Raw genomic sequence first — 124,904 nt, 5'->3', positions numbered from 1 at the left:
TCATCCAAGCCAACAAGGTTAATCTGGTTTAAAATTTCAGTCTTCCAGGCCTGGGCCCCAGACATTGGGGTACGGTTGGGTATAATTTCTCAGGTCTGTGGGGACAGTGCTATAGAAATCAAGGTTTAGTTAGCCCATCAGTTTTAGCTGCAGCCTCTCTGCAAAAAATTAAAATTGTAACTGGGATCTGTCATTTAAATTCCATAGTTGAAAAACAAATCCCACTCTAAGACTTGCTTCTCCAGGCAATCTCTTAATTCTCTAACCTCAGTCCTTTCCACCACTTTCCCATCCATGAAGGCAGGGGGATGAATATGATGACCTGGAGATCTCATCCAGACCCATGGGCTCATCACCATCTTTTCTCTCTGAGTGCTTCCACCCTTTCCCTGGATGGAAATAGAATCTAATCTAGGTTTTCATGTGAGAAAAATATCCTTATCCCCTAATATTACCACCCTCTTCTCCCTGCCCGATTCAGAATCTGGGTTTTGAACTTTGTGGCCTAGTGGAAAGAGCCCTCCTCTGGAGTGGCTAGATGCTTTGGGTGCTTTTCCTCTTCAAGTTTGCATTTGCCATTAAGGCTGGATCTCTTCCAGGTTGGAATTGCCATGACCCCTGTCAGCAACAGCCTGTGCATTCCAGTGAGAAATTTGCCAATCTGACACCTGCCACTTCCCATTGGGCTCTGGGTGGGAATTGACCCCCACCTCTTCTATTTTTAATGTCAAAATCAGTCTGGCAGAAGAGATCACCTCTAGGTAAAGTCATTCAGAAGCACTTGCATCTGCATGGCCCCCACCCAGCCATCTCCCACCCATAGCCCCCAAGGCAGAACAGAGGTCTCGGGGGGCGAGAGATTCCACTCAGAGAACTCCAACAGAGACTCCTGCTCCCAAAATATGCTCCTTGACAGGGTTAGCTAGAATGTCCAGAGAACTTGTAAAGCCTGCTCCATGATGTGGCTATTGCTAAGGTTTGAAGAGTTACTGTGGCTTTCTAACCCCCTAAAGTAACTACTTTCAAAACTCTTCCATATCTGGAAAATTCATTTATCCAGACATTTCCAGAGCATTTTTTCTTGCTCATAAAAATAACAGCAATAATACTTGGGGTGTTTGTTAAGTACTTACCATTTGCCAAGCATTGTACTAAACACTGCGATAGATAGGAGATAATCAGGTCAGACACAGTCCCTTTCCCACATGGGACTCAAAGGCTAATCTATTTATGGGGATTTTTACCTACTGAGCTTCCATCAATCCCTCTGAAAAGAGCTCCAAAATCCTAGATTGGGGACATCCAAGTTTATTCATTAGTGGGCCATGTGTCGAGAAATCCATCTGTGCATGGGTCACATGAATTTTTTACTGACAACAGTGGTGAAGTACAGCCTGTGAGCCATTCAACCAATTTCACCCTGGTGACATGACACCTGGCATCAGCCATCTACAGACAGTAGCCCCAGGCTGCTGGTCAGGGCCCACTGGCCTAACAGTTCATGGACATTTGTTAATTAGGTAAAAAGCATCTGGCCAAAAATCTCAGGTATGCCCCACTCTGCTGTCAAATGGGCCACATCCAATCCATGGGCTGTGTGTTAGATGTCTCTGGTCCAGATTCTGCTAGGAGTGATGGGAGCCTGTGGTGCAAATGATAACACGTAGTGGGAAGGGCTCCTGAAGGGCTCAATAATGACATACAATAGATAATCTCTGGCAACATTTCCTTCCCACTGTGAGCAGTAGAGAAATAATTATAGTCTGGAGTAACCAATCAATCGACAGAACTGTTTTAGTGTTTCCTTTCAACAGGGCACTATGCTCAGCATTTGGGAGAGGACATGATACCCGCCCTCAAGGAACTTACAGTCCAGCAGGGGAGACAGACAGTAAGATAAATCACTGGTAGTGGAAACAACCGAGTATAAGGATAAGTATAACCGATATAAGTGCTAAGGTGAGGAGAGGCAGAGAACCCAAGTGCTTAGGGGGTACAGACTCAAGCATATAGGTGTTGACCCCTTGCCCACCTCCTCTTTGCACTTGGAATTCTGTCCCCCTTCATAACCACCATCTTCAAAGCCTACTAAAAGCTTACCATCTCCTCCAGGAAGCCTTCTCCAATTAATTTCTCATTTCCCCACTCTATTCTCTCTTCTCTGTGTTTCCCCTATGCACTTGATTCCATACCCCTTAAGCATTTTATTCCTCCCCTACTTCCTTAGCGTTGATATACATATCCTAATATTATTTTGCTTCCTTAATTACAATAATAATAATAATAGTTGTGGCATTTGTTAAGTGCTTACTATGTGTCAGGCAGTGTACTAAGTGCTGGGGTGGTTACAAGCAAACTGGGTTGGAGAGAGTCCTATGTGGGACAGGGTTAATCTCCATTTTACAGAAACAGGGAAGTTAAGTGACTTGCCCAAGGTCACAAAGCAGACAAGTGGGAGAGTTGTGATTAGAATCCAGGTCTTTCTGCCTCCTGGGCCCTTGTTCTGTCCACTAGGCCAAGTCACTTGTCACTGCCACTAGACTCCAAGTTCCTTGAGAGTAGTGACCAAGCTAACACCTCTATTGATTTGAACTCACCAAGTGCTTAGTACAGTGCTCTGCACATGGTTGGTGTTCAATAAATACAAAAGATTAATTGATTTATATAGTAGGAAGGGAAATAAGATGGTGAGATAAAAAAGAGTCTTCCAACAGAAGAAGAGAGTGAAGATTCCAAAAAGTGCCACCCTTCTCCCTCCAGAAGATATCCATCAGAAACCTCAGGCTTCTCCCCTTATGAGCAGAATTCAGAATAATCACCCAAGACCAGCTGTCCGCTCCTTCTAGAAACTCCTGTAGAGGCAGATGTGCAAAGCAGACCCCTCTGCTACTCTTCCCACTGACAGTGAATTTCTTTAGTAAACTGTCTGAAGTTTGCTGAAAATGGAGTGGTGGAAAGTAAAGCAGTCTTCTAAATTAGAAGGAAATAAAAGCAAAAGGATGTCAGCTTTCTTGAACCAAGGTACTATATTGATGCCCTTTACTTATTGATAAGCTAGTCTCAGTCCCGCAGTCCAGAGGAAAGGACATTGTTCATGAATATTTCCTCCAGCCTGGGCTAAAAACGCTCCCCCTGGGCCCCTGCTTTCACTGTCACCTGAAACTACATTCTTTTTTCCAGCCTCTGAAAGGCTTAGAATAGTGCTGAGATGTTGTTTTATTTAAGTGGACGTTTGGGATTCTGCCACTCCAAAACTACTAAGGGGACTGACCATGTCCCATGGTTCCTAGTCAATGGCTTGGGAACACAAAGCCCAGGGTTTGGATGAGAAGGCTACATCCGCCCCCAACGATTGTCCTGCCGTTACCCACTGGAAAGTCACCACTAGAGCCCTTCCTGTGAGCTCTTAATGAGCAGTTGGGTGGATTAAGGGTAATTGCCGAGTTAAGAGCAAAGGTCATGGTACTTGCAGCATGGAGTCCAAATTCTGAGACCCAGTGACTATGAAAGCTGTGGCCTTCCCAGCATTCTCCATTCTTGGGAGGCAGCGCCATGCTACTGACTCTACTTCTAAACCTGTGACCAAAATGGAGCCAGGTAGGTCAGAAAGGAGGCCCAGGATGGCAGGATGGCAGGGGTATAAACAAGCTCCCACTGGGTGCAGAGCCCTGAACCGATGAATCATTTGATCAGTAGTATTCAATAAATCCTTTCCATGTGCTCACTCCAACCCCAACCATACAGCACATGTCCATCTCCTTTTACTCTGCCACTTATATCTGTAATTGATTTTAATATCTGTCTTCATGTCTAGACTGTAAGCTCCTTGTGGGCAGGAGTTCACTGTACTGTATTGGACTTTCCCAACTCCTTAGTCACCATCATAATCAGTGGTATATTGAGCATTTCCTGGGTGCAGAGCACTGTACTAAGAGTTTGGGAGATACAACAGATCTGGTATCCACAGTCCTCTCCTGGTTCTCCTTCTATCTCTCTGGCCACTCATTATCAGTCCCTTTTGTAGGTTCCTCCTCTGCCTCTCACCCCCTAACTGTGGGTGTCCCTCAAAGTTTATTTCTGGGTCCCCTTCTATTCTCCATGTACACCCACTCCCTTGGAGAACTCATTCACTCCCATGGCTTCAACTGCCACCTCTATTCTGATGATTCCCAAATCTACATCTCCAGCCCTGATCTCTCTCCCTCTCTGCAGTCCCTCATTTTCTTCTGCCTTCAAGACATCTCTACTTGGATATCCTGCCATCACCTCAAACTTAATATGCCCAAAACAAAACTCCTCATCTTCCCACCCAAACCCTTTCCTCTGCTTGACTTTCCCATTACTGTAGACAGTACCACCATCTCACTGTCTCACAAGCCCGTAACCTTAGAGTTATCCTTGACTCCTCTCATTCAACCCATATATTCAGTCTGTCACTAAATCCTGGCAGTTCTACCATTACAACATCGCTAAAATCTGCCCTTTCCTCTCTATCTAAACTGCTACAATATTAATTCAAGCACTTATACTATCCTGCCTTGATTACTGTTTCAGCCTCCTTGCTGACATCCATGTCTCCTGTCTCTAGCTGTTCCAATCCAAACTTTACTCTGCTTCCAGATCATTTGTCTACAAAAACGTTGAGTCTATGTTTCCCCAACCCTCAAGAACCTCCAGTGGTTGTCCATGCACCCCTGTGTCAAACAAAAACTCCTAACCATTGCCTTTCAACCACTCAATCACCTTGCCCCCTCCTACTACACCTCACTACTCTCCTACTACAAACCAGCCTGCAAACTTCACTCCTCTAATGCCAACCTATTCACTTCACCTTGACCTCATCTATCTCACTGTTGACTTCCCACTCTTATCCTGCCTCTGGCTGGAATGTTATCCCTCTTCATATCCGACAGATAATCTCCCCACCTTCAAAGCCTTATTGAAGGCACGTCTCCTCCAAGAAGCTTTCTCTCATTAAGCCCTCATTTCCTCTTTTCCCACTTCCTCTGTAGCACCCTGTATTCACCACCCCAGCCCCAGCCCCACAGCACTTATGTACATATCTAATATTTATTTATTCATATTAATGTCTGTAACCTCCTCTAAATAAATATGATTGATGGATTGATTGTTTTATTGGGACAGAAACCCTCAACAACCGAAGCTTCTTATTCTGTAGCTCAGATGGGGACAGACATGGATGGGGGAGCCTAGGAAGTGCCCAGAATCTGGAACCCAGCACCCCCATGTATCCACCAGCTGTCCCAGTGTCCAAGAAGATTCCCCTTCCCCCAGCATCCCTGCAGGAGGTGAGTACCCAGTGGGCCTGCCTTCCCAACTGTTGAAACAGTGAGAGCACAGGGAAGGCTGAGCTGCCCAGAGCTGGTGGCTGGGGCCTAGAGCCATTACTTTCCTCAGGAGTCTCCTTCCAGTTATTTTGTTTTCCGGGGCATCTCTGAATCCCAGGATTTTACTACTTAGAATCTTTTCTTTTTCTATGTGGCTGTCCTCACCCACTTAGAGTGTGACTCCCTGTTTATCCAGGTCTGATTCCGAATTGATTGTTTGTATCTATCCCAGAGTTTAGCAGGGTACTCAACATTTAGTGAGCCCTTAAAAAATGTCATAATCATCATCAGCAGAAGCAGCTTCATAAACCCATGACTATGCCAGATCAGAGAAGCAACATAGCCTAATGGAAAGAGGTCGGGCCTAAGAGGCAGGAGACCTGGGTTCTCGTCCCAGCTTTGCCTGTTGCGTGACCTAGGGCAGGTCACTTAATTTTGCTGGGCCTCCATTTCCTCATCTGTAAACTGGGGATTAAATGCCTGTTCTCCCTCCCTATTAGACTGTGGAGCCCCATATGGGGCAGAGACTGTGTCATACTCAGTGATCTTGCTCGGCACCAAAGTAAGTGCTCAAAAAATACCCCAGCATTCGGTTTCCAGCTATGGCACAGAGGATAACAGGAACAAAGACTTGCTCAAAGGAACTAACAGCACCACTGCACTCTTTAGTCCCTGCTGAATGGATGTGATAAGTGAGTCAGCAGGCAGGGATGCAGCACATAGCAAACACTCTGTTGAGGTTTGATGACTGGCCTAATGGAAAGGGCCCAAGCCTGGAAAGCAGAGGACATGGTTTCTAATCCCAGTTCTTCCACTTGTCCACTTTGTGACCTTGGGCAGGTCATAAATTATCTGAGCCTCCATTTCCTCATCTGTAAAATGAAAATTAAATCTTATTCCCTCCTAGTTAGACTGTGAGCTCCATGTAGGACAGGACTTTCCAACTTGATTATCTTGTATCCATTCTCAGTTCAGTGCTTGACACATAATAAGCGCTCAACAAGTACCGTTTTTTAAAAACGTACTGTACCAAGATACAAGTATTAGATATGAGTTAATCAGACTTAAGTGAAGGGAACATGGTGCCAATGCAGAGCTGTGGCCCCATGACCTGGCAGCCAGTAATCTTGGCAGCAGCTGTAGGCCTTAGTTTCCCAAGTTGGGCAACTATTCCTGCGGGGTCAGAGCCCCTCACAGAATGTCCTAAGTGGTTATTCGGTCAGAAGTCTTCATCAATCCATCAACAGGGGTATTTATTGAGAGCTTACTGTGTGCAGAGCACTGTACTAAGTGTTTGGGCAAGAACATTGCAATAGAGTTGGTAGACACAATCCCTGCCCTCAAGGATCTTACTATCTACTGATGGCAGAGCCCCAGCGAGCAGAACCAGGACTGGAACCCAAGTACCCTGATTCCCTGAGCAGAGCTCTTTCTACCACACTAAGAACACTTGAAGGAAATGTGGCTATTGCCCTCCTGGACACACTTCCTCTTGACTTGGAATGGCCCAATCAGTCTATCAATCATTCATATTTATTGAGCACTTACTATGTGCAAAGCACTATATTAAGCACTTGGGAGAATACAACAGACCACTGAACATCTCTCTCACTTTTCCCTCTGACCTAGCATAGATGGCTCCTCATATTACATTTAACCTTGGTATAGCTCTAACTTCTCATTCTAACGTTCTTAACTTTTCCTCTAATAACTCAGCACCCGTCACTCATCCAGGAATGTATGCAAACCTGTCATGCCTACGGTGCCCTCCCTTCTTGGTGGTGGGATTTGGAGAATATTAATTCTGTGGTCACTTGAGGGGAAAGTCTAGGAGGGTGGGAAAGATGGCAGCAGTTATTTTAGATGGAGAAACAGGCACAGAGGAGGGCAAGGAATGCTGATGATCACACTTCCAGTTCACTGAGATGGAAAAGAAAATAATCGAAGCTCTGGGCCAGTTGGCATATGTCAATTAGCAAGGCTAAACCCATGGAAATGATCCTAAGCCTTTTATAACTGACCAACAGGTCCTGACCTGGAGGAATTCCTTAGCTGACGAGGTCTATTCCTCCCTAATAATAATTAGGTCATTTGTTGAGCGTTTGCCATGTGCCAAGCATTGTGTAGGTACAAGATAATTCGGTCAGATTCGGTCACCGTCTTTCATGGGGCTAACATTCCAAGGGAGAGGGAGAACAAGTATTGAATCCCCATTTTACAGATGAGAAAACTGAGGCTCAGAGAAATTAAGTAATTTACCCAAGGTCTTACAGCAGGCAAATGGTGGAACCTGGATTAGAACCCAGATCCCCTAACTGGCAGGCCTATATGCTTTCCACTAGGCCACACTGCTTTCTTAGAGAAAAACCTACACCTAAACAATTGCTTTCAGACAACCATCTCCAGTTTTTAAAGCACTTAGGAAATTAAACTCATTTTCTCTAATTAGCTGTCCTAGTTAAAAAAAAATCTAACATCATCATTATCTTCATCATCAATAGTATTTATTGAATACCTACTATGTGGAGAGCACTGAACTAAATGCTTTGGAGAGTACAAAGAGCTAGAAGACACAATCCTTGCCCTGAAAAGATTTTCAATCTAGTGATGGGAACAGACAAAGAAATTTCAGATAGGAGGAAGTAATTGAGTATACAAAATTGTACTCTTTATCTTCCCACACAAACCCTGTCCTCCTCCTGATTTTTCCATCACTGTAAAGAGTACCACTATCTTTCCTGTCTTTCAAGTCAGTCAGTCAGTCAATTGTACTTATTGAACGCTTACTCTGCGCAGACCACTGTACTAAGTGTTTGGGAAAGTACAATAGAACAATATAACAGACACATTCCCTGCCCACAACAAGCTTTCAGTCTAGAGGACATTCCCACCCCTAACTCTGTCCCACTCAGACTCCCGCTGGCCAGGGGAGATCAAGCCAGCTAGCTCGCCCTAATGTGAGGTGGAGTTTCCCGAAGAGTCTCACATTACACCACTTGTGCCTGGACTGGGTTTCACGTGGGCTGAAACCCGGCATTGTGCCATAACCAGGCAGAAAGGCATTGTGGCCTCCTATCCCAAACACCCGATGAGCACGCATGTTTTTGCCTTTTACCTCACTCCCCCAAAACCCTGGTTGAAAAAGAACCTCTTGGAATGGCTGAGAGTTCTCTTCCATCCAATATCACTTCCCCTTGGAGAAGCTCCCCAACCAGTGACTTTCCCTGGAGAGGGGCTTCGCTGGCTGAGCCTGTTGTTACTTAAGCCCTCAACCTTGGCATTATCCTTGATTCATCTTTCTCATTCAACCTGTATATTCAATCTGTCACTAAATACTATCAGTTCAACCTTCACAACATTGCTAAAATCCACCATTTCCTCTCTATCCAAACTGCTTCCATGTTAAATCTGGACTGCCCTCCCTCCTCAAATCCACTAAACAATCACTCTTCCCCATTTTGAAACCCTACTGAAGCTAAATCTCCTCCAAGATTAAGGCCTCCTTTCCTCAGCTCCCCCTTCTTCCGCGTCACCTCGATTCACTCACTTTGCTCTTCCCACCCCTGCCCCACAGCACTTATGTGTATATCTATAATTCTATTTATTTATATTGAGCCTGTTTACTTGTATTGATGCCTGTCTCCCCCCTTCTAGACTGTAAGCCTGTTGTGGGCAGGGATTATCTCTCCTCATTGCTATATTGTACTTTCCAGTTGCTTAGTACAGTACCCTGCATACAGTAAGCGCTCAGTAAATACGATTGAATAACTGAATGAATGAATGAATGAATGAATAATCCAAGCACTTATCCTATGCTGCCTTGATTACCGTATCAGCCTTCTTGCTGACCTCCCTGCCTCTTGTCTCTCTCAGACACTCCAGTCCATATTTCACTCTGTTGCCCAGATCATTTATCTACTAAAACGTTCAGGCCATGTTTCCCCACTCCTCAAGACACTCCAGTTGTTGCCCAACCACCTCAGCATCAAATAGAAACTCCTTACCATTAGCTTTAAAGCACTTAATCACCTTGCTCCTTCCTACTTTACCTCACTATTCTCCTAATACAACCCAGTCTGCACACTTTGCTCCTGTAAGGCCACCCTACCCACTTTACCTCGATTTTGTCTATCTCACTGCCAACCTCTCAACCACATCTTGACTCTAATCTGAAACACTTCCCTTTTCATATTCGACAGACAATTACTCTCCCCACCTCCAAAGTCTTACCGAAGGCACATCTCCAAGAGTTCGTCCCCTGACTGAGCCCTCACTTTCTCTTTCCCCACTCCCTTCTATGTTGCTCTGATTTGCTCCCATTATTCATCCCTCCCTCCCATTCCCACAACACATATGTATATATCTATAATGTATTTATTTATGTAAATTAATGCTTGTCTCCCCCTCCAGACTGTGAGATCGTAATGGGCAGGGACTGTGTCTGTTGTATTGTACTTTCCCAAGAGCTTAGTACAGTGCTTTGTATACAGTAAGCTGCTCAGTATGATTGAATGAATAAAGGAATGAATGAACTACCTAATTGCAGCGCAGAACTTGTGGATTCCCCCCAGCTGGGAGCTGCTGAGCTGTCCCTGCCTTGAGGAACCTACTACAGGTCACTGGGTCTATCAATCAGCTGCTGCAGCTCAGGACTTTCTTTCTCTTAGGCCCTTACCTCAGTTCCCTACTTCTGATCTCCCCTCCCCTGACCCGCAACCAACACCCCTCCTCACTCCCCTCCCCATAGGCTGGCCTTCAGTGCACTCCCATCCCACCCTTACCCGGCCCTTCTCCCCAGCCCCATCCCCTCATCCTCCTCTCCTTGCACGGCACCCCCCAGCCTACCCCCATTCACCTCTTTTCTACCCCCACCCCCAGACACCCTCCCCACAGCCTCAGCCAAGTGCAACCTGTGGAATCCCCGCTCCATCATGGGAAAGCTTCCCTTCATTATTGACCTGTTCCTGACCAAATCACTGCTCCTCAATGCCATCACAGAAACCTGTGATGTCTAACCACAGTGACCAGTCACACCCAAAGAATGAAAGCTAGAAGTGCAGAAAAAAGCTTCAGACTTCTACATTGTAAGCTCCTTGTTGACAGAGAACATCTCTACCAACCCTGTTATATTTGACTCTCTCAAGTGCTTAGAACAGGCCTTCCCAGACAGCTTCCCCTTTTCCCTCTGCTCCCTCTGCCCCCTCTCTGCTCCCCCTTCACCTCCCCTCAGCTAAGCCCCCTTTTCCCTCTTTTCCTCTGCTCCCCCCATCTCCCTTCTCCTCCCCTCAACACTGTGCTCCTTTGTATATATTTTTATTACCCTATTTATTTTGTTAATGAGGTGTACCTCCCCTTGATTCTATTTATCGGATTAAGTTGTCTTGTTTTTGTCCGTCTGTCTTCCCCGATTAGACTGTAAGCCTGTCAATGGGCAGGGATTGTCTCTATCTGTTGCCAAATTGTACATTCCAAGTGCTTAGTACAGTGCTCTGCACAAAGTAAGCGCTCAATAAATACTATTGAATGAATGAATGAACAGTGCTCTGCACAAAGCAAGTGCTCAATAAATACCACTGATGAAACGCCTGACCTTGCCCTGTTTGTTTCTAGAAAGGAGATAAAACTCCTGGCCTCTTTAAAGGGCAAAGCCTTGGAGTTTGCCCATGTGCCCTGATCCCAGAAAATGCCTTCTTTCTGGCTGGAGTTTCCATCTAGTGAGGCAAAGATGTGACATCACTGGAATTTCCATAGAAAGGGTTGGCAGCTTTCCAGCCTGCTTGGCCTGCAAGACAGCACTTGCATCTCAGTGTCTGACTTTCTCTCTCTCCAAATGGGAGTTGTGTGTTTGGGATGCCATCTCTGCCCAGCTGGGAGTCCGAGAGCCTCTGCTACTTGCCTGCTGTGTAACCTTGGGCAAGTCACTTAACTTCTTGGTGCCTTGGATTACTCATCTGTAAAATGGGCATTAAATAACTGTTCTCTCTCCCCACCGGCTTGGCTTAGTGGAAAGAGCATGAGCTTGGGAGTCAGAGGTGGGGGTTCTAATCCAGGCTCTGCCACTTATCAGCTGTGTGACTTTGGGTAAGTCACTTAACTTCTCCGTGCCTCAGTTACCTCATCTGTAAAATGGGGATTAAGACTGTGAGTCCATGTGAGACAACCTGACTACCTTGTTTCTACTCTAGCGCTTAGAACAGTGCTCAGCACATAGTAAGCACTTAGCAAATACCATAATTATTATTATTATGAGTCAATCAACCAATCACTGGTACTTACTGAGCCTTGACTTTGTTCAGAGCACTATACTAAGTGCTTGGGAGAGTACAATACAAGAGAATTGGTAGACATATTCCCTGCCCACAACAAGCTTAAAGCCTAAAGGAGGAGACAAACAGTAATATAAATAAATACATTTTGGATATGTATATGAGTGACACGGGACTAAGGGTGGGGTGAATATCATGTGCCTAAAGCATACAGATTGAATGCACAGATGACGCCAAGAGGAGAGAGAGTCGAGGAAAAGAGGGCTTAAATGGGGAAGACCTCTTGGTGGAGTTGTGACTTTGAAAATTCTTCTTATTATTATGGCATTTGTTAAGGGTTTACTACGTGCCAAGCACTGTTCTAAGCACTAAGTAATCAAGTTTGTCCCACGTGGGGCTCACAGTCTTAATGAGGGGAGTGGTGTAGGACAGGGATTATTTATCTATCCATGTGCTCAGTATAGTGGTCAACACAGAGTGAGAACTTGGCAAATGCCTGTTATTATTACTTTAGTCTTAGCCAAGGGATCACTGCTCTTCCTAGAGAGCTCTGAATCCTTTGTCAAGCAGCATGTTCTAGTGGAAAGAATACAGGCCTGGGAATCAGATAACCTGGATTCTAATTCAAGTTCTGTCACATGTCTGCTGTGTGACCTTGGGTAAGTCACTTAACTTCTCTGTGTCTAAATTACCTCAGTTGCCTCACCCTCCACCTTAGATTATGAGTCCTATGTGGGACAGGGATTGGATCTAATTTATTTATCTTATACCTATCCCAGTGCTTAGTACAGAGCCTGGCACATAGTACTTAACAAGTAACATTATAAAACAACTAAGAAACAGTCTCCATTTGTCTACCTGAAGGACAAAGGCTTCCAACCTCAAGGATATTCTCAGGCACCCAGAAGCTGCCTTATAAACAATCTCAGAAATTGAGCCAGATGAGACCTTCCTCAGCCCATCTCCAGCCTGGAAGAGCTCCTGCATGGACCAATCATGTATCAACCAGCCACAGCCTCGGGGGACAAACCAGGGGCAAAGCCAGTTGAAAATGCTTAATGGTTCTTGCAGGCTCCCAATATTGCTAAGCAAGAACTGGAATATTGCTCATCCTGCAGGGGATCAGATAGGAATGAAATAGAAAGGTGGAACAGGAAAAGAGATGGGGGCACAGAAGGAGGCTTGATCTCCACCATCTCCTCTCTTCCATTCCAGACTGAATCCCACCTGGAAGAGCACCCGAGCAAGGGTTGGACACCTCTCCAGGGATTTTCAGGAAGTGTTTCAGTACTCCACCTCAAGATGGAGTAAGGACCTCACTTGAGGGTTGCCAATCACACACTGGTATTTATTGAGCACTTACTGTGTGCAGAGCACTGTACTAAGCACTTGGGAGAGTAATCATCACCATCATGCATAGTATTTATCGAGTGCTTACTATGTGCAGGGCACTGTACTGAGAAGTAGCATGGCTCAGTGGAAAGAGCCTGGGCTTGGGAGTCAGAGGTCATGGGTTGTAATTCTGCCTCCGCCACTTGCCAGCTATGTTACTTTGGGCAAGTCACTTCACTTCTCTGTGCCTCAGTTACCTCATCTGTAAAATGGAGATTATAACTGTGAGCTCCACTTGGGACAACCTGATCAACTTGTATCCCCCCCAGCGCTTAGAACAGTGTTTTGCACATAGTAAGTGCTTAACAAATACCAGCATTATTATTATTATTACTAAGTTCTTAGGGGAGAACAATACAACAGAGTTGGTAGACATGATCCCTGCCCTCAAGGAGCTCCCAAGCCAGATAGAGAAAAGAAACATTAAAATGAATTATAGATATGTACATAAGTGCTGAGAGGCTGAGGATGGGGTGAATAAGGGATTCATTCAATAGTATTTATTGAGCGCTTACTATGTGCAGAGCACTGTACTAAGCGCTTGGGATGAACAAGTCGGCAACAGATAGAGACAGTCCCTGCCGTTTGACGGGCTTACAGTCTAATCGGGGGAGACGGACAGACAAGAACAATGGCACTAAACAGCGTCAAGGGGAAGAACATCTCGTAAAAACAATGGCAACTAAATAGAATCAAGGCGATGTACAATTCATTAACAAAATAAATAGGGTAACGAAAATATATACAGTTGAGCGGACGGGTACAGTGCTGTGGGGATGGGAAGGGAGAGGTGGAGGAGCAGAGGGAAAAGGGGAAAATGAGGCTTTAGCTGCGGAGAGGTAAAGGGGGGATGGCAGAGGGAGTAGAGGGGGAAGAGGAGCTCAGTCTGGGAAGGCCTCTTGGAGGAGGTGATTTTTAAGTAAGGTTTTGAAGAGGGAAAGAGAATCAGTTTGGCGGAGGTGAGGAGGGAGGGCGTTCCAGGACCGCGGGAGGACGTGACCCAGGGGTCGACGGCGGGATAGGCGAGACCGAGGGACGGCGAGGAGGTGGGCGGCAGAGGAGCGGAGCGTGCGGGGTGGGCGGTAGAAAGAGAGAAGGGAGGAGAGGTAGGAAGGGGCAAGGTGGTGGAGAGCCTTGAAGCCTAGAGTGAGGAGTTTTTGTTTGGAGCGGAGGTCGATAGGCAACCACTGGAGTTGTTTAAGAAGGGGAGTGACATGCCCAGATCGTTTCTGCAGGAAGATGAGCCGGGCAGCGGAGTGAAGAATAGACCGGAGCGGGGCGAGAGAGGAGGAAGGGAGGTCAGAGAGAAGGCTGACACAGTAGTCTAGCCGGGATATAACGAGAGCCCGTAATAGTAAGGTAGCCGTTTGGGTGGAGAGGAAAGGGCGGATCTTGGCGATATTGTAGAGGTGAAACCGGCAGGTCTTGGTAACGGATAGGATGTGTGGGGTGAACGAGAGGGACGAGTCAAGGATGACACCGAGATTGCGGGCCTGCGGGACGGGAAGGATGGTCATGCCATCCACGGTGATGGAGAAGTCTGGGAGCGGACCGGGCTTGGGAGGGAAGATGAGGAGCTCAGTCTTGCTCATGTTGAGTTTTAGGTGGCGGGCAGACATCCAGGTGGAGACGTCCCGGAGGCAGGAGGAGATGCGAGCCTGAAGGGAGGGGGAGAGGACAGGGGCGGAGATGTAGATCTGCGTGTCATCTGCGTAGAGATGGTAGTCAAAGCCGTGAGAGCGGATGAGTTCACCGAGGGAGTGAGTGTAAATGGAGAACAGAAGAGGGCCAAGAACTGACCCTTGAGGAACTCCAACAGTTAAAGGATGGGAGGGGGAGGAGGCTCCGGCGTAGGAGACCGAGAATGATCGGCCAGAGAGGTAAGAGGAGAACCAGGAGAGGACAGAGTCCGTGAAGCCAAGGTGAGATAAGGTACGGAGGAGGAGGGGATGGTCGACAGTGTCAAAGGCAGCAGAGAGGTCAAGGAGGATCAGAATGGAGTAGGAGCCATTGGATTTGGCAAGAAGGAGGTCATGGGTGAATTGAAGTGCAATTGAAGTGCAAGGGTGATGCAGAAGTTAAAGGGGGTAGGAGAAATGAGGATTTAGTGGGGAAGGTCTCTTGGAGGAGATGTGATTTTAATAAAGCTTTGAAGGAAGGGAGAGTGATGGTCTGTCAGACATGAAGGTCCAGGCCAAAGGTGGGACACGGTTGAGGGGTCAGTGAGAGATAGATGAGATGGAGGTTCAGTGAGTATGTTGGCATTAGAGGAGCAAATTTAGCATGCTGAGTTGTAGAAGGAAATCAGAGAGATAAGATAGGAGGGAGCAAGGTGACTGAATGTTTTAAAACCATTGGTAAGAAGTTTCTGCTTGATGCTGAAGTGGATGGGCAACCACTGAAGGTTCTTGAGGAGTGGGGAAACATGGACTGAAAAGTTTTCTGAAAAATGATTCAGGCTGGAGTGGGATGCAGGGAGGTCAGCGAGGAGCCTGATGCAGTAGTCAAGGCGGGATAAGATAAGTGCTTTGATCAACATGGTAGAAAACTGGATGCAGTGGAAAGGGAATATTCTAGACATATCATGAAGGTAGAATTGACAAGATTTGGTGACAGAATATGTGGGTTGAATGAGGAAGATCAGTAGAGGATAATGCCAAGGTTACAGGACTGTGAGACAGGGAGGTTAGAGGTTCTGGGCAAGTCAGTGGGTGGACATGGTTTGGGTGGGTAGTTGAGGAGTTCTGTTCTGGACAGATAAAGTTGGAGATGTCAGCAAGACATCCAAGGAGAGATGTCTGGAAGGCTGGAGGAAATCTGAAACTGCAGAAGAGGAGAAAGATCTGGACTGGAGATACAGATTTGGGGATCATCTGCTTAGAGATAGCAGTTGAAGCCATGTGAGCAAATGAGTTCTCTAAGGGAGTGGGTGTAGGTGGAAAATAGAAGGGGGACCCAGAACTGAACCTTGAAGAATTCCCACAGTTAAGGGGTGGGAGGCAGAGGAAGAGTCTATGAAAGAAACAGAGAAAGAGCAGCCAGAGAGATAGGAGGAGAATCCTTCCCTAAAGACCACTCAAACCAGGTAGGTAAGCAGAGCATGAAAGGGACCAATCTTGGGCCCTCTTCCTCAACACCCCCTGAGGCCAGAATGAGTTTCCTAACTAAGGTGAATGGAGAGAGACAGGGGACTGACTTTCCCTCATTGCTGCTGGCACTGCTGCTTTGGTATGTGTTTATGAATGGATGACAAAGAAACTGAGATCAGGATGCATCATAAGAAACCACCTGGCCAGCCCCACAGCCTCCAGGGAGCTCAGAACAGGTAGATCAGTGAAATACTGTCATATCCAGGCCAAACCCAGATTCTATGCCCCACCACAATATATAAAAGTCAGAGGAGTGGAAGAGGGACAGGGACTAGAAATGGCTGCACTCAGGAGAAGCAGCGTGGTTCAGTGGAAAGACCACGGGCTTGGGAGTCAGAAGTCATGGGTTCTAATCCAGACTCCACCACTTGTCAGCTGTGTGACTTTGGGCAAGTCACTTCACTTCTCTGAGCCTCAGTTACCTCATCTGTAAAATGGGGATCAAGACTTTGAGCCCCAAGTGGAACAACCTGATCATCTTGTATCCCCCCCAGCGCTTAGAATAGTGCTTTGCACATAGTAAGCACTTAACAAATGCCATCATCATCATCAGGACCAGGGCCTGGGAACTGTGACCACTCAGCTCACTCTTCAAAGGTCTGCCTTTCCCACCCTCTGCTCTCTACATCCTGTTCCTTCTGCCTCCTTGCTACCCCCAAACTCCATCTTCTGCATCACACCTCATCATCTGAATTCAATCTGGTACCTTTTTGCCATCCCCACTCCCTCTGCCCTCTGGCCCCATCTAAAAATGCAGCCAGGGTAATCCACTCCATCCCAGGAAAACTCCTCTTCCCCCTTGACCTGTTCCTGACCCAGTCACTGGCCTTTCTTGCCTGGTTCCCATCAGATAGCATGTGCTCCTCCACCACTCTCTCCTGAGGAGCCTCATCTTCTACTCCACAAGACTCACTGAGAAAGGGGGAGTGGTTGATGGGCTCTTTGACCACAAAGCTGCTTTCTCACCATCCGACCCCCTCCATTCATCAACTGTCTCTTTCTTAGAATCTCACATCATCTGCCCCTACCACCCACTGCCAAGTACTAGTCACAGTCATATGCTGCCCCTCCCTGGACCCACTTCCAATTTTCTGAGTTATTTGAACACCTTTCTCACCTTTCTTCTCTTCTCCCCACTCTTACATTTCTCGTTTGGGATTTAAACATTCACTTGGACATTTCTGGCAACCACACCCCAGCCGCCTGCTTCCTCTCACTCTTCAACTCCACTGATCTTTTGCTCAATCCCTCCTTACCCACTCACACATTTGGACACAAGCTATATTTTATTCTCACCAGTCATTATATCATTTCTAACTTCACCAACTCTGAAATCCCATCTTCTAAACAAAATCTTGTCACTTGTCTTCTCATCCTTTTCCCCACAAAACTGCATTGTCCCCCACAAAGACTTCTGACTCCTAGGCCCCCTCCAATTGTCCCAGGTCATCATGCCCCATTTGGACTCCTTTCAATACCTCTCCTCTCTTGATGCTCTAATCCACACCTTCAACTCCACCCTCAATCAGTGGTATTTATTGGGCACTTGCTGTGTGCAGAGCACTGAAATAGGGTCTTGGGAAAGTACAATACAACAGAGTTGGTAGATATGATCCCTGCCCACAAGGAGCTTACAGTCTATAATGGGAGACGGACATTAAATGTAAAAGGGAGGAATCATATTGGTAGAACCCTGTGAAACTCTCTGCTCAATTCAACTCACTCTCCCATTAGCTTAGTACACTACTCTCCACATGATAGTCCTTCAGTAAATGCTACTGATGACCAGGATGATGGTGATGATGATAATAATGATGATGACAACGCTGACAATAACAACTCCCAAGCTGCTGAGCTGCTCACACTTAGCCTCTTTTCCTTCTAAATTAGATGAAAATCTTCCAGACTTTTGGGCTGAGCGGGTAAGAAAAAGTTGCAGCCCATGAGGGATGAAGAGACCTCAGTGAGGTGAGTCAGCATAGGGAATTAATGAGGATGATAAAATATTCACCCAATGGTCCAGGGAGGAGCCTGAATCAGGTGCCATATGCCCTTCCTCCCCTGATCAGTCCATTAACTTCCACAGTCCCCTTGATGCATCTGGCCCAGAACTCCCATCCCCTGTCCCCTCTCCAAGACACCTTTTCCCTGGCACATGGCCCCGGATGATGGCTACCTTGTACTCGGCTAAAGGGAAATGGGACCCAGAATGGGAGACTGATCAAACTGAGATTATTTATTTTGGGAAAGTGAAAGTTGAGAAAAGAGAGAAAATAGGCTCAAACTGAACCAGGAGAGATTTAGGGTAAGTATAAGAAAGAACCTGCTCCCAAAAGCACTGTTAAATCTTAGAATAAGTTCTTGGGAAAGCAGCATAGTCTGGCAGAAAGAGCACAAGTAGGGGAGACAGTGAACCTGGGTTCTAAATACAGCTCTGCCATGCACCTGCTTGGTGACCTTGGCAATGTCACTTTACGTCTCTGTGCTTCAGTTTCCTCATCCACAAAATGGTGGTTCAATATCTGTCTTCCTCCCCCTTAGACCGTGAGCCCCAGGTGGGACATGGACTGTATCCGACCTCATTATCCTGCATTTACCCCAACGTTTAGTACGGTGCTTGGCACATTGTAAGCACCTAACAAATCCCACAGTTATTAGGGGTCTGGTGAAATGTCCTAGCCTGGATTTCTTTTACATATAGATTATCACCCTCTTGCCCTATATGGCATAGAAGCAGGCCTAGTGGAGACAGGGGATTGGACTAGATGATCTCTGATAATTCTGCCTGGCCTGTGGGCTCTAAGATCTGTCAGCAGCTGGTGTTAGCCAGGCTGTCAGGAAGGGTTAAGCACAAGTAGAATAATCCAGTTTGAGGTCATTTTAGCAGCTCTGCAAGGCTGGCATGGCATCAGGAAACAGGGCAGCATCTTAATTGCTCTGGAAATTACTTGTCTTGTAGCCTTCACTCTACACAGCTTAGATCAAATTAGCCCTGTGTGTTCAGTAATTAGCTGGGCGAATGTCCCCCATTGGGTCACCTAGGAAGGTACTGACTAGCCGCAAGCCAAAGTGCTGGACAGACACCACGGGAGATGGGAGTTCCAAGTCACTTGGAGCACATGTAGTGGAGGGGAGAGGCATGCACTGGTCTCCATGGAGCACAATTAGGGTGACCACTTGCCCAGCTGTATACCAGGTAGTCCAGTTTCAGACTTGGGTGTTTAAATAATAATAATAATGGCATTTGTTAAGTGTTTTCTATGTGCTGAGCACCAGGATAGATGCAAATGCGTGAAGTGTTCCATATTTTTCTTCAAAGCCTTACTGAAGGCACATCTCCAAGAGACCTTCCCAGACTAACCTCCCCCCTTTCATCTTCTCCCACTCTCTTCTGCATTGCCCTGACTTGCTCCCTTTGTTCTTCCCTCCTCCCAGCCCCACAGCACTTAAGTACAAATCTGTAATTTATTTATTTGCATTGATGTCTCTCTCACCTCCTCTAGACTGTAAACTCGTTGTGGGCAGGGAATGTGTCTGCTTAAAAATGTTGGTATTTGTTAAGCGCTTACTATGTGCAGAGCACTGTTCTAAGCGCTGGAGTAGACACAAGGGGATCAGGTTGTCCCACTTGGGGCTCACAGTCTTAATCCCCATTTTACAGATGAGGTAATTGAGGCACAGAGAAGTGAAGTGACTTGCCCACTGTTGTATTGTACTCTTTCAAGTGCTTAGTACAGTGCTCTGCTCACAGTAAGTGCTCAATAAATACAACTGAATGAATGAATCTAAGATAATCAGGTAGAACATAGTCCCTGTCCCACGTGGGGCTCTCAACCTAAGAGGGTGGGAGAACAGATATTGACCCCATTTTACAGATGAGGAAACTGAGACACAGAAAAGTTCAGTGACTTGCCCAAGTTTATCCAGCAGGCAAGTGGCAGACCCGGGATTAAACCCTGGTCTCCTGATTCTCTGGTCCATGCTCTTCCCAGTAGGCAACGCTGTTTCTCTTCCTCCTTTATCTAATCCCTAATACCTCTCTTTTAGAATCTCTCCCCTCTCCCTGCAGCCCCACAAAGTCCTCTGCACATTAATCCTGTCAGTTATACAGGCTAGGGGGTTGGAAAGCTGAAACAGAGCCAGCTTTGCCCTCGCCCTCGCCCTCGCCTTCACCAATCCTGAGATGGATGGGACCGTTTCCCGGGAACCGTGTTTATTCTTGGCTAACCTCAGCCAGGCTGAATCCTAGCTCATCCAAACCAGACATTAAACAGCCTCACAGAGGAGGCCGGAGCTCACTTGCTTTTGGGGTTGCTATGGCGGCTGGGAATTTCTAACCCCAACCGGACACTGAAAGGAATTTTCTGCTCAATCCAGACGATGAGTGGATCCAAATGGCTCTGCAAAAGGTTCCCTTTTCAACTTGATCCCTATTTAAGAGAAGGATCATAGCTGCTTCATTCCTGGAATTCTATTCCTTGAGCAACTGAATAGCAAGAGAGAGAAAAAGAGAGAAGGGAAGAGAGAAAGACTTAGAGAGGACTGACAGAAAGACAGACAGCTGAAACTGCAGCAGAATTTAGGGGAAATACTGAGAACTTTCTGACCATGCAATTGTAAACATTAGAAAGATGATCAAGGAAGTTGTGAAATCTCTCTTTAAAAATGGAAAAGATGCTCCAAGATAGGTACAGATCTGCCTGAAGGCAGAAGGATCGACCAGATGACTTTTGAAATCCCTTCCACCCTTATAAATATGATTATGAGGATGTGTGTGTGGATGTGGGGGTGTGTGTATGTATGTTTGTGAGAGTGCGTGAGGGAGAGAGAGAGAAAAAGAGAGAGAGAGAGAGAGAGAGTGCATTTAAACAGGGCTGCTCTCCTCCAAAAATATAGGTCCTATAATGGTTGCCTTACAACTCCAGGCCTGGTTTGCTGGCTCTGAAACCTTGACAAGGGGAGGGTAGAGAAGGGAAAGGTGGGGAAAAAGCAAGCAGGGAGTTGGAGGAAAAGGGATAAGGCCAAGAAGGAGGTAAAAAAAGATGTCTTAACAACATTAGTTCAACAAGAACAGTGTTGGGGGTTCTCAATAGCTCTTTGACTGGCTGGGGTGGGATGACTTTAATTACACTCTTTCTTCTATCCATCTTTTCCTAGCCTATGCTTCAGACTTGCTGTGTGACTCCCTGGACTTTCATTCCTATAAAATGAGAGTAAAAATCCCCAGTTCACTTCCCAGAGATGTTACATCATTTTTAATTACACCACCTAGCAAGAAATGTTTCTATTTGTACCAAAAATTTACCCTCCCATTTCCTCTCTCCCTTATTCCTCTGAAAATATTGTGGTGAACCCCAAAGCCTCCCTCTGAGTTAGACTCACCCTTAGCAGCATAGAGGACCAAGAAAGGGCTGAGAGAATTTGACTGCAAAACAGTTCACTTCTGATATTCCCAGTGAAGCTGCTATAGATCTGATATGCTCTCATCTTGGTATTGGAGTTCAGCAGAGAGGACACCCCTGAGTTCTAGTCTTGTCTCTGCCAACTGACTTGCTGTGTGATCTTGACCAAGTAACTTGATCTCGCTGATCCTCAGTAAAATGGAGAGTAAAACTTTCCATCTCTCCTTTCTTCCTGGGAATGTTGGAAGAATAAATAAGATAATTGTTGGGAAAGTGCTTCGAGCTCTTCAGAAGTGAGGGGATTGGGAAATCCAAGCCCTTATTAACAGGCAAACCCTCAGCTATATTTCCATTAAGTGGGGCCACTTAACATCCCCTGTGGTTTTACTGAAGGGAAAACTGGGGGAGCCAAGGATTGGAAGCCAAGTCCCTGGAATGTCCATCCTTCAGGCCAGGCTCCCTGAGCCCCGTGGTGAAAGAAACAGCTGGTTCAAGCTGCTTCCCTTGTTTTGAGACATGGTGTTTCTTTTCTCTGCCCATGGCAGTCCCTGCGAGGAGGCTTCCCAACTAACTCTGGCCCAGAACCGCCTTTCCTGACTGTTCGTTTGCCGCTCCATGGTCCTCTGAGAGTGCAGGCAGCAGCTGCAAGGAGGTGGAAATAATGTTGAACTGACTCTCCTTTCCTGGCTGAGCCTGAATAAATGAAGAGCACAAGTGAGCCCCAGTGGGACTGGGTTTTTCAAGCTTAGCTGTTTTAGTCTCGCCTGAGGAAGGCTCTGACTAGTGGCCTCCGGCAGAGGAAACCTTACTGTCGGAGGGATTCTTGGAAAACTCTGTACCCCTTGGGTAGCCTGGGACTGAAATTCCTCTCACTGACCCTGGAGAATCTGACTACCTGCCCAACTCTGAAGATGAAATAATCAGGAAGTTTGAGAGGTCTCCTTTCCAGCACCATTCTATTTGTTTTGTATTCATGGGGATTTGTGACCGTGGAAGAACTGGGTGTGGATTCGTTCTTGTTCTGCGCTTGTTCTTCATCAGCCTGATGAGGGGGAGGGCAGAGGGCCCCTGTGGCGATGTCGTGTTCTGACCCCCTCTCACTGTGTGACCCTGGAAAATCTCTTCCCCTTTTGGGGCCTCTCGTCCCCTCAGAAAAGCAGGGTGATTCAGGCCTTCTCTGGGTCTTCCAGGGATGTTGCAAGGATGAAGCAACATGGCCTAGTGGATAGAGCAACGGCCTGGGAGTTAGAAGGACCTGGGCTCTGGCTCTGCCACTAGCCTGCTGCGTGACCCTGGGCAAGTCTTTTAATTTCCCTTTGCCTCAGTTACCTCAACTGTAAAATGGGGATTAAGGCTGTGAACCCAATATGGGACACGGACTGCATCCAACTTGATTAGCTTGTGTTTACCCCAGTGGTTAGTACAGAGCCTGGTGCATAGGAAGTGCTTAACTGATAAAAAGAAAGAGTGAAGAACATTTCTTCAAAGAGCCTCTGACCTGATGTTACTAGGATCTGCCTACAGACAAACTATTGACACTGTTGGGCTGTAGGACTGTGGTTGGTGGGAAGGGCATGGACCCAGGAAGCAGGAGACCTAGGTTCTGATCCCAACTCTGTCTTTTGCCTGCTGTGTGACCGTGGGCCAGTCACTTCACTTCTCTGGGCCTGTTTCTCCAACTGGGGGTGAAGGAGCAGAAGCCAAAGCCTGGGAAAGAGCTTCTAGCATCTCAGAATTTATTGGGGGGAATGAGCAGGAGAGCCTCATGTCTACCAACTCTATTCTGTTGTCCTCTCCTGAGCACTTAGTACAGTGCTCCGCATGCTGTAAGCACTGTAAATATATCAATGGTTCATTGATTGATCCACGGTGTAGCCTAGAAACCATTTTGCTTTTCTTTAATTGGCTGGTCAGAGGGGCCACCCCACATTCATGCCAGTACTGGGAGATTTGGACTATCCAAGAGATGGCCTAGAGACTTCTGGGCTTTTAGGTCCCCGAGCCTGCATTTTTTTTGGAGAGGACAAGATACAGAGACCTGAGGAGAAGGATATGAGTCATCTGCAGATGATCCATCTGGGGTCAAAAGGACATGCAGATGGATAGACCTGGCTCTGCTTGGGTCCCGAGGAGCAGAAGAGCAACTCAAATGTCTTTCCCCACCCCTGGATTCCACCCAACCCCAACAGTTCACTGTGCTCTGGTAACACCACTGAACTGTTTGAAAGCCACTGGCTTGTTTCTTTCAGCAGAAATCCTGAAGCCCCCAACTAGTCAACCTCATAGCATGCACGCAGATGCAACCCAGCTATCCACATTGGTGGTTAGGTAGTAGAGGAAGACTCCCAGACAATGCAAGTGTTCCTTTTTGAGTAGCAGCATGGGGTTGTGGATAGAGCACGGGCCTGGGAGTCAGAAGGTCATGGATTCTAATCCCAGCTCCGCCACTTGTCTGCTGTGTGACCTTGGGCAAGTCACTTTACTTCTCTGTGCCTCAGTTACCTCATCTGTAAAATGGGGATTAACTGTGAGCCTCACGTGGGACAACCTGATTACCCTGTATCTACCCCAGCACTTAGAACAGTGCTCTGCACATAGTAAGTGCTTAACAAATACGAACATTATTATTATCATTATTCTCTGTGCCTCAGTTACCTCACCTGTAAAATGGGGATTGAGACTGTGAGCTCCACTTGGGACAGGGACTGTGTCCAACCTCATTTGCTTGCATCCACCCCAGTGTTTAGTACAGTGCCTGGCACACAGTAAGCATTTAACAAATACCATAATTATTATTTAAGCCCTCTGGCCACAGCCAGCAAAGAGGCCTACATAGGACCGAGAGGAATTTAAACTAGCTACTAGGAAGAACTTTCCACTATGGAGTGTATGAGTTCACTATGCTCCAGGTTGAGGCAAAGAGCTGCAACAACAGTAAGTGGATAAGGAATAGAGAGACATGACTTGTCTTTATGTAAGAGCCCCCAACACCCAGGACCTCTGACAGAACCTGGAGTTAACATAACTCAGGCGCCTTCTGTGAATCAGAAAACCTGGCAGATCCATTTCCTTTCCAGCCATAAATACTCCAAACAACAGTTTATAGCCAAGTCTGAAATATCCTTGTATGACAGGGAAGGAATGGGATGGAGATGTGTTTGTTTTCACAAAATAAAAAAGGATATGTGTGGGAGAATGTTATTGACTCTTTGCTTTGGATAGGAATAGTTAGAACAGGGCAGAGTCAAGACAACACCTGTTCTCCAAAGCCTTCTCGTGAAACATTGCAAGACCCTTTGAGGGCATTGGGAGAGGCGTTTAGCATGAACCCTTCCTCAGGTGAAGTGGGGCAGTGAGGAACTAGGACACAGGCTTACCTTAAGATGCATAGTTCTGAGAGAGAGCTGGGGCTGGAGCCAGCTCTCCCCACCAGCTGGCCCTTCTCCCCTCGGCTATTACTACTAATGATGACCCCAGAGTCCGGACCCCCTGTTGACAGTGGTAAATCCATATGACTAGGAGCCTGGAGATCTGGGGTCTAATCCCAGCTCTACCATTATGCGATTTTGGACAAGTCACTTCATTTCTCTGGGCTTCGGTTTCCTCATTAGTAAAATGGGGACTTAATGTCTGTTCTCCCTTCCCTTAGACTATGAGATCCATGGGAGACTTGGACTGTTTCTGATCTGATTGCACTGCATCTACCCCAGTGCTAAGCACAGTGCTTGGCACATAATAAGCACTTAGCTATTATTATTATTATTACTGTTGCTGTTGTAATTCCCAAGTTGGTCAATGGGTCTGTGCCTTTAGGACAGCAGCTATCAAGCATGGTGTTACACCTGGGCTTAGAAACGTGCCCATGGTTCTCCTAAGACCTCAGTCCATCTTAAGACCAAGCAGGACTAGCAAGACTGATTTAAAGGCTGAGACAGCTTTAAGGAGACAGCTGTCTTGGCCAGAGGAGCCAACTCAAAAATCAGTCTGGAGGTGATGGGGGTGGGGTGGGGGTCCCTCTCATCAGTAAAGAAGTGGAGGGTGCCTATGTTCTTGCATCAACAGTAACCAGCAGGGATGGAGCCTTGGGGTGACTGGGCACGGTGGTGTTAATGTCCTGTTCACAGAGCAGCCCCGCCCTTTAGGGACCTGGCTTCAGCCCCTGATGTAGGTCACCAGGAAGGGTCAGGGTGGAGGATTTCATTCCCCTGCCCATTGGGCTACATCCTCTAATCCCAGCAGGCTGCTGAAGCCCAGAGAGCCCTGCAGAGATTGGAGCTGGAAGCGGCTGCAGGGATGTGAGGCTGCAAGCCTGGGGCTGGGGCTGAGCCGTAGGGAGCCCCGGGCACTGTGGAGGAGAGAGCAATGGCCTAGACCCGGGAAGCCAGCCCTGTTTCAGCCCCTTCAGCCCTGATGCTCCAGCCTTCTCCAACTCCTCCAGAGGCCCTGCTGAATGACAGCCTTCAAGTCCCTGTGCCTGGAGAGGCGGTTCTCCGCGCACACGACAGCCTCACTCCCTGGCACCAGTCTGTCCCTCCCTCCCTTGCTCCATCCTGCCTGCTGCCCTCCTTTTCCTGGGATCTGCAGCCAGAGCTGGGCTGTTTCAAGCCAGAAGGCACTGACCGTTTCTGCTTCTGTCCTTTTTGGAAAGGACATGTGGGGCCTGCAGGGGTCGGGGGCGGGGGAGAGGTCTGTCCCCCCAACCCTGACAATTGCACCGGAGGAGGAAATCTTTGACCAGAGACCCCTGCCTTTTCACTCTGCTGGAATGATGGCCCGCCCGACCTCCCCCGCAGCTCCTGGGAGCCAACAGTGAGGACATACACAGAGAAGCAGAAAAGTCCTTTAAAAGAGAACGTGTTCTTCAGGAGGCCTGGACGGTTCTGAATGGGTCTACCTCTTTCAGCCAAACTGCCTCAAAACTTACTGCAGGATCCTGAAACCCCACCCCTACCAGCCACCTACCCGCCCCCCACCATCCCCCACGCTCACTGCTAATCCCAGATTGGGGTAGGGAGGGGCTGGTGGCAGGAGGCAACTGTGTGGGTTAAGGCTCAGAGGATTTTTCTCTCCTTCTTCATTCCTGTTCTCCCCTCCCAGGGAAAAGTGAGCCCCTCCATCGGACTAGTCTCTACCTCACTTTTTCCTGGGGTTCACGCCTAAGCTGCTGGAGAAGGAAACAAGGATCTAGCAGTTAGCCCGCCAAGACCCTGCAAGCAAAGCCGGGAACAAGAACCGAGAAGGAGAGAGGGGGAGCAAAAAGTTGGTTTCTTCTCCTGGCACATGGATGCAATTATTCAGAGTACATTCCAGAGGCGTCGCTTTGCGTTCGGGGCAGGTCTGCCCGCCCTGCCTCTAAGCAAAGCAGATCCACAGAGACCAAGTCCCCACATCCTGGAAACGGAATGTCTTTGCTTTCCATCCTCTTCTTAGGTGAGTGTTGGAGAAAGATTGGGAGCTTGGTTCCTGCCCTGAAATTCAGAGAGAAAGCTGTTTTTTCCCCAGCTCCTGTTTGTGCTCAGGAAAGTCTCTCTCTCCCTCTCTCTCTCTCTCCTTCCCCCCCATTCCTCCTCCCTCCCCATCACAATAATTTTCAGCAGATGGGAGCAGGGGAAAATGTAAATTCTGAAGTCTAAAATGTCTTCAACTTGAGAATGCCATGTTTTAAACATTTGTGAGCACCGGAGATGAAACTGTTTTGGGATCTGGGGTTTCCTAGATGCAGGAACAGTCTGACTTCTTTGTCCTATTTAGAAGTTGGGGTCCCTTGCCTGGGTCATAGATTTAGGGGAATGTTTAGGAGAAAACAGAGGGACTTGGGTTGGGTTTTCTACAGGCATTTTTGTTCAGGTTCCTGAAGAGAAGGAAAGAAAAAAGAAAAGCTTTTTCTTTCTACCCAGTGCCTTGGAGTGCTCAGATTAGAAACAGATGTGTTAAAGTGTAAGAGCCGGGGAGGGGGAGAGAAAAAGGAGAGAGGGAGAAGGGAGGGGGTAAATGGTGAGGAAAGGGGAGAGGCGAGGGGAGCAATGGTAAGTAAAGGGGAGAGGTAGGAGGGAAAACCTGTATTGCGAACAAAAGGAATAGAAAGGGAGGAAGGAAAAGGGAAGAAGAAAGAAGACAGGAAAGCAGAAGAGTGAACAAACTGAAGTAAAAACAGAGGAAAGCTAAAGTAGGGGAGAAAGGAGAGGGGAGAAGAACAGAGACCTGAGACATGAGGGGTCGAGCACATTTAGAAGAAAGACTGTGGGATAGGAGGGGTTTGATGGATTTGGGGAAAAAAAACATTGGGGGCACACCCAGGGTTCTCAGATTTCTCAAGACAGAGTAAGAGCCACTGAAACACTGTCTCCCTTTCACTAATGGCTCCGGCTGACGGGCAGAGGAGTCGGGGAGAAGATGTCCTTAGAGCTGGACGAGCACAAGAGGAGATGGAAGTAAAGCTTCGGGCACTTATGGGGAGGGGGTGCAAGGGTGCTCAGTTGAGAGCCAGAGGACAGAGACCGGGCCTCTGCCATAATCGGGGTGCAGAGCAGGCATGGGGCCTGTTGGGTATGAGTCACTCAAGTTGTGCTTGAAAATCAGAGTATGGGAGATGAGTTATAAGAGTAAGCTACATCATGTCTGTTGCGGGGTTGGCAGTTGGGAAATCTGTGAGGGGTGTGAAGGTACAGGGGAGCCAAGACTACTTCCACTCAATCTTGTAGACTTTTAAGGGGGCTCTGTGTAGCAGCCGTCAGCATAACTATTCAGATTTTCCAAGCCCAAGGTTTTTTATCAACCCAACTTATTTCAGGAATGAATGAAATTGGCATTTTTTTTTACTCACCATCACTTATTCTGGATGAAGTTGCCAAGAGATAGTGAAAGGGGTGTGTGTGTGTGTGTGTGTGTGCATGCATTTGTGTGTATGAGTGGGTGTGTTTGAGTTTGGGGAGCAAGGAGATACAACTTGAATGCATGTATGACTCGTGTGTGTGTGTGTGTGTGTGTGTGTGTGTGTGTGTGTGTGGAGGGAAGGGGGCAATCAGGGAGTCTGTGTGTGTGTTTTGTGAAGGCAAGGGGGCAATCAGGGAATCTGTGTGTGTGCATGTGTGTGTGTAGTTGTGGGCAGAGAATATGTCTGTTATATTGTTGTTTATACTGACCCAAGTGGTTAGTACAGTGCCCTGTACACAGTAAGCACCCAATAAATGATTGATTGATTGATTGAGGTAAGACAGAATTCAGGGAATCTGTATGCATGTGAATGTGTTTTTGTGAGTTTGGGGAGAAAGGAGGTGTGACCTGAATGGGTGTGTATGTGTGTGTGTGCTTGTGCGCTTGTGGAGAGAAGGGAACATTCAGAAGGTGTGTGTATGTCTGTAGGGCAGGGAGCATTCAGGTATCTGAATGCCTTTAACGAATACTTCACCAAAACCACTAGCATGGAGATGTTCAATAGTCTTCCATTCTGCTTTCAATGGCCGGTCCTGAACCCTTCCCCCTACCCCCCCTCACCCCTATCACCCTCCACCAGCCCTGGTTCCATGAGCTTCCTTGTGGTTAATTAGGCCTCAGCAGGCTGGGGTTTTAAACATAAGATCTTGATGGGACACCACCCAACTAGATCCTTGAGCTGTGTGCTTGGATTAATAGGATAGCAGTTTGGATGGAGAGGAAAGATTTGAATAAGACTTTGAATGTGGTGGCTTGTCATTCATCATATGTGATGGAGGAGGGAATTCCAGCACAGAGGGAGGACGTGGGTAAAATAGCAGTAAACTATTTGGACCTGCTCTACTTTCCCTCAAATTGGATCCATTCCCTCCATGTCAGTCAAAAGCCCGGCTGCCATAGCCAGGGAGTGGCTGCTGTTCCTTTAACTGGCCAAGCTCACCTGTGAAGCTCACCTGTGAGTCTATGTGGCTCAGTTCTAGACTGACAAATTACTGAGCCGGCTCTGTAAACAAGAAAACTCTGCAATGTCAATTGGCAGGTGAAATTGCTTTTGTCCTGAATTTTGCAATCAGTCCACCATCCATCAATCAATGGCATTTATGGAACACTTACTGTGTGCAGAGCACTTTAGCAAGCAATGGGAAGAGTACAGTGTAATAGGATTGGTAGAAACAATCCTTGTCCTTAAGAAGCTTACAGCCTAATGGGGAAGAACAATCTAGTCTATGATAGTCGTGCTTCTCTCCTTTTTTTAGGGTGGGCAGACTTAGGTTAATATGGATTCATTAATTTGTTAATTTATTTGTGTGTGTGTGGCTGTGCCACTTCAATTCTCCCTCAAAGTGCCAGTCAGGGTTGCGTGGCCTGAATGCTTCCTGTTAGCTATTAGCATTGCTTTAGGAGCCCCTAGATAGTAAGTTGTCATGGGGTATGGCAACCTGGTTTGTTCTGCTTCTTTGTTCTGTGCCTGGCACTGCTGCAGAAGAGGGTGAACACTTTGTAGACACTATGTGATGATGATGACCTGAATGTTTAAGTATCATCCTCCCTAGCACAGTGTTCTAATAAAACAGAAACTTTTCTCTTTCCTCCCTTAGTTCCCTAAGCCTACAACAAAGCTTTCTTTCCCCTCAGCACCTGGTGTCTCTGGCTGGATTGGGTTGTCTTGAGCAGGGTAGCTAGGCTGTAAACTTGCAAGCTTTTAGGATCTTGAGGAATTCCCTGAAAAAGAAGGAGAGGTGAGGTGGATTCTATCACTCTTTCAAGTAGGCAGGTGGGGGTGGTTTGCAGGGAGGAATGGGAAGCTGATTCTGTGAAGGGAGGAAAGGAATTATGAAGACCTGAGTGTGCGTGTGTGTGTGTTTGTTCATGTGCATGTGACTGAATACATTTCTACTCCTTCAAGCTAGGGACTGAAAAATATAGAGATCGTAACTGTGGACCTGAGCAGCGAGGTTTTAGAGTAAGAAGCCAGTTGTCCAAAATAGTTGGACCAGGGCATCATTCTGAGCTGCAAAAGTTTGGCTAACCGAACATGATCATATTTGTTTGGTGATCCGAGCTCTTCTTTTTTTCCGACATCCAAACTAGGCTCAATTTGGAAAAATAGTCATTTGGATCTCCTTGCTTCAGGAAATCAGCTCTCTATGGTTTATTGTGCCCGACATGTTTGGATGCACAATGGGGTTCATTATGGTGTGACAAATGTGTATTGTGTGTTGTCCAGTTTGTTACATGCCAAGTAGTGGTATCAGAGCAGGTGTCCTGAATTTCAGGCATCTATGCTACTCAGGAGAAACTTGAGGTGACTGAAATGCCCGATCATCTCATTGCTAAATTCTGTCTCTTTAAGTTAGAAAAGGAAGAGCAGCAAGATGTGTGGCATGGTGAATAAAGCATGGGCCTGGGAGCCCAAAACTTGTAAATTCTAATCCAGGCTCTGCAACTTGTCTGATGTGTGACCTTGGGCAAGTCACTTCACTTCTCTGGGCCTCAGTTACCTCATCTGTAAAATGGGGATTGAGACTGTGAGCCCCACATGGGTCAGGGACTGTGTCCAACCTGATTTGCTGGTATTCCCCCTTCCCCCTTCTGCCCCTCCAGCGGCTTAGTACAGTGCCTGGCACACAGTAAGCACTTAACAAATGCCACAATTATTATTATTATTTTAAATGACATTAGAATAAGAACTGAGGCTATTCTACATGTGGGATTAAAAGACTGGGGGAAAGGGTTCAGAGGGGAGGTTGGGCCAGAAAGCGGCACCAAGGCTTCTGAAGGGTAGGAAAGGGAATGAGTTGGTGTTGGGTTGAGAAGCACTTGGCCTGAAGACTGAACTGATATCCTGATACCACCCCAATCAAACCATTTCAAGAAAAGCCAAGTGGGATTCATTTCATGTCTGTGAGGTCACTTTATCCCTCTCTCCTATTAGACTGCTCCTGCTTCCATGAACCAAGCCCCAGACTGACCATTCAGGACACTGTCTTCTGATGTTTAGCCATGACCTTCTAGGTGACCTTGGGCAAATCATCAGTGGTCTTTATTGAGCACTTGTTGTATGCAGAGCACTGTATTAAGCACTTGGGAGAATACAGCACAACGGAGTTGGTAGCCATGTTCTCTACCCACAGTGAGCTTTCTGCCTAGAGTCTCCTGTCTCCTGCATCAGATAGAGATGGTGAGAAGAAATGAGAAAAAGGATTTTTGGGTGGAAACAGCTGTATACATTCAATTATCATCATATTATTATTATTATTGTTGTCATTGCTATTGCTATTATTATTACCATAGAAGGTATGGAAAGAAAATAGAAGTAACTCAATCAATACACATCCTCTTAAACCAGGAGAAACCTATGTTCCAAACTGAAGCACAGACCCAGACATGTCTTCTCCCCATTCCAGAAAAAAATAAAATCCCCTAAAGGCAAACTGCTTTGTGACTTCATTGTTTAAATTTAGGTTTGGTTTTGTGGGGATTGTTAAGACTGGGAGCAAAAGCCCTTCTAGCCCAGCCTCTGTCACTTCTCATTACTTCCAGTGACAGTTTCAATTATTTCCAATCACCATCCTGAGGAGAGGAGGGAAAACCCAGCCCAGCCTAGGGTTCCTCTGCCCAAAAACTTGATTGCATAAGAAAGCGCAGAGAAGACGGGGGACTTTCCAGGACTAATTTGGAAGTGCTCCAGGTACCTTAGTGGGGCTCGCCCTTGCCCAAATTTCAGGCCAGGGCAGAAGAAGGTGTAAGGGCCTGAGATGTTGGCTCAAACAAAATGGTTGGTTATATGCCTGCTTTTTTGTGTCATGTTTTCATATTATCTATTTAATATCAAAATGCACATCTGGATTGGGTGCTTCAAAATTGGCCTCAGGTCAAAGTAAATGCAAGTATATCAGGGTCATCATCATCGTCAGTGGTATCTATTAAGCACTTACTGTGTGCAAAGCACTGTATTCAGCATTTGGGAGAGTATAACACAACAGAGAAGCAGCGTGGCTCAGTGGAAAGAGCATGGGCTTTGGAGTCAGAGGTCATGGGTTCAAATCCCGGCTCGGCCATTTGTCAGCTGTGTGACTTTGGGCAAGTCACTTAACTTAACTTCTCGGTGCCTCAGTTACCTCATCTGTAAAATGGGGATTAAGACTGTGAGCCCCACGTGGGACAACCTGATTCCCTTGTGTCTACCCCAGCACTTAGAACAGTGCTTGGCACATAGTAAGCGCTTAACAAATACCAACAGAGTTGGGAGACATGTTCCCTGCCCTCTACAAACTTATTGTTGAGAGGAGATATAGAAGTAAATTTTCCCTTAAGGGTATTTATAGGAGAAAGATAGTTGCCATATCCACAGAGTGTGGAACAAGAGGAAATGTGCTGAAATCCCAGAGCACAGAAGTCAGTTGGCCTTAAGGAAAAATTGTCTGAGACAGAAAACTCTAGTCAGCTAGGCAGGTAGGTGAAGCAAGCTGTGAAATCTTCATCCCTAATTTAGCTCTTCAACTGCCTGGAATTGGAGGAATAAATTAGGTGACCTCTGGAAAGGGTTGCCAGGGTTTTATGAAAAAGTAGGGATTGCTCTCTGGGCCATGAGCCGTCTGGAGAAATGACAAGTTCCTACCAAAGCCAAATCCTAGAAATGGTGTGGTACCAAAAAATGCCCACATGGGAAATATACTGACTTCAATTTCTGTTTTAATTTTTGGAGAAACAGAAAACCTCAGAGAGAAGGGAGGGCTGTGCTCCCCTGACCATCAGGAATGGTGATTTTTCTTTTCCCCGTTTCCCAGACCTGAAAAGAGAGGTCTGAATTTCCCAGCATTGAGCTTTTGCATAGGGCCAGACCATGCCTGAGGAGTCCTGTGCTGAGCAGGGCCAGCATCAGGTCATAAGAAAGGTCATTTCGAGGCAGCACAATGCAGGGGTGGCAGAGTGGGTAGACGCGTCACCCACTAACCCTGCCTAATCCATTCACCCTCACCTAACTGCTGCCTAACCCATTCAAGATGACCACAACTTGGGACGTCAGTAAGATGGCACCCACAGAGGACCATAGAAAGATGTCTTCTGCATGCATTCATGAAAGACCATGCATGGTCAGATCCCCCCTGTCCCCGCCCCCCCCACCAACACTGTGTATGTATGCAGTCACCCTTACCTCAGTTTTCAGTTACCTTCCCTTCCACCTTATCTCCCTCACTATTCCCTGAAACAAAATCATCCCTCTCCAAGGTCATTTGCTTTTTAAAATGTTTCTAAAGGGGGCTAAATGGTACAAGGTGGGTAGCAAAGGAAAGGTGTGGCAGGAACGGATGGGTGGGCCCGAGACCGAAGGAACCAGTGTCCAGCAGGGCGGGCAGACAGAGGGCGGAGAGGGGTACAGTGGAGAGTGGCCGAGAGCAGAGAGACCCAGAGCCCAGTCCAGTCCCAGAGCTGAGCACAAGCCCGGAGCCAGCCCCGGCCTCAGCTCCAGTCACAGCCACAGCCACAGTCCTGGAGACAAAAACAGCCCCAGTTTCAGTCACTGCCCCAGGGCCAGCACAAGCAGCAGCCACAGCCATATACACAGTCATAGCCCCTGTCCCAGAGATGACTATAGCCCCAGCCCCAGTCCCAGCCCTGGAGCCAAGCACTAGGGCAGCTCTGGGGAGGAACCGCAGGCCAACAGGACTTGGCACACACCTGAGGCTGGGAAGCCAGAGCTAGGTAACTGGGGATGACAGGGGAGTTGAGAAAACCCAGGGAGCCAAGAGAACCACGGAAATGAGGGAAGCTAAGGGAGCCAGGGAAGCCTGGAGAGCAAGGGACCTGGTGAAAATGAGGAAGCCAGGGGAGCTGGGGATGGGAGGGTGGTGGGGAAGGGCCTATGGGGACAGACTAAAAGGCTGCAAGCTGAAGGGAAAGGGTGAAGCTGCCTGGGAGCCAAGCTGGATTTTTCTGGGGTTTTCTGGGGGTGAGCTGGCTCGTGCTCCCTGTTGCCTGAGCCCACAGCTTGACAACCTGTGAGAGCTGGGGGCCCAAGCTAGGAAGCTGGGTCACCCTGCATTGGTGGAGAGAGTGATGCCAGCCTAGCTCCATAGCACCATCCCTGATGCATCCTCGGGAATGCCCAGAGTTGGGTTTCCCGGGGAATCCACCACTCTGTGAGCAGGCCACAGCTCTGTGTGCCAGCAAGGTGGAAACAATGTGCCTGGGGCATTGCTAAATGGGGAGATAATTTAGTCATTAGAGCAGTTCTGGCCCTTCTGCCTGCCAGCCCATCTTTGGAAGGCAAAGATGCCTCTGAGGGACCAAAGGAAATGCAGGGCAGGATTGGGTGGGAGGTTGCTGGACTGTTGGAAGGGGCAACCCTTGGAGAAGCCTCAGGGGCTCAGGAGTCTGTGGGGTCAGTAGCTGACTTCCTAGTACTACTACTACTACTACTACTACTACTAAGAATAATAATAATAATAATAATGTTGGTATTTGTTAAGCACTTACTATGTGCCGAGCACTGTTCTAAGCGCTGGGGTAGACATAGGGGAATCAGGTTGTCCCACGTGGGGCTCACAGTTTTCATCCCCATTTTACAGATGAGGGAACTGAGGCACAGAGAAGTTAAGTGACTTGCCCACAGTCACACAGCCGACAAGGGGCAGAGCTGGGATTCGAACTCATGAGCCCTGACTCCAAAGTGGTATTAGTTAAGCACTTCCTATGTGCCAGTCACTGTACTAAATGCTGGGGTGGATACAAGCAAATCAGGTAGGACACAGATGGGTCACAGATAGCAAGGGCACAAGGCCCTTCCCACATCTTCCCCGCCTTCCTCACAACATAGAGGTGTGGCCCAGGGCTGGCAAGCCGGGGCAGGAGGCTAGGGCCAGCACAGCAGATGGGTTTGGCCTGGGGCTGCAGGGACCTTTCAGATGGACATGGCATCAAGTGCTTAGTGCAGTGCTCTGCACACAGTAAGCACTCAATAAATACGATTGAATGAATGAATCACTTCACTTCAGTGTGCTGTCCTCAACGGCAGCCAACACACTCCCTACCAAGCCCAAATATCCCATTGCCTGTACATGTACCACCGCTCACAGATTTCCTACTGTCTGTATACATCCCACAACCCACATATCCTACCAACCTCTTGCCTACAACCATCCACACAGATCCCACCATTCACACACTTCCCACTGCCCATATATGTCCCACCACTTGCACATGTCCCATTGCCCAGATACAGTGGGGAGGGGAAATAGGGTGGGGAGATAGAGATAAGTCAGGGAAGGTTTCTGGCGGAGGTGTGATTTTAGGAGGACTTTGAGATGGGGAAAGAGGTAGTCAGTCTATCTTCAGTTCAACCTTCACAACATTACTAAAATCTGCCCTTTCCTCTCCATCCAAACTGCTATCACATTAATCTAAGTACTTATCCTATCAGCCTCCTTGCTGACCCCTACCTCCTGACTCTTCTCAATCCAGTAAATACTGCACTCTGCTGCCAGGATCATTTTTCTACAATAAAGTTCGGTCCATGTTTCTCCACTCCTCAAAAACCTCCAATGGTTGCTCATCCACCTCTACATCGAACAGAAACTCCTTACCATAGGCTTTAAAGTACTCAATCACCTTGGCCCCCACTACCTTACCTCCATGATTTCTTACTACTACTACTACTAATAATAACTGTGGTATTTGTTAAGCAGGGGGAGCTGATAGAGTGCTCTGAAGCTAATAGTGAGAAATTTCTGCCTGATGAGGTAATGAAAGAGTAACCACCTGGTAGAGGTTTTTGAGGGGAGATGTACAATGAATGATTTTTTTGAATAAAAATGGTCTGGACCACAAAGTGAAGTAAGGACTGGAGTGCGGTGAGACAAGAGGCAGGGAGCCCAGGAGGAGGCTCTTGATAAAGTAGAAGAGGGATAGGATAAGTGCTTGGACCAGCTTACTGGCAGATTGGATGGAGAGGAAGGAGTGGACTTTGGAGGTGTTGTGAAGGTGGAATTGAAAGGATTTGGTGACTGACAATGTGGATGGCTCCCACCGATTAGTTATCTCAGCCTTAAATGGGATCCAGAGAGTGGGCCAATTCTTTGAAATGGGAAGAGATTCTCTCCTTTAAGATCATGGGGTTAAAAGACATCATGGGAGCAGAACTTTCTGGACCCACAAACTGGCCTTGAACTTATACGAAGCAAACTGGCATTTCAACTTGGTTATGGTTCAGTCTATTCTGAGTTGAACATCAAGCTCTGGTCAATGGAAAACCCAACTGACGATGAGGGTAAGAGGACATGTGTAAGGATCTGTTAAACAAATTGCTTGGGACACAGAAGCCAGATTGGAGGGGGTACAGAGGTACATTGTCAGAGGAACTCTTCTTGTTCCCTTGAGGGGAGGGGACTCCCCCATCCTAAAAAAAACCGCTCTTGACCCCACTTCCCCCTCCAGTTATCGCCCTATCTCCCTACTACCCTTCCTTTCCAAAATCCTAGAACGAGTCGTCTACAATCGATGCTTAGAATTCCTTAACTCCCATTCTCTCCTGGACCCCCTCCAATCTGGCTTCCGACCCTCCACTCTACCGAGACTGCTCTCTCTAAGGTCACCCATGACCTCCTTCTTGCCAAATCCAATGGCTCCTACTCCATTCTAATCCTCCTTGACCTCTCTGCTGCCTTTGACACTGTCGACCATCCCCTCCTCCTCCATACCTTATCTCACCTTGGCTTCACGGACTCCGTCCTCTCCTGGTTCTCCTCTTACCTCTCTGGCCGATCATTCTCCGTCTCCTTCGCTGGCGCCTCCTCCCCCTCCCATCCTTTAACTGTTGGAGTTCCTCAAGGGTCAGTTCTTGGCCTTCTTCTGTTCTCCATTTACACTCACTCCCTCGGTGAACTCATTCGTTCTCACGGCTTTGACTACCATCTCTACGCAGATGACATGCAGATCTACATCTCCGCCCCTGTCCTCTCCCCCTCCCTTCAGGCTCGCATCTCCTCCTGCCTCCAGGATGTCTCCACCTGGATGTCGGCCCGCCACCTAAAACTCAACATGAGCAAGACTGAGCTCCTCATCTTCCCTCCCAAACCCGGTCCTCTCCCAGACTTCCCTATCACCGTGGATGGCACGACCATCCTTCCCGTCTCTCAGGCCTGCAATCTCGGTGTCATCCTTGACTCGTCTCTCTCGGTCACCCCACACATCCTATCCGTTACCAAGACCTACCGGTTTCACCTTTACAATATCGCCAAGATCCACCCTTTCCTCTCCACCCAAACGGCTACCTTACTGCTACGGGCTCTCGTTATATCCCGGCTAGACTACTGTGTCAGCCTTCTCTCTGATCTCCCTTTCTCCTCTCTCGCCCCGCTCCAGTCTATTCTTCACTCCACTGCCCGGCTCATCTTCCTGCAGAAATGATCTGGACATATCACTCCCCTTCTTAAACAACTCCAGTGGTTGCCTATCAACCTCCGCTCCAAACAAAAACTCCTCACTCTAGGCTTCAAGGCTCTACATCACCTTGCCCCTTCTTACCTCTCCTCCCTTCTCTCTTTCTACCGCCCACCCAGCACACTCCGCTCCTCTGCCGCCCACCTCCTCACCGTCCCTCGGTCTCGCCTATCCCGCCGTCGACCCCTGGGTCACGTCCTCCCGCGGTCCTGGAACGCCCTCCCTCCTCACCTCCGCCAAACTGATTCTCTTTCCCTCTTCAAAACCTTACTTAAAACTCACCTCCTCCGAGAGGCCTTCCCAGACTGAGCTCCTCTTCTCCCTCTACTCCCTCTACCACCCCCCCTTCACCTCTCCGCAGCTTAACCCTCTTTTCCCCCATTTCCCTCTGCTCCTCCTCCGCTCCCTTCCCATCCCCTCAGCACTGTACTCGTCTGCTCAACTGTATATATTTATTACCCTATTTATTTTGTTAATGAAATGTACATCGCCTTGATTCTATTCAGTTGCCATTGTTTTTACGAGATGTTCTTCCCCTTGACTCTATTTATTGCCATTGTTCTTGTCTGTCTGTCTCCCCCGATTAGACTGTAAGCCCGTCAAACGGCAGGGACTGTCTCTATCTTTTGCCGACTTGTTCATTCCAAGCGCTTAGTACAGTGCTCTGCACATAGTAAGCGCTCAATAAATACTATTGAATGAGTGGATGAGAGGAGCGGAGTGTGCGGGCTGGGCTGAAGGAGGAGAGAAAGGAGGTGAGGTAGGAGGGGGCAAGGTGATGGAGAGCTTTGAAGCCCATAGTGAGGAGTTTTTGCTTCATGCGAAGGTTGATAAGCAACCACTGGAGAGTTTTGAGGAGGGGAGTGACATGCCCAGAGAGTTTCTGCAGAAAGATAATCCGGGTGGCGGAGTGAAGTATAGACTGAAGCAGGGAGAGACAGGAGGATGGGAGATGAGAAAGGAGGCTGATGTAGTTAATCCAGTCATGAGAGATTGAACCAGCAAGGTAGCAGTTTGGGTGAAGAGGAAAGGGCGAATCTTGGTGATGCTCTGAAGGTGAGTGAAGGTGAGACCGGCAGATTTTGGTGACCAGTTGGATGTGAGGGGTGAATGAGAGAGCAGAGTAAAGGATGACACTGAGGTTGTGGGCTTGAGAGACGGGAAGGATGGTAATGCTGTCACAGTGATGGGAAAGTAAGGGAGAGGACAGGGTTTGGGAGAGAAGATAAGGAGCTCAGTCTTGGACATGGATCACTTCTCTGGATCACATCTACCTACTCTATGTAGTGAGAAGCCATGTGACCTATTGGACAGAGCACAGGTCTGGAGTCACAAGGTCTGCTGTGTGACCTTGGGTAAGCCTCTGTGCCTCAGTTTCCTCATCTGTATATGGCACTTCAATACCTGTTCTCTCTCCTACTTGGACTGTGGGACCTGGATTGGGTCCAACCTGATTATCTTGTACCTTCCCCAGTGCTTGGCACATAGTAAGTGCTTTACAAACACCACTATTATTTCTCTTCCAAGTACTTAGCACAATGCTCTGCATATGGTAACCACTAAATAAAAGCACTGATGGATTGATTCTTTCAGCTAAGCCTAGGAATTGGTCTCTTTCAGCTAAGCAAAGGGTGGCCACTGCAGGGTGATGACTTGTGGTGGGGCTCAAGAGGAGGCGGGGTGGGGGGAAAGGCAGATACCCACTGAGCGGCACTTGGGGTCAAGCTGTCAATCTGAGCCATTCTTCCAGGGTCAATCTCTATTTGGTGCCTTGATGCCTTTTCACACCTCCCAAAGCTAGCATCCTGGTGCAGAGAACAGCTCTCTGTCTCTGCCTCTCCTTCAGCCTCAGCCAGTCACTTAAATTCTCAGCCTTGAAAACGCACGCAGTCACTTACATGGATCCATTTAGGTTACATAAGGAGAGATGGGGCTCTTCCAAAGTGCTATGCAGATGTTGTAAATGAGCCTGCCCATCCCTGGTGGGTGATATGCAAATACCCAGAATCAGATTTCTGGAAAAAAAAAACACCTTGCAGTCTTGGGATTTGCAGCCACCGACACGTCCTGTTACTGCTGAGCAGACAAATAGACCTGTCCAGTTCTCGGGAAACCCTTCCCCACATCCCACCCCTAGCCCAGGAGTTTGAGGGCAAGATGGTTCTTGTTGACTGGGACAGGAACGAAGACTTGCTGAGTTTGGAAACAACAGCTTTACCCAGTCGGCTTTGTGACTGTGGTCTCCCAGTCCCTTCCAGCCCCTTCCCACTTCCTCTGGCTTCTGCCGGTGTTGTCACTACAGCAGTTCTTAGAAGCTACCCCACTTCCACTTCTCTGCAACTCTTGATCCCCTCTCCCTTTCGGTCTGGCCCCCACCCCTACCTTCTTGACTGAGCTGTGAGGTTCTGAAGACTAAGAACATATCAGTGGCCAGCAGAGCCAGGCAGGTGTTCCTGTCACTCCCGAGCTGGCCGGACTTGCCCCTGACATCAGTCTCTGTTGGGCACAGTTCAGCCCTTAGTGAAGCTGGCTGGAGAGAAGGGTTCTGGGGGGTTTCTGCCAACTGGTGACATCCCAGGAGCTGACATTATGGTTAGTGGAACTCAGGTACCAGTCTCCCTTCTCACCCTCTGGACAAGTAGGCACGGGCCTCTGGATAAATGCCAGCAGGGTTCTGAGCCCAGCCCTGAATTCAGTACAGTCCAACCCTGGAGAAGAGGCAGGTGTCTTGGAGGAGAAGGGACTGGGCAAAGATGCCTGAGTTCCCCAAATACAGCTTGTGTATACTATGCTAGGATAGGCACCGGGGGCCCCTTATCTTGTTATTCCAGGAGGGCCTGAGGAGGAAGTGGGTAGGGTATCTGGGGAGGTAGATTCCAACAACATCTCAGAAGCTGCTCCTTCTCCACAGTTCCAGGTTTCCAAGAAAGTTCTGCTGCCTACCATCCTCCTGCTCTGGGGTCCCAAATCTGTTCCTGTCTTTCCAGGTCCTTGTGTTTGGGAAGAGAAAAAGGGCTGGAGATGGAGATGGAGATGGAGATGGAGATGGAGAAAAAGGGCTGGAGATGGAGAAAAGGGCTGGAGATGGAGAAAAAGGGCAGAGATCTTGGGCCACAGGACAGGCTGGAAGGCACATGGAATCTTGGGAAATAGAGGTCAGGCGCCCTGATCAGAAGCCAGAGCAGACCACGTAACTGAGACCTGGGCAGAAGAGTTGCATGAAGGTCCTAACAAATGATTGGGAGGAAAAGAAAGAGAGTTAGCATCCAGTCCCAGGAACTCCTGGGGTTTGTATTTGGGGCCTGGTGCATGAACATTAAGAGTCATAAAGCCGCTATCATGTGGATCCTCTGGCCCTCTGACACAGATGCAGTGTGGGCAGCTGTTTTATATACGCAACAGTTCCCAAGCACTCTGACATCCACAGGTAGCTGGGAGCCCTGGGATCTCAAATGAGGCCCCTAAGACTTAGGAGCACTGGGTGTTCCCTCGGCTGCCCCAAAGGTGTCTAGTTTTTAACTCCTGGGTGCCTCTTTCCAGCAGACATCCTAGGGGTCACTGCCAATGTCAGTGCCAGGTGCTAAACCAGTCTGTGGCACATGGTGGTCCCTGCCCTCCTGGGGCATCCTCCTCAGGCTAGCAGAAGATGAAGGACACCCCCCCCCACACATGTCACTGGCCCAAAAGGGCATAAACCTGTGTCAGGCTGATGCCGCTTGTCCCCCTTGGCACCCCACCCAGATTGAGGGAAACTCCAACAGGAAGGTCAAAGCCGAGGGATGGAACAGGCTCCTCCCCAAACACACAGAGTCACAGAGAGACTCCTGGAAGTGGGAATCCCCGAAAGGACCAGACAAGAGGGAACACTCTGTACAGGTTGGGGAGGGCGAGCTTGGGCTGGGAGCCCTATAGTGGTAGGGTTGGGGAAGAGGCAGGGGATGGGTGTTGCATCCAGCAGCTCAGCATATGGATCTCAGTCTATTTTCTGGGTTGGCCCTGCCAGAGGTGATCACTACCAACCTACAGAGACCTTGCCCTCCCTCCCCCTCCCCCTTCCTTGCTCTTCCTCTCCCTTCTCCCTCTTCCTTCCCCCCATCTTCTCTCTCCCCAGCCAGAGCACGTTCAGAACCAAAGCTGTCCCTTTAGCAGGACATGGTGAGCTGGCCAAGCTGAAGAGACAATTATCATTGTTATTATTATTATTACTAATACTAACAATAATTATAATAGTAATAATAATGATAATAACATTGTTAAAGGATTAGCTAATGCCAAGCACTTTACTAAGAACTAGGATGGATACAAGAAAATCAGATCAGACTCGTCTCTGTCCCTCAAAGGTCTTATGGTCTAGTGGGGAGAAAAAACAGGTATTGAATCCCCATTTTACAGATGAGGAAATTGAGGGTCAGGGAAGTTAAGTAATTTGCCCGAGGTCACACAGTGGAATTCGAACCCAGGTCCCCAGAGTCCAGGCCCGTGCTTCACTTGGCGTCTCTTTAAGTCAACAAAAGCTGAACTGACTGTATCTTTACCCTTCAGCCAGCATCTGAGCAGATGCCAGTGAGGGCTGCCTGCTGATTCTCTGCTCCCCGTCGGGTCAGGGTGCTCCCCCACCCAGCCCTGGAGGCAGCTCTGACCACTTATTGCATAATCAAACACATTTGAATCCTCCCCCAGCTAACGAGCTTCCAGATGCATTTTCCAACGATTGTAACAAACGAAGAGACCCAACGACTTTTGCAAGAAGCCCGTTTCATCTTCCTCTTCCTTCCTTACCCAAGGCCTGCAAGATCCTGTCCCCGTATTTTACAACCAACACAACCAGATGGCCTCATCTCAGGGAGACGCTGGGTTGTGTAACACGTCTCAAATCAAGAAGCCTGAAACGGCCATTTAAAAAAAAAACAACCCCACAAATGTCTGGCAGTGTCTAGATTTCAGGAAATAACCCTTTCTGGAGGGATGGGTCAGGGGGAAAGCGAAGGCTTTGACCACAGAGTTCAGGGGCCCCCTAGGCAGAAGATGGATGGGCTGGAGACATCTTCCCTTCCCCCGCACCCGCCTTCTGGGAGAGGAAGGGAGGGAAAAAAGGGACGGAGGGAGGAAGAAGCCCGGTGGGGGTGTTTATTTTTCCTGAGCTAACCCAAACAGCTGGAGGAGCCCTGAAGGCTAAAGAGTCCCAGAATGGACTCCCTGTCGGAGGGTCTGCTTGGGAAGTGGTCCAAACGCAGAAGAGAAGCCGGCTGGGGCCCAAATGGTCCTTTTTCATCTCCTTTTGGCTTGACTGGCAACCTTCAGGGAAAGGGGAGGGTAAGTGCCACCTCAGGAGGGAGTTTTTCAAGTTCCCTGCAAGCTGCTGAAGCCAGTTACAGAGCCAGGGCCGATTTCTATGCAGCAGGACAGATGTCAAGGCCGGGAAAGGGGAGGGGGCAGCACACTCTTTAAACACACCTATGTTTGCTGGACACACCAAGCCATGGCCGTGTGCGTGTGTGTTTAGGGGTGGGTGGGGAAGGACATAGATGCCCAATCCCACCTGTGCACAGGAGAGTACGCCCCTGTCCCAACCCAAGTACCTGCCCCCTCCAGATGCCGGCATCTGCCCCTTTGGGGGCTGGAGTCACCACCTGTGCTGTGTGAGACCCAGAGAGTGCTAACGACCCCCAAACCCATAGTGGGGTAGTTAAAGGAACTGAGGAGATGAGGGCACAGGGAGGCAACTCCCTTGCCCAGCCTAATCTCAAAATAATACAGAAGGGAAGCAGGGTGATCTAGGAGAAAGCTCAAGGGAGTTACAGGACCTAGGTTCTAATTCTGACTCTCCCACTTACCTGCTGTGTGACCTTATCAGGTTGTGCCAAGTGGGGCTCACAGTCTTAATCCCCATTTTACAGATTAGGTAACCAAGGCACAGAGAAGTTAAGTGATTAAGTGACTTGCCCAAAGTCACAGAGCTGGCGAGTTGCACAGGCTTGGGCGTCAGAGATCATGGATTCTAAACCCGACTATGCCACTTATTAGCTGTGTGACTCTGGGCAAGTCACTTAACTTCTCTGTGCCTCAGTTATCTCATCTGTAAAATGGGGATTAAGATTTTGAGCCCCACATGGGACAATCTGATTACCTTGTATCTACCCCAGTGCTTAGAACAGTGCTTGGTGCAGAGTAAGCGCCTAACAGTTACTGCTATTATTATTATTATTATTATGTGGCAGAGTCACGATTGCAACCCATGACCTCTGACTCCCAAGCCCATGCTCTTTCCACTAAGCCATGCTGCTTCTAACAATTGTAAATTAATTAATTCATTCAATAGTATTTATTGAGCTCTTACTATGTGCAGAGCACTGTACTAAGCACTTGGAATGTACAAATCGGTAACAGATAGACACAGTCCCTGCCCTTTGACGGGCTTGCAATCTAATCGGGGGAGACAGACAGACAAGAACAATGGCAATAAATAATAGAATCAAGGGGAAGAACATCTCATTAAAACAATAGCAAATAAATAGAATCAAGGTGATGTACATCTCATTAACAAAATAAATAGGGTAATGAAGATATATACAGTTGAGCGGACGAGTACAGTGCTGAGAGGATGGGACGGGAGAGGGGGAGGAGCAGAGGGAAAGGGGGGAGAAGAGGTTTTAGCTGTGGAGAGGTGAAGGGGGGGGTAGAGGATTTGCGAACTGAATTTTTTTTAGAAATATGATCTGGGCGGTAGAGCAAAGTATGAACTGGAGTAGTGAGAGACAGGAGGCAGGGAGGTTAGCAAGGAGGCTGATGCAATAGTCATTGCAAATTATGATAAGTCCGTGGATGAGCACAGTAGCAGTTTGAATGAAGAGGGAAGGGTCAGTTTTAATGAAGGGTAGAAATGGTATGATTTGGTGCCAGACTGAATATGTGGGTTGAATGAGAAAGATGAGTTGAGGACATGTCAAGGATCTGGACTTGTGAGATGGGCAGGTTACTGGTGTTGTTTACAGGGATGGGAAAGATGAGGGAGGACAGGGTTTGGATGGGAAGATTAGGAGTTTTGCTTGGGCATGCTATGTTTGAGATGTTGGCGGGACTTTCAAGTAGAGATTCCTAAGGCAGAACAAAATGGAAGATTGCAGAGATGGAAGGAGGTCAGGGCTGGAGAGGTAAATTTGGGGATCATCTGCATAGAGAGGGTAGGTGAAGATGTGAAAGTAAATCATCTCTCCAAGGGAGAAAATGAGACTAGAAGGGGGCCCAGAACTGAGCCTTGAGAGAATCTCATAGCTACAGAGTTGAAGGCAGAGGAGGGGCCTACAGAAGAGATTGAGAATGAGTGGCCAGGGAGATAGGAGAACCAGGAGAGGAGTGAAGCTAAGGTTGGAATAATGTTTTCTGGAGAAGGGAGTGGTTCAGTGTCAAAGGCAGCTGGAGGAGGAATGGGATGAAGTAGAGGCCACTGAGTTGGGCAAGAAAGAGGTCATTTGTAACCTTAGAGAGAATAGTTTCTGTGGAGTGAAGGTGGTGGAAGCCAGATTTTAGGCAGGTCAAGGAGAAAATTGGAGTACAGGAAGTGGGGGCAGCAGGTATGGACAACTCGCTCATTATGGGCAGGGACTGTAAGCCCATCAATGGGCAGGGACTTGTCTCTATCTGATGCCAATTTGTACATTCCAAGTGCTTAGTACAGTGCTCTGCACATAGTAAGTGCTCAATAAATACTATTGAATTGAATGAATGAATGTCCACTAACTCAGTTGTATTGTACTCTCCCAAGTGCTGAGTACAGTGCTAGGCAAGTAGTAAGTGCTCAGTAAATACGATTGATTGGTTGACTGATTGAAGGAGATGAGGTGATAACTGGAGGGAGTTGTGGCATCAAGGGAGGGTTTCTTTCAGGAGACAGGAGCATGTTTTCAAGCAGCAGGGGGGAAAGATGATGGTCCGAAGATGATGGTCAGAAGGAAGGTCTCAAAAGTTTTGATAAGATGCTAAAGGAGAGGGTCAGTGTTTATAGAGAAGGGGGAGTAATCAAAGCAGCAGAGAGACTGAGGAGGATAATTAGGATATAATAATAATAATAATGTTGGTATTTGTTAAGCGCTTACTATGTGCTGAGCACTGTTCTAAGCGCTGGGGTAGACATAGGGGAATCAGGTTGTCCCACGTGGGGCTCACAGTCTTAATCCCCATTTTACAGATGAGGGAACTGAGGCCCAGAGAAGTTAAGTGACTTGCCCACAGTCACACAGCCGACAAGTGGCAGAGCTGGGATTCGAACTCATGAGCCCTGACTCCAAAGCCCATGCTCTTTCCACTGAGCCACGCTGCTTCTCTATTTGTTAAACACTTACTAAATTCTTAGGTAGATAAAAGATAATCAGGTCTCACATGGGCTCACAGTCTAAGTAGAAGGGCGAACAGGAATCCCCATTGCGCAGATGAGGGAACTGAGAGACTGAGAACTAAAGTGACTTGCCCAAGGTGATGGAGCTGGGATTAAAACTGAGGTCAATCAATCATATTTATTGAGCACTTACTGTTAGTAGAGCTCTGTACTAAAAGCTTGATTACTATCCCACGTTGATTACTGTATCAGCCTCCGGGCTGGCCTTCCTGCCTCCTGTCTTTCCCCATTCCAGTCCATATTTCACTCTGCTGCCTGGATCATTTTTCTACAAATATGTTCAAGCCATGTTTCCCCAATCCTCAGGAAACTCCAGTGGTTGCCCATCCACCTCCATATCAAACAGAAACTCCTCGCCATTGGCTTTAAAGCACTCAATCACATTGCCCCCTCCTACCCCTCCTGGTTTCTCTTCTTCTACAACCCAGTCCACACACTTCACTCCTCTAAAGCCAACCTTCTCATTGTACTTTGATCTCGCTTATCTCGCCTTTGATCTGTCACCCATGTCCTGCCTCTGGCCTGAAATGCCCTCCCTTCTCATATCCAACTGACAATTACTCTCCCCCAGTTTAGAGCCTTATTGAAAGCACATCGCCTCCTGGACTAAGCCCTCATTTCCACTTCTCCCACTCCCTTCTGCGTCACCTTGACTTGCCCCCTTTATTCATCACACACAGCATCCCAACACTTAGGTACATACCTGTAATTTATTTATATTGGTATCTTTCTCCCCCTCTAGACTGTAAGCTCGTTGTGAGCAGGAAATACAACTAGTATAGTGTTCTGCACACAGTAAGCACTCTAAAAATTTGATTGACTGACTGATTCACTGGAGAGGGGAGAGTTGGTGGAGAGGAAATTAAGGCAGTAAGTGCAATATGACCTATTCTAGGAGTTTGGATAGGAATGGGAAGAGGGAGATGGAGAGGTAGCTGAAGGGGATCATGGGAGTCAAGAAAGGACTTTTTTAAAATGGGGGAAATGTATATTTGGGCAGAGGGGAAGGAGCCATTGGTGAGAAAGGGGTTGAAGATGACAGTGAAGGAAGGGAGAGAAGGAGAAACATGTGATTTTAGGAGGTCAGAGAGAACAGGGTCAAAGGTGCACATAGAGAGGGTGGATTTACTGAGTAGGTGAAAGGTCTCCTCTTGAGAGACAGTAGAAAACAAGAACAAGGTGAGAAAGCAGGAGTAGACTATTGAAGGGAGTCTGGGACGTTCACGTCAGAAGCCGTCTATTTAACCAAGAAAGTCATTGGCAAGGTCACTAGGGTGAGGGAGGGAGGAGGAGGGGAATTGGAGGCTTTGGGAGGGACTGGAAGGTTTGGAAGAGCTGGTGGGGTTGTGAGTGTGTGAGGCGAAAGAGGAAGAACAGAGTTGTCCAACGGAAAACATAGCTGAGCTAAAGCATAAAAGTGTCATTTGTAGTGGGAAAAGTCAATCCAGAGCCCAGATTTCCACCAGCTGTGTTCAGCTGCATGAGCGCAGGAGTGGAAGGAGTGGACTGGGGTGAGGTTCCAGGGCTGGGGGCTGTGAGTGAGAAAGAGGAAAACAGGGTGGATGACTTGAAGTAGTTGAGGTGGGTAGAGAAGGTGGAGTTGAAGCAATGCACTTTGCCATCTAAGAAAGGGTGGGAGAGAATCAGGTGAGGTGAAATGGGCTGAGGTAGGGAAAGAATATCTAGAGACCAGAGGTCATGATGATGGTGGGGGCAGGTTAGGAGGTTGTTTAGGGAATGCAATATAGGAGTCCTTGGGGTTTGAATTGAGGCATTGTTTGGAGATGATTAGATCCAGCATGAGATTGTGCAGGTGAATGGCTGAGGAGGGTGAAGTCTGTCTGAGGTCAGCAGAGAAGAAGTCAGACATTGGGGGTGGATGAGAAGGCTTCCAGGATTGGGGCAGGAAAAGGGAGTGAGACAGGAAGATAGGAAAATCACCCAAGTCAGAAAGAAATGGAGGGTGGGAGCAAGAGATCCTCAGGTAGCAGCAATTAGTGGCCATAGAGAGCTGTAGAGATGGATGATGTGAGATTTAAAGGGATAGAAGGTGAAGGACAGAGGGGCCAAGAGATCAGTGGGGACACTGAGGGTGAAGGGCAGGACAACTCTTCCCTCATTCGCTAGGAGATGGTGGGGCGGAATGGGAAGGGGGAGATGAGGGCCCTGCTCAAGAGAGTAAAAAGAAGACAGGGTCATCATGAGAGAAACAACATGGTGTAGTGGATAGAGCATGGGGCTGGGAGTCAGAACGTCATGGGTTCTAATCCTAGCTTAGCCACATGTCTGCTGTGTGGCCTTGGGCAAGTCACTTCACTTCTCTGGGCCTCAGTTCCCTCATCTGTAAAATGGGGATTGAGACTGTGAGACCCACATGGAACAAGGACTGTGTCCAACCCTATTTGTTCGTATCCACCCCAGCACTTAGAACAGTGTCTGGCACATAATAATATTAATAATAGTATTTGTGAAGCACTTACTATGTGTCAAGCACTGTTCTAAGTGCTGGACTATATACAAGATAATCAGGTTGTCCCACGTGGGGCTCACAGTCTTATATCCCCATTTTACAGATGAGGCAACTGAGGCCCAGAGAAGTTAAATGAGGTAACTGAGACCCAAAGTCACACAGCTGACAAGTTGCAGAGCTGGAATTAGAACCCTCGACCTCTGACTCCCAAGCTCATGCTCTTTCCACTAAGCCACCCTACTTCTCTAGTAAGCACTTAATAAATACCATTATTATTATTATTATTATAAACTAAGTCTTCACCTGACAAGGGGGAGGAGGAGGAGAGGAGTGAGGTGGGAGCAGGTCTAGGGTGGAGGGGAGTTTGCCCAGGATGGAGCAGGGGCTCCACAGGCCATGATGGCCCCGATGGGAGGGAGTAAAACCCAGGAGGTGAGGGAGGCTAGGAGCAGGGGTGAAGGGTCAGTAGGGTTTGAACGTGAAGGGGGCTTGGAGGGGGTGGGGAATGGTGATGGGAGAAAAAGGACTTATTGGGTTTGACCAATTGGGCTGTGGGGGGCAGCAGTTGATTGGCTGCTTTGGGCTTCTGGTGGCCAGTGGCCCCTCCTACCACAGGCATGTCCACCTGGACTGGTTTGTTCCCCCATGCAAGAGAAGCTGCAAGAGTAAACACAGCTTCCAACCAACCAGTAGGTCAACAGCCAACCTGTCAAGTCAGTCAGTCAACCAATCAATGGTATTTTTTGAAAGCCTAGTGTGTTCTAAGCCTGTAGGAGAGTACAAAACAACAGAGTTGGAGGACCCAATTTATACCCTACAGGAGTTTACAATCTGGGGGTAGGAGATAGGCATTAAACTTGATTACAGAGAGGGGAAGCAGCCATCCAGACTGAGCAGCCTATGAGCAGAGTACTAAATGTGATTTGGGGGGAGACTTCCTGAAGAGGAAGAGGATGTGTGATTCTTGCCTGAGCCTGGGAAGACCCAAAAGCAAAGCAGGGCAGACACGCACATGCATGCAAACGCATGTGCTAACATGCGTATACCTTCCCCCCCACACACACACACACATACACACTCACGCCCCTAAGCATAAATGATGAGGCATAAAACATATGTCTGTCACTTCTATTGCATGCTCCCAAGTACCTGGTACAGTAGGCACCCAATTCAGTGTTCTACACAGAGCAGGCACCCTAGACAGGCTCTGGATTCGGGGGACACCTAGTTGAGTGTTCTGTTCACAGAAGGTGTCCAGGGTTTAGCACTTATTAGGGAGCCAGGACAGTGTTCTGACATAGAAGGCATCTAGTTTTGGGCTCTGCAGCCAGAAGGTGCCCAGAATAGTGCTCTGAACCCAGTAGGCATTCAGTACAATTCAACAGAGAAGCAGCATGGCCTAGGGTGGACCTGAAAGTCAGAAGGACCTGGGTTCTAATCTCAGCTGTCACTTGTCTGCTGTGCGACCTTGAGCAAGTCTCTTAACTTCTCTGTTATGGGGATTAAGTCTGTGAACCCCATGTGGGACATGGGCAGTGTCAACTTCAATCATTTATTTCTTACCTTAGCGCCTGGCACACAGTAAATGCTTAACAAATACCATAAAAAATACATGATAGATGATCAAGTTGACAATGACGATGATCATGATGGTGAAGTGACAAAAACCCAAATGACCGCAGGGCCTAAACAATAAAGCCACTCAATCAATGACGTTTCCAAGAACCAAGCCAAGAAGAAATTGGGTCTGAATATACAGGAAGGCTTCCTGGAGGAGAGTTTTCCCTTTTTTTATGGTATTTGTTACATACTTACTATGTGTCAGGCACTGTACTAAGCACTGGGGTATTTACAAGCTAATCAGGTTGTATACAGTTCATGTCCCACATGGGGCTCACGGTCTTAATCACCACTTTACGGATGAGGTAACTATGAGGTACGTTGAAGTTAAGTGACTTGTCCAAAGTTCCACAGTGGGCAAGTTGTTAGCCAAGGTGGACAGAGGAGCAGCATGGCTCAGTGGAAAGAGCACGGGCTTTGGAGTCAGGGCTCATAAGTTCGAATCCCAGCTCTGCCACTTGTCGCCTGTGTGACTGTGGGCAAGTCACTTAACTTCTCTGTGCCTCAGTTCCCTCATCTGTAAAATGGGGATTAAGACTGTGAGCCCCACGTGGGACAACCTGATTCCCATATGTCTACCCCAGCGCTTAGAACAGTGCTCGGCACATAGTAAGCGCTTAACAAATACCAACATTATTATTATTATTATTAGTCCACCCTGAGCTATAGCTGAAGCTGGTGGGCCCAGCCATTGGTGTCTGGTGGCTCTTGTCAACTTCAGCTGCTGCCAGGAGGGAAAGGTCAGTGACCTTTCTGACACGGAAAGTGGGAGGAGGCAGGACGCCCATGACAATCCAGGGTATGGTTATCTTGGGAAGCCTGCCCAGGACCTGGGGGCTGCCTGCATGGTCTTACAGCCTACATCCAGGCAACGCTGAGATCATCTCACCCCCCAGCAATGAGTCGCTCTCTAACAACTAACAACCCAGCTGTCCCACCCACTGTGCCAATACAAAGCTGGTTTGGAGGAGCCTGAGCGCCTGAAAGCAGATGATGACTTCCCATCCTACATCTCCACTTAGGGCAGTTAAGTAGAGGGGATGAACTGAAACTGCTTCAGGAGGGATATGTTAGCTCCAAGAAAGGACCCATCCACCGGGAATAGAAGTTCAAAGAAGCAGGGTCAGGGACAGCCTCATTTCCTGAGGCCTTGAAGGAGGAGGAGACCCCACAGTGATAGAAACTCCCATTCACACCATCAAAGGAAACACAACGTAGATGGTTTAGCTGTGTGCCATCAGGCTGGACACAAGGTGGTCAGCATCTCAGCTCCTACTGTTCATCTGAACTTTGCTCCATGTCCTCTTCTTCCTCCCGTCCCCTGTCCCATCTCCTTTGACCCCCTCCACTCTCAGTAATAAAATAATTAGAGGGAACTACTGCAGTTTTTTCCAAACTCAGGGCTCAGGACATTATAGGGCAGGGATTGTCTCTCTTTATTGTTAAATTGTATTTTCCAAGTGCTTAGTACAGTGCTCTGCACACAGTAAGTGCTCAATAAATACTGTTGAATGAATGAATGAATGAATGATGCACATGAAAACCAGGGTCAATCTTTAAGCCGAAGTATTATTCTAGTGAGGCGATATAGAAACATAGAGGACTCATGCTCGTTCATGCTGGGGGGAGTGGGCAGTGCCTGATCCAGGCTGACAGGAGGCTGGATCCCCCCACCGAGGTATGAAGCACAAAAGACTAGGCTTCTCTCCCCACCACCTAATCCTCAGTTCTCTCCCACTACCTGCACATTTTGCTCCTCTAACTCCAATTTACTCTCCCTGCCTATCCTGGAACTCCTTCCCACTTCATATCTGATAGACCATCACTCTCCTATCTTCAAAGTCCTACTAAAATCACAACTCCCCAAGGAAGCCTTCCCTGACTAATCTCTCATCTCCCTCAAACCCATTCTCCATCCTTATTCTCCAGCATTTATGTACTTCTCTGTAATAATGCCTCTCTCTTCCTCTAGACTGTAAACTCCTCTTGGGCAGGGAACATGTCTGCCAATCCTGTTAAACTGTACTCTCCCAAGCGCTTATTACAGTGCTGTGCACACAGTAAGCACTCAGTGAATACAATCAATTGATTGATTGAAGAGGGGGAGGAGGAGCAGGAAGAGGAGGAACTGCATGGGGCTGAGGAAGTGGCAGGGGAATAGGCAGTCTCCTGGAGAATTGGCTTCCTGCCTTCACCTGCTTCTCAGGATCAGCTTGTGGGGGTGGAAAATATAAAACCAGACAGTGGCTGTGAGAGCCCTGGAGAAACTTAAAAATGCTGATCCATTCCAGATTTTGCTGTAATTTTTAGGCCAGTCAGCCAACAGTGTCCCGAGCAAGTGATGTTAATAGTAGTAGTGGTATTTATTGAGCACCTACTAAGTGAAATGTACTGCACTGAGCACTTTGGAAAATAATAATAATAAAAGCATTTGTTAAGTCCTTACTCCGTGTCAGGCACCGTAATAAATATCCCTTAAGTAGATCGGACACAGTCACCATCTAAAGACAATCAATCAATTGTATTTATTGGGTGCTTGAATGCTGTACTAAGCATTTGGGAGAGTACCACACAACATTATAACAGGTACATTCTCTGCCCATAACAAGCTTACAGTCTAGAGGGGCATATGGACATTAATATAAATAAGTCACTCATAAGGGGTTAAAGCTAATGATAACGAGTCTCTGATGTGGAGATGGATGGGCAACGATTGCAAGTTTTTGAAAGGTAGGAAGACATGTGCAGGTAAATGATCCAGACAGCAAAGTGAGATAAAAATTGGGGAGGGGTAGTGGCTGGAGACAGGGAAGTCTCGCAAGGCTGATGAGTAATCAAGACAATGTATGACAAGCAACTGGACTGGCATGGCAACAGTTTGGATGGAGAGGATCCTTGTGATGTTGTGAAAATAGAAGTGACAGGATTTGATAGACTGAATGTGAGGGTTTGAGAGAAATGACATCATAAGGCCCAGTGAAACAAGACATCATATGTTCCATTTTGTGGGAGTACACCAATCTCACTCAAACCTAGAGCATTTCTCCAAGGGTGACCCCTCCCCCGGCAAACCCCAGACCCCTATTCTGGAACCACTGTGTTCCCTTCCTGGCACTGGGTCCAAGTGGGTGCTACGTCCCAGGGTCAGAATTTGGTGGCAGGACTTGGGGTGTTGAGAGGTTGGGAAGCTGCTTCTAAAAACAAAATGCCAGCCGAAAAGTATCTAGCACTGAATCCATACCAGCCAAGGGATAGGCTAGCTGGATAAACCAGTTGAAAATCTGACTAGCTGGTATAAAAGCAGTCAGTGGCCACCTTAGGGCTGGACCCAGGAGGGGTCTCCCCTTCATTTTTCTCATTATGATTTCCTCTGCTGGGCCGAGATTCGTTAGCTTTTTCATCTCTCAGCAGCTATTTCACCCAGCTGATGAGGTTGCAATTGAGCAAACCTTGTCCCTTGATTCTAAGCTCCCTGCCTGCTGTAGACAACTCACCTCACTATTATGCCTCTATCTCCTCCTCTGTAAAATGGGTTTTCAATACCTATTCCCTCCAACTCTTAGACAGTGAAGCCCATGTGGGGCAGGAACTCTATCCAGCCTGATTGTATAGTATCTACCTCAGTGTTTAGTAAAGTGTTTAGTACACGGTACATGTTTAGCAAATACTACAATTATTATTATTATTCATTTCACTGTGCTTCAGTTTCATCATCTGTGAAAGGGGATTAAATACCAGTTTTCCCTCCCCCTTAGATGGTGAGCCTGGTTGGGACAAGGACTGTGACCTGTTTTTCTTGTATCCACCCGAGCACCCAGTACAGTGTTTGGTACATGGTAAAAAATGCCATTAACAAGATTTTATTATTATTTATTATTATTCTTTCATTTGAACAAGATCCACAGCTCAGCTCAGCTCTTCCACAAGCCAGAAGGCAGAATGCTCTCCCCACTAGCCCCTAAGGCCCCACTTTTGGGTTCCTCCCCTGTGGGGCATGAGAGCAGAACCAAATCCAATCTGGAGGCTGCCCTCCCTGCCCGGATGCCAGGGGTGCCTGTCACAGCTTGCAGGAAGCCCCCAGAGGGATATAGTCAGCAAGGGAAAGCTATTGTCAAGATCATGGAATCAGCCTCCTGATTCCTGGTCTGCTCAGAAGGCAGGAAGCTGTCAGGGAGCATGAAGTTGGTTGATGGGAGGAGAGCAGAATTGGACCTGGATGATACACTCCACTTTGGAGTTCCTGTGCATCCAAGCTGTTCCCCAAACACTGACTGATCCAAAATAATTCAGTGTTGTTCAGACAAACTCCAAGCTCCTCTGTTTACATAACTGTGTGTCTCTTGAAGCGGTTTTTTTTCTTCAAATAAACAGTTATTGTTCTGTTGAGCCAGCACTGATCATTAGAAAAAACTGGGGAGCGAGGCAAGATTTTTTTTTAAGAAATTAATCTGCCAAGCCCAGGCAGCGTGGAGAAAGTTGTTCGGATCATTTCTCATGAGGAGGGCCTATGCTGGGCATGCCTAAAGTCTGGATTTCTGCCAGGAGGGTGTGGCCCATAAAGAACAGGCTGGCTGAGCAGTCAAGGAGCATAAGGCCTGTAGATCTCACTGAAGATCTCGGAGAAGCAGCGTGGCTCAGTGGAAAGAGCATGGGCTTTGGAGTCAGGGCTCATGAGTTCGAATCCCAGCTCTGCCACTTGGCTGTGTGACTGTGGGCAAGTCACTTAACTTCTCTGTGCCTCAGTTCCCTCATCTGTAAAATGGGGATCAAGACTGTGAGCCCCACGTGGGACAACCTGATTCCCCTATGTCTACCCCAGCGCTTAGAACAGTACTCGGCACATAGTAAGCGCTTAACAAATACCAACATTATTATTATTATCTCACTGAACTTGGCTACGAGGAGATCATTGGTGGGATGGCGGATGCCTGATTCTAGCAAGTCACGGGGGGGGTTGGTGGCAAAAAAGTGAAGTCACTGGGTGTAGGCAACTGGTTGGAGGAGTTTGGCAGGAATGGGATCAGGGTGTTGGGACCGTAGCCAGGAAGGGCCAAGGGGGTAGTGGGATACAGAGGAGCTACTTTCACTACAAGAGAGATTTGACCGCCGTCAGCCAGGATGGCACTGGTCAATGAGAGATTGAAGATAGTGGAAGGGAAAGGAGAAGAGGGAATCCAGTGTTTATAAGACGTGAGCAGGGGATGTTAAATTATTGTGTTGGCTCATCTGTGGAATACGAGAAATGTAGCTATGTCTTGCTGCATTTTGTTTCATCCCCCTACAGCAGATAACACTAGGTGACCCCAGCTGTGGGACATAACTCTGAGCTTACCTCCCCAGGGGGCTTCACCCACAGGGAGCACTTCCCAACCCACTCAATAGTGGGTTCACTTAGCCACAGGCTGGGATAGGGGTGGGGCTGAACCTTTCTTAGAGAAAGGCTTAGTCTTTGCTCCTCTCCCCTGGAAGGGTTCTGCGCAGAAAACTCCTCACTCAGAACCATCCTTGGCCAAGTGAGTTCAGAGCAGTGACATTCATCGTAATTGACATTCAAATGTCGTGGCATTAAAATTCACTGCATCTGATGGATGTGGACAGACGTGATAGCCACCTCCACGAGGCTGAAGGCTTCTCATTTTAGCAAGTCCTGGCATCCATTCTGCCTAGATTTCTAGGTTAAGCTAGGTTTGTGCTTTAGAGAGCAGGAGGGAGTGTGAGGGTATGAATGTGGCGGACCACCCACAGAGTCTGATTCAATCAGCTGTGCCGATATTTAACTGCCTAGCCATTTGGGGCTGAGAAGAAATCTGGCCGGGGATAAAGGAAATCAGGATGCAGGGAGAAATACTAATAATAATTGGCATTCGTTAAGCACTTATTTTGTGCTAAGCAATATTCTAAGTGTTGGGGTAGATACAGGATAATCAGGTTGGACTCAGTCCCTGTTCCATGTGGGGCTCATATCCTAAAGTAGGTGAAAAAACGGTATTGAAGTCCCTTTTTACAAATTAGGGAAATGAAGCAAAGAGAAGTTAAGTGACTTGTCCAAGGTCACACAGCAGGCAAGTGGAAGAACTGGGATTAGAATGCAGGTCCTCTGATTCCCAGGCCCATGCTTTTTCCACTAGGCCATGCTACTGGTCCATCCATAACTTAGAGAACTTACAGAAGCAGCATGGCTCAGTGGAAAGAACACGGGCTGGAGAGTCAGAGGTCATTAGTTCTAAGTCTGGCTCTGCTGTTTGTCAGCTGTGTGACTTTGGGCAAATCACTTAACTTCTCTGTCCCTCAGTTCCCTCAACTGTAAAATGGGGATTAAGACTGTGAGCCCCACGTGGGACAACCTGATCACCTTATTCTCCCCAGTGATTAAAACAGTGCTTTGCACATAGTAAGCTCTTAACAAATGCCATCATTATTATCCATAACTAAGAGGATGTATGTCCAGTAGGATTGCACTCACACTGTTCTCGCCAGCATCCTATGGCATCTCTATTTGGGAATCCAACACTGAGCTAGCTGGATCCATCAGAAGGATTGAACCTGGACTCATCTTCCTTTTCCTCTCTGACACTGGAATTGAAGTCCTTGGAGAGAACCTTTGCTCTTGTCCCAAATTCTGGAATTCTCTTGGTCTAGTAATGTGGATAGCAGTTGTGAAGGAGAGAGAAGACCAGTACAAAGGGAACATGGTGGGAGGGATCTCTGCAGACATGGGCAGTCGGCCTGCAGGTTCTCTGCAAGGCTTCTTGCCCCTGTTTGCACTGTCAGCCCATATCTCCTCAGCCATCCAAGTCAGTGAGTAGCCAGACCATGGGCTGGTTCCTTGGGAGGCAGCTTTCCCAACCAACTCGCTCACCTCCTACTCTCCCACCGCCACCCCCATGGCCCAACAATACTTGCGATGAGTTAGAGTTGGGGTCAACTGGTAAATATTCCAAAAACATTGTTTATTGGCAATCATCTCACTGCCCACCACAGTAAGTGCTCAAATTCATTCATTCATTCAATTGTATTTATTGAGCGCTTACTATGTGCAGAGCACTGTACTAAGCGCTTGGAATGTACAATTAGGCAACAGATAGAGACAATCTCTGCCCAACAATAGGCTCACAGACTGGGCAAATACCTCTGACTGGGCAGAATGCAGATTTGCAGTTCCTCTCTTGTGCATGATGGAGCAGCGTGACACAGAGATCCCAGACCCCCAGAACGGGAGAGGATAAGCACCCCTAGAGGCCTCCCCCAAGGGTGGACTAGCCTCTTCTTGCTTGCATGGTCAGGTCAGGGCGGAAGTGGGGGCAGAGAATGGAAACTTGAATTGCCCATGCTAACATTGCTGGACTCAGTTGCTGGAATTTTCTAAGGATTCACTCCAGGCTTGTCCCCAGACCTGGAGAGGTCTCTGAAGAAGTCAGGCTACTTTCTTCAGACCCTTGAAGTTCCGTTTAGTGCCTGAACAGAAGCCAACTGGTTTATTCAAAGAATCAAGGCTGTTTCTCGGTGCCAGGGTTCTCAGGGGAGTAGCTGAGCTTCAATCATTGTTGAACTGCCAAAACCAAGAGGACACAACAATCAATCAAGCAGCGTGGTCTAGGGGAAAGAGCCAAGGCCCAAGGGCTCTACTCCATCCTGATCCTCCATAAGGAAGCAGTAGGGCCTAGTGGAAAGAGCATGGGCAGAAGTCAGAGGACCTGGTTTATAATCCCAACTCCATTTCTTTTCTGCTCTGTAACCATGGACAAGTTGCTTAACTTCTCTGTACCCCAGTTCCTTCATCTACAAAACTGGAATTCAATACCTCTTCTCCCTCCTATTTAGACCGGCTGATTGGCTAGCTGGATGGACATATGGATCAGTCAATAGATAGATGGACAAGGTAGCTTAATTAATAATCACGGTGGCATTTGTTAAGCACTTTCTATATACCAAACACTGTTGTACGCACTAGTGTAGATGTGTGTCTGTTTACTGTTATACTGTATTACCCCAATTGTACTTAGTAATTCATCCTCCTAGTTATGAATGGATCAGTAGTATGGTCTAGTGGAAAGAGCCTGGGCCTCGGAGTCAGAGGACTTGCATTCTAATCCCAGCTCTTCCACTTGCCTGCTGAGTGACCTGGGGCAAGTCACTTAACTTCTCTTTGCCTCATTTCCCTCATCTGTAAAACGGTACTTCAATTCCTGCTATTTCACCAACTAAGGCTGTGAGCCCCATGTGGCACGGGGACTGTGTTCAACCTGATTTATCCTGTACCTACCTCAACACTTTACAGTGCTGCTTAACACATGATAAGCACTTGACAAATGCCACATATTATCATTACTATTATTACTCTCCCATTGTACTTACTACAACGTTCTGTACAGTAAGCACTCAATAAACATGACTGACTGACTGACTGATAATCAGAGCAGAAACAGCCACTGTCCCATGTGGGAGTCACAGTGTAAGTAGAAAGGAGATCACGTATTAAATCCCCATTTTACAGAAGAGGAAACTGAGGCTCAGATATGTAAAGTGACTTGCCCAAGTTCACACAGCAGGCAAATGGCAGAGCTGGGATTAGAACCCAGGTCCTCTGACTCCCAAGGCCAGGCTCTTCCCACTAGGCCACGCTGGTTTAACCAGGCTTTCCTCCCATGTTAATGAGCAGGAGAGACCAATGCCATCCAGTGCTGCTGGTCTCCCTTTGGCAGTAGAGGCAACAAGAAATTGAGATTAGGGTTAGTTACTCCAAGTGAGTTTTTGACTTTAGAGCAGGGAAGGCCTTGAGGCTCTAATGTAATATAATATCATCAGATATAATCCAGGACAATTTCTAGGAACCAGCGACATGGGGGACTTGATAGCCTTGAAGTTATGGAGAAATACGTTCACAGCTTGGAGTGTTGAAGGGGTTGACTGGTTCACACACAGAGTTCCTATGAGCATCTTCTAGCTTCTGACAGTTACAGAACAGGCAGGATGGACCACTGTTCTGACCCTGAAATGATACTGTTTATGCTATTATTTTCTTTAATCTTTGGAGGAGCAAGAAGTGTTCTCCTCATTTTGGGGGGGCAAGAAAACTGAGGCCCAGAAAATCAATAAATCAATCAGTGGTATCTATTCAGCATTTACCTTGTGCAGAGCACTATACGAAGTGTTTGGAAGAGAACAATACAATAGATTTGGTAGATATGATCCCTTCCTGCAAGGAGCTTGCAGTCCAGAGAGGGAGACAGACATGAAAATGAATTACAAATATGGGAAACAGGAAAGTTTAGAGATGTAGACCTAGGCGCTGTGGGGCTCAGGGAGGGATGGATATCAGGTATTTAAAGGGTACAGATTCAAGTGCACAAGAGACACAGATGGGAGGGGGAGTAGGGAAAATGAGAGCTTTAGTTAGAGGAGGTCTGTTACAGGAGATGTGATTTTAGAATGGGTTTTGAGGTGGGGAGTGTGGCCATCTGCCACATACCAAGGGGAAGGGAGTACCAGGCCAAAGGAAGGGCGTGGGCAAGGGGTCAGTGAAGAGACAGATGAGACCACATCACAATAAGTAGTTTTGTGTTAGAGGAGCGAAGTGTGCAGGCTGGTTGTAGGAGATCAGAGAGGTAAGGAAGGAGGAGGAGAGCTGATTGAGTGCCTTAAAGTCAATGGTGAGGAGTTTCTAATAATAATAATTACGATGATGGTGGTATTTATTAAGGGCTTACTATTGTCAAACACTGTTCTAAGCGCTGGGGTAGATGAACGATAACCAGGTTGGACACAGTCCCTGTTCTACATGGGGCTCACAGTTTCAATCCCCATTTACAGATGAGGAAACAGACACAGAGAAGTCAAGTGGCTTGCCCAAGGTCACACAGCAGACAAGTGGTGGAGCCAGGATTAGAACTCAGGTTCTTCTGACTCCCAGATTTGTGCTCTACCCACTAGGTCAAGAAGCTTTTAGAGAATTTAAGTGATAGGCCCAACCTTGAGAGACCAACCTATCCTGGAGGGACTGGCCCACCCTTGGCAGTGTTTCATCTGTTTCAGGCAACATTTACCCAAAGTTTGACTCCCCATCCTTTTTCTCCTTCCCACAAGAATGGTAATGGACTCTTCCCACTGCAGGTTTGTCCATACATGTCCGCTTAGGAAGCACTAGCAGCTACCACTCGAACAAGCATCCCACCCCTGGCAAGAAACTTGAAATCCTGCTCAGGATTCTATTCACTTACAATCCTCCAGCCCTCCATTCCCCTGTCTCTAGTCTGGCCTGTTCCCAAACCATCTCATGGAAGGTGGAGGGGGATCTCACTAAACTGTAAAGGTGCACAAGGAAGGGATGTCCACCACCTCCTGCAGTCACCCATTTGGGGTTCCCATAGAAATAATTAGGGCATTTTATTGAGCAAGGCGCTGGGGAAGATTTAAGGGTATTCAGTCAGGCCCAGACCCCATCCCACACAGGGCTTTCCACCTCTCAGTGCTCCATTTTACATATGAGGAAACTGAGGTCCAGAGAGGCAAAATGCCGTGCCCAAGATGACACAACAGAACTATGGCAAGAGCTGGGACTACAACCCCAAACCCTTTACCCTAGGCCCCACTAACTCCCCTGTGGACAACTGCCTAACTTCCCTCGCTTCCCCTGCAAGGGAAACTTCCTCCCTCTTCCTAGCCTCAGTCTCTCCAGCTGTTTCTGTCTGTTCTCCAGACCACAGTCCCGCACACCAGAAATGTTCATAGAACCCAGCTCCTCGGAACATCCCAGGGGGACCACTCTGCCAGAGACCATATCAAGGGTCCAGGAGGAACTGTCCTGGGGCGGGCACATTTTTTCCATTCGCCCCCTTTTCCCATTATAGACAAAAGCTTCCCTTCATGAAATTCTTTGTTTTGCAACCCACTGCTCTGGCTGCCAGGATGCAGGCATGGCGGTGGTCCAGCATGGGGAGCTTTGTTTGAAGGGGAGAGACACAGGGGATCAGCGGGGAACAGTGGAAGTAGTCGGGAGCAGTGGAGAGCAGGAGAGAACAACAGGGGAGCAGTGGGGAGCCACAGAAACCAATGGGAAAATGGTGAGGAGCAGCGGAGAGCAGTCAAGAGCGATAAAAGCTGTGGGGAGCAGTGGGGGACTAGCAGGAGCAGTGGGAGCAGTGGGGAGCCACAGACAGCAGTAGGAAAATGGTGAGGAGCAGAGAAGAGTGGTCAGGAGTGGCAAAAGCAGTGGGGAGCAGTGGGGGATCAGCGGGAGCAGTGGGAGCAGTGGAGGACCAGCAGGGGAGCAGTGCAGAACAGGGCAGAGAACCAGAGAGCAACATCAAGCCCTGGGGAGCAGTGGGGAGCAGCGGGGCTTCCGATCCCTGGTGTCTGGGGAGGAGCCGCGTGAAGCAGCCACAGGGAGCACATGTGGTTCCAATCTCGGAGCCTGGCACCTCCCAGCCGGCGCGGAGGTCCAGCAGCCCGCCGAGCCTGACCTCTCCCTCTGCAGAGCGGCGAACTGGCCCTGGCCTGGCCGCAGGCAAGACGCTGCCCCCTCCTTCCGCCAAATTCCTGGAGGGCTGGGGCTCGGTCCGGGGCAGCAGGCAGCAGGCGGAGGGGCTCCAAGGCTCCGGAGACCGGCTCCTGGACTCTGGCCAGAGGGTGGCCTAGTGACCTCCCTGGGAGTCCTCAGTCCAAGACAAACAAGGAGCAGATGTCCTCATTGGAGCCACTGGTGGAACGAACTGTTGATTCTGAGGAGAGCTGCTGCATCCTCCGCTGGGACAGAATTATCCCCGCTTGTTCTGCCCCCACAACACAGCCACTTCTCTAGCTAACATTCTCCTTGGGGCTCAGCTCTGAGCATGCTGGGCTGAAGAACCAGAGTTCACCTGCCCAAAGAAAGCACTCAACCAGTACCACTGACTGACTGATTGATTGGTCCTCACAAAGAAGGGAGGTTGGTACCCAGATATGGGGGAAACAGAACCCCTGGGCCCACTCAGCACAGAAAACTAAGTTTCCCCTCAATCAATCAATCAATCAATCAATCATATTTACTGAGCATTTACTCTGTGCAGAGCACTGTACTAAGTGCTTGGGAAAGTACAATATATCAGAGTCAGTAGACGTGTTCCCTGCCCACAGAGACCTTACAGTCTAGAGGGGTGACAGGCATTTATGTAAATAAATTAAATTACAGATATGTAGATAAGTGCTGAGAGGCTGAGGGAGGGGTGAATAAAGGGTGCAAATCGTAGTGCAAGGGTGACACCGAAGGGAGTGGGAGAAGAGGAAACGAGGACATAGTAAGGGAAGGTCTCTTGGAGGCGATGTATTTTTAATGAGGCTTTGAAGGTGGGGAGGGTAGAGAGGGTGGAGGTTTGTTGGATATGAAGAGGGAGGGAGTTTCAGGACACAGGCAGGACACAGGCAAAGGGACAGTGGTGACGTAGATGAGATCGAGGTCTAGTGAGTAGGTTGGCATTAGAGGAGCGAAGTGTGTGGTCTGGGTTGAAATAGAAAAGAAGCAAAGTGAGGTAGGAGGGTGAAGGTGACTGCTTTGAAAGCTATGGTAAGGAGTTTCTGTTTAATGCAGAGGTGGTTGGGCAACCACTGGAGGTTCTTGAGGAGTGAGGAAATATGAACTGAATGGTTTTGTAGAAAAATGATCTGGGCAGCAGAGTGAAGTATGGGCCAAAGTGGCAAGAGACAGGAGATCAGTAAGGAGGCTCACGATGTAGTTAAGCCAGGATTCATTCATTCATTCAATAGTATTTATTGAGCGCTTACTATGTGCAGAGCACTGTACTAAGCGCTTGGAATAGAATAAGACCTTGGATTAACATGGTACCAGTTTGGATGGCAAGGTAAAGGCAGATTTTAGCAATGTTGTGAAGGTTGAACTGACAGGATTTGGGGACAGTTTAAAGCAGCGAGGCCTTGTGGACAGAGCACGGGCCTGGGAGTCAGAAGGTCATGGGATCTAACCCCGTCTCTGCCATTTGTCTGCTCTGTGGCCTTGAGCAAGTCACTTCACTTCTCTGTGCCTCAGTCCTCTCATCTGCACAATGAGGATTAAGACTGTGAGCCCTATGTGGGACAGTGACTATATCCAACCCGATTTGCTTGTATCCATCCCAGTGTTTAGTACAGTGCTGGGTACATAGTAAGTGCTTAACAAATACTATTATTATTGTTCAATAAATATGATTGAGTGAGTGAATGAATGAATGAATGACTGTGTCCAACCAAATTGCTTGTATCCACCCCAGTGCTAAGTACAGTGCCTGGCACAGAGTAAGTGCTTAACAAATACCACAATTATTATTATTACCCACAGTCATGGACACTTTGGGCACAGAAAAAGGCTGCCCCTTGTTGTATTATTAGAGAAGCAGCGTGGCTCAGTGGAAAGAGCATGGGCTTGGGAGTCAGAGGTCATGGGTTCGAATCCAGGCTCTGCCATTTGTCAGCTGTGTGACTGTGGGCAAGTCACTTAACTTCTCTGTGCCTCAGTTACCTCATCTGTAAAATGGAGATTAACTATGAGACTCAAGTGGGACAACCTGATTACCCTGTATCTACCCCAGCGCTTAGAACAGTGCTCTGCACATAGTAAGCGCTTAACAAATATCAACATTATTATTATTATTATTATTATTATTACGGTTCATGTTTGTAGCTCTGGTTCTGTGCTCTCTTCGGCCTCCTTGTCTCTCTTCCCACATGAAGCTTTGGTTCAAAGAGAGTCACTGCTTTCTCGATGGGTGTGCACCAGGCAGGCCTCTCTATGGTAGGTGGCTTTGGGTTTTCAGCTGGGGTGGAATACTGTCTGAGATTTCCTTTTACCAGGTCCTAGTTTCTCCACAGAGCCTTAGCCCAACTGGCCCCAGCCCTCCCTTTCATTTTGGAGCGTGGATTTCAGTCCAGAGAGTTCCCTGCACAGTCTACCCTATATGAATTAGTGTGGAACCACCCTGAGAGCAAGGGACGTGTCTGTATCTGCTATTGTCCTGTGCCTTCTCACCTCTCTGAAGACAGAGGAGGACTCATCTGTGTTTCCACTTGCAATATCAACTGAATCGATGTTTCCTAGTATAATGTGCACAGGCCTGGGAGTCAGAGGAACTGGGTTCTAGCCCCAGCTCTGAAACTTGGTTTTTTCATGGTATTTGTAAAGTGCTAAGTGGTAGGGGAGGTGCGAACTAATCAGTTTAGACACAGGCTGTCTGACCTTGGGCAAGTCACTGAACTTCTCTGGGCCTCAATTGCCTCATCTATAAAATGGGAATTCAATAACTCTTCTCCCTCCTACTTAGGCTAGGAGCTCTCTGCAAAACAGGGACTCACCCCAGCACTTAGTACAATGTTTGATACATAGTAAGTGCTCAAGCTTAGTACAGTGCCTTGCACATAGTAAGTGTGTAACAAATATCATTTAAAAATAAAACCCAAAGACCACCATCATTACCTGAAGAGAGTGCTTGTGGAGGAGGAGGGAAAGAGAAAGAGACACAGACAACACAGACAGCTACACACACATTCCTTTCCCATTGTAACTATCAAATTCCTTCCCCACCCAATTACTTATACAGGCTGACCACAGTGCTTGCTGGGAAAACCTCTTGGAAGAAAATCAGATGGTGAATCAGCATCAAGAGCCAGAGAGGCCAGTTATTCTAATCTCCAGGCAGATGATGCTAACGCACTAGGCCTGGATCCCTGCAGGCCTCACATTCTTTTTCTTTTTCATTATTTTTAATGGTATTTGTTAAAGTGCTTACTATATCCCATGCATGTACTAAGCGCTGGGGTAGATGCAAGCTAATCAGGTTGGACACAGTCCCTGTCCCAGACGGGGTTCACAATCTTAACCCCTATTTTAATTGATGCACAGAGAAGTTAAATGAGTTGCCCAAGACCACACAGCATATAAGTGGTGGAGCCAGGCTTAAAACCCAGTTCCTTCTGATGCCCAGGCCTGTGCTTTAACCACTGGTCCACTCTGCTTCTCTGCTTTCCTTGCTACTTTGCTGGGGGAGCTGGGGAGGAGAGGAAGAGGAACATCTGTTCACACTCTCTCATGGCAGGTAAGGAGGGGTCTTTGGGCTCCTGAACAAGATTCTAAGTCGACATTCTGGCCTGTTCACACAGCAGCGAGTGTCAACCCAACAGATGGGTGCCAACCCAGCGCAGAATGTCCTGGAACAAAGAAGGAGTAGATTTTCTTGGTTTTCCACTAAAAAGCTCCCCACCCCTGGCTTCCGGGTTCTGCCAGATTTCACCTCACTTAACTCCTTGCTGAAATGATGCATGTTTTAAATTGATCAGATCCTCCCTCAATGATTTCTCACTCAAATTTCTCCCTCTGGAAGGAACCCAGCCAGGTCAGTGGGCATTGCTTCACCGCTGTTGTGAGCCTGGCGACAGTTGAACTAGCGAAGGTGGGGCAAGGGGGAGCAAAGCCACACCTGAGCCTCAGAACAAACTCCCCTCTCTTAGCCATCCATCTAATAAACATGAAGATATTTCTGAAGCACTTGCTCTGTGCTAAGCATTGGGGTACAGTATAGACAGATTAGACACAGTCCCTGATCCACATGGGGCTTACAGAGAGGAAGAGCAGGTATTGAATCCCAATTTTAACTTCTCTGTGCCTCAGTTACTTCATCTATAAAATGGGGATTGAGACTGTGAGCCCCACATGAGACAGAAACTGTGTCCAACCCAATTTGCTGTATCCACCCCAGTGCTTAATGCAGTGCCTGGCACATAGTAAGCGCTTAATAAGTACCATAATTATTATTGTTTTACAGCTGTGGGATCTGAGACACAGAAAAGTTAAGTGATTTGCCCAAAGTCATGAAGCAGGCAAGCGGCGGAGCTGGGATTAGACCCCAGGTCCTTCGAATTCCCAGCCCCAGACTCTTCCTGCTAGGCCTTGCTGCTTCTCCAGGCTTGTGATGACTTCAGGACCAGGGTCACGGCAGTTGGCATGATGAAGAGTGTATGTGTCTCTTCAGATCACACTGCTAAATGCTGAGGGAAATCAACTAGGGAATACCATTCTGGGATCCTCCTCAAACGACGGAGTTTATTGAGTGCTTACTTTCTGTGCAGATCACTGAACTAAGCACTTGGGGAAGCATGATGGAACTGGTAGACATAATTCCTGCCTCAAAGAGTTTATAATCTAGACAGACCCTAAAATGAATTACAAGTGGAGGAAGCCACTGAGTAGACATTGTAAGGCTATGGTTAAGGCTATGGCTATGTACTTCAGTGCTGGGGGGGGGGGAAGTGGGCTGAGTAGCAGACCCAAGTACCTGGGTGACGCAGTAGAGAGAGAAGCAGTATGAGAACATGAGTGTCCTTCCCTGACAATCCTCCAAGAACTGAAGGATCTAAAAGGGAAGACAGTGCCAGAGGATCAGTTCACCGATTTGCCACCCAGAGACTGAGGGCAGCAAAGTCTCGGTAGGAAGATTGAGGCTCTTCCAGTTGGGCCAAACCATGAACTTTCTACATCAAGTCCCAGCCTGTTACTAGTTACTGGGTGAGGGTGCAATTGCTCAACAGGCATAAGCCTTTATATGGTCACACTGTTTCCCAGCTCCAGGCAGCGAAAGAGCATAGGCCTGAGCATCAGGAGGCCTGGGTTCTAATCCTGGGTCACCAGTTTGGCTGCTCTGTGACCCTGGGCAGGTCACATAACTTCTCTGTGCCTCGGTTTCCTCATCTTACAATCGGGATTAAATACCTGTTCCCCCATCTTTTTTCTTAAAAAAAGGTATATATTAAGTGCTTACTATGTGTCAAGTGCTTACTAAGTGCTTTTAGACCATGAGGCCCGAATGAGACAGGGACTGTTGATCTTGCATCTACAGTGCTTGGCACTTAGTAAGTGCTTAACAAGCCCCATAATTACTATTACTGTCCATGAGAAAGAAAAGACCAGGGAATCTCTTCCAGGGCAGTGGGAGATTCTTATTTTCATGTCAAAATACACAGGTAGAATTCAGTCCCATTCCATTTTCTTTCCTTTTCTGGTTTTGTTTGTTAAAAGCAACCAGATGGATTCTTCAGCAACTCTGAAGGTAGCCTGTTCTTGAGTTCAGCTTCTACCTTTCCGAACAAAGGTGAGGAGAAAAAGAAGAAGGGGGTGTTCACCATCAGTTTTGAGACAAAACAGATCCCTTCTTCCTAATTTTCCACTGAGTCAGAAGTGAAGTCACACTTCAGAAGTGAAGGGAATCACAGCAGATGTTTCAACTTTTGCAGAGGCCCAAGACAATGCTGCAGTCAAAGGAAACATCCTATGGGCCAAGACAGAGGGCCCATCACCCCAGACGAATGCTCTTATTGACCAAAGCCCTTGCCCAAACCCTAGCCTACATCCTGCCTCTGCCCTCCCTCCTCAAATCTGACAGATGATTATTCACACACCCCTTCAAAGTGTTCCTGAAGGCGCATCTCCTCCAAGACGCCTTCCCTAACTAAGCCCTCCTTTCCTCTTCTCCCATTCCCTTCTGCATCACCATGACTTGCTCCCTTTATTCATTCCCCCTTCCAGTCCCCAAGCACTTATGTACATATCTGTAATTTATTTACTTATATTAATGTATGTCTCATGGGCAGGGAATGTGTCTGTTTATTGTTACATTGTACTCTCTCAAGCACTTAGTTCAGTGCTCTGCACACAGTAAGCGCTGAATAAATATGACTGAATGAATGAATGAATGAATGAACAAAACAAGGAGGATGGGTACCCAAGGAAACTCTCTCCTGCTGGATTTGGGGTAGACTCAGGTCTGGGGCCAATTGGGCATAGACCAGGAACTGTTTTCTTATAGAAAATCCTGTTTCCTGTCCAAATCTGCCCAGAGGAAAGCTAGTCTGGGACAGATGGGTGAATTTCTTAGAGTCCATATAGACCAACAACAGGATGAGGGACTGCTACTAATCAAGCAGGCTCCTGAACCAGTCAAGAAGGCCACCTGAAGTTAGTCTTCACCCAATCGCACCAATTCAGCCACAAGCCATTGACTTCTACCTGACCTGAACACCGTAACCCTAGTAGTTAATGCTCAAAGGATCATTAAGGTCATAAAGTAAGTGTGGAATCTGTAAACTTAAATTTGGCCCCCTGATAACTAGGATGTTAGTATTTACTAAACACAACAGGAGGCAAGCTCTAAGTGATTTGGGTATTTAGTACTATGAGAGGAAAACATATATTGAACATATATTGCTTTCCCAAAAGTTACTTATGGGAGAGGCAGACATAAAAAACAAGTTACACGTGAACTACAATTTATAAATACTTTACACACAAATGATGTACGACTGGTAAAATGATTTACAAAGATCAGATGGAAAGTAGAGTAAAAATACTAGGCTGAAATATCAAAATATATGTGTGCTCTACATAGATGCTAAAGTGCTAAGGATGAGTAGACTCCAATTAGATTGCCTTCACAGACATGGCCAGCATCTTCACCCACAAACCAGCCAGATAGGTCTGGCTTCTAAGTGACATTAGTTCAGACAGTTCAGACCAGCAAGTGTTTTCATCTGAGACAGCCAGATCATTCCAGGCCTAGCAAAAGGTTCTAGGCCCAGCTCCACCGCCGACCCACAGGGGAAAACCTTCTAAGGGGCCCCGACCTCAGTTTGCCTATCTGCAAAATGGGGAGCTCTACTCCTCTGGGCCCCGAGGAGTGGATGAGGACACCATGAAGCCAGAGAAAATCTTGAAAGACAGGTTTTCGGGGATCCAAAACCCGCCTTTCCCCCCGCCTCAGCAGCAGATTTGGGACTTGGGAGCTGGCTCAACGCTTAGAGAAGCAGCGTGGCTCAGTGGAAAGAGCCCGGGCTTGGGAGTCAGAGGTCATGGGTTCAAATCCCGGCTCCGCCACTTGTCAGCTGTGTGACTGTGGACAAGTCACTTCACTTATCTGAGCCTCAGTTACCCCATCTGTAAAATAGGGATGAAGACTGTGAGCCCCACGTGGGACAACCTGATCATCTTGTATTCTCCCCAGCACTTAGAACAGTGCCTTGAACATTGTAAGTGCTTAACAAATGCCATTATTATAATTATTATTATTATTATTATTCCAACAAAAGCATCACGTTTTTAGACTTCTGCAACCTGGATAAATTACCTTTACTGAATAATAAATAATAAATCAGTATTTATTAAGCACTTAGTATATGTCACTGCACAAGATAGAAAATAATCAGGTTGGATACAGTTCCTGTCCCACATGGAGCTCAAAGGCCAAAGGGGGAAGGATTTTACAGAAAAGGAAACTGAGGTCCAGAATAGAGAGGTGACTTGCCCAGGGACCTCCTGCAGGCAAGTAGAAGAGCTGGGATTAAAACTCAGGTCCCCTAACTTCCAGGCCCAGGCCCTGGACCTTTTCCCTAGGCCATACTTCTCTCTAAAGATCTAGAAGAGTCCACCTTCTTGAGGTAACTCTGTGAGGCTAGAGAAAATGGTTCATCCTTTAGGTTCCTCCCTGAACAAGATTTGACTATTCCCAGAAGAACATCAACAGAGTTCTGGGGGCTGACTTGTAACTTTTCCTTTGAAGCTCTTGCATTCCATCTTAAATAATTAGACAAGTCCCAAATTCCTGGTTCAGCTGATTTCTTAGCAAACAGAAAGGAACACGACTATAGAGAGGGGCAGCGTGTGTTATGCCAGGAACTCCAAAAAGCTTCCCCATTTCATCCTTTACTTACATGTGACATTTGGGAAGTGAAGCACAAGTGTTACATTTTACTCATGATTATGACAAAAAGGAACTTAGTAAAGGGATAGCTGAATGCTGAGCCAATTTAGATATGGAATAGTGTGCAACTGAGAAAGTTCCTTGTGGGCAGAAAATGTGTCTACCAACTCTGTCATTCAGTGTTCTTCCGAGCACTCAGTACAGGGCTCTGCACACAGTAAGTGCTCAATAGTTGCAATTGGTTGATTTATTGATTGAGGAAAGTTTCAGAGAGCAATTTGGAATCGCCTGAGTGTGCTAGAGGCATTAAATGGTGATACGGTATTTATTTTCCCACCAATAAGCTTTACCTAGCGCATTCCTGAACTTAGCACCATCATAAATTTACTTTCCTCAGGATCCAGGGGCCTTGTGCAACCAGACAGGGGATAACCAGGAGTGATCCCAAGAGTTCGACAAATTATTTTTTAAGGAACAAGGGAGTCAAAGGAAAGGAGGCCTAAAGAGAAATCTTAGATTCTAGGCCCAGGAATTCTGCATTTGCTATTTGACCTTAGGCAAGTCACAACCTCTAGGCACCTGTTTCCCCAAATTAAAAAAAAAAATTGGGGCAAAGATTCCCTGCCCACCTCATGTGGGTGCCCAGGGGGTGGGAGAAAATATTCAAGAAGGCTTTGAGCTCCTTAAAAGGATGTGCTGTACATATTTGAGGAGTTACATGAAAAGCAATTCAGAAACAGAATGAAAATGCATAGGGGACTCCAGATCAGTTAGATGTGCCATCTTTTGGGTTACTTTAGGATCTCCTAATTAAGTCCTCCATTTTGAAAGACCATTATGTAATAGTTGTAATAGCACTGTGCCAAGAGTAGGGAAATACAAAATGACAAAATAACCCATTCCCTACCTACATAAGGAGCGTGGCCTCATGGACAGAGAAGCAGCGAGGCCTAGTGGATAGTGCATGGGCCTAGGAGTCAAAAGGAGCTGGGTTCTAATCCCGGCTCTGTCACTTGTCTGCTGTGTGACCTTGGGCAAGTCACTTCACTTCTCTGTGCCTCAGTTACCTCATCTGTAAAATGGGAATTAAGATTGTGAGCCCTATGTGGGACAGTGACTGTGTCTGACCAGATTAGCTTGTATCTGTTCCAGTGCTTAGTACAAAGCCTGGCACATAGTAAGTGCTTAACGAATACCATGAAAAAAGGAGCTAACAGTCAATGGTGGAGATGAACAAATTTTTTTTTTACTATAAAACAACTAGACCAGTGAAAATAAATGCACTGAGTTAAGGAATGTACAAATACGTAGGGGCCATTATTCAAGCTTGCTCCTTTTCCCCTCACTTGCTAAGTGCCTACTGACATTTCACTGCTCATCAGCTACTCCATTAGAGAATGTGCAAAGAGGTAACATTCAAATCCTTTTGTTATTTACCTGAGGAGAAGGTTGAATTAGATGGGAGAAATGAAGATTTGGATTCTCTGTGAATTTATTTTAGGCACTCACTCCCTGACCTTCAGTCCGGCGGATAATTGAGAGCAGACTAACTTCCTTTTGGTGGCAAAAAAATCCCTAATTACTGCTCCTTCCCCAGGACAATCTCTCTGCTGAAAGGAATAAAAGAATCAGGTTTAAGAAAGGACCTTAGCCTTTGGAGTGAGAGGAAATCTATAAATAGTCTTCTCTGGGTGTGTGAATGTGTTCAGCATGACAGACCACATGGGTTTGCTCACACAATTGCCTACGTATGCCATTGCTTCAGACTGGGAGAATGACAGTATGAGAATTTGTTTCCCGCTCTGCATGCACAAAGAACATTGCAGGTTTCAGACAGTTCTGATTATGGCTAAGACCTCAAGTTCTAAATTTTTCCCACACGCCACTGGAGGCGGAAACACTTCCAACCTGGGGGCAAATTTGGGATTTGCCATGAGTCCACTGGCCCTGTGGCCACTTGAACTGAAATCCACGCACCCTTCCCTTACCTCTGTTCCGATCCTAAGATAGTACAGAGCTGCTGGAGAGGCAAGGGATGCTGTGGGAGCTAAAGTATACAGTTCCGTGACCCCAGGGACCTCAGGACTTCCATGTTCAGTCTCCCCTGGACCTTAGGGGGTGTGCAGACCAAGGACATCTGCCACCATGTGTAAAACAAGCATCAAATGGGGCTGCAGTATCCAGTATCAGAGCTGCATTCTTGCATTAAATGCATGTGTTTCCATGTGCATAGTTAACCCAGCAATGAGATATTCACAATCTCTGGAAAATTACCAGTGATTACCAACTGGTTTCCATACTGGCAAGAGGGGTGTAGCTGGTACAACTTTAGAGATAAGTGAGGAGTAAGCCTGTGGGCTGGGAACGTGCCTACCAACTTTTTCGTGTTGTACTCTCCCAAGGGTTTAGTACAGTGCTCTGCACAGAGTAAGTACTCGATAAATACCACTGACTGATTGACTGATTGACTGCAAAATCACAGGATTTATAGAAGACCTCTTCTATAGGATACATTCAAATGAAATAGGTTATTTTGGTATCTCGTCAAGTGCCTACTATGTGCCAGGCACTATACTAAGTCTGAGATAGATACAAGCTATCAGAATGGCCACAGTTCATGTCCCACATGGGGCTCACAGTCTTAATTTTCCATTTTACAAATGAGGTAACTAAAGCACCGAGTCGAGTGATAGAGCTGGGATTAGAACTCAGGTCCTCAGACTCACAAGCCCATGCCCCTTCCACTAGGCATCGCTGATATTTCTCCCTCTCTCTTAAGGTAGTGAGCCCACCTGGGAAAAAAGACTGTGTTCAATCTGCTTAGTACAGTGCTTGGCATATAGTATACGCTTAGCAAATGCCACTGTTATCAATCAATGGTACTTATTGAGTGCTTACTGTTTGCAGAACACTGCTTAGGACAATACAGTACAGTTGGCAGATAGTGATCCCTGCCCACAGAGAGCTTCCAGACTATTATTGTCCTTATTATCATTATTATTATTACTGTTGCTGTTGTTGTTATGCTTATGATGAGGAGTGGTCCTACATCAAGGCTGGGCGATAGACTATATGAATTTTTCCCTTCCAGTCTAGGATTCCAGAGGATTGGTGGAAGACCCAAATCCTTGGATTTGAACAAAATAGAGCTGGAAGAGGGTTTTAGGGGATTTAAAATGCTATCCAATTCATCCCTGCCTCTGAACTGGGCCACACCTAAACTCTTCCCAGTTGGTAGCTGCATTTTTTTTTCCTAACTGGAGATCCATTTCTCCTTCCAGGAACATAAATCAGTCTCCTCTCTCTGCCTATTGTTCCCTCACTTCATGTTCCACTTGTGTTTATGTTGACTTGTAGGTGAGCAGAAGAAGGAGCCTCATTTGGAAACACAAACAGTGAATTTATGTGGAATGATAAAAGAACAATAATTGCGCTAGTTGTTAAGTACTTACTATGTGCCAAGTAATACTGGACATAGTTGAACTGGACACAGTTCCCTGTTCCACATGAAGTATTTAAGTATGAATCCTCATTTTACAGATGAGGAAGCTGAAGTACAGAGAAGTAAAGTGACTTACCCAAAGTCACACAGCAGGCAGGAGGCAGAGCCAGGATTAGAGCTCAGGACTGCTGACTGCCAGGCCCGTGCTTTGTCCAGTTTAGAGGCCCCACTGCTCTCCAGTAGAGCACTCCCCATCTCTCAGGACCCAGTTTGCACCATCCGTTGAGAGTGAACAAACTCAACTGAGAGCCCCACTGGCTGCACTGCCCCAGGCTCAAGTCCATCAAGGGGAATTTCAGGTTTCACAGCTGACTGATCTGGTCAGGGAAGCTCTCTGCCCACTGGTGGATGAGGGCACCAGAGGGATGTGCAGCAGAGATGCCTGCAGCCAGGGTCCAGCTCAGCCCTAGACTCCTCCGACCTGCTTCTGCCTCCCCATCCCCTCCTTCCCCTTCTTTTCTTCTCCATCCCCTCCTTTCCCATCCCTGGCGGCCTCTCACCAACACCCCTCGCCCCCACTGGTCTCTCCCCTCCTTTTTTTAAAAAAAAATGGTAGTTGTTAAATGCTTACTATGTACAAGCACTGTATTAAGCTCGTTGTGGGCAGGGAGAGGGCTGGCCGGCTGTGGACCCGTGGCTGAAGCTGAGCCCCCCCTCTTTTCCCAAGGCCCTTCCTGCCTGCCAGCCCTCCAGCGTTCAGCCCAGAGGCAGCGAGGATGGAGGGAGCCACCAGTATTTCCTCCCTCACTGCCCACCCCAACCCCTGCTCCCCAACTCCTTGGAGCAGCAAGCTTGAGCCCAACCTGCCCCCCACACCCTTCACCCCTGGCATGTGGGCTCTCTGTGGCAGTCAGGGGTCAGCGTGATGCCAACTTGCCCTGCAGAGTTTCTGGGCCCAAGGTGTCTCTAGCAGATTGAGTCTTGGGCTTCAGAAGGGTAGATTATTATTATTACTATTATTATGGTATTTGCCAAACATTGTTCTAAGCACTGGGGTAGATACAAAGTAATCAGGTTATTCCATGTGGGACTTACAATCTTAATCCCCATTTTACAGATGAGGTAACTGAGCCACAGAGAAGTAAAGTGAATTGCCCAAGGTCACACAGCTGACAAGTGGCAGAGTCAGGATTAGAACCCACGTCCTCGACTCCTAAACCCATGCTCTTTCCACTAAGCCATGCTGCTCCTTTTACCCACACCCTCATGAACACAGGGTAGTGGGCATAAATCAGGAGGGCAGAAAGAATACCGATAGCATGTCCCAGGTGAAACGGTGGGGCACCTGTTTTGGCCCACCCCATCCTCCTGTCCCCGGCCTGGGATTGAAATCCTCACTGCGGCGGGTTGCCAAACGAACCAAGTACCACCTGGTATGTCCTTTCCTGACTCCCGCCCCCTCCTTCCTGAAGCCCTCCCAGACAAACTAACCTGCCTGGGGCCCCACCCACCCTGCCCATCTCAGTGGGTTCCCTGGATCAGTATTGCTGCTTCACAAAACTACAAACCCCAATAAACCAAGGACAGAGACACAGAGCACCACACAAGGCTGGCTGCCTTTCCCTAGATCGTCAAGACCCACTCTGGTTCAGTGGATTCCCATCCTGCTGACCCTGGGCCTGGGCACTGTGGCCTGGGCACTGGGCCTGGGCATTAGGCCTGAGGACCTGGGTCCAGGCACCTCACTGCTGAGAACATGAAGGACAGGCCCAGCCCCCATCTTCTTGCCCTGCCAGGTCCTGTGGTCCTTTCACCCTTAAGAGAGAGGCCTGCCTTTTCCTCTTGGCCAGATGGATACAATGACCTCGTCAGGGGGACCCCAGAGCTTTGGCTGCAGCCAGCTGCCCCCTCCCAGAGCCGGAGGAAGCAGTGCCGGTGGCTTTGCGGGGGCCTGTGGGGCCTGAGTCACAGGCACATTCGGCTCAGTGGCAGGAAGTGCTGGTCGCAGGAGGTTGGGCCAGGAACAGAGGGAAGGGAAATGACTCTTGGCCAGCGTTGTTCTTCAATCTGGGAGGCCGGCAGTCACAGCGGACCTGTCTCCAGCTCACTCTCTGACTCCTCAAATTTCACTTCTGCTTGGAAACCTTCTTCTTGCTCCCTCTGCTTCTTTCTGCAAGCATTCCTTCAACCCAAAGCAGCCTGTCCTTCCATCCTCCCCAGATACCCTCTCCCCATCATCAATCTGTTAATCAATAGTAAACACTTACTTTGTGCAGGGTACTGCGCTAAGCACTTATAGGAGTATAAAAGAGTTAGAAAACCCTAGGACCTGGGAGACAGAGGACCTGGGTATTCTAATCCCGGCTCTGCTACTTGCCTGCTGTTTAATTTGAACCAGAATTGACTGGAGCTTCAATATCTGCTCTCCCTCCCATTTAGACTGTAAGCCCCATGTGGAACAAGCACTGTAACCAACCTTTCTTGTATCTATCCCAGTGCTTAGTACAGTGTTCAGTGCAGAGTAAGTGCTTAATAAGTACAACAATTATAGAAGGAGTAATGGAGAATATAAAATATCAACAGTACATAAAAGAGTATATAAGATATGGATATAACTCCTCATGTACATAATGTGAGAAGCAGCATGGCCAAGTGGATAGAGGATGGCTCTGGGACTCAGAGGGAACTGGGTCCTAATCTTAGCTCTGTCACTTGTCTGCTGTGTGATCCTGGGAAAGTCACTTAACTTCTTTGAACCTAATATACTTTAACTGTAAAATGGGGATTGACAGGGAGCCCCATGGAGGACCTGATCTGTGTTCAGGCTAATTAGCTTGTTTCTACCCCAGTGCTTAGTCCAGTGCCTGGCACAGAGTAACAAATACAATTAAAAAAACCGCTCATCTTTCCCCTTCACCCACTCCTCCCCTTAACTTTCTATCTCAGTCAATGACACCACTATCATCCCCATCCCAAAAGTACAGTCTTGGTGTCCTTCAATCAATCAATCAATCAATCAATCATATTTATTGAGTGATTACTATGTGCTGTACTAAGAGCTTGGGAGAGTACAATATAACAGAGTTGATGAACACATTCCCTACCCATAATGAGCTCACAGTCTAGAGGAGGAAACAGACATTAATATAAATAAATTACATGCATGTCTAAAACTGAGCTCCTTACCTTCCCTTCCAAACCCTGTCCTCTCCCTGACTTCCCTGTCACTGTGGACAGCACTACCATCCCTCCAGTCTCACAGGCCCACAACCTTGGTGTCGTCCTTGACTCGGCTCTCTCATTCACCCCACACATCCAATCCGTCACCAACACCTATGGGTCTCAACTTCACAACATCACCAAGATCTGCCCTTTCCTCTCCATCCAAATGGCGATCATGCTGGTACAGCTGTCATAATATCCCGACTGTGTTATTGTGTCAGCCTCCTCTCTGACCTTCCTTCCTCCCGTTTCTCCCCACTCCAGTCTATTCTTCATTCAACTGCTCGGATCATCTTCCTACAGAAATGCTCTGGGCATGTCACTACCCTCCTCAAAAACCTCCAGTGGTTGCTTATTCATCTTTGCACGAAACAAAAACTCCTCACTTTTAGCTTCAAAGCTCTCCATCTCCTTGCTCCCTCCTACCTCACCTCCCTTCTCTCTTTCTACTGTTCAGCCCGTACACTCCGCTCCTCTGCGCTCATCTCCTCACTGTCCCCTGTTCACGCCTATCCAGCCATTGACGCCTGGCCCATGTCTTTCCGCTGTCCTGGAATGCCCTACCTCCTCACATCCGCCAAACTAACTGTCTTCCCCTCTTCAAAGCACTACTGAGAGCTCACCTCCTCCAGGAGGTCTTCCCAGACTGAACCCTCCCTTTCCCTCTGCTCCCCCTTCCCAACCCCCCACCCTCTGCTCTTCCCCCGTCCCTACCCCTCAGCACGATGCTCATTTGTACATATTATTTATTACCCCGTTTTTGTTAGTAAGGGGTATGTCTCCTTGATTCTATTTATCTTGATGATGTTGTCTTATTTTTGTTTTGTTCTGTTTTGCTTTGCTGTCTCTCCCGTTTAGACTGTGATCCCATCTTTGGGCAGGGATTGTCTCTATCTGTTGCCGAATTGTACATTCCAAGTGTTTAGTACAGTGCTCTGCACATAGTAAGCACTCAGTAAATACTAGGGAATATGTACGTAAGTGCTGTTGGCCTGAGCGGGTGGTGAAGAAAGGGAGCAAATCAGGGCAACACAGAAGGGAGGGGGGAAAGAGGGAATAAATAAGCTTTTACTAAGGGAAGGCCTCTTGGAGAATCTGTGCTTTCAAGAAGATCTTGAAGCGAAGGTGAGTAATTGTCCACCAAATATGGAAAGGGAAGGCATTTCAGGCCAGAGGCAGGATGTGGGAGAGAGGTTAGGGGCAAGATAAACAAGATTGAGATATAGTGAGTAGGTTAGCATTAGGGGAGTGAAACGTGCAGGTTGGGTTGTAATAGGAGAGCAGCAAGCTGAGGTAGGAGGGGGCTAGATGATCTAATGCTTTAAAGTCCACTGTAAAGAGTTTCTGTTTGATGTGGATAGAGCCCAGGCCTGGGAGTCAGAAGACCATGGGTTCTCATCCTGGCTCCACTGCTTGTCTGCTGTGTGACCTTGGGCAAGTCACTTCACTTCTCTGTGCCTCAATTACCTCATCTGTAAAATGGGGATTAAGACAGTTGTTATGTATTTTTGACAGAGAAACGACTCTGATCTTGCAATCGCATGAGATGGTTTCGTGACCTTGGTGTAGAAATGAACAGACTTCAGAGAGTGAGCCGAGAGAGCAGGAAAGGGCGGAAAGTGACTGCCGCCCGTTCGCCCCGGCGGGGTACAAGTGATGAACAGCCATGAGCCGTCCCAAGCCCGGTACCTTTATGTGCAAGCATTTTCACGTTCCACTCCACCACAAGTCTTCCAGTGTGCACTCCAAATCCCACCCAATCCCCTTGTGTTACCCGTACTCCACCCTCCATTCAGAACCAGTTCTTAGGAGTGGTCCACATAATTAATGTAATTGACACATCGTTACCCAAATTTAACTGATTGATCTACCACAGGAAGGAGATTAAATGGAGACAGGATGTCTAGTACAATATTGGAAGGAGATAGAACAGAGACAGAATGGTCAATTGCCTAGTACCATATGGGAAGGAGACAAAACAGAGACAGGATGGTAAATTTTCCAGTATATGGGGAGGCCCACATGGGACAACCTGATTACTTTGCATCTACCCCAGTCCTTAGAACACTCCTTGCCACATAGTAAGTGCTTAATAAATACCACTATTATTATTTTCAATATGCGGAGGTGGATGGACAACAACTGGAGGTTTTTGAGGAGTGGGGAGATATGGACTGAAGATTTTTGTAGGAAAATGGTCCAGGTCTAGGCAGCAGAGTAAAGTGTGAACTGCAGTGGGGAGAGACAGGAGGCAGGGAGGTCAGCAAGGAGGCTGATATGGTAATCAAGGTGAGATAGTTTAAATGCTAGATTAAGGTGGAAACAGTTTGAATGGAGAAGAAAGGGTGAAGGTCGGACCAACAGGATTCAGTGATAGATTTTTTATGAGGGTTGAATGAAAGAGAGAAGTTAAGGATAAATATCAAGGTTACGGACTTGTGGACAGGAAGGATGGTGGTGTTGTCTACAGTGATGGGGAAAATCAATGGGAGGACAGGAGGTGTGGGAATATACACAAACCTGTTCTGTTTTGGACATATTAAGTTTGAGGTGTTGGTGGGACATCCAAGTAGGGATATCTTCAAAGCAGGAGGAAATGCAAGACTGCAGGGAGAGAGAGAGATCAGAGTTGGAGATGTAGATTTGTGAATCGTCTGCATAGAGATGGTAGTTGAAACCTCGGGAGCAAAAGAGTTCTGCAAGGGAGTGGGTGTTGCTGGAGAATACAAGTGGACCTAGAACTGAGTCTTGAGGAACTCCCAAAGTTAGAGGTTGGGAGGCAGAGGAGGAGCCCAAGAAAGATTGAGAATGAGCGGCCAGAAAAATGGAAGGAGAACCAGGAGGGGACAGTGTTGGTGAAGCAGAGATTGGATAAGGCAGCTGAGAGGTTGAGGAGGATAAGCGTGGAGCAGAGGTCATTAGAATTGGCAAGAAGGTGATTATTTGTGATCTGTGAGAGGGTGGTTTCTGTGGAGTGAAGGGGACAGACTCCAGATTGGAGGGGGTCAAGGAGAAAATTGGAGGAGAGGAATTTAAGATAGTGGGTTTAAACAACTCACTCAAGGAGTTTGGAGAACAATGATAGGCGGGAGATGGGGTGATAACTGGAGGGAATTCCAGGGTCATGGGAGGGTTTTTTTAGGATGAGGAGACATGGACATGTTTGAAAGCAGTAGGGAAGATGTCATTGGAGAACAAACATAGGGAGAGAGGGAAAAATAGAGGAGGCAAGTGTTTTATTATATGCAAAGATATGGGGTCTGATGTGCAGGGGGAGAGGGTAGTTTTTGAGAGAAGGTAGGAGATCTCCTCTTGAGATACTGCTGGAAAAGATGGGAGAGTCGAAGAAGGGGCGGGAAGAGGGGAGGACTGGAGAGGAACAGGGGAAATTTGAGAGAGAACACGTCTGATAGTTTTGATTTTCTCAATAAAGTTGGTGGCCAGGCCTTTAAGGGCAAGAGGTGGGGGAGTGAGGTGCCCTCCTCTAATATCCCCAGCTGTTTCTCCCATTATTGCCATTTCAGCACTCCTGCACCTCCTGAGTATTTGTGTTCTCACAATCCTCCATAGTCCATATGCAGATATTTTATATTCATCAAGCACAAACTTCGGCATATCTCCCCTTTTCCCACTTTCTCTTATCTGTAAATTACTTTAGCATCTGCTCTTGGGCTAAATTGTAAGCACCTTGAAGGCAGGGATTGTGTCCTCAAGATACTGGACTCTCCCAAGCGTGTGGGACAGTGCTGTACAAACAGTGAACGTGCTGATTGATTGACTGATCTGTGTATCTCCAGGGAAAGCAGAATCTTGAACCAGATCCAGAGTCACTGTAGCCATAAAAAATACAGGTCTGGACTGCTAGAGGATACTCAGATCAGCAGAAAAGGAGGGCAAGGGGGGCCGACAACTCTCTCTGTCCTAGTCATTCCCAAATTGACCTCAGCTGTTGTCACTCTCTGCCTGCTGACCAGGCATCCGGGGAAACCCAGCAGATGGAGTGGCAGCTTCCTGAGTCTCAGCCGGGAGGAAACTTCCACCAGGAAGTCCAAGATTCCTGGAACCTGGATGGAGAGGGGTAGAGGGTAGGGCATATGTGGCAAAGCCAATCAATCAATCAATCAGTCTATTGATAGAATTTATTGAGCGCTAACTCTGGCAGAGCACTGTATTATGCACTTGGAGAGTTCCTCCATCCTTGGAAAGAGAGACACAGAGAGAGAGGATACAGGTAAGTGCTGCCAATGGCATTACCTCAGGCCATGAGCAAGAAATGGACAGGAGGAGAGATGAGAAAGAGGTGCAGTGAGCCTCTCTTTTAGCTTGAAAGGAATGAAGTTTGCAGGCTGGAATATAGTGAGAGAAGAGAGTGGATAATGAAGAGGAAAAGAGTTGACTTGCTGTTTTAAAACCAATGGTCAGGAGATTCTACTTGATACAGAAAGGAATGGACAACCATTGAAGATTTTTGAGGAGTGGGAAGATGTTTGTTATTGTGTTGTACTCTCCCAAGTTCTTGGAATAGTGCTCTGCACACAGAAAGTGTTCAATAAATATGATTGAATGAATCCACACTTAGTGGGGATTGGGGGGAAAGCAACAACAGGAGGGTTCGCCCTCTCTCTCCAAAAATCAAGAGGAAGTGGCCAAACAAGCAGCACAGCATGGGCATAATGGATAGAGCCCAGGCCTGAGAGTCAGAAGATCCTGGCTTCTAGTCCCAACTCCACCACTTGTCTGCTGTGTGACCTGGGCCAAGTCACTTCACTTCTCTGGGCCTCAGTTCCATCATCTGGTAAATGAGGATTGGGACTGCATGGGACAGGGACTGTATCCAACTCAATTTGCTTGTATCCACCCCAGTGCCTGGCACATAGTAAGCATTTAACAAATACCACAATTATTATTGTTATTATTAATTGGGTGCAGCCCACCTGCAGACCACCAGATTAAGTGTTAGTGTCAGTCAGTCAGATTTATTGAGCGCTCACTGTGTGCAAAACACTGGACTAAGCACTAGGGAGAGGACAACAGAACTGACATATCCCCTGCCCACAAGGAGCTGACCATCTAGAGGACTTTGGGGTGGGTGTGACCCCTGCCCTCCAAGGGCAACCAGCCTGGTCAGTGACACAGACCCATTCCAGGGTGGAGGAAGTCGTAGTCTGGAGGTAGGCTGGAGAAGAGTTCATTCATTCATTCAATAGTATTTATTGAGCGCTTACTATGTGCAGAGCACTGTACTAAGCGCTTGGGACGAACAGGTCGGCAACAGATAGAGACAGTCCCTGCCGTTTGACGGGCTTACAGTCTAATCGGGGGAGACGGACAGACAAGAACAATGGCACTAAACAGCGTCAAGGGGAAGAACATCTCGTAAAAACAATGGCAACTAAATAGAATCGAGGCGATGTACAATTCATTAACAAAATAAATAGGGTAACGAAAATATATACAGTTGAGCGGACGAGTACAGTGCTGTGGGGATGGGAAGGGAGAGGTGGAGGAGCAGAGGGAAAAGGGGAAAATGAGGCTTTAGCTGCGGAGAGGTAAAGGGGGGATGGCAGAGGGAGTAGAGGGGCCCCTGTGAGGGGAAGGGAAGTGCTTTGTGGTAGGGGAATAGTTTGTCATTTTATAAATATTCTGTAAAAAAAAAGACTTCCACACAGAAAGCACAGACCTGGGGTGGGATGTATGGGGGGTGGGCGGTATTCTCAATTCTGTAAATATTTTGTAGAAAAAGACTTCTGTACAGAGAGCATTGACCAGTGGTGAGGGAATATTCTGTAATTCTGTAAATATTATGTAAATATTTTGAGAAGCAGCATGGCATAGTGGATAGAGCACTGGCCTGGGAGTTAGAAGGACATTCATTCATTCATTCATTCATTCAATCGTATTTATTGAGCGCTTACTGTGTGCAGAGCACTATACTAAGCACTTGGAAAGTACAACTTGGCAACAGATAGAAACAATCCCTACCCAACAATGGGCTCACAGTCTAGATGGGTGAGACAGACAACAAAACAAAACAAGTAGACAGGCATCAGTAGCATCAAAATAGATAAATAGAATTATAAGTACATACACATCATTAATAAAATAAATAGAATAATAAATACATACAAATATACAAGTACCTGACCAGAGTACATCAATCAGTGTTTGATGGCTACGATGACCAGGACTTTGAGATACCTCTCGGCAGGGAAAAGAGTTGGGGAAAGGAAGAGGCCTTCAAATGAGCTGCACTCAGGGACCGCGGACACAGGGGATCCGGTTCAGTGCAGCTCGGAGGCTGCCAACGTCAGGGGAACCAAAATTAGGAATAACTGTGGTATGTGTTAAGTGCTTTCAATGTGCCAAGCAATGTGCCACAGAGGTTACGTGGGGAGAGAGGGAGGGGAGGGGAAAGAACCCACCCAAGGATAAGTCTGGTAGAGGTCCGGAGTTGGGTGGTGCAGGTTCTCCTCGGCTCCAGCCAAGGCCACCTTCCTTCGGACTCTTCTGGCCACCCCCAAATCTCGGAATATTCATTTATTCATATTTATTGAGTGCTTACTGTGTGCAGAGCACTGTCCTGAGCGCTTGGACAGTACAATTCAGAAACAAAGCAGCGTGGCTCAGTGAAGCAGTGTGGCTCAGTGGAAAGAGCATGGACTTGGAAGTCAGAGGTCATGAGTTCAAATTCCGGCTCTGCCACTTGTCAGCTGTGTGACTGTGGGCAAGTCAGTTAACTTCTCTGTGCCTCAGTTACCTCATCTGTAAAATGGGGATTAACTGTGAGCCTCACGTGGGACAACCTGATCACCCTGTATCTACCCCAGCGCTTAGAACAGTGCTCGGCACATAGTAAGCGCTTAACAAATACCAACATTATTAGTATTATTATTATAACAAATAGAGATAATCCCTGCCCTCAATGGGCTCACAGTCTAGAAGCAGAGCGGCTAGTCTGGCTGGGGCTTCCACACTTTTGCTGGGCCCAAGGCTGTTATTTATACCCAACCGCAGCACTTACCTATGGGCATCTATTGAATTGTCCATTCAAGTGTTTATCTTGATTATCCTTTTCTCAGTACTTTAGTCAGTTAGTCAATTGTATTTACTGAGCATTTCCTGTGTGCAAAGCACTGTACTAAGCATGTGGGGGAGTACAATGTAACAATAAATAGACACATTTTCTGCCCTCACCAAGCTTACAGACTACAGTGTGTGTTTGGGGGGGGAGGGGGAGACATTAATATAAATAAATTACAGATGTGTGAATTATTATTATTATCATTATTAATAGTCATGTTATTGAGCACTGTGTGTAAAGCACTGTACTAAGCACTTGGGAGAATACAATATAACATCAGACATTGCCCCTGCCCATAATGAGCTCACAGCCTAGAGGGGGAGACAGACATTAATTTAATTAAATAAATAAATAATACAGATACATACATATGTGCTGTGGGGAAGGGAGGGAGGGTAAATGAAGGAGTAAGAATGAGCGGTGCAGAATGGAGTGGGAGAAGATGAGAGGAGGGCTCAGTCAGGGAAGGCTCCCTGGAGGAGATATGCCTTCAAAAAGGCTTTGAAGTGGGGGAGAGCAATTATGTGTCTGAGATGAGGACGGAGAGCATTGAAGGCCAGAGGTAGGATGTAGGTGAGAGTGGGGCTTGGTAAATATCAAGGTAATTACCAAAAAATACTTCACAAACTTCTTTGGGATAATAGCTTTTGTATTTTAATATGAGAAGCAGCATGGCCTACTTGATAGAGCAAAGGCCTAGGAGTCAGAAGGACCTAAGTTCTAATTCTGGCTCTGCTACTTGTCTGCTGTGTGACCTTGGGCAAGTCACTTTACTTCTCTGTGCCTCATTTGTAAAATGAGGATTAAGACTGTGAGCCCCATGTGGGATGGGATTGTGTCCACCTGAGTCACTGGGATCTACCCCAGCACTTACAATGGTGCTTGACACATAGCAACTGCTTAACAAATACTATTATTACGATTACTTTGATAACATCACACAACTTTCCTGAACGCCTCCCTTCCATCAAACTCCAGATACTTGTCAACTGTGTGATTGTGGGCAAGTCACTTAAATTCTCTGTGCCTCAGTTACCTCATTTGTAAAATGGGGATTAACTGTGAGCCTCATGTGGGACAACCTGATTACCCTGTATCTACCCCAGTGCTTAGAACAGTGCTCTGCACATAGTAAGCGCTTAACAAATACCAACATTATTATTATTATTATTGTACTGCAGCATGGCCATTAAGCTGAACAAAGGCCAGAGCAGTTACGGCCGTGGTAACCTTTCCTTACACGGTGGAGTTCTTCCAGCATGGTGGCCCCATTTCCCAGAATCCCATTCCCAGTCAGCGCTGCCTTCAAATCAGATTCTCACCTCCGATTTAGTGTCCGAATGGTACAAATCCAAATCTCCCTCCAGGCAGACTCCTACCATTTTCACCTTTAGTTCTTCATCACCATCAGGAACGCCAGATGAGGGTACACCCACACATTCCCAGGGATGGAGTGCTCTTCTTAGCGCAGACTTAGCGCCCAATTCATTTTGAATCCCTGCAGTGTGACTGTGGGCAAGTCACTTGACTTCTCCGGGCCTCAGTAACCTCATCTGTCAAATGGGGATGAAGACTGTGAGCCCCACGTGGGACAACCTGATTATTCTGCATCTCCCCAGAGCTTAGAACAGTGCTCTGCACATGGTAAGCACTTAACAAATACCCACATTATTATTATTATTCACTCAATCCCATGTATAAAGTGCTTACTCTGCACAGAGCACTGTCAGTCAATACTACTGACTAACCGACTGGTTGATTGGCTTTGCCACATTCACCCAACCCTCGGCCCCGCTCTGTCCGGCTCCCAAAAATCTTGGCCTTCCTGGTGGAAGTTTTGTCCCGGATGGGACTCAGGAAGCCACCACTCAATACTCTGGTCAGCAGGGCAGAGAATTGCAGGAGCTGAGGTCACTTAGGGACCGACTAGGACAGAGAGAGCAGGTTGCCCTCCCTTCTCTGTGCCTCAGTGACCTCATCTGTAAAATGGGGATAATCATAATAATAATGTTGGTATTTGTTAAGCGCTTACCATGTGCAGAGCACTGTTCTAAGTGCCGGGGTAGATACAGGGTAATCAGGTTGTCCCATGTGAGTCTCACAGTTAATCCCCATTTTTACAGATGAGGTAACTGAGGCCCAGAGAAGTGAAGTGACTTGCCCACAGTCACACAGCTGACAAGTGGCAGAGCCGGGATTCGGATCTACGACTCTGACTCCCAAGCCCGGGCTCTTTCCACTGAGCCATGCTGCTTCTTAAGACTGTGAAGATTGTGAGCCTCACATAGGACAACCTGATGACCCTGTATCTCCCTCAGCGCTTAGGACAGTGCTCTGCACATAGTAAGCGCTTAACAAATACCAACATTACTATTTCTGCTGACCCAAGTGGCCAAAACTGGGGCTGGCGCGCCATCAAGTGGTCCATACCGGTATTTTTTCCCATGGCTAAAGCGGCCCTCGACCTGCTTCAGGATTCTGCTTCCCCTGGGAAACCCAAATCAGTCAATTAATTCATTCAAACGTATTTATCGAGCGCTTACTTTGTGCAAGGCACTGTACTAAGCTCTGGGGAGAATACAACAATCAGCAGCCACGTCCCCTGCCCGCTGTGTCCACCGTGTACACAGCTCTGACCTAAATGCTTGGGAGAGTTTGGGGGAATGAGAGGATGCGATCCCCACCTTCAGGGAGCTTACAATCAATAATAATAATAATAATGTGGGTATTTGTTAAGCGCTTACTATGTGCAGAGCACTGTTCTAAGCGCTGGGGTAGATACAGGGTAATCAGGTTGTCCCACTCGAGGCTCACAGTCTTCATCCCCATTTTCTAGATGAGGTAACTGAGGCACAGAGAAGTCGTGACTTGCCCAAAGTCACACAGCTGGGAGGTGGCAGAGCCAGAATTAGAACCCATGACCTCTGACTCCCAAGCCCAGGCTCTTTCCACTGAGCCACGAAGACCTAAACGCTTGGGAGAGTTTGGGAGCGTTAGAGGATGTGATCCCTGCCTTCCAGGAGCTTACAATCAATGATAATAGTAATAAAGTTGGTATTTGTTAAGCGCTTACTTTGTGCAGAGCACTGTTCTAAGTGCTGGGGTAGATACAGGGTAATCAGGTTGCCCCAAATGAGGCTCACAGTCTTAATCCCCATTTTGCAGATGAGGGAACTGAGGCCCAGAGAAGTGAAGTGACTTGCCCACAGTCACACAGCTGACAAGTGGCAGAGCTGGGATACGAATCCATGAGCTGTAGCTCCCAAGCCCGTGCTCTTTCCACTGAGCCCACACTGCTTCTCAATCAAGCTCAGAAGCGGTCAGGAAAGTAATTTACAGATGGGAGAAAGTGAGAAAGGGGGAGATAGGCGGAAGTTGGTGCTCATGGCTATAAATTATCTGTATATGGGCTACCGGAGGATGGTGAGGACACAAATACACAGGAGATGCCGGGAATGCTGAAGTGGCAGTAATGGGAGAAACAGGTGGAAACAGGTGGGGAGATTAGATAAAAATCGGGATGGCCTCATGGAGGAGATGCAATTTCAGTCGGGCTTTGAAAATGGGGAGAGCAAAGGTCTGTCATATATGAAGGGGGAGGAAGTTCCAGGAAAGGGGGAGGGCAGGAGCAAGAGATCAAGGGTGAGAGTAATGAGACCAAGGAACAGTGAATAGGTTAGTTTGAGCGGAGAGAAGAATGAGAGCTGGGTTACAGTGGGAGAAGAGAAGCAGCATGGCCTAGTGGATAGAACAAAGGCCTCGAAGAACCTGTGTTCTAATTCCAGCTCTATGACTTGTCTGCTGTGTGACCCTGGACAAGTCACTTCACTTCTCTGTGCCTCAGTTACCTCACCTGTAAATGGGGATTAAGACTGTGAGTTTGTGGGACATGGGCTGGGTCCAACCTGATTAGCTTGTATCTACCCCAATACTTAGTACTGTGCCCAGCACACAATAAGTACTTAACATATATATCATTAAAAAAAGGACAGAGAGTGGACAGTGATAATAATAACAATGGCATTTATCAAGCCCTACTAAGCACTGGGGTAGCTACAAAGTAATCAGATTAGACATGGTCCCTGTCCCCACCCAGGGATCACCGTCTAAGAGGCTCATTTTACACATGAGAAAACTGAGGCACAGAGAAATTAAGTGACGTGCCCAAGATCACATAGCAGGCAAGGGGCAGAGCCGGGACTAGAAGCCAGGTCTGAATGGCTAGTCTTGTTTCCATTCTTCATGCTGCCTGCCCATGAGGGGCCTCCTCACCATTGGCTTCAAAGCACTTAACTCACCTTGTCCCCTCCTCTACTCTCCTACTACAACCCAGGCCACACACTTTGTTCCTCTAATGCTAACCTTCTCACTGTACCTCAATCTCGCCTATCTCACCGCCTACCACTCACCCACATCCTGCCTCTGGTTCTGGAATGCCCTCCTTCCTCATATCAGACAGACAATTCCTCTTCCAAACTTCAGAGCATTATTGAAGGCATATCTCTTCCCAGAAGCCTTCCCTAACTAAGCCCTCCTCTCCTCCCACTCCCTTCTTCATTGTCCTGATTTGCTTCCCTCATTCATTCCCCTCCCCCGCTCCCAGCTATGGTACTTCTGTATATATCCGTTATATATTTATTTATATTAATGTCTGTCTCCCCCCTAGACTGTGAGCTCGTTGTGGGCAGGGAATTTGTCTCTTTATTTGTTATATTGTGCTCTCCCAAGCGCTTAGTACTGTGCTTTGCACACAGTAAGTGCTCAATAAATACAACTGAATGAATGAATGAATGAATCTGTCACCAAATCCTGTTGGTTCTACCTTCACAAAGTTGTTCATATCCACTCTTTCCTCTCTATCCAAACTGCTATCATCCTGCTCCAAGCCCTCATTTTATCCCACTTTGATTACCTCATCTGCCCCCTCACTGACCTCCCGGCCTTCTGTCCCTCCCCACCCCAGTCCATACTAAACTCTGCTGCACGGATCATTTTTCAACAAAAACATTCAGTCCATGTCTCCCCACACCTCAAGAACCTCCAGTGGTTGTCCAGGCATCTCTACAGCCAACTCCTTACTATCAGTTTTAAAGCACTCAATCAGCTCACCCCACCCTACCTCACCTCACTAATCTCCTACTCTAGCCCAGCCTGCTCCTCTAAAGCCAATTTACTCACTGTGCCCTGATCGCGTCTATCTTGCTGCCAACCCTTTTCCCACATCCTCCCCCTAGCCTGGAACTCCCTCCTCTTCCATATATGCCGGGCCACCACTCTCTTCACCTTAAAAGCATTATTAAGGTCACATCTTCTCCAAGAGCCTTTCTCCAATTAAGCCCTCTTTTCCCTGGCTCCCTCTCCCTTCTGCATTGTCTACACACTTGGATTTGTCACCTTTAGACATGTGATTTTTGCCCCATCCCCAACCACACAGAATTTATATACTTATCTTTAAATTATACATTATAAATGACTTTTTTATATTAATGCTTATCCCCCACTTTAGGCTGCAAGCTCATTATGGGCAGGGAAAGTATCCAAAAATTGTTATAATGTTCCTTCCCAAGCACTTAGTACAGTGCTCTGCACATAGTAAGCATTCAATAAATACCACTGATTGAGCTGGTGGGTGGATACTGAGAAGCATTTAGAGAAGCAGCGTGACAGTGGAAGGAGCACGGACTTGGGAGTCAGAAGATATGGGTTCTAATCCCGGTTCTAACACTTGTCTGCTGTGTGACCTTGGGCAAGCCACTTAACTTCTCTGGGGCTCAGTTGCCTCATCTGTAAAATGGGGATTAAGTCTGTGAGCCCAGGTGGGATAACCTGATTACCCTGTATCTACCCCAGCACTTAGAACAGTGTTGGGCACATAATAAGAGCTTAACAAATATTGTATTATTTCTCTTTTTTATACTTTTGTGCTCTTTCTACCTCATTAGACTGAAAACCCCGAGGGCGGGGAAATTATGCTTTGCTTCTGTTGTGCCCCAACGAGCGCTAAAGGACTCAATAGCCACTGAATTAATACTACTGATCACTCGATCAAAGGTATTTACTGAGCCATGTGCAGAGCACTGTTCTAAGAACTGGGGAAAGTACAGCACCACAGAGTTGGGAGACGGGATCCCTGTCCACATAGAGCTTTCAATCTACTGATGGACTGAGAAGATTTAATAGCAGAATTGGGTTTTTGTGTCCTCTGTTAGACTTTAAGCTCCTAGAGGGCAGGGACCAAGCCTGAGCCGTCTTTGGCCAGACTCTCCGGGCTCCAATTCTGTGGTCTCAGCAGGGAGGACCCTCAGTGGTGTCAGGAGCGCGACCCTGCCCCCAAGACTCCTCCTGCCTGCATTTTCAGAGATCCAGTGGGGATCCGGCCTCACCTTACTGTGCTCTTCTCTCTTCCAGTTTCCGGTTATGCCGGGATGTCCAGGGCTCACATGGAGATTAAGAAGGTGGCCGACGAGAAAGTCATCCTGCCCTGCCACCACCAGCTGGGCCTGCAGGAGGAGCCCAGCCTGGACATCGAGTGGCTCATAAAAGACACAGCCGGAAAGCCCAAAGTGGTGAGTCTCTACCCTGCAAACAGGAGCTCATTCTCAAAGTGACACTGACTTGGAGCTGAAGGCAGGGCAGTTTGGAAATTTTTAAATGGCCTTAGTCGGTTGGTGTGTTAGAAAAGAGCTCCCAGCATTTATAATAATTATGGCATTTGTTTAAGTCCTTACTATAAGTAAAACACTGTACTAAGTACTGGGGAAGGTGCGACATAATCAGGTCAGACAGAGACCCTGTCCCAGCAGGGCTCACAGTCTAAGGTGAGTACCGAATTCCCATTTTACAGATGAGGAACGTGAAACACAGAAAAGTTAATAATAATAATAATCTTGGTATTTGTTAAGTGCTTACTACGTGCAGAGCACTGTTCTAAATGCTGGAGTAGATACAGGGTAATCAGGTTGTCCCGCATGAGGCTCACAGTTAATCTCCATTTTCCAGATGAGGTAACTGAGGCACAGAGAAGTTAAGTGACTTGCCCACAGTCACACAGCTGCCAAGTGGCAGAGCCAGGATTCGAACCCATGACCTCTGACTCCCAAGCCCAGGTTCTTTCCACTGAGCCACACTGCCTCTAAGTTAAATGACTTACCATGGCCACAGAACAAGCAAATGGTTGAGCCAGGATTAACCTAGATCTTCTGACTCCCAGGCCTGTGTTCTCTCCACTGGGTCACGATGTTAGGCCAGGCCTTTTCTAGACACGTATTATTGTATGAGTTGGAAATCTAGATCCAGCCTCACAGAGAGCTGCTGGGGCCTTGTCCTTCCTCTGACCCCTCTCTGCAGGCCTGGAACAACTGATGCTCAAAATTAAACACATTTACTATGTGCCATGCACGGGACTAAGCCTGGGGTAGATAATCAGGTCGCACGAGGGGCTCAAATTCTAAGTAGGAGGGAGAACTTGTATTGAATCCCCATTTTGCAGATGAGGGACCGAGGCATAGAGAAGTTAAGGAACTTGACCAAGATCACATAACAGGTGAGTAACAGAGGAGGGATTGGAACCCAAGTCCACTGATTCCCAAGACTATGTTCTTTCCCCTAGCCACTCCAATTCCCTGAAATAAATGAACATGCGCCTTGGCTGGCTAATGCTGGCATGACCAGAGGAAGTCATTAGCTGCTGCATTCCTAGATGGTCTCTTGGGACAGGAATCAGGGTAAGGGCGGAATTTACCAGAGGGCAGAACTCACAGAGCCTTGGCCTCTGATGGTGTTTTCTTGGCTGTTTAGACAGGGCTCCTCTCCCTTCCTCTGAGGAAGCCTACTTTAAAGAGGAGTACTTGGAGTGTGCATCCAAGAGTTTTAAAAGTAAATTTAAACTCTCTCTGTGGCAACTTCCTCTCCTGAGATTTGAGGTTTTGACATTGAGCTACTGCTCCCCTGGGATAAGCTTGCCCCAGTCACAAAAGGCCATGGTCTCTCCTACCCAAGATAAGTGTTCGGTCTGGGTCTACACTGGAAATGATCCCGCCTATTCAAAATGCAGTGGATCCCATCCAACCCTGCCTCTGTCAAAAGCCATGGTGTTTCTCAGAGGATTTCACCCTAATGAAAAACTTGCTTGGGTGCTGCCCAGACCTCTCTCCCCCTTTGCAATCTTTCACATTTCTTCCTGCCTCTAGGACATTTCCACTTAAATTCCATCCCCTCAACCCCTCCAGGCTTTCACACCACTCTGGAAACCCCCACCATCCTCCCATTCATTCATTCAATAGTATTTATTGAGTGCTTACTGTTTGCAGAGCACTGTACTAAACACTTGAAAAGTACAATTTGGCAACAGTTAGAGACAATCCCTACCCAACAAGGGGCTCACAGTCTAAAAGGGGGAGACGGACAACAAAACAAAACAAGTAGAGAGGCAAAACAAGTAGACAGGTTAGTTGGTGGCGCGATTTGTATGGTAAACTCGGACGACAAATGAGACTTGGGCAGGCTAATGAGAAGAAGCGTGCTCAGTGGAAAGAGCCAGTGTTTAGGAGTCAGAGGTCATGGATTCTAATCCCAGCTCTGCCACCTGTCAGCGGTGTGACTTTAGGCAAGTCACTTAACTTCTTGGTGTCTCAGTTGCTTCATCTGTAAAATGGGGATTAAGACTGTGAGCCCCAAGTGGGACAACGTGATTACCTTATATCTACCCCAGTGCTTAGAACAGTGCTCAGCTCATACTGAGCGCTTAACAAATACCAACATTATTATACGACCCCAGAATCCTGTCAATTCTACCTTCACAACATTGCTAAAGCCTTCTCTTTCCTTTCCATCCTAACTGCAACTGTACTCATCCAAGCACTTGTTCTTGATCCTGCCTTGACTACTACATGAGCCTCCCCCTGACCTCGCTGCTTCCTGTCTCTTTTACTTAATATAATAATGATAATAATAATGGTATTTGTTAAGTGCTTACTATATGCCAAGCACTGTTCTAAGCACTGGGGTAGATACGAGGTAATCAGGTTAGACACAGTCCCCGTGCCTCACAGTCTTAATCCCCATTTTAAAGATGAAGTAACTGAAGCACAGAGAAGTGAAGGGATTTGGCCAAGGTCTCACAGCTGACAAGTGGTGGAGCTGGAATTAGAACCCGTGACCTTCTGACTCCCAGGCCTGTGCCCTATCCAATACGCCATGCTTTTTCACCCTGCTGCCCAGATCATTTCTCTAAAAAAAATTCAGTCCATGTTTCCCCACTCCTCAAGAATCTCCAGTGGTTGCCCATCCAATTGTACATCAAACAGAAATTCCTTACCAGTTCATTGTGGGCATGGAATGACTATAATAATAATATTTGTTAAGCACTTCCTATGTGCCAGGCATTGTACTAAGTGGTAGGGTAAATACAAGCAAATCCGGTTAGATACAGTCCCTGACGTGCATAGGGCTCACAGTCTTATTCCCTATTTTACAGATGAGGTAACTGAGGCACAGAGAAGTGAAGTGACTTACCTAAGGTCACAAAGCAGTCAAATGGCAGAGTCAGGATTAGAACTCATGACCTCCTGAGTCCCAGGCCCGTGCTCTATCTACTATGCAATGCTGCTTCCCTAATAATAATTATGGTACTTGTAAAGTGTTCACTATGTGCCAAACACTGTTCTAACTGTTGGGGTAGATACAAATAAATCAGGTTGGACACAGTCCCTGTCCCACATTGACCCTCACACTCTTAACCCCCATTTTACAGATGACATAACTGAGGTCCAGAGAAGTTAAGTGACTTACCCAAGGTCACACAGCAGGAATGTGACAGAGCTGGGATTAGAACCCATGTCCTTCTGACTCCCAGCCCCATGCTCTATCCACTAAGCCATGCTGCTCTTCTCTACCAACTCTGTTGTACTCTCCCAAATTTAATTATTTATTTAATTTATTATGGCATTTGTTAAGCGCTTAACTATGTGCCAGTCACTATACTAAGCGCTGGGGTGGATACAAGCAGATCCGGGTGGACACAGTCCCTGTCCCACGTGGGGCTCACAGTCTCAATCCCCATTTTACAGATGAGGTAACTGAGGCCCAGAGAAGTTAAGTGAGTGGTGGGGTGGGGATTAGAACCCATGACCTCTGACTCCCAAGCCCGGGCTCTTTCCACTGAGCCACGTACAGTGCTCTGCACACAGATCACTTAATAAGTACCCCTGATTGATTTCATGGATTCTATTCCCAGATCCCTCACTTGCCTGCTGTGTGACCTTGGGCAAAACACTAAACTTCTCTGTACCTCAATTCCTCAACTGTAAAATAGGGATTTAATAATAACAATAATGAAAATGATGATATGTGTTAAGCACTTACTATGTGCCAAGCACTGCTCTAAGTGCTGGGGGAGATACAAGATAAGCAGGTTGTCCCACGTGGGGCTCACAGTCTTAACCCCCATTTTACAGATGAGGGAACTGAGGCACAGAGAAGTTATGTGACTTGCTCAAAGTCATACAGCTGACAAGTGGCGAGCTGGGAGTGGAACCCACGACCTTCAGTAGGAAATGTGCTAGTTTGGCGGATTTGAGGAGGGAGGGCACTCCAGGCCAGAGGTAGGAGGTGGGCCAGGGGTCGACAATGGGACAGGGAAGAACGAGGCACAGTGAGAAGGAAGAGTGGAGTGTGCAGGCAGGGATGTAGGAGAGAAGGGAGGTAAGGTAGGAGGGGGCAAGGTCATGGTGAGCTTTGAAGCCAATAGTGAGGAGTTTTTGATTGATATGGAGGTTGATAGGGAGCCACTGAAGATTTTTGAGGAGGGAGGTGACATGCCCAGAACGTTTCTGTAGAGGGGAGAGACAGGAGGTTGGGAGATCAGAAAAGATGTTGATGCAGTAATCCAGTTGGGATATGATGAGTGATTGTACTAATAACGTGGATTAGAACCCACGACCCTCTGATTTCCAGGCCCGTGTTCTCTCAGCTCCCCAATCTCTCCTCCCCCTACCCGCATCACCTTTGGACTTGAGCCTGTTGTACCTCCCAAGCACACAACTGCTCACCCCACCCCTTAGGCTGCAGTACATACCTTTAAACTATTGCTTTCCTTACTTTTAATTTCATTCATTCATTCAACCGTATTTACTGAGCCTTTACTGAATGTAGAGCACTATACTGAGCGCCTGGGAAAGTACAGTGCTACGATAAACAGTACAACATTCCCTGCCCACAAGAAGCTCTCTTCACATCTGTCTCTTCTTCAAGATTGTAAACTCCTTGAGGGCAGGGATTGTGTTTACTAACTCTATTGTCCTTTTCCAATATTTTAGTGCAATGTTCTGCACAGAGTGGGCTACCAGTAAATACTCCTGATTGACTGTGGTCTTCTTTTCCTCGAGCTTAAAACATTGATTGATGGAAAGGAAGAAAAGGGAATTACTGGGCCTCAGAGAAAAAAAAAATCATTGCTCCCATTTGAGCCTCAGTCACTCTTCTCCAAAGCCTGTCTCCTAAAATGCACTCCACTCCCAGCTCTAGTTCATCCAGGTACAAGTCTTGTGGCACTTTCATTGAACGGGCTGAAGCCAATTGACCTGTTCGGTCCCACCCAGAAAATAGAGTCATCATGGGTGCGGCTTTACACCCGGGGATTAACGATTCAGGTTTGGCGAGACTGTTAATCCGTGTTGAAACAGTTTTTCCTTCGGGCAATAGAGACAGGCCCAAATTGGGTTCAGCGAAAATACCACCTCTCATTACCCAACTGTCTGAGCACTGGACTGGGGTTGGCGCGGCCTTCACTCCAGACTGCTAACCTTCTCACTGTGCCTCCATCTCTCCCATCTCGCCGCTGGCCCCTAGCCCATGTCCTGACTGTGGCCAGGTACGCCCTCTCTCCTCCAATCCGACAGACTATTACTCTCCCTTTCTTTCAAAACCTTACTGAAGGCACATCTCTTCCTCCAAGAGGCCTTCCCAAACTCAGCAACTCCTTTTTCCTCATCTTCCACTCCCTTCTGCGTCACCCTGACTCTCGGCTCTTCCACTCTCCCAACCCCACAGCACTTATGTAATATATCTGTAATTTATTTGTCTTGATGTGTGTCCCCCCATCTAGATGGTAAGCGTATTGTGGGCAAGGAATGTGTCTGTTTATTGTTGTATTGTACTCTCCCAAGCGCTTAGTACAGTGCTCTGCACATAGTAGGAGCTCAGTAAATACTTTTGAATGAATTAATAAATTAATTTGGGCGGAAACCACAGCCATCCTGCACATAGAGAAGCAGCGTGGCTCAGTGGAAAGAGCACGGGCTTTGGAGTCAGGGCTCATGAGTTCGAATCCCAGCTCTGCCACTTGTCGGCTGTGTGACTGTGGGCAAGTCACTTCACTTCTCTGTGCCTCAGTTCCCTCATCTGTAAAATGGGGATGAAGACTGTGAGCCCCACGTGGGACAACCTGATTCCCCTATGTCTACCCCAGCGCTTAGAACAGTGCTCGGCACATAGTAAGCGCTTAACAAATACCAACATTATTATTATTATTACACTGAAGGCATTCGCTGTGCCTCAGCTACCTCATCTGTAAAATGGGGATTTTACAGCTGGGACGGGGCTGTGTCCAACCTAATCAGCTTGTATCAAAGAAGCAGCATGGTGTAGTGGATGGAGCGCAGGCCTGGGAGTCAGAAGGTCATGGATTTTAATTCCAGCTTCACCACATGTCTGCTGGGTGACCTTGGGCTAGTCACTTCACTTCTCTGTGCATCAGTTAGCTCATCTGTAAATTTGGGATCGAGACCCACAAGGGACAGGGACTGTGTCCAACCTGTTTGTATCCACCCCAGCATTTAGTACAGTGCCTGGCACATAATAAGCACTTAACCAATACCATTTAAAAATCGAGGAATTAACTCCTGGATCCTTGGTAGAGCAGACGAAAGACCAAGGAGTGCTGAGTGTCTGGGACTATTTGGACTCCCTCACTATTTTGATTCTAGCCTAAAATGGAGAATTAGTGAAACAGAGAGCAGAGAAAGAGAAAGAGAAACAGGACCTAGTTCCCCTGAAATCTGGCATAGTGCAGATTTCGACAGGCTCTCTCCCAGAAAATGAAGCCACCAACCTCTTGCCAGAAAGTGAATCCCATCCATCTGTTCTTTCACGAACGCACAAGAAAACCCAAACTGTCCCACTGCCCAGGGGACAGTGCCCACTGCCCACTGTCCCGTCTACCCCTCGACGGGGAAACTGCTCCAAAAAGCTAAAAAGCAGATTGTGCTTCACCCCATCGGGAATGGGCCCGGCCTGTCCCCATTCTCTCTGGAGCGAACTGACAGCTGTACCCTGCTCCCTGGGTCTTCACTGCTAGCAGAGCCATTTTTGGGTGCAGAGGGGCTGCTGAGGAAAGCCGCCCTCCGCTTCATAGACCCCGAAAGGACAAGGTCCAGATGGGAAAGGAGATCTTCCTGGGGCGAGCTGTCAGCATGGGGGGACTGCTGGAATAAAAATAATAATAATGGCATTTGTTAAGCGCTTACTATGTCCAAAGCACTGTTCTAAGTGCTGGGGAGGATACAAGATGATCAGGTTTTCCCACGTGGGCTCACAGTCTTCATCCCCATTTTATAGATGGGGTAGCTGAGGCCCAGAGAAGTGAAGTGACTTGCCCAAAGTCACACAGCTGCCAAGTGGCAGAGCCAGGATTTGAACCCATGACCTCTGACTCCCAAGCCCGGGCTCTTTCCACTGAGCCACGCTGCTTCTCTGAGAGTTGAGCCGGCCCCCAAGTCCCGAATCTGCAGCCAAGCCTGGGGGAAGGGCAGGTTTTGGGTCCCCAAAAACCTGTCTTTCAAGACCTTCTTTGGCTTCCTGGTCTCCTCATCCGGATCTGGAGGTGCAGAGCTCCCCATTTTGCAAATAGGCAAACTGAGGCCTGGGCCCATTAGGTGTTCCCACGTGGGTCGGCAGTGGAGCTGGGCCTAGCTCAGTGGAAAGACCCTGGGCTTGGGAGTCTAAGGTCACAGGTTCGCATCCCGGCTCTGCCACTTGGCAGCTGTGTGTGACTGTGAGCAAGTCACTTAACTTCTCTGTGCCTCAGTTACCTCATCTGTAAAATGGGGATAAAGACTATGAGCCCCACGTGGGACAACCTGATCACCCTGTATCGACCCCAGCACTCAGAACAGTGCTCTGCCCATAGTAAACGCTTAGCAAATGCCAACACTATTATTATTATTATTAGAACCTTTTGCTAGGCCTTTGGAGAAGTGCCCAGGGACCCGCCCTTCCTCCCTTGGGCGCTGAATTCTGTGCTCAGTAGGGTCTTGATAGGGTCGGGGGCTGCTGCCCTTTTGTTTTCCCCAATCTCCGGGGCTGGGGGACCTGCCCAAAACAACGCTTGGGGCCAAATCGGCCCAGCCTGAGGGGTGGCCAGGACACACCGAATCGGTTTGGATGATCCTGGCTTGAATACCCAGGGGTGGATTTTTCAGGTTTTCAGTTTCTCCCACGAACGGCTGTTCTGCTACTGAGCCCCACCCCCAGAGAGCTGGGAAGAGAGGGAGGGAGGGGCAACGAGATTTAAAATTGGTTTCTTTGACTCCCAATTAACATGGGGAGAGGATGAAGAGATGAACGGCTCCAAAGAATTATGGATTATTTAGGCTTCCGTTCCTCACAATGGATAATCAAGGCTGCTATTTACAGAGACGCAGTGGGAACTAAGGGGAAAAGCACGGGCTTGGAAGTCAGGGGACCTGGGTTCTAATTTCAGCCCTGCCACTTGGCTGCTGTGCGACCTTGGGCAAGTCACTAAACTTCTCTGGGCTTCATTTTCCTTATCTGTAAAAAGGGGGATTCAATGTCTATGCTCCTTAGACTGTGACCTCTAGATGGGACAAGGACTGTGCAGGATCTGATTATCTTATACCTACTATAGGGCTTGGTACACAGCAAATGCTTGTAAATATGATAATTATAATTATTATTAAGTAAACAGCATGGCCCTGTGGAAAGAGCACGGCTTGGGAGTCAGAGGTCTTGAGTCCTAATCCCGACTCCGCCACTTGTGAGTTGTGTGACTTTGGGCAAGCCACTTAGCTTCTCTCTGTGCCTCAGTTACCTCATCTGTAAAATGGGGATTAAGACTGTCAGCCCCAAGTGGAACAACCCGATTACCTTGTATCCCCCCAGCACTTAGAACAGTGCTTGGCACATAATAAGCACTTAACAAATTATATCGTTATTATTATTATTATTATTAATAAACATAAAGAGTCAGGTCCTGGTGCCTTCCTTGTTGTGCAGAGCAAAAGCATCAGGGGGTTGATTTCTCTTCCCAATAAGCCTGGTGTCTGCTCCAGGAAGGTTGCCCTGAATGAAGCCCAAAGGCAGCATGGCCATGACATAGTGGATAGAACACAGGCCTGGAAGTCAGAAGGTCTTGGGTTCTAATTCCGGCTCTGCCACGGATCTGCTGTGTGACCTTCGTGGCTCAGTGGAAAAGAGCCTGGGCTTCGGAGTCAGAGGTCATGAGTTCGACTCCCGGCTCTGCCACTTGTCAGCTGGGTGACTGTGGGCAAGTCACTTAACTTCTCTGTGCCTCAGTTAACCTCATCTGTAAAATGGTGATTAACTGTGAGTCTCACGTGGGACAACCTGATTACCCTGTATCTACCCCAGCGCTTAGAACAGTGCTCTGCACATAGTAAGTGCTTAACAAATACCAACATTATTATTATTATTATTACCTTGGGTAAGTCACTTCACTTTCCAGTGCCACAGTTACCTCATCTGTAAAATGGGGATTGAGACTGTGTGGCCCACATGGGACAGGGACTGTGTCCAACCAAATTTGCCTGTATCCATTCCAGTGCTTAGTACAGTGCCTGGTACATAATAAACACTTAACAAATACCACAATTACTATTAACTTTACCCTGGAACTGAGAGTCCATCAGTCATATTTATTGAGCACTTATTTTGTACTAAGCATTTGAGAAAGTAAAATATAACTGAGTTGGTAGACATGTTCTCTGCCCACAAGGAGCTTACAGCCTAGAAAGGAAGACAGACCTTTGTATAAATAAATTACATTATGAATACATATATAAATGCTATGGAGGTTAGGGAGGGTGCAAATCCTAATTCAAGGATGACGCAGAAGGTTGTGAGAGAAAAGAAAATGAGTGCTCAGTCAGGGTAGGCTTCTTAGAGGAGATGTGTTTATAATGTATATAATGTTTATAATGAGGCTTTGAAGTAAAGATTATCTGTCAGATATGAGGAGAGAGAGTTCCAGGTCAGTGGCAGGATGTGAACAAATGGTCGGCAGCGAGATAGATCAGATCAAGGTACAGTGAGTATGTTAGCATTTAAGGAGCAAAGTATGTGTGCTGGGTTGTACTAGGAAAGGTAGGAGGGGGCAAGGTGATTGAGTGTTTTAAAGCCGGCAGTAAGGAGTTTCTGTTTCATGTGGAGGTGGATGGGCCATCACTGGAGGTTCTCGAGGTGTGGGGAAATGGGGATTGTAGATTTTTGTAGAAAAATGATCCGGGCAGTCGAATGGGCTGAAGTAGGAGGTAGGGAAGTCAGCCAAGAGGCTCATGCAGTAGTTAAGACGAGATAGGATAAATGCTTGAATTAACATGATAGTGGTTTGGATGGAGAGGACAGGGTGGATTTTAGCAATATTGTGAAAATTGAAGTGAGAGGATTTGGTGACAAATTCAGGAGGGGGTTGAATGAGTGATGAGTGGAAGATAACCCCAAGGTTATGGACTTGTGAGACTGGGAGTGTGGTGGTGATGAGAAAGTGGTGATGAGAAAGTCAGAGGGAGGACATGGTTTGGGTGAGAATATGAGTTCTGTTTTGGACATGTCCCCGCTCTACAGAGTGTGTGCTCCTTCTGGGCAGGGGTGGCGTCTACCAACTCTATTGTACTGTACTCACCCAAGCAGTTAGTACAGTGGTCTGCACACTGTAAGCACTCAATAGTGCCATTAACGAATTGATTGCTCCTGGTTCTACTCAGATATCAATCAATCGTATTTATTGAGCGCTTACTAGATGCAGAGCACTGTACTAAGCACTTGGGAGGGTACAATTCAACCAAATTAGCAGACTCGTTCCTGCCAATAACGAGCTTACAGTCTAGAGATGTGCAAAATGGTTGGACCTCTTTCTTTGCCTCTCACCCCCTAACTTTGGGGGTCCTTCAGGGCTCTGGCTAGATCCCCTTCTCTTCTCAATCTATACTCATTCCCATGGGAAGCTCATCAGCTCAGCCATGGCTTCAGCTACTGTCTTTTCATCTGATTACCAAATCTACCCTGTTGGCCCTGGACTCTCTCCTTCCCTATAATCTCATATGTTTTTCCTTCCTCCAAACCTAGTGGAAAGAGCCCGGGTCTGGGAGTCAGGAGCCCTGGGTTCTAATTCCAGCTCTACCACATGCCTGCTGTGTGACCTTGGCCAAGACACTTAACTTCTCTGGGCCTCAGTTTCCTCATCTGTAAAATGGGGATTTAATACCTGTTCTCCCTACCTCCTAGACTGTGAGCCCCACATAGGACAGGGACCGTGTCTGACCTATCGTTTGTCTACCCCATTGCTTAGTACAGTACTTGGCCCATAGTTAAGCACCACAGATATTATTATTATCAAAGATGCTTAGTCCAGTGCTCTGCAAACAGTACTCACCAAATACAATGGATTGATAATAGACTGTAAACTGGACTCTAGACTGTAGGCTGCCTTCTAGACTGTAAATTTGTTTTAGGCAAGAAATGTGTCTCTTTGTTGTTATAATGTACCCTCCCAAGCACTTAGTACAGTGCTCTATACACAGCAAGTGCTCAATAAAAACAGTTGACTGACTGACTGAATCCCCTTCCAGGGAAGTAGAAACTTGGGAAAGAGAGGAGACTAGTGAGGGGTGGAGAAGGGTCAGAAAGGGGGTGGACTTCAGGGAATCAATCAATCAATCACTCATGTCTATACTAAGCTCTTGGGCGAATACAATATAACAGAGTTGGTAGACACATTCCCTGCCCACAATAAGCTTGGAGTCTTGAGGGGGAGAAAGACCAAGAGGACAATATTTTCCTTCTTCCTACACTCAAAGGTCTGGTTCCCAGTCTATCTCTTGGCCTTCCCTCCATCGCATTTCCATGCAGAATAAAATGCTGCATTTCTCAAGAAAAAAAATCCCAGGCCTGACCTGGCTCTGGTCCATGAATAGGTAGTGGGAGACTCAGCAGATGTTCAGTGACTGGGTGACCATTAGGAAGAGAGAAGCATTTGGGTGATAGTGAGGTGTGGTCTGGGGAGCCTCCTCACTTGAGTCCTGCCCCTGACAGGCTCGGTGGCTTAACCTGCCTGTGCTTCAATTTCTCTTTGGGTAAAATGGGGGCGACAATGCCTGCTCCTCCTACCTCAAAGGGGTGTTAGGAGCTGAGGAGAGGAAAGGCTTTTGAGAAATCCAGAGGATTTTTGAAATAGTCAGGAAACTTGAAAAGCAGTGTGACCTAGTGGAGGGAGGCACAGGACAGAGAGGCAGGAGACTTGGTTCTAACCCTGTCTCCTCCACTTCAGTCATTTAGTGAGCACCCCCTCGACCCCTCCCTTTCCCCAGGACTCCTGTGTGTGTACATGGCAACCCCCACAATCTCTCCCTATCCCCAGGGATCTTGTGTGTGTGGTGATTTTCCACCCTCCCCATGGGTCCTGTGAGTGCGGTAACCCCCCCACCCTGACCCTCCACTCCAGAGGTCAGTCAGTCAGTTAGTCTTGGGATAGTACAACATTAAACAGACACATTCCCTGCCCACAGCTGATCTCCTACTCCAGTGGCAAAGTTTACGATGACTTGAACGAAGATCAGCAGGGCCGGGTGGTCTTTGCAGCCAACTACCTGGCTGGGGACGCTTCCCTGGGGATCATTTCCCTGAAGCCCAGCGACGAGGGCGAGTACACCTGCAAGGTGAAGAATGCCGGCCGCTATCAGTGGAATCACATCATGCTCAAGGTCCTAGGTGAGATCCGCCTGCCCCACTGGAAGGAGGGCCATCAGCCCAGCGCCGACCTCACCTCCCTCTTCCCCGCTGCTGGGATCAGGAGTCCCAAATTATAGATTCCCCTACTTGGGGCAGACCTCTTTGAGAGGTCATTGAGTCCAACCCCCTGCCTCTGGGCCAGAGGCAAATATAAAGAGTCTGGAACCGATATACCCAGGGAGGAAGAATCCACACTTTCCTTGATCACCCATTCTGGGATTTAACTCTGGTCAGGAAGTTTTTGAATATAGCTAACCCAAAGATCTCCTACTGCAGTTCCTTATACTCCTTTACTCTTTAGCAAAAATAAATACTGAATACTAGCCCCTTCCAACCCTGCCCTCTAGATGTTTTCCTCTCACACCCACATTCTGTCCTAAATTTTCCATTTACGTGCCTCGAAAACCCTTTCCTAAATGATTCTTGGACCTTGAGATGGACAGCGCTGGCACTGATTCTGTGGTCAGAGAGGGCAACAGCTGGAATGTGGCCTGGGGAAATGGAAATAGAGAGACATTCAATCAATCAAACCTATTTATTGACTGCTTACTGTGTGCAGAGCACTGTACTAAGAGCTCACAGTGCCACAATGAGCTTGCAGTCTAGAAGGGACAGTATGGGGCTCTACAGAGTGGGTGGTTGGGACCCATCTTCTCCACTGTGGGAGAAGACCATTAACTGGATTTGGAATTCTTCCCTTGTCAGTGAAGCCATCCAAGCCAAAGTGTGAAATGGAAGGAGAGCTGACGGAAGGAGGAGACCTGACCTTGCAATGCACATCGGCCTCAGGCACCAAGCCCATCACCTACCACTGGCAGCGCGTCGTAGAGAGGGAAGGAGGTGACCCACACCTGCCCCCCAAATCACAGATAGGTATGTCCCTTTCCTGGACCCTCATTCTGGCTGGCCCACTGGCTCGCTGAATGACCTTAACTAAGTCATTTCACCTGTCCAGGCCTCACTTTCTCCATCTCTAAAAGGATCTTGATGCCAAATGAGAAAAGATATGAGAAAAGGCTCTGAGCTCCTAATAGTTGGGCATCGAGATCTAGTGGAAAAAGGGCAGGACTGGGTGCCGGAAGACCTGGGTCCAAATCCCAGCTTCACCACGAGCCCGTTGTGTGATGGTGGACATGTCACTTCACCTTTTGGGGCTTCTATCGCTTCATCTTCTCCCTGGGAAGCAGCATGGCATACTGGATAGAGCATGGGCCTGGGAGTCAGAAGGTCACGGGTCCTAATCCCAGCTCTGCCATTTGTCTGATGTGTGGCCTTGGGCAAGTCACTTCACTTCTCTGTGCCTCAGTTCCCTCATCTGGAAAATGGGGATTGAGACTGTGAACCCCACTTGGGACAGGACAGCGTCCAACCCAATTTGCTTGTATCCACCCCAGCACTTAGTACAGTGCCTGGTACATAATAAGCGCTTAACGAATACCACAGTTATTATTATTATTATTTTCCATTAAAGGGGGAGAAGACAGCATCGTGAGCCCTCAGTCCCGTACTGTGTGTGGGGCAGGGACTGAGTCCAATCTCATAACCTTACCTGCCTCTCATCTGCCTACCCCAGCCTTTACCACACAGTATAAGTACTTAATAAATGCCACTGTTGTCATTCTTAGGAAAAGGTGCTTAAGGACTTTGGGGGTACAGAACAAAGCAGGTGAATCAGCCAGGCTCCATGCCACCTCCTAGGGGACTCATGATCTCTCCTTCTCCCTCGGCCAGACTATGACCACCCAGGGCGAGTTTTGCTGCAGAACCTCACTTTGTCTGCCTCCGGGGTGTACCAGTGCACTGCGAGCAACGAGGCTGGCAAGGAGAGCTGCCAGGCTGAAGTGGCTGTTCAGTGTAAGTATCTCAGGGCCAAGGCCCTCCCTTGGTTTTCTTTCAGGGTGACCCATTGGGGGCCAAACCCAACTGCCAGATTCCTCCTAAATGAAGGGAGCTCATGTGTCTCTCAGCTCTGTTGGACTGTACATTCCCAATTAGTACAGTGCTCTGCACACAGTAAGTACTCAGTAAATACCACTGACTGATTCCAGTCCCATTTTTGTTAGGAAAATCTAAGCAAGAGTCTCTCCTCATTACAGTGAGCTCCCAGAGGGCAGGGATAATGTCTACCAACTCTATTGTCCTCTCCCAAATACTTAGCACAATGCTTTGCCCACACTGAGTGCTCAATAAATAACATTGGTGGATTGATGGAGTGAATGAAGATGGATGAGCGAGAGGGCCATGATCCCACTACCTCCAAGCATCCCATTGGAGACAGAATCCTGGACAGGAGGATGGGGGGGGGGGTCCAGCTGGATGGTGCTGGTGCAGCTAATTGTCTTAAGGCTTTCCTTCCACCCAACCTGGGAAGGGGAAACTGAATCCCTGGATTGAATAATGGAAATCCCTGGTTATTGAGGACTTGGGATCAAATTTTTTAATCTGGGGGCTCCACCAAATTGCACGGGCATCTACTGGCCATACAGTTGACTATACTTGAGTGTAGCAAGTTAGAGACTCAACATTATATTCTGGGAAGAGAAGAATTCAATCACCCCTGTCCAGGAGCTGTTTTTTCTGCATCCCACATTGCCCAAACCAGCTCCAAACCCGGCCCTGCTCAGGGCTCCAGGGGAAGGGTGGCATTTCTCTTCATTTGTTATGGGAGGCAGAGGGAGAGGAGGAAGTGGTGAAAGAAGCCCAGGTTGACCTTTCAGCATCTAAAAGGAACAAATGCTTATTTGAAGGGGCATCTGAGCCTCACCAAGGGTTCCAGCTCCAGGGCCACCCTCAGCTCAGTCTTGGCCACTCCCTGAACCTGGGGCTAGTAGTGTCTTTGGTAAGCCCTGCCTCAGTTTTTCCTTTCCAGCTGGCTTGAGCACCCTAATGCACAGGAAGAAATGTCTCAGGAAAAACACTGAGAAATGCGGTGCCCCCTGGTTAGGCCAGTGGTCGTTCCACTGGCAAGGAGGCAGACTGGGACACTGGGAGGAGCAGTTCTCTTTCCTCATTTCCCCTACCTGCCCTCCTTTCTGTGTCCATTGTGCACTTGGATGTGGACCCCATTTGCACTTAGTTACTCACCCCAGCCCCACAGTACTTCTGTATATATCCTTAAAGTCCTGCTATTTCCCCTCTCTGTTATGTTTGTAATTGTCTGTCTCCCCTTTAAATTGTAAGCTCCTTGGAGGCAGAAATCACATCTACCAATTCTATTGTATTGTACTTTCCCAAGCATTTAAAGCAGTGCTCTGCACACAGCAAGCACTCAGCAAATTCAGTTGATTGATTGATTGACTGATATAAGCGTGGACCCTCTGGCCCACTTAACTTTCCTGACATTCCCGTTCAACTGCTAATATATCCAAGCACTGCTTGAATCAATCAGCCAATCAGTGGGTTTTATTCGTTCATTCATTCAATCATATTTATTGTTTACTCTGTGCAGAGCACTGTATTAAGTGCTTGGGAGAGTACAGTACAATAATAAACAGACACACTCACATTCCCTGACCACAGGGAGCTTAGAGTCTAGATGGGGGGAGACAGATATTCATGTAAATAAATTACAGATTTATTCATTTAGTCATATGTATAAAGCACTTACTGTGTGCAGAGCAGTCTACTAAGTGCTTGGGAGAGTACAATAAAACAATAAACAGACACATTCCCTGCCCACAACAAGCTTAGAGTCTAGAGCCAGGGAGGCAGACATCAATACAAATAAATAAATTACGGATACGTACATAAGTGCTGTGGAGCTGGGAGGGAGGAAGAGCAAAAGGAGCAAGTCAGGGTGATGCAGAAGAGAGTAGAAGAAAAGGAAAGGGGGTGGTGCTTAGTCTGGGAAGGCCTCTTGAAAGAGATGTGCCTTCAATTAGGCTTTGAATTGTCTGTCAGATTTGAGGAGGGAGGGCATTCCAGGCCAGAGTCAGGATGTGGACTAGGGATCAGCGGTGAGAGAGGCGAGATTACGGCCCAGCAAGGAGGTTAGCACTAGAGGAGCCAAATGTGTGGGTTGGGATGTAGAAGGAGAGTAGCGAGGTGAGGTAGGAGCGGGCAAGATGGTGGAGTGCTTTAAAGCCAATAGTGAGGAGTTTTGGTTTGATGCAGAGGTGGTTAGACAACCACTTAGTTTTTTGAGGAGTGGGATAAGATGTCCTGAACGTTTTGGTAGAAAAATGATCTGGGCAGTAGAATGAAGTATGGACTGGAGTGGGGAGACACAATAGGCTGGGAGATCAGCAAAGAGACTGATGCAGTAATCCAGGAGGGAGAGGATGATTGTATTTTGAAGAGGAAAGGGTGGATTTTGGCAACGTTGTGAAGATGGGACCAACAGGATATAGTGATGGATTGAATAGGTGGGTTGAATGAGAGAGAAGTCAAGGATAATCTCAGGTTACGGGAAGATGTGTATATAAGTGCCGTGGGTCTGGGATGGGGGGGATGAACAACAGCGTAAATCAGGGTGATGCAGAAGGGATTGGGAGAGGAGGAAAGGGGGGCTTAGTCAGGGAAGGCCTCTTGGAGGAAATGTGCCTTTATTCATTTATTCATTTATTCATTCATTCAATCAATCATTTATTGAGTGCTTACTGTGTGCAAAACAGTAAGTGCTTGGGAGAATACAGTACAACAATATAGGCACAATCCGTGCCCATAGTGAGGTCACAGTCTAGAGGGGAAGACAGTAAGGGTATTGCAGGCCAGAGGCAGGACATGGGTGATGGCAAGATAGATGAGATAGAAGCAGAGTGAGAAGGTTCTCATTAGAGGAGCAAAGTGGGCTGGGCTGTAGTAGGAGAGTGGCAAGGAGAGGTAGGAGGAGGCGAGGTGAGGCAGGAGGGGCCAAGTTGTTTGAGTGAACATTCACTGTGGGCAGAACACTTTGCAGAGTACAGTAAAGTGGAGTTAGACACAGTTCCTGCCTTCAAGGAGCTTTTAGTCTAGCAGGACAGAAAGTCATTCCAGCTAAGGGAAACAGAAGAGTATAAGGATATGTACATAAATACTGAGTGGGTGGGGCAGGTATCAAAGTGTTTAGGAGGTATGACCCAAGTACACAGGTGATGCAGAAGGGAGGGAGAATACTGTGGGGAAATAAGAAATGAGTAGAGGAAAGCGTCCTGGAGAAGATATAATTTTAGTAGATAGGGAAAAGATAGGGAAAGTAGTGGTCTCTTGCATATGAAGGGGGAAGAAGTTCCAGGAAAGAGGAAGGACACGAGCAAGAGGTCAAAAGAGCAAGGGACAGGGAGATGATGGCATAATGGATGGGTTGTAGTGGGAGATGAACAAGTTTGGTAGGAGGGAGAGAGCTGAAAAATAGCAGTAAAGTCATTGTCCTTCTCAATCAGTCGGCCGATCGATTGATGGATCTCTCCCATTGATTATTGGTAATGTTCCTGCTCACTTTTCTCCCACCCTTTTCTGAGGAAACAGATGTTCAGAGCGTCGGCATGATGGCAGGGGCTGTGGCCGGGATGGCTGCAGGAGCCTTGCTGGTTCTACTCCTGGTATGGCTGTTGATTCGGAAGAAAGACAAGAAGAGGCATGAGGAGGAAGAGAGACCCAATGAGATCAGGTAAATACCTCTGGGCATCCGCCCAGCTCCGGAGAGCCCTGCAGAGGCGGCACACTGGGCAGGAAGCGCGTCCAGTTGCCTTTGAAGAGTGAGTTGGAAAGACTTGAAACCAATGATTTCTCAGTTGCAGAAAACCCCAGCCAGAGCCCGTAAACCTGCCTTGCTGGCCGGTCCTTGTACCAGGCTCCAGACCTCAGAATGAGGCTATTCTCATGGTTATTTGGCATTCCTCCTCATTCAGTGGGAGGGAGACGGGGAGGCGGGTAGGGGGGAGATAGGGAAGGGAGGAAGGAGAAGAAATGGGAGATGGGAGAGTGACACAGGGTGTCAATCAATCAGTGGTATATACTGAGCTCTTCTCATATGCAGAAATAGAGAGAGTTGGTGGACACGATCCCTGCCCATAAAGAGCTTACAGTCTAGAGGTGAAGACAGACGTTAAAATAAATTACAGGTAGGAGAAATGGGAGAGTGTAAGTGTATGAACGTAAGTGCTGTGAGGCTGGGGTTGGGATGACGATCAAGTGCTTAAAGGGTGTACATCCAAGTACATAAGTGATACAGAAGGGAGGGCAAATAGGGGAAATGAGGGATTAGTTAGGGAAGGCCTCTTGGAGGAGATGGGATTTTAGGAAGACATCACCCCATACTAGATGTTTCCCAGTGCTGCTCTCCCTTATGCCCTCCCCCTGCTGCCCAAGGGAAAGGGATTGTTTGGGAAAGAAGAAGAAGAAAAGGAAGAAGGAGAAGAGTGAAGAAGAGAAGGGGAAGGAGAAGATGAAGGGGTAGGCTTCCATGGCTAGAGCAGAGCCTCACATCCCCACTGGTCCGTGGCTTGTAAGAATCGAGGACTTTCTGCCTCCATTCAAAGGAATTGTCATAATCTCCTGCTCAGTGGCTGACTGGCTGGACTGTTTCCCATAAACTGCTTTCTGGGCTGAGACACACCCTGCAAATCGATAGGGCATTCCTATCCTGGGTCACCCTTTCCTACTTTGCTCCACTACCCTCGCCCATCTGCTCTCCTCCCTCTTCTTGCTCCAACTCAGTTTCCTCTTCACCCTCTTCTTAGCAGTCCTTTCCTGCCCACCCAGATTCCTCGCCAACTCACTTCTGGACACACCCACAAGCTGCTTCCTACTTCCTTTTGCTCTATGATCCCTTTAAATGTCCACCCTCCTGCCAACTTCTAGTCTGCTCTGTCGAGCAACCTCTTCCAACCATGTCATCTGCCCCCAAACACACACATACACATATCTCTGCCCTATTCACCTACAGGCTGAGGGGTCTCAGTGTTTGCCAGGGGGATCTTGGGACCAGGATGACTGGCCATTCCCAAAAAGAAAGGACAGGTTGGAGCAGATCAAGTGGAAGATATAACAGGTGTGGATGCTGCCAGAGGTCTCATGCCCAGGGGCTGGGGGGAGTGGGAGCCTTTACCAAATGGGAAACAACTTATGAATTTGGCTCTTGAAACCTTCAGTAGGAAGTGTTGCATTCTGCCTGTAGAAGAGTCAGAAGTGGGGGAGGGAGAAGACAGGAGAAGGTTGGAAAGGAAGTGGGAATCCCACTTATCTATTTTCTTCTGTCACTACATCTCAGCTCAAATTCTTTGTTCCTCTCAAGCTCACTTTTCACAGTGTCTCGGTCTCAAATCTCCCAACATCATGCTGCCGCCCATTTTCCTACCTGGAACTCCCTCCTCCTTCATATCCAACAAATCACTACCCTCCCCTTCTTTCAAAGCCCTTCTGAAATCACATCTCTTTCAAGAAGGCTTCCCTGATTAATTTCCCATCTTCCCACCCTGTTTTCCCACCACCCAAGCACCTAAGCATCTACCCACAAAGCATTTCTATACAAATCCTTATCTTGCATTACTTGTGCATCCATTTATTTTAGTGTCTGTTTCCCCTGCTAGATTGTAGGATCTTTAAGGGCAGAGATCAGGTGTACTAATTCTATTAAACTCCCAGTGCTCCATCAATCTGATTTTTTTTATGGTATTTGTTAAGCACTTACTATAGGTCAAGCATTGAGGTAGATACAAGTGAATCAGACCAGACACAGTCCTTGTCCTGCGTGGAGCTCACAGTCTAAGTAGGAGGTAGAGCATGTATTGCATCCCCATTCTGCAGTTGAGGAAACTGAACCATAGAAAAGGTAAGTGACTTTCCCAAGGTCACACAGCAGGCTTGTGGTGGAGCTGGGATTAGAACCCAGGTCCTCTGGCTCCCAGGTCACGTTACTTACTTTGATTAATGGAAATACTTAAGGCATGGATTGGAACTGTGACTATTTGACTGAGGTTGCTCCTGCCTTCCCTCATTTTTAACCCCTTCTGGTTCCTGTTCCCAGGGAAGATGCAGAGGCTCCCAAAGCCCGTCTGGTGAAGCCCGGCTCATCTTCCTCGGGGTCCCGCAGCTCCCGCTCAGGCTCCTCCTCCACCCGCTCCACAGCCAACAGCGCCTTCCACAGCCAGCGGACACCATTATCAGAAGCCGTACCTCCTCCTGGAGTCTCGAACCACCCATACAGCCTGGTGGGTCTGGAGGCCACGGGTGCGGAGCTTAGTAAAGTGCATCCCGCCACCTTGAGCAAGAGGAGCACTCCACCGGGCCCCACCCCCAGCCTGAGCCAGCCCTTCCAGACCGTCTGAGATGGTCTGAGCCTCAACGGACTCTCCCCCAGGCTGGCCCAGGGCAGAATCTCCTCCTACACAGATTTTTGGGGGAAGAGGGCACAGGAGGGAAGGCCTTCTTAGCATCTGAGGAGCAGCTGCCACCTGCCACCCCCAGGTTCCACCAGGCTATCCATCCATCCCTCACATCCATCCCCCCCGCCCCCCCAAATCCATTAGAGGCCCGGGACAGGCTCACCAAGAACACTGGTTCTCCAAAGCACCAAATGAGTGAAAACTGAAAGCAAGAGCTTGGGCAGGAAGCCCGCTCGGCACAATTTCCTTCCTTGCTGTAAGTTAGGAAGGGTAGGTCAAAGGGAGGCCAGAACATAACAAGCCTGGCTAGGACCGGCTCCAGCTCATTGACTCCCAGTGGCTTCGAGATACACAGTGGCTGCAGAGTTCGTTCTCTTTCCTAGCCCCAACCCGAAGTTGCTTCTCTGTAACCTCTGTGGGTCAGTGGGGCTGTTTGAACAGCCCCCCTGCAGGGGTCCACAGCATGGAGACCCAGTCTTAGCTTTCGCTTCTCCTCCTGGCCAGCACCTGATCACTACCATCCCTACAGCTCTGCTTGCACTGAGCTCTGAATGCTTTCTGGATGGGGAGGGGGCCAGATCAGGGGAGTGGAGGAAAAGCCCTCAGGGAGGAGGAGAGGTGTGAGGGAAGAAGGAGAGCAAGAGACTGTTGGCTCATGGCACCTCCAGAAACTGAACCCTGAAATGGGAACTGAGCCTGATGTTCCAAAGCAGCCGTAAAGAACGGTACTGTGTGGATCTCCGGGCACATGAGGAGTTCTGGGTTTTTTCCACCCCTTGGATCCATGCTGGTTTGCCCTGCTGAGGCCAGATTTTGGCTTCCCTCCTGCACACCCGCTCCCTCCACCCCACACATCTGGGTGGCTTTGGAGGCCAGAAGAGGGCTTTGGGCTTTTTACTGGGAAAGGAAGCTTGGAGTGAATGAGGATAAGAGCCGAGGTGGCTGGGGGGAGATCTCCAAGGCCCAACTGAGGGATGGCCTTGTAGCAGGGCTGGAGACAGCACTGGGGTCTCCTATTTCTGAGGAGAAGAAAAGACCGAATGCTGGAGCTAGAATGAATGTGGTCCTTCAATCTGCTCAGAGTTGGGCTTGCCCCTGTGCTTTGGTTTCCAGAGAAGCGTCGTGGTTCCGGTCTGGGGATGGGGGTGGATTCCCGGGCCTGAAGGAACACGACATCTCATCTGCTAAGACCAGGTTTCTCTGGCTCTGGATATAGCAAGCAATGACAGAGTAGAGTCCAAAAATGAAAGGTGGCTGGCAAGGTTGGAGCCAGGCTTTGAGTCCCCAGGTCAAAATTCAGTCCCTCCCTCTCCAGAACCCCTCTTCTGTCATGCGGGCACTCCTGGCCCACTGCTTCGGGTACTGTTTTTAGCCTGAGCAGCCAGCTTGGAGCTGAGCAGGGAGGGGCACTTGTTAGGGTGACCGCGGGGAACAGGGGGTCGGCAAGCCCAATGGCTAATCTGGCAGCAGAAAAGGGGAATTTCCCCTGTCGTCATTGGAAAGAGCTCCCTGCTAGAGCAATAGAGGAGGGGAGAAGAACAGCTGGTTTCTAAATGGGAGTCCATGTAACAAGCCCGTTAGAAAGTCTGAGGGGCCCAGGACTTTAGGATTGTACCAGTTTGGTCTTAACTCAGGAAGGAGGAACCGCATAGGGTTACTGCTCCCTGAAGGAGTTGGTTTTCTGGTGTCACAATTAACTTCTGGCATCTTGCTCCACTGCACATTGGGTCCAGGCACACCCTGACCGCTTCTATTTGCTCTTGCCAAAACCCTTTGCAAAAAAGGGCAGCAAATAGCATTGATGTTAATGAGGATGCTATATCCCTTGGGGGTCCTAACTGCACATCTCCCCAGAACATGCCAGTGCCTGCTGTATTGGCATTTCCTCTCCCCTTCACCTGAAGAGGGCAAGCCTTGCTACTAGCAAGATAAAGTCTGTAATTTGGCCAGCTGAATTTTAGAGGCCCTGAATGCATGGAGAACTCTGGTTTCTAGCAGTCTTGCACATAATTCAAACTTCCTCCCACCAGCTGAGGTGACTTTAATGCTATTTAAGGGGGGATGCTGTTAACATATCACCTGTGCTACAGAGTAGTAGGAAAAGTCCTGTTTCTTCTGGAGTCCTCTGACCCAGCTGAGGTAATGTGTGCACCCTCACCTGTATTATCAATGGCATTTTGCTTTTACCATCATACTGTCTGGTCAATGTCCCACAGTCCCATTTCTGGCACTGGCTCCTGAGAATAGATGGATTTACTCATCAAACCCCCACCCTCGACTGGAAAGAAGTCGATTAGAGTTGCTCAAAGAACAGAAGACCAAGATGGCAGCCGGATTCTCAAACTCATTTAGCAAGCTCCTCTAAGAAACATTTTTACCTCGGACACCTACCGTGGATTCATAAGGCAGAGCAAATAAATTAGTTACAGCAGAACCCAAAATTAGTTAAGGTCAGGGAGGGAGAGTGGGATGGATACAAGAACACTGAAAGCTATATAATGGCTGAAGTCTGGACATAAGATATTGTATCCTCCTGGGTCTTTGCTTGATATATTAGGTACAGGACTCAAAGTGAGTGTCGTTGAATTGAAAGAGGTCCAATTCAGAATCACCTCATTCTGACCTTCATCCACTCCATGTTAGTTAGCTGAATTGGAGCCTTTAATATGAAACCAAAAAGGGAATTTACTAGAGGTAAGTTTTTTTATATATATATAAAGGATGACCATTTTGCTTGCAAAGGAGAAATGAGTTATCTACGGAACAAGAAGGATGTGAAGGAGAAAGCAATGTACCAAACTTGATTCTGTAAACTAATACTTAAAGCATCTAACTTCATGTAGTATTCAAATTATTTCACTAGTGCTGTGGCATTCATGCTTATGTAGTTGTATTTTGTTTCAAATGCCAAAACTGATTTTACTTTTCTTCTGTCTGCTGCAACTTAGTGTAATACGAACCATGTTTAAGAGGCACAAAAGCAAAATATTTATTATAGATTCCCTTCAATCACAACTGTAGACCTTTTTTTTTAAATAAAGATTTTGCAGAGGGAAAAGGTTGCTGCTCAAATACCCGCTTTGCAGAATTGTTTCTCAGCACAGTTGCTCAACAGAAGCGGTGAAGGATGAAAGCTGGATAAAACCATTAAAGAACAAGGGCTGGCTGAATATCCTTCCCATTTATCAGAATTTAAACCAAGGCTCCCTCATGCAATTGCAAAAATCTGCACTGCTACTGGGGTAAAGTAGAAGCCTCAAACTAATGCCGCTGTGATTGATTTATTAAAAAGGAAACCAGAGTTGTGTGGTCTGATGTTACAGCTTTCTCCTCCAGTGAATGTTGGGAGAAAACTTGTAAAATGCAGTGCCGTCAATAAAATCAATGTCTTTGAATTTATAGAGCACTTTTCTTCCGAGGAGCAGAGAGGAACTGATTGATCTTGAGAGATTGGAAAACTGAGGCTTAGTAGTTTGCTAATCACACTGAGAGATGGTGGAGTCAAAACCAGCATCTGGTCTTCTCTACCTTTCAGCCCAGAAAATGGTTCATAATTGTACCTGTGGACTAAAGTGGCCTAATCTGCCCCTTCCCTCTTTAAAAACTTCCATCCTGATCTGCTATGTGTCTTTTCCCTCCCCTATCCCTCACTCACTTCCCAGAATAACTCTGAAGCAATGAAAGATTTGGGGTTTTCATTAAACCAGATCAAGGGCTAGAAGGGAGCTCCTTTGGGTGGAGGGTCTAGGGACAGGTGTTCCAAGAGGAGAGTTTCAAAAAAGGATTATCAGTCAATCAGTGGTATTTACCGAGCGCTTACATTGTAGTATTAATTATACTTACATTACATGCAGAACATTATACTAAACATTTGGGAAAGTACAGTATAAAAGAATTGATAGACATGGTCCCTGCCTTCAAGGACCTTAATCTAGTGGGGGAGATAACTGTAAAACTGGGGATTAATATACAATTCTTAACTCTAACAATTCCCCTAAGCCAGCCTCTCAACTCTCTCCTACTTTCCCCAATATGTCTACCCCTCTTGCATTCATTCATTCATTCAATCGTACATGGATATTTAATAGGCTTTGTTTATCTTTGAGAGGACTCTTCTGCAGCAAAAGAAAGTATTTACTGACATTTCCAGAGAGAAGAAAGGCAGAGATATGAATGGCCAACTCTGGAAGATTCAAGGCCTGGATTTTGTTCCTCTTCCCAACACCCTGTGATTAGCTGAGTTTTGGCTATTTTACTACTAAAGTTTGTTAATAGTGGGCTGATTGATTGATTGATTGGCTAAAATGGGGTTATTTGTGGATACCAGTAATCAGAGCCTGTTTGTTCCCCATGATCACAGAAAAACTCGTTCACTCATTCAATTGAATTTATTGAGTGCTTACTGTGTGCAGAGCACTGTACTAAGCACTTGGAAAGTACAATTCAGCAATAAAGAGGGACAATCCCTGCCCACACAGGGTTTACAGTCTAAAAGGGGGGGAGACAGACATCAAATCAAGTAAACAGGCATCAAAATAAATAAAATTATAGATATGTACATATATACACAAGTGCTGCGGGGCGGGGAGGGGGGTAGAACAAAGGGAGCGAGTCGGGGTGACGCGGAGGGGCGCAGGAGCTGAGGAAAGGGGGGGCTTAGTCCGGAAAGGCCTCTTGGAGGAAGTGAGCCTTCAGTAAGGCTTTGAAGGAGGGAAGTGTGATTGGCAGATTTGAGGAGGGAGGGCGTTTCAGGCCAGAGGAAGGATGTGGGCCAGGGGGCCACAGCGGGACTGGGAGAGGCACAATGTGAAGATTAGCACCAGAGGAGTGGAGTGTGTGGGCTGGGATGTAGAAGGAGAGAAGGGAGGTGAGGTAATTGGGGGCAAGTGGATGGAGAGCTTTGAAGCCAATAGTGAGGAGTTTTTGTTTGATACAGAGGTTGATAGGCAAACACTGGAGATTTTTGAGGAGGGGGGTGATATGCCCAGAACATTTCGGTAGAGAGATAATCCAGGCAGCAGGGTGAAATATGGACTTGAGAAGCAACGTGGCTCAGTGGAAAGAACCCGGGCTTGGGAGTCAGAGATCATGGGTTCTAATCCCGGCTTCGCGCCTTGCCAGCTGTGTGACTTTAGGCAAGTCACTTAACTTCTCTGGGCCTCAGTTACCTCATCTGTAAAATGGGGATTAAAACTGTGAGCCCATGTGGGACAACCTGATCACCTTGTATCCCCCCAGTGCTTAGAACAGTGCTTTGCACATAGTAAGTGCTTAACAAACATACCAGTCCCTGGTGCCAGCAGCCCTCTGCCACACCCTTCCATTCTGTCCCCTGATTAGACTGTAAGCCCGTCAATGGGCAGGGATTGTCTCTATCTGTTGCCGAATTGTACATTCCAAGTGCTTAGTACAGTGCTCTGCACATAGTAAGCGCTCAATAAATACTATTGAATGAATGAATGAATGACTTAAGTGGAGAGAGACAGGAGATTGGGAGGTCAGAAAAGAAGCTGATGCAGTAATCCAGTCGGGATAGGATGAGTGATAAACCTTTGTAGACTGTTTTCACATTCCAAAGCTCATCTATCTTTTACAATGGGAGACTTATGATTCTTTCCCCCATTTGACTGATGAGGAAATAGCAGGAGAAAGACTCAAGTGACTTGCCAATGGTCACACAACAGACCAGTAGCAGATCTGGGACTAGTTCCCAAAGCTTCTGACTCCCAAACTCACGTTCTTGCCCTCATCCTATGTTAACTGACGATCCAATATCAGATAGCTTGAGATACTCTGGTTTCAAATATTACTAGGATGCTTTTTGGCCTCATTAGAAGAGTGTGCCTTGAATCTTTTATTATCTCTAGGTAATGGGACAAGAGCAACAAAAGAACCAAACAGGATAATGAAAACTCAAGGAGGATCCATGAATCCTTAAAAATATAATTTTATTTGGTTATTGGATGGATTTATTTCATTGCTCTGTAGTCTGACCCATCACATTAATCATTTAACTCCCTCCATAAACTAAAATTCTCTGAAAGTTAAAAAAAGAGTCAGAACATGGTCCTTTAAACCAAAAGAAGTAGGGTTGCCAATTGCACTAGTACAGTAATTTCTTAATAATGCCCACAGATGTGCTCTTTAAGAGAGCATGTTAGTAGTAAAATTGGCATTTGGGAACTATTGTTTCAGTGGAAAATCAGATGCATTCCCCCACCCCACGACAGTCCTTATTGCTCTCAGTTCATGAAGATTTACAATACATTCCCATTTTGGTACTACTATACATGCTTTTTAATCTCCTAGTTCTTGTTTTAGGATGACAAAATGCTGTAAAGCTAGAATGATCTTGGAAATGCATACGAAATTCAAATCCTTCATGTTACTGGTGAGTTCAAGTTTCACCCATAAACCCGCCAATTTTGAACTGATGTGCACAATGAATAGCCACAGTGTGGCCAAGTGGAAAGAGCAAGGGCCTGGGAGTCAGAGGACCTGGGTTCTAATCCCGGCTCTGTCGATTGCTAGCTATGGGATCTAGGGCAAGTCATTTAACTTCTCTGTCCCTGTTTCCTCAACTATAAAATGGAGATTCAATACCTCTTCTCCCTCCCACTTAACACTGTGAGCCCCAGGTGGGAAAGGTACTAGGTCTGACCTAACTGACTTGTACCTACCCCAGGTTTTAGAACAGTGTTTGACACACAGTAAAGCATTTAAAAGTACCATAAAGCAAACAAACTTCTTGGAAACAAATTTTTTTTTCCATTTTCCCCTAAATGATTCCTGTGTAACTCTGCTGCATTATTTAGGAATGGTAATTTAAAAGAAAATTGTTGGGGTGCAAAATTGGTAATATATACTGGACTCTGAGATGGAGTACTATTCTGAATGAAGGATTTCAAAGATCAGCAGTCTAGTCTGTTAGGGTGTCTTATCAACACTCCTATTCATTTTTAAAAACAGTATCATCTTCCCTGATCCCCTGAATCATTGATCGGTTAGAGATAATGGGCTCCTCCCAGTTCCTTTTGCTACCTGTAAATGGGTGACTGAAAGTCCAAGTACCTAGACCAATACTTTATTTTGGGATTCCATTACAGAAGCAGCGCTGCGGTTGTCCCAACTCCCACTTGCTCCTTCATGTCTATGATCTCTGAAGCCATTCAACTTCACAATCCAGTTAAGGTCTGGCCAAAGCTGAGTAGGTGAACAAAAGCAGGTGTGATGCCTGCTCAAAGCCCTTCGATTGCTGCTCATCCCACATGCCAGTGGCAAGGAGAGAACAGGCTCTCATGCCATGAGCCCTTTATACACTATTTTGGACCCTGACACATTGCTATCTGAACACTCAGTTGGTTACATCTTTGCGGCATGCTCTATTAAACCACTCAAAACATTTAACCTAGTAGGTAGGGTGTCCAAGAGGAGAGAGTGAAGGTGGGGTGAGGGAGCTCAGCATCTCTGGTGAGTGGAAAGCTCTCTCTCAATCGACACTTGCCCCCAACTCTTACACTGAGGACCCTGCTGACCAGACAATCTGAAGGAAATGAGGATGAGGAAATAAAGAAACCCACATCCTCTAACTACCAAGCCCATGCTCTTGCCAGTAGGGCACCTCTGAAATCTTTGCATTATGCTGCAGGTCTGGTGAAAGTGAGTGATGTCATAGAAATCCCACTGTTTGGAATTGATGAGGGCTGCCTGCACTCACCCAGGAAACAGCATGGCGTAGTGGATAGGACACAGCCCTGAAAGTCAGGAGGTCATGGGTTCTAATCCTGACTCCGTCACTTGTCTGCTATGGGACCTCAGGCAAGTCACTTCATTTCTCTGTGCCTCAGTTACCTCCTCTAAAATGGGGATTGAGACTATGAACCCTATGTGGGACAGGGACCGTGTCCAAACTGATTTGCTTGTATCCATCCCAGCACTTAGTACAGTGCCTGGCACATAGTAAGCACTTAACAAATACAGTAATTTTATTATTATTATTATTATAAAACAGGCTCTCAGCCCTATAGTGAATTGCAGCTCCTCATCATTATGTAACAAGAGCCCACTGGGTGCCGAGGCGGTCGCTAGGCACTGCTGAGAAGGATAAAATAGAAAGTTCCTTCCACGGGAACTGGGGGAGGACATCAAAAAACAAATGCACTCCGTTCTTCCACAATACATGTAAGATAGAGCACTCCTGGGGAACTGGGGACATCTTTCCGATGATTGACTAGAATGCAATGTGATGTTAAAAGACATGGGGATGCGTTCAGTCACGGCTCACGAACTTTAATGCCAGTTTTCCTTTACATGAGACCTGTCAAGGATGTCACTCTCATGTCATAGGAGAGTAAAGCGTCTACATTTAGTTAATGGGAAGAGCACTACAATTGTATATGTTGCATAGAAATATTTAAAATATATGGAATTAGTTGGTAGGGATTTTCTTTAGAGGGGATATAGGTCCTGAGCAACATTCCAGGAAGATGATCTGGGCTGTCGCGAGGGATATGGATTGAAGTGAAGTTAAGAGAAGCAGCGGGGTGTAGTGGACAGACCATGGGCCTCGGAGTCAGAAGGTCATGGGTTCTAATCCCGCCTCCGCCACCTGACTGCTGTCTGACCTTGGGCAAGTCACTCTCGCCCCGCTCCGGTCTATTCTTCACTCCGCTGCCCGGCTCATCTTCCTGCAGAAACGATCTGGGCGTGTCACTCCCCTTCTTAAACAACTCCAGTGGTTGCCTATCGACCTCCGCTCCAAACAAAAACTCCTCACTCTAGGCTTCAAGGCTCTCCATCACCTTGCCCCTTCCTACCTCTCCTCCCTTCTCTCTTTCTACCGCCCACCCCGCACGCTCTGCTCCTCTGCCGCCCACCTCCTCACCGTCCCTCAGTCTCGCCTATCCCGCCGTCGACCCCTGGGTCACGTCCTCCCGCGGTCCTGGAACGCCCTCCCTTCTCACCTCCGCCAAACTGATTCTCTTTCCCTCTTCAAAACCCTACTTAAAAATCACCTCCTCCAAGAGGCGTTCCCAAACTGAGCTCCTCTTCCCCCTCTACTCCCTCTGCCATCCCCCCTTTACCTCTCCGCAGCTAAAGCCTCATTTTCCCCTTTTCCCTCTGCTCCTCCACCTCTCCCTTCCCATCCCCACAGCACTGTACTCGTCCGCTCAACTGTATATATTTTCGTTACCCTATTTATTTTGTTAATGAATTGTACATCGCCTTGATTCTATTTAGTTGCCATCGGTTTTTACGAGATGTTCTTCCCCTTGACGCTGTTTATTGCCATTGTTCTTGTCTGTCCGTCTCCCCCGATTAGACTGTAAGCCCGTCAAACGGCAGGGACTGTCTCTATCTGTTGCCGACTTGTTCATCCCAAGCGCTTAGTACAGTGCTCTGCACATAGTAAGCGCTCAATAAACACTATTGAATGAATGAACTTTACTTCTCTGGGCCTCAGTCACCTCATCCGTAAAATGGGGATTGAGACTGTGAGCCCCAAGTGGTACAGAGACTGTGTCCAACTCTATTTTCTTGTATCCACCCCAGCCCTTGCACATAGTAAGCACTTAACAAATACCATCATGATTATTATTATTATTATTAAGTGGGCAGAGGCTGGAGGCAAGAAAAGCAGCAAGGAGTGGTGGGGCCAGGGATGCCATTGAAAAATCCAGCCTACAGTGGGACGTGACGGCATCATACTGCTAAAAGGTGTATATCAAACTGGGTCGGAATCAGCCTGAACATAAACTTATGTTCTGATTCTCCCTCCATAGCACCATAGCCACTGCATTTCCCTCCCAGACCAAGTGAAAACTTGGACACTGTGCCTGAGTTACATTATTCAGTGTCAGGGTGCTGTAAGTAAACCACACTGGATAAATAAGGGCATCCTTTTCCAAATCAGTACCAGACGGGCCAGCTGAAATGGCCACCCTAATGACTCTTCCTACCAATACTATGGTCTGTGATGAGTGCTTGGACCAGGGAGAATGGAGAAGGGCCAAGTGCTAAATGCTTGGGAGAGGACAGTACAATAGAGTTTGTGGACCACGCACGACACTGACAATCTAGAGTGGGAGACAGACATTAAAATAAATTACAGATCAGGGAAATGGCAGAGTATAAAGAAAAATACATAAGTACTATCGGGTTTGGGGTGGGTGACTATCACAAAACGCTTAACGGATTCAGACCCAGTGGCATAGGCATCTCCTTCTACCTTCAAGACAAGTCTATTTGGATGTCCTCCCATCACCTCAAGCTTAACATGTCCAAAATGGAACTCCTTATCTTCCCTGTCCTACCCCTCACTTTCCCTTCACTGCGGACAGCACCTCCATCCTTCCTGTCTCACAAACCCTTAATCCTGGCATTATCCTTGATTCCTCTCTCTCATTCAAGCCACAAATTCAATCTATCACTAAAACTTGTTGGTTCAACCTTTACGGCATCACTAAAATCCACCCTTTCCTCTCCATCCACACTGTTAGCGTGTTAATCCAAGCACTTATCCTATCGCAACTTGATTGTTATCAACCTCTCCCCTGCTTCAAAGCCTTATTGAAGGCACACCTCCTCCAAGAGACCTCCCCTGACTAAACCCTCCTTTCCACTTTCTCAACTCCTGCACTGCCCTGACTTGCTCCCTTTATTCATCCACAGCACTTACGTACACATCTGTGATTTATGTATTTATTTTAATGTGTCTCCCCCTCTAGACCATAAGCTTGTTGTGGGAAGGGAAAGTATACATTTATTGCTATATTGTATTCTCCCAAGCGCTTAGAACAGTGCTCTGCACTCAGTAAGCACTCAATAAATATGGTTAAATGAATATCAACCTGCTTGCCTCCAGTCTCTCCCCACTCCATTCCATACTTCACTCTGCCGCCCAGATCATTTTTCTACAAAAACGTTCTCAACATAATAATAATAATGTTGGCACTTGTTAAGTGCTTACTATGTGCAGAGCACTGTTCTAAGCTCTGAGGTAGATACAGGGTAATCAGGTTGTCCCACATGAGGCTCACACTTAATCCCCATTTTACAGATGAGGTAACTGAGGCACAGAGAAGTAAAGTGACTTGCCCACAGTCACACAGCTGACAAGCGGCAGAGCCGGGAGTCGAACCCATGACCTCTGACTCCGAAGCCCAGGCTCTTTCCACTCAGCCACGCTGCTTCCCTGTTTCCCCACTCCTCAAGAATCTCCAGTGGTTGCCCATCCACCTCCACATCAAACAAAAACTCCTAACCATTGGCTTTAAAGCACTCAAATCACTTTGCCCACTTCTACCTCATCTCACTGCTCTCTTACTACAACACAGCCCACACACAGTGCTTCTTAACACCAACCTACTCACTCTTGATCTCATCTATCTTGCCACCGACCTCTCACCCACATCCTACCACTGGCCTGGTACACCCTCCCTCTTCATATCCAACAGACAAGTACACTCCCACCTTCAAAGCCTTATTGAAAGCACAACTCCCCCAAGAGACCTTCCGTGACTAAGTCTTCTTTTCCTTTTCTCCCACTCTGTTCTGTATCTCCCTGACTTACTCCCTCTATTCATCCCCCTATCCAGCCCCTCAGCACTTAAGTATATATCCGTACTTTATATTAATGTTTGCCTTCCCCCTTTAGACTGTAAGCTTTTGTTGGCAGGGAATGTGTCTGTTAATGTACCCTCTAGACATAGTAAGCACTCAATAAATGCAATTGATTGCAGAAGACAGAATGAATAAAGGAATCAAAGGCTTAGTCAGGGGAGGCCTCTTGGAGCAGATGGGATTTTAGTAGGGTTTTGAAGGTGGGGTGAGCTTCATATCTGTCGGATATGAAGGAGGGGGGCGTTTCAGGCCAGAGGGAGGATGTGGGCTTGGGACCGATGGCCAGACACACAGCAACAAGTGGTGAGTAGGTTGGTGTTAGAGGAGTAAAGTGTGCAAGTTGGAAGGTAGGAGATCAGAGAGGTAAACTATGGGGGGAGCTGGTTGAATGCTGTGAAGCTGATGGCAAGGGCCTGAAGGCCATTTAGGAATCAAAAAGAAACACCAAACACTGAGGCTAGACCTTAGGAAGCCTCAACTTGCCTAATTTGGGTAGCTCACTAGTGGTGGTTGCTTTGGCAATGCTTAGATCAAGGCCCAAGACTGGAATAATAAAAAAACAATAATTGTGGCATTTCATTCATTCATTTGTATTCATTGAGTGCTAACTGTGTGCACAGCACTGTACTAAGCGATTGGAAAGTACAATTCGGCAACAGATAGAGAGAATCCCTACCCAACAATGGGCTCACAGTCTTGAAGGGGGAGACAGAAAACAAAATGAGTAGACAGGCATCACTACCATCAAAATAAATAGAATCATAGATAAATACACATCACTAATAAAATACGTTAATAAATATATACAAATATATAGAGGTGCTGTGGGGAGGGGAAGGGAGAGCAGAGAGAGGGAGCAGGGGCATTTGGGAGGGGAGGAGGAGCACAGGGAGAGGAAGGAGGTGAGCTCTCAGTAGGGCTTTGAAGAGGGGAAGAGAGTTAGTTTGGCGGATGTGAAGAGGGAGGGCATTCCAGATCAGAGGTAGGACACGGTCCAGAGGGTGAGAGTGGGACAGGTGAGAACGAGGCACAGGGAGAAGGTTAGCAGCAGAGGAGCAGAGTGTGTGGGGTGGGCTTTAGGAGGAGAGAAGGGGGTTGAGGCAAGAGGGGGCAAGGTGATGGAGAGCTTTGAAGTGAGGTGAGTTTTTGCTTGATATGGAGGTTGATAGGCAACCACTGGAGATTTTTGAGGAGGGGAGTGACATACCCAGAGCGTTTCTGTAGAAAGTGCTTCCTTTGTGCCAGGCACTGTATTAGCAGCAAGATAATCAGGTCCAGTCTAAGTAGCAGGGAGAGGAGTTACTGAATCCTCATTTTATAAATGATGGAACTGAGGCACAGAAAAGTAAAGTGACTTGCCCAAGGTCACACAGCAGGTATCTGGTGGAGCCAGGATTAGAAGCCTGGCCTTCTGATTCCCGGGCCCATGCTCCTTCCACTAGGCTACACTGCTTGAGTGGGCAGAATGTTGCTCCATGGCCTAACAACAATCCCTATTTAGAGCGAGACAAGAGGCAGTATGGCCTAGTAGAAAGAGCATGGGCCTGGGTTCTAACCCTGATTCTGCCACTTACCTGCTATGAGACCATGGGCAAGTCACTTCACTTCTCTATGCCTCCATTTTACCATCTGTAAAACTTCAACACTTGTTCTCCCTCCTCCTTAGATGGTGAAGTCCATGTGGGACAGGGTCTATGTCCGACCTGATTACCTTTTAGCTTCCTTAGTGTCATTCCCTTGGAGAACTCATTCGCTCTCACGGCTTCGACTACCATCTCTATGCAGATGATACCCAAATCTACATCTCCTCCCCTGATCTTGCAGGCTCGCATCTCCTCCTGCCTTCAAGACAGCTCTACTTGAATGTACTCTCGTCACTTCAAATTTAACATGTCCAAAACAGAGCTCCTTATTTTCCCACCCAACCCCTGTCCTCTCCCTGACTTTCCCATCACTGTAGACAGCACCACTATCCTTCCCGCCTCACAAGCCTGAAGACTTGGCATTAACCTTCACTCCTCTCGTTCAACCCACATATTCAATCCGCCACCAAATCTTGTCAGTCCCACCTTCA

General features: G+C 47.4%; 1 protein-coding gene across 1 annotated transcript; it reads left to right on the top strand.

The window, feature by feature from the left end:
* Positions 1-26,200: 26,200 nt before the first annotated feature.
* Positions 26,201-114,607, top strand: LOC100082652 (CXADR like membrane protein). The gene is made up of 7 exons (XM_029075691.2): positions 26,201-26,987; positions 90,273-90,430; positions 102,683-102,884; positions 103,611-103,778; positions 104,637-104,759; positions 108,351-108,492; positions 110,851-114,607. Exons 1-7 carry the CDS (start codon positions 26,960-26,962, stop codon positions 111,149-111,151), a joined length of 1,122 nt encoding a protein of 373 aa, XP_028931524.1. The 5' UTR covers positions 26,201-26,959; the 3' UTR covers positions 111,152-114,607.
* The last annotated feature ends 10,297 nt before the right edge of the window (positions 114,608-124,904 follow it).

The sequence above is a fragment of the Ornithorhynchus anatinus genome, chromosome 11, assembly GCF_004115215.2.
Source record: "Ornithorhynchus anatinus isolate Pmale09 chromosome 11, mOrnAna1.pri.v4, whole genome shotgun sequence".
In the NCBI taxonomy this organism is placed as follows: domain Eukaryota; kingdom Metazoa; phylum Chordata; class Mammalia; order Monotremata; family Ornithorhynchidae; genus Ornithorhynchus; species Ornithorhynchus anatinus.
Note: the sequence above shows the minus strand (reverse complement) of the source record. Positions and strands in the feature narration are given on the sequence as shown.

Bases quoted from the DNA above. Each gene is read 5' to 3' on its own strand.
- LOC100082652 (XM_029075691.2), top strand. From the start codon at position 26,960: ATGTCTTTGCTTTCCATCCTCTTCTTAG. The intron at 90,431-102,682 runs GTGAGTCTCTAC...CCCTGCCCACAG, and splicing joins CAGCCGGAAAGCCCAAAGTG to CTGATCTCCTACTCCAGTGG. The intron at 103,779-104,636 runs GTATGTCCCTTT...TCCCTCGGCCAG, and splicing joins GCCCCCCAAATCACAGATAG to ACTATGACCACCCAGGGCGA.